The 144,179-nt window shown below is 48.2% G+C and overlaps 1 protein-coding gene across 2 annotated transcripts; it reads left to right on the top strand.

Annotated features, from left to right (window-relative positions):
• The first annotated feature begins 28,137 nt into the window (after positions 1-28,137).
• Positions 28,138-93,644, top strand: LOC142311398 (protein-glutamine gamma-glutamyltransferase E-like). Of its 2 annotated transcripts, none has more exons than XM_075349781.1 (5): positions 28,138-28,319; positions 55,612-55,879; positions 63,453-63,613; positions 79,305-79,438; positions 90,533-93,642. In XM_075349781.1, the coding sequence occupies exons 2-5, from the start codon at positions 55,633-55,635 to the stop codon at positions 90,684-90,686; spliced, it is 696 nt and encodes a 231-aa protein (XP_075205896.1). In that variant the 5' UTR covers positions 28,138-28,319; positions 55,612-55,632; the 3' UTR covers positions 90,687-93,642. The 2 variants fall into 2 exon arrangements, with proteins under 2 accessions (XP_075205896.1, XP_075205898.1); XM_075349783.1 differs by lacking the exon at positions 28,138-28,319 and adding an exon at positions 29,254-29,508 and having other exon boundaries at positions 90,533-93,644.
• The last annotated feature ends 50,535 nt before the right edge of the window (positions 93,645-144,179 follow it).

The following is a 144,179-nucleotide window of genomic DNA, read 5'->3' as shown; positions in this document are numbered from 1 at the left end:
CACCACATTGGATTTGAAATGAAACCTCTACAACAGAATTCAAGTGCAGATTGTAACGTTTAATTTGAAGGTTTGAACAAAAATATCTGATAGAAATTGTAGGAATTGTACACATTTCTTTACAAAAACACATTTAGTGCTGGCTTTTTGTTTGTTTTTTTTTCAAAACTGACATACCTGTTGCCATATACAGAAGAAGACCCTGTGGCGTCCCTTAAGCTGGATCAGTATTCCTGGGGCGACACAACTGCAGCCTATATGAATAATGCTGGGCTGTAGGAAGGAGCCTCTGAGGCAGGTCCTGTACGTACCCTGATAGGAGTCAGTGTGTGGAGGCTGCCTCCAGTCCAGGCAGATCTGCACGTGAGTTGGATGCTGAACCGTGTATGTGCTGTCCGGGGTCAGTAAAAGGAGGGTGTGATACTTCTAGGGGCAGAAAGGTATCCAAACATGTGCGGGTGAACCCGTGAGTGAGCTAAATGGACTGAAATACTGTGTTATGTTTAGGTTGCTGTGAAGCCAAAGGAAGGCTCATCTTATGTTGTGTTCTGGAGTGTGGTTTATAGAGTATTAAATAAACCATATGAAGTTTTAAATAGAAGTGTTTCCTATCGCTACCTTGAAGACCAGCAAGCGAGAGAGTATACCCATTATACAGTGTGTGCAACATCCCAACTGCAATGATTAGATAGAGCTGTGTTTGTTTGTTGCTGGTACATTTTGAAAATTGGAATACGATTTGAAATAAAGAAGAAGAAGAAGGTTGTGTAATATACTGAAAGTGATATTTTGCTTTTAATGTCTGACCTTAAAAAGTTGCTTAGCCTCAACCAGTTAGAATCTGATCATACTATTAACCTTTTCCCTTCTAGCTGCGTTTATAGTGGCAGCCCTTAACAGTGCCTATGCTAACTTGTGTGTTTGCCCTTTTTATTTAAAGGGAAGCTGTCACCAGATGTTTATAATACTCACCAAATGGTCGGTGCAGAGCAGACTGGTCGGATGGGTGTCTGAGTAGGGCAGATAAACGTATTGTAGTGCGCCTGCGCGGGACCTCAACGTTGGCTAGTGTCGATGACATAGAACGCGTCATAGGACAAAGATGGCTGAAAGAGGAGGCGCGAACCCAGAGAACGAAGACGCCCATTCGACCAGTCTGCTTCACACCGACCGTTAGGCGAGTATTATTAACATCCTGTGACAGGTTCCCTTTAAGAAAACAATGGGAAGCCGGTCAAGCTATTTTCCAAGGTATGAAAAAAAAATACCCATATTTCCTATGGTGCCATACTACGACCAGTAACTTCCTGTAACACAGAGTTGCAATGTTTCCAAATGTATTGGACTTTCGATGGACACAAGTCGCTTGCAACCTTAAGTGCCATTGACTTCAATGCAAGTCATAAGCAACTTGTGTGTGACTTAACTTCGATTTGGCCATTCTGTTAACACAAGATAATTTTGAGCGTTTTGTTCATTCATTGGGTGATTGGTATCCTGTTTACTCGGAAAGATTATCATGGAACGAGTGTTCTTAAGAATTCTCATTCACGATGATCATTCAGTGTAAATGCAGCTTACGAGTAAAGCAGAGCAGGTAAAATCTAATTGGCCTGAGTAATCTGATGACATCAGGATAATAGAACTCAGAGGAGTAAATAAACCAATGGTTCTGATCACGTTAATTAAGGTCACACACCACATATCCTGATCTTATCTTTCATGCAGCAGGAATAAAATGTAATTTCCTAATTGGAATAGCTACCAAAGCAGAAAGAGAACAAGTTCATTTGTTATGAAAGATCTTTATAAGTTACATATGGTGCCAAACATACTGATCTGTCATTGATAATATACATGTCCTACTTGACTGACACAAAAGATTTCCCATTTGCACACAAATTATTATTTAAATTGGTAGTTCAACCCTTTTCATTACTAGCCACATCGATATTATGTTGAGAAACAAGATTTCTCTCAAATACCTTGTGTTGCCAATTGTAGTTGTGAGCGGCGCTATTGAGGTCCACTCACCCCCTTCGCGTGACACCCGGGCTCCATAACCTCTGATATCCAGTGATGTTCTATCAACTGTTGTGGGCCGCAGTCTTCCTGAGTGATTATACTGTGGCGGCGTTTCACCACTCATCCCATCCCAGCATCTCGCCTGCTCTCTCCTTCACTGCAGAGTGCCGCAAGTAGGAGCGTCGTTGGGCTGTGATCAGCCGTGAAACACCGCCCACAGTCCAGTCACTCAGGATGACTGTGACCCACCTTTTTTTTGACGTGGCATCACCAGACATCAGAGGCCACGGAGCCCGAGGGTCACAAAAAGAGGGTGAGCGGACCGCAATAGCGCCACTCACAGGCACTATTGGCAACACAAGGTATTTGACAGAAACCTTTTTCTCAACATAATATCAATGTGGCCAGTAATGAAAAGGGGTGAACCAACTCTTTAAGGCTGTAATATCAAGGAAAGTGTTCTAACAATGTCAGAAAAAAAAATGTTTTCAGTGTATTTTTTATTGTGTTTTTGATGCTGCAGGTTTTGTTTCTTTTTGGTACGTCATATTTCAAATAAAGCTGCTTTGTTTCTGACACTTCCTGTTTTTTGGCTTTGAAAAAAACTTTATTGACACAATCAGGAGCGGACGTATCATTGATGCTACTGAACTGCAAAGGGTCCATATTTTGTTATTGCACAGGGGCCTCTTCTGTCTATGTCCGGCAGTGATGTGTGGAATAAATGCGTCTTTTATGTTTTTTTTCAAACATGCACAGCATGTCAAAGTACACTACATAAAAACATGTAGTAGGTATGAGATTTCTATAAATCCCTTCCAATTTGCTGGACCTGTAAAGTGCTGTGTTTTTTTGTGGGACAAAAATATGCAACATCAAAAACTAATTGTGACAACTTAACTCTAAAGGCTGCTTTACACGCAGCGACATTGCTAGCAATGTTGCTCGTGAAAGCACCCGCCCCCGTCGGTTGTGCGTCACGGGCAAATCGCTGCCCGTGGCGCACAATATCACTAACACCCATCACACATACCTTCCTAGCGACGTCGCTGTGGGCGGCGAACAACCTCTTCGTTAAGGGGGAGGTTCATTCGCCGTCACAGCGACTTCACACAGCGGCCGACCAATAGAAGTGGAGGGGCGGAGACCAGCTGCATTAACGACACGCCCACCTCGTTGCCGGAGGACGCAGGTAAGCTGTTGTTTGTTGTTCCTGGGGTGTAACACGTAGCGATGTGTGCTGCCTCAGGAATGATGAACAACCTACGTCCACAACGACCAATGAGATTTTGAAAATGAACGACGTGTCAACGATCAACGATTAGGTGAGTATTTTTGATCGTTAACAGACGTTCGTAGCTGTTACACGCAACGACGTCGCTAACGACGCCGGATGTGCATCACGAAATCCGTGACCGCGACGACATATCGTTAGATATGTCATTGCGTGTTAAGCCCCCTTAAGGGTAAGTGCATAGGGAGATTTTTTTGGGGTGGCCCAGAACAGTCAAACATGTCGGTGGCAGCGTCACACTGTGGGGATGCTTTTTTCAGCAGGGACAGGGAAGCTGGTCAGAGTTGATAGAAGAGGAATGGAACTAAGTATAGGGCAATCCTGGAGGAAAACCTGTTGGCGACTTCAAAATACTTGACACTGGGGCATAGGTTCCCCTTCTAGCAGGACAATGACCCTAAATATACTGCCTGAGCTAAAATGGAGGGTTTAGATCAAAGCATATTCAGCTAAATCCCATTGAGAATCTGTGACAAGACTTGAAAATTGCTGTTCACAGACGCCTCCATCCGATCTCACTGAGCTACTGTACAGCTATTTTGTAAAGAAGAGACTGCCAGGACCCAACAACCACCATTTTTCCCCCCCTAGAAAGACACAACACCGTTCTCTTATAAATTAAAATACTTTTATTTGAATTTTCCATTTTTGGAGAGAGGTATGGGGAAAAAACCACTCTCATCTTTTGGCATAAAATTTGGTCGCAGCTTTTAACCAGGCATTAACTTGCCAACATCACGGGGTTCAGGCAAATGTACCGCCATCCGGCCGTCCGGCGCGGGTATTTCACCACCACTTTTCCTACCCCTTCCGCTGCTGCGACTTAAAACACAGTAAACTCCAACAAACTTGGAAAACAAAAGGGAGGGAGGGTGGGAAACAGGTCCGGGTCCTGCAGCCGAGAGGCTGGAAGCTGGGCAGCACAGTGATATGTATCCAGGAGGCGGGGCTTAGGCCAGTCACACCACAGGAGGCGGGGGCGGCAGGTCAGTGTCTTTCCAGGGGGGAGAACTCTATTTTAACATGCAGAGGGGCCAGCAGTCAGGGGGCAGCATCTCAAGTTTCTGGCTGCAGTGCCCCTCAGACTGCCAGGACCCAACAACCACCATTTTTCCCCCCCTAGAAAGACACAACACCGTTCTCTTATAAATTAAAATACTTTTATTTGAATTTTCCATTTTTGGAGAGAGGTATGGGGAAAAAACCACTCTCATCTTTTGGCATAAAATTTGGTCGCAGCTTTTAACCAGGCATTAACTTGCCAACATCACGGGGTTCAGGCAAATGTACCGCCATCCGGCCGTCCGGCGCGGGTATTTCACCACCACTTTTCCTACCCCTTCCGCCAAGGAGCAGCACAGCGCCAGCAAGCTGCGACCCCACCCAAAAAACTGAAATACCTGAGCCGTCCCAGGAATTTCCGCAACCACCATATCCACAACATCATCATTCGGGATGTACCCATCTGAGCTTAAGGACAGCCAAATATTGCCTTCCAGCTGGCGGTGCCAGACCTCCAACCTTTTTTTTTTTTTTTTTTTTTTATACAAACACTTTATGAACAGCACAACTTGGGTAGGCCCCGATCGACCATGCGCCAGGAGAGATCCTTATCACCTTCTTCCATAGCTCCAAGCCCCCTGGGCCAGAGGGTAACCTTCGACCGGATCGTTGTAACACTGCACTAAAACAGGGAAATTTGTACCTCTCTGACCGGATAAGGGTAAGAGGCCTAGCTAGACGGCCTTGGACCAGATACTTGAAGCCTATGTGTATCACCAAGTCGATTGTAAAAAAGAGAGCTCACGCAATCTTGGTCCCCTCCGATAAACCCACCGCTGAGCCAAGCCCCGGCAACCTCTCCAATTACTTTCACTGTAACAGGAACAAAGAACCGACCACCAAGGCGAAGAGACGAAGATCCGCTCTCCTCGCTGCCAACATACATGGAAGTAACCTCGGACCCAATCACTGGGCCGACTTGGATCTGAAAGGCAAAAACACTGTCAGAACAGGGAATTCTCGTAACCGTCAAACACCTCTTCTCTCCAAGGTGGTACTGACAAAACTTTTTTTTTTTTTTTTTTGGATAAACAAATCACAATCATATCATTTTATATTAGCCCTGTACGCTGTTCTGAATCTCCTTACGTGTCAAATAAAAACCCGATTTCAAAAAAGAAAACCAACTCCGACCTGTCGTCCCTCATAATGCATTTCCATTGTCGTCACCTGATCCACTGAAACTGTGCTCATGTATGCTGGCTCCTGAAGCCTTGTAGCACCCCAACTCTGGGAGAGTACGTGCCAGGTACCAGGCTGGCAAACACCAAAAATAACGAAAGAGTAACCGTCGCATTACCAACCAAAAACCAGCCCACAAAATGGAGGACAAACTACGTGACGCTAAAATGAAGTGCCGTCGTCATGGGTAAAAACTGGTCCCATACTCCCGCTCGCCTAAGAGAAACAACCGACAACGTCGGGACACCCGCCGAGTGGGAGAAAAAGATCCAAAATATCAATGTATAGATTTGCAATGGGGCGAACAATCCAAACCACCCCTTTTTTTTTTTTTTTTTTTTTTTTTTTTAAAAACAAAACAATCTTCGGCTAAAAAAGAATAGGCCTACTGTGCTCCACTCACTTACCATAATCATCCAACCCTTCAATACCTTACACCCCACAAGACCCTCATCGCTTCAGTACCGTTCCACAATTTAAATTTGGGAAGACCGTCCTCGTAACAGTTTGCTTGCAACCGAAAATGGTGCACATTCGCTGACTACTGCAGGGCGTGTAATACAAGAGGGTGGCTTGTAAAATCGTCACGCACATAAACCACCAGAGCAACATCCGCTGAATAACGTACCATAGAACCGTCAAGTCCATGCAAAATGGAGGCCTGGATCATGGGCCTAACTTCACCACACACCCCACCATCTGGCTGAGAACTCCAAACCTGGATCCTGCTGGTGGGTTGAGTTACCAAAATACCTGAGATTGGGATTGCAATAAGGTGCCCGATGCTAACCCGGACCCAGATGCCTGTTTGTCTTCAACCCTGCATTGACCCATAGGCATTCCAAGCCACAAAAAACCTAATCAGCCTGATTACTTATTCGAGGAAAGGGCTGTAGTTGGTTAAGGCTTTTACCCACCGGCACCGTCGGACCACTGGTCATTCTCCTATTTCCCAGTCCACCCCCCCCCTTTTGTGTAGCTGGAACCATAATAGGGGGAAAGGCGCAATCAAAGGTAGGTTAATGGACCATGCCCCCCCCCCCCCCGGGCCCAGCATAAGGAGCATTTTTTTTTTTTTTTTTATATATATATATAACTATATAAACCTTTTGAATCGCAAATGATCTCAAACAGCTGGCCCTGCAACGCCGTAATACTCCATCTACAAATCTGTCTGTTCCTGCTCTTGAAACTATTATGGCATGGCACGGTGGCTCAGTGGCTAGCTGCAGCCCTGGGGTCCTGGGCCCAAATCCCGCCAAGGACACCATCCGCAAGGAGCCTGTACGTTCTCCCCGTGACTGCGTGGGTCTACTCCGGGCACTCTAGCCTCCTCCCACACCCCCATAAACATACAGGTAAGGAATCCAGACCGTAAGCCCCAATGGGGCAGCGTCCCCAATCCATGCAACGCACCCAAAAACTAAAAGCGAATTTATACCTTTTAGAATATTTATGTGGAAGTAATTGTCCAGAAAATATTAGCGAGCCTAATTATTCTGCGAATAGCTAACCTTGCCGGTTTACCCATCTCACTTGTTTATTTTCGGTTCCTACGGTAAGGAAAACCAATTAAAACATACGTAATTAACCAAAGAGGGAAAATCTAGTACAAAAGGATGAGAATTACTTCACTACAAAAGAGAAGCAATTTTAGAAAAACAATCAAACCATGCAACTGTACAGAAATATACTTCTCACATTTCGATAAAACTATCTGTGGCCAATATAGATCACTTCTTTCAATTACAGCATGAAATTAGGGGTATAACAGGGGTGTGAGATCCCGTGATCCCATCATATTGTCACTAATCACTAAATCACTTGAAGGGTCAGTTAACCGGTGGCAACAAGATTATTACAAGGAATGTAGGCCGCCTGTATTAAAATAAGGTTGAAAAATAAGATATGTTTAATTTTTGAAAAAACGTCTCAGAGGAGATCTCATTCGTACCTCGTCCGACAAGTCTACAAGCTGCCGTAACCCTCCGTCTGATACAGCGCCGCACAATCAGCTCTGTCATCTACTGTATCCTCACCTATCCCCTGTAGACTGTGAGCCCTCGCGGGCAGGGTCCTCTCTCCTCCTGTACCTGTCTGTGCCTTGTACGGTTTATGATTATTATACTGGTACGTATTATGTAAAACCCCTTTCACATGTACAGCGCCATGAATTATATGGCCCTGTAATAAATAATAATAATTTGTATAAATACCCTCGTGGTCAATATAAATAAACTGTCACCAAACTTAATCCTCCGAAATAGGGAAAGCTTCTTTACAGTTAGAGCGGGTAGATTGTGGAATGCTGTCTACAAGGGGTAGGAATGCTAGATACCATCACAGCTTTTACCAGAAAAAAGGGGGGAGGGCGATTCCCTCAGCACCAATAACATTGTTTGTTATAAATAACTTAGTGACAACATGTAGAGCTGGGCGGGAAGCCTGTTACCTGTGACATCACGTTATCCTCCCAAGGGGGACTTACCCCACCCCGCATTCCCCATCAGGGTACTCACCTGGTGATTCAGGAAATGACAAGACGACTGGATCTAGATCTACCCACGTAACGCCTGCTACGACGACGCTCACACCTATCCAAGGGTTAAGATGACAGACTCCCGACATGGTGGCTACCCATGCCAAAGCTTGCTACCGTGACCCCTGCACATGACCGTACAACGCGATGGTCGGCACCGAACCCACCGCCGCCATAACATGCTGAAACCACTGTGTGACAACGGTGAGGGGCTGTTAACAGTCACCATTGTCATAATGTCAAATGGAGTGTGTTTTGGCCTGGGAGGGGGCTCGGTGTAGGTTTGGTATCAGCAGGAGGGAAAACACGCCACCTGCTGACTGTTGCTTCTTGCCCCTGTTCACTACCAGCCCCTCAATTTGAACAATGAAGTCCTAACAGAATCCCTTAACCCACCCGCTCACTGGGAGACCCACATGGTACCTGGTTCATTCCCAGGCTAGCCCCCTTGGCATTCCCGGGGCATACAAACGGAGGGGAGGGGAAGTTCAGTGCGTGTGGGATGGGGTGATTTGAGCTCTTGCAGGTTAGTGCCTGCATACTACATTCCCCCCCAACGTGCCTCCAACCTGCGCTGTGACAGGGACAGCACTGAGTCTGCACTTCAATTAGGCTGTGTGCGTAATTCATGCGTCCTGCGTCCCCTGCACAGTCTATGGAGACTGTGCAGAGGCCGTACGCACGTTGCATAGTAGAACGCAGCGATTCAGCTGGGGCCCGAATCCCTGTGTTCTAAGAAGTGACATGTCACTTCTTCCGTGCGCTCCGCCGGCAGCTCCTGCTCTGACTATGGCAGGAGCTGCAGGCTGAGCGCACGTTCTCTGCCGGCACCATGCGCCTCAGAACGGAGCTTTTCAGCTGCGCTCTGAGGCACACCTTTTCGGTGCCGTGCAGAGCGCACACAGCCCTACCCTGCTCCTTCTCAGTACTGGCGGCGGTGGCTGGGCGGCGGTGGCTGGGCGGCGGGTAGGCGGGGCCAAAGACAAAAAGCGCGAAGCGCTCTTTTTTTTTTAAAAACTTAATGGCGGCTCAAGCTGACCGGCGGGCAGGTAGTTTCCTCAGAAACGCCGCTCGCCGGCGCCCATAGCTTGAGCCTCAGCATGGAGGGAGCCGCTCACAGCTAAAAGCGCCGTGAGCAGGACGCTTTCCTCCATGCTGATTTTTGGGGAGGCTGGAGGGAGGGAGGGGGTTAAGGGTGTTTAAAAAATGACGAGCACAAGCGGACCAGCAGGCGGGTCGTTCCCATAGAACGCTGCGCTCACCGGCACACACTGCTTGTGCCTCAGCAGAGAGGGAGCCGCTCACAGCTAACAGCGCTGTGAGCTGAAACGCTTACCTCCCTGCTGATAGCTCTCATTCCGCCTCCAGGAGCGGGTCCCTGTGTCCGGCTGTCCAAACAGGTCCGGGTCCTGCAGCCGAGAGGCTGGAAGCTGGGCAGCACAGTGATATGTATCCAGGAGGCGGGGCTTAGGCCAGTCACACCACAGGAGGCGGGGGCGGCAGGTCAGTGTCTTTCCAGGGGGGAGAACTCTATTTTAACATGCAGAGGGGCCAGCAGTCAGGGGGCAGCATCTCAAGTTTCTGGCTGCAGTGCCCCTCAATGGGCACATATTTCAGCCTCTAGATGAGCAAAGCTGATACCCCAAAAGATTTGCAGCAATAATTCCAGTAAAAGGTGGACCTACAAAGAATTGACTCTAGGGGGCACAAAAAAGCATTTTATGCACAAAATATTTGTCTTGTCATCATATAACTTTTTTTTTTATCATAGATAGAGCAATGGACTTACTTTTTAGTGGAGTTGTAGTTTTTTGGGAAACATTTTGAAAAAAAAATTGCAATTACCATCTGTATATTTTTTGGGAGCAATCACTATGCTGGATAAATAATGAAATTCTTTTATAGTGCGGGTCGATACAGATGTAATAATACCAAATATGTGTGTTTTTTGGGTGGTGTTTGTGTCGCGGGCGGAGGGGCCGCGTTCACTACGCTCGGGTCCGGGGCTGCTGCTGCTCGGTGGCTCGAGCGGTGGGCCGGACCTGGGGACTCGAGCAGCGCTCCTTGCCCACGAGTGAAAAGGGATGGTTTGTTTGGGGAGATAGTTCGTGATGCCACCCACAGGTCGTGGTGATAATGGGCACCACCGCTGCTGGTGACGGGGATCTCGGGAGCGATGGCAGGGAGCAGCTAGGATGTTGGTTCCCCCTCCGTAAGTAGGGGTTGGTGATCCCGGGGCCCGGTGGGGGTACGGGGAGGCAGGAAGGCTGGGGTGCAGGGTTGCAGGGGCAGCGTGGCGCGGTGCCAGATGGCACTGTTGTACTCACTCAGGCACAGATTCACATAGTCTCTCGTAAACCAAACGGCTGGATGGACGGGTCCTGCAGCCGGCTGCAGTGTTTTTGCTCTCCCCGGACAGGTTGATGGTGGCTGTCTTTCCCTGCACCGTTGTAGAATGTATTGACTCCGATGGTTTCCCACTGGTAGTCCGCTCCCCGGTGTGTATGTACCGAAGGAGCCCATTTTGCCCGCAGGCGCTGGCCCTTGGATCTCTAGCCTATGGCAGTGGCTTTTTATCCTCACTGTGTGGACTGTTGCCTTCTGTCGGGTCTTGGGTGTGAGGGAACCCCTGAGGTCCCGGTCACTATCTGATTTGACCGTTGTCGGCGGCTTCTAGCCTGGTCGGGGTCTGATGGCCCTGCCTTTGTGCTTGGTACAGATCTGTTCCACGGCTCGGTACCGGCGGGCCACCGCCCGTCCCCGGTCCTATGGTTCCGCTGACTTGCACCACCTCCTGCAGACGGCCACCACCGTCTGCCAACCTTGCTGTACGTGCCTGGGCTCCTACCCAGACACCAACAGTTTCTCTCCTGTCACTTTCAACTCCAGAACTCAACTCTACTCCTCTTAACTCAACTCCCTCCACTTAACTAACTGCTTTTTCCCGCCTCCAGGCCTGTGAACTCCTCGGTGGGTGGGGCCAACCGCCTGGCTCTGCCCCACCTGGTGTGGACATCAGACCCTGGAGGAGGCAACAAGGATTTTGTTTGACTGTTGTAGACTATCCAGGGGAAGGTGTGTGTGTGTGTGATGTTGTGTTTGTGACTACCTGGCTAGTCCAGGGCATCACATTCCCCCTTGGTGAAATGCAGACCATCCGCAGGCTGCCCGTCCATCACCGGTTTTATTTCTAAAAAATATAAATTAACATGGAAAACATATAACAATAAGCATACTTCTTAATTCTTCCCTTACGGGAGGATTTTCTCTTAAACGTTACTAATGGTATAAAACATTTTTATTAATAACGGACGGGTCCATGTTCTTCCGCTTCCCCACCCAAGCAACCTATACCTTGATGCTGCCCCTAGGAAACGGGCAGCACCCCTCTTCCCCAGTCCGGAAGCAGGAACTTGGTTCCAGGTCACCCAAGCGGGAACGGGTACGGTGTCTTGCACCCGGCTGTCATTTCAGGGGACCCCTGACCCCCGGAGGATGGCCACCGGTCCTGGTGGTGGCCGGACCCCAGCCTGCTCTGCTGCGGGTCCTTCCTCCAATCTGCCTCTCCGGAGGCGACAACGGAATACAGCCCACAAATTATTTACAAGGCCACAAGTTCGTGGTTGGCCTGCAAGTTCTCGGCCTTGTCTCTGGAAGGGGGGTTAGTGGGAACACATAAAGTCCCCACGGGGACAACTTTCTTCTTTTACGGACGGCAATCAAGTGAGGTATTCGGGTAATTGGTGTTCATTCATTCAGATAAAAACTTAAAACAATAACAAGGTGCTGATGGTCCCAACGGGGACAACTGGGTTGCAACGGAGGACCGCTGCCTTTATTGCTCATTTCCGTACTCCTCGCCTGGCTCCAGGCGAAGAAATACAGGCTCTATCCCTTCCAGCACACGGCAGGCGCGACGGGGAAGGGCCGCCCGGCATCCATTATTTCCACTCTGAGGGATGTAGGTGGCCTCCATATCATACAAGCCAAAGACTCCTTCTTCCTCTGAAACAGGCTCTGTGTCAGCCCCTGAGCCGCTGTCATCTGACTCCAGGGGGCTGGTGGCGGGGTCCGGTAGGACAGGTACGGTTTCCAGCTGAGCCCAGACCTGTGGCTCCTCAGTGGCAAGCGATTCGTCGTCAGTCGGTACATGGAGGACCACCATCGGTTTTTCTAAGTTACCCGCTCTGGCATTTGGTTGGCCGGCGTCCTCTCAGGCCTCCAGGCCCTGGCGGGGTATCAGCACGGACTCCGCCATCCCCGTCGGGGGCGGTGGGCTGAGTGGGGCAGTAAGGGCGGCCAGCACGGGCGATGGAGCGGGCCCTGCAGGGGCCGGGGGTAGACCGGGTCCTTCAGCCGCAGCGGCCAGTCCCTCGGGGACATAAGAGCGTGGTTCACTCACCAGCTCCTCCAGCATGGCCTCTATTTCATGCGCCCGCATGACCGCAGCCAGCTCCTCCACTTCAGCGGTCCAGCGATCCAGCAGATCACGCACCTGGGCCCGGTTGCGACAGCACAGCAACATCACTTGACATTCAGCCACGCCGCTGTCCCGAGCGCAGGCTCCGGGGTCTCGGGGCTTTCAGATGGGGTGGACATACTGGCGCTTGTGCTTCCAGAAACCGGATGTGTAGCAGAGTCCTGGCGTCCATGCTCTTTATACCTTCGGTTACATCAGGTACACCTGCACCTGCCCCCCCTTGGTTCTTTCTAGCACATCCTTCTTCTGGGGGCGGGGCCTCACTTTCGCGCCCCCCTGCTCGGGGAAGACGCTCGAGCAGGAAATCTCGCCCAAGATGGCGGAACTTCAAATTTTTCGGCCGGACGCCCCCAGCGGGGACTGCAAGGCGCACTTCTACCGGTAGGTAGATTGGTTCTAATCCTGTTCGTAGATGCCAAGATGTCGCGGGCGGAGGAGCCGCAATCGCTACGCTCGGGTCCGGGGCTGCTGCTGCTCGGTGGCTCGAGCGGTGGGCCGGACCCGGGGACTCGAGCAGCGCTCCTCGCCCACGAATGAAAAAGGGGTGGTTTGTTTGGGGAGATAGTTCGTGATGCCACCCACAGGTCATGGTGATAATGGGCACCACCGCTGCTGGTGATGGGGATCCCGGGAGTGATGGCAGGGAGCAGCTAGGATGTTGGTTCCCCCTCCGTAAGTAGGGGTTGGTGATCCAGGGGCCCGGTGGGGGTACGGGGAGGCAGGAAGGCTGGGGTGTAGGGTTGCAGGGGCAGCGCGGCGCGGTGCCGGATGGCACTGTTGTACTCACTCAGGCACAGATTCACAGAGTCTCTGGTAAACCACACGGCTGGATAGACGGGTCCCGCAGCCGGCTGCAGTGTCTTTGCTCTCCCCGGACAGGTTGATGGTGGCTGTCTTTCCCTGCACCGTTGTAGATTGTATTGACTCCGATGGTTTCCCACCGATAGTCCGCTCCCCGGCGTGTATGTACCGAAGGAGCCCGTTTTGCCCGCAGGCGCTGGCCCTTGAATCTCTAACCTATGGCGGTGGCTTTTTATCCTCACTGTGTGGACTGTTGCCTTCTGTCGAGTCTTGGGTGTGAGGGAACCCCTGGGGTCCCAGTCACTATCTGATTTGACCGTTGTCGGCGGCTCCTAGCCTGGTCGGGGTCTGATGGCCCTGCCTTTGTGCTTGGTACAGATCTGCTCCCCGGCTCGGTACCGGCGGGCCACTGCCCGTCCCCGGTCCTACGGTTCCGCTGACTTGCACCACCTCCTGCAGATGGCCACCACCGTCTGCCGATCTTGCTGTACGTGCCTGGGCTCCTACTCAGACACCAACAGTTTCTCTCCTGTCACTTTCAAGTCCAGAACTCAACTCTACTCCTCTTAACTCAACTCCCTTCTCTTAACTAACTGCTTTTTCCCGCCTCCAGGCCTGTGAACTCCTCGGTGGGTGGGGCCAACTGCCTGGCTCCACCCCACCTGGTGTGGACATCAGACCCTGGAGGAGGCAACAAGGATTTTGTTTGACTGTTGTAGACTATCCAGGGGAGGAGGTGTGTCTGATGTTGTGTTTGTGACTACCTGGCTAGTCCAGGGCGTCACATTTGCCTAATGGAAATAATGTTTCTTTTTACATTTATTAGTCTCACAAGGGAATTTGGACATTTTAGATCCTTTTAGTAGAGTACTATCTTAGCCTGTCAGTTTTATACTGACAAACCATCTAGTCATTCCTCTAAACTCCTAACTCAGCAATGATTTAATAGGAATGATAAAATAGGCTTTTATCTATAGCAGATCTAGAGGCCATTGTTAGGCTTCCAATTGTCATAACAACCCATCAGCACAAATGTACTGCAGGCACGATGGGCTGTCAAAGTGAGCGTTTTAAAAAAAAAAGTCTTTTATGTGACTAATGGTGATGAGCATTGTCATTGTACCTGGTGTCTGTGAATAGCCATACTTTACTACTATTCACAGACACTGAGTGACCATAACTCTCATCAGAGCTGGTGGCCCAATGCTGCACTCAATGAGACCCACAGCTCTGATGAGAATTTTCATCACGCGGCATCTGTGAATAGCTGTACTTTATACGGCTATTCACAGACACCAGAGTTGGAGTCCTGAGTCGTGGATTACATCAGAGCTTTTTGGGAACATTTGAGGATGTCTGATAAATGCCTCTACATCAGCTGACATCAACCCCATTAACCGATTGCAAACACACCAGGGAAATTGAGAAGAGTCGGGCAAAGCACCAGAATTGGCGCATCCAATGTGATGGGCCAAATCTGCCAAGGCTGTGAGCTGCAATTTTTAGACTTGCAAGGGCTCAATAACCACGGACCTTCCCAGCCTGACATACTAGCCCGCAGCTGTCTGCTTTACCTTGGCTGGTTATCAAAAATGAAGGGGACCCCACATCATTTTTTTTAATAATTTATTTATAAATAAAAATTTGTTTAAAAGAACTGAAGTCCTCAGTGGTTGATACCTTTTAATGGCTAACTGAAAAGATGGTAATAATAGCAAGCTTTCGAGACGACTCAGGTCTCTTCATCAGGCTCAATATAACACAAAATCTGAAGAGTCTCATATTTATGTTATATTGAGCCAGTTCTTTTAAACAAATTTTTATCCCTACTGGCTAACACGGTACAAAGCTATATCTTACCTGTTTATAAATAAATAATTTAAAAAAGGCATGGGGTTCTCTTTGTTTTTTATTAAATTAAACCAGCCTAAAAACACCCATTAGTCTCACATGAAAGGCAAGTGTAATGTGGGTGTCGCGGGCGGGGAGGGGACGCTGCGCTCACCCACTGCTCGGGTCCGGCTGCTGCTGCTGCTCGCTCGGTCGGTGGCTCGAGCGGTGGGCCGGATCCCGGGGACTCGAGCGGCGCTCCTCGCCCGTGAGTGAAAGGGGTGGTTTGGTTTAGGGATATTGTCTGTAACGCCACCCACGGTTTGTGGTGAGGTTGGGACACCACCGCTGCTCTGTATGGGGATCCCGGGAGCGTTGACAGGGAGCAGCTGAGATGTTTTCTCCCCTCCGTGGGTAGGGGGGTTTTGGTGGTCCCGGGGCCCGGTGGTGGAGGTCGGAAGGTGGGTTGCAGGGCCTGGCCGGGTGCAAGGTCGCGGGTCAGCGCAGTGCCAGACGGCACGGTGGTACTTACTCAGCCAGTAACGCACACGGAGTCTCTGGTAAAACAAATGGCTGGATGGACGAGTCCCACAGACGGCTGCGGCGGTCACTCCCGGTAGGTTGGCGGTAACTGTCTCTCCCTGCACCGGTGTTATGTTCTCGGCCCCAATGGCTTCCCACTGATAGCCCGCTCCTCAGCGGTATGTTGGCTAAGGGAGCCCTTCCTTTGCCCGCAGGCTCTGGCCATGGGAGCTCTAGCTCTGGCGGTAGCTTTATCTCCCTCACGGATTGGACGGTTGCCTTCAGTCGGGTCTTTACTGCTGGGAAACCCCGGAGGTTCCCATCGCTGATGGATTTGACCAGTTTTACGGCGACTCCTAGCCTGGTTGGGGTCCGTAGGCCCTGCCGGATGGTGCTGGCTTCTCTTCGCTCCCCGGTTCGGTACCAGCGGGCCACCGCCCGTCCCCGGTGCTCACAGTTGTGCGTCAATCGGCCTCTCCTGCAGACGGTCACCACCGTCTGACAACCTTGCTGTCAGGTGCCCGGGCCACGTACCCGGACACGGTCAGTCAGTTCCTCCACTACTACTTCCTCACTCTCCTACTCCTCGTCACTATCTGACCTTCTTTCCCGCCTCCAGGACTGTGAACTCCTCAGTGGGAGGAGCCAACCACCTGGCTCCACCCCACCTGGTGTGGACATCAGCCCCTGGAGGGAGGCAGCATGGGTTTGTGTTTGACTTTGATGTTCCTAACCGAGGTGTAGGGTGTGTTGTTGCAGTACCTGTGACGTCCTGGCTTGTCCAGGGCGCCACACGGGCGTCACACGGTATGATCTATTGTGCGATAACACGAGCGATCGTACCCGCCCCTGTCATTTGAGCGTCACGGGCAAATCGCTGCAACAATTGGCACATTAATCTGATTAAATTAAAGAATCACAAAGCGCTGGAGTGGTGTTTTAAATGTAAGTCCCCTGCCCTCTGTCTTATACTCACCTGTTGCCATTTTCATCTTTTTCCAAGGTCGCTCTAGTCACTTTCCGACAATTTATGACCTGTGGGCAACTCTAGTGTTTTATGGAGCTTGCCGGAGGTCACAAATCAAAGTAACTCTATGAGAGCCTCATTCTGCCTCTTATACAGTTGCATTGCACGCTTGTGATGTAACCTTTGATTTCTGGACAGTCAGAAGTTATGGGCACAAGATGGTGTCACGGGACGAGAGCGGAAAAAAGATGAAGACGACAGCAGGTCAGTATAAAAACGGGGTCAGGGCAATTACATTTAAAATGCCATTTCAGCACTGAAAAAGAAAAACAAAAAAATAATCCTGGCATGGTACCTTACCCATCCTAGTTTTCTGTCTAAAACTCAGACAATTTTACATATGCTTGTCTGCAGCCACCCTTAGTTGAAACGCAACAGACATTTAGAGAAAATATGGCTTGAAAAACCAGATGGTGACAATAGTGAGAGACCTGACTAGCCCTGATCCAGTTGATTGACAGGTCTTCACACAGAATTTAACTCAAACAGGGCAGGGAGTAGCCAGATGGGGACCACACTGGACTATTCAACCCTCTCCCAATAGACGCCGGCTTTTAAAATTATGGGGTTTTTTTTTACACACCAGAGAGTTTGAGTAAAACATACCTGATTGTAATCGCACAGCCAGGCTTTGATTCATGCTGCCCATCGTTCAGGTGTGGCGCCCCTGACCTGGTCAGGCACCACTGAGTACTGCACCCATGCTGGGGACAGTACAATACAGGTAATCCAGAAGGCTGACCGGGGTGTGGAACACAGGCGCATAGTGATCAGGTCTCACACATGTACCTTTGAGAGGACCCCTGGGGATCCCAGGAGGGGGAAAAGCCTTCACCTTCACTGGAATAGTGGAGGGGGCCAAAAGCCTCCATCTCCTCTCAAGGGGTGTGGTAAGAGAGTCTGGTTGCTAGGTGGCGTAGGCAGGCACAAAAGGGAAGGAGGAGTAAACAGTCTAGAGTCTGCAGCAGAGTCTGGAGGAAGAAGTTGAAGTGTGTGGAAGGGAGCAGAGGAGCTCTCGTGTCAGACAGGTCCTGAGGAGTGCAGTAGCTGAAAGCGGGGGAGAAAGGAGTACCGTGGGTCGGCCTGAAAATCATCCAGAGAGAAGGGTGGCTGAGTACGGAGATCCCGGTATCCGAGCACACAAGGGGAACTAGGTCCCCAGTACAGGCAGCAGATCATCCAGAGCTGCTTAACCTACAGGGGGGGGGGGGGTACTTCATGCCCTCACCACGACTACACAGAGCTTGAGCCAAGCAGCAATCACCAGGCCCATAAGGGGACAGGGCCAGAAGCCATCCCACCAAGGCCACGCTGCCGGCAGACGAGCCAGAGAGAGGGGAGCAGGGTGGTAACAGCTTCCCTGGAGGGGTCCTACCACGCTTCAAGCAAAGGATCCTCCTAAAACAGAAAGAGTGCAAGGAAGGCGAGTGGACAGCTACCCTCAGAACGGCCTCCTGGAATTCCTGGTTCAACCTGGTTATCACAGTGTCGCCCGGGCATCTCACCGTGACCTCCAAACAGTGAGTAAACACGTTTGAAGACTTCTTGGACTGTGTTTGAGTCATTCTGCGACCTGTGGTCCCACACACATACACCGGGGCCTGGGGCTTGCCTCACTCTCAGGGGGCTAATATACTGACTGCACCTACCATCAGCCCCAGGCATCCCTTAATCTGCAGTGGCGGTCCCCGCTGACCGCAATACTGAGAGTGGCGTCACGACAATCCTAAAAGAAGGTTCCCTACCTGTGACCAGACCGTCCCATCCCGTGGAGTCCCTAAGGGTAATACCCTGCTGCACCGCACCTGTAGGGCTCCACAGATCTGGCGTCACGAACAGGATAAGGACTAGACCTGTTCAGACAGGTGACCATGTGCCTGGGCGGTCCGCTTGAAAAATTGGAAGCGCCGCCATATTGCCACCATGGAAAGCGCGCTGAAAAACAACAGCAGCCCGCGCTGGAAGAAGTTACCGCCCACGAAGAGGTGTGGCTACCCAGAGATCCCCTGCAGAGTTCTGACCTCGCTTGTGAAGAGAGCGGAGGCGTTCAGGGACGTCGGGACAGAAAGGGAGCCAGAAGCCTGCTGCTGAAAGAGGCAGAGCAGAAACTGAACAGCTTGCTACTAGAGGCAACGGCGAGTCCACTGCTGGGAAATCGTGCAGAGGAGGGCGCAGAAGAAATGGCGTCTGACCGCAGAAACCCAGAACCGGGCTCCGCTGCCTGGTGGTATCGGGAGCTGGCCCAGTTCTGCGACCGACTGGAGACCCGGGTCGTGGAGCAGATCAGGGAAGAACGCATGGAACTTCTGGAGATGGCTGCCGCGGTTCAAGCCTATGAGAGGGGAACCGCACGACGAGTGCCAGACCGGACGGCGACGACTCAGACCCCGATGCTGCCACCGATGGGTGAGTCCAGTATTACCCCTGCCGGCCCGGATGCCCCGACCCCTGCTGCCACGCCCGCGGTCCGTGAAGAGGCGCCCGGCGCGGCGACGCTGAGCCAGGCCGCAGCCACGCCAGGTGCGGCCCGCCAAGCCCAGGCCGCCGCAGCGATGCCCTGCTCGGCCCGCCAAGCCCCGGCCGCCGCAGCGATGCCCTGCTCGGCCCGCCAAGACCCGGCCGCCGCAGCGATGCCCTGCTCGGCCCGCCAAGACCCGGCCGCCGCAGCGATGCCCTGCTCGGCCCACCAAGACCCGGTCCCTGCAGCGACGCCCAGCCCAGCCTGCACAGATCCCATCGCAGCTGCGACGCCGATCCAGGCCGCCGCCATACAGGGCGCGGCCCGCCAAGACCAGGCCGCCGCCATACAGGGCGCGGCCCGCGAAGACCAGGCCGCCGCCATACAGGGCGCGGCCCGCCAAGACCAGGCCGCCACCATGCCAGGCGCGGCCCGCCAAGAGATTGCATCACCATTTTCCCCGGCCTGCAAGGCCAGAGCAGACACCGCTCCCCAGTCCAAAGAGGTCCCTGCTGGAAAGCCCACGCTGGGGGAGGACCCCGCATACTGGCAGCTAAAGGCTGACATGGAGGCCAAGTTTCCACAATGGTTGGTGGACCGGTACATGCTCCCTCCGCATACCCCCAAGAGGATTCCAGCAACCCCTGCAGTAACCACGCCAAAGAGTCCCCCGCCTGGGCCTGCTGAAGAAAGCCCATCCCCAGCACTGCCACCAAAGGAGTGCCAAGAAGAACTAAGGGGGAGAGGAGGCCAGGAAACTGAGGAGCTGACTCAGGAGCCATCAGCAGCGGATCCATACCCCGAGCCAGAGATGCTGCCGTATTCCCGCTGGGATGAAGAAGACCTGACACCGTCTGCTGAGGAAGATCTGCCCCAAAGCCTCACCTGGGAGCTTGTAAGCTGCACCTCGCAGAATCCAACCCGCAAGATACAGCGCCGCAGTAGAACCCAGTCTTTCCCTGCACCGCCATCCCCAGAGCAGAGAGAAGTCACGGCCAGAGACCTACAAGAAAAACGGTTCCTGAGAAGAGCCAAGGCACAGGTCAGAGGACCCCTTTGTAGAGGAGTAGTGGAGGACTTCAGCCTAAAGTCAGGATACGGGTTCATTGTTGCACCTGGTATCAAAGAAGGTATCTTCGTCAATAGAAGAGATGTGAGAGCTCATCTGCCCAGAGGACACCCTGGCAGAAACTTAAAAATGGGAGACTCCGTACAGTTTACCCTGCATCAAGGCGAAAGAGGCTGGTACGCGCTAGATGTAGTACCATGTCCCAAAGAAGAAAGGAAAGACAGTAATAAAGAAAGAAAAGACCAAAGACCTAATGATGAGACCACTACAGATGAGGAAAAAGGTCAAGAAGCCAACAGGTGCCGCAGCCCTACAGGCCCAAGCCCTGGTGAGGAGGAGTCTGCATAAAGTTCATGTAAAGTAAAGCAAGTTACCAGTTTGAAAAGTTTGTTTTGCAACGTTTTACAAGTTTAAGAATGTGCCCACATAAACTGATGTGAGAAATAAACCTTAAGGCTATGAACTGGCTATAGCCAGAAACTCTCGCAGTGTAAATAGTTACACCAGAGGGCACCACCACCACCAGAGTCAGCCTGTTTAGGGGCTTGGCTCGTCTGCAACCAGGAGGAGCCCGTCCGTATATAGGGCCTTGGCTTACCTGCGACCAGAGAGCATGCCTGTTTATGGGGCCTGGCTCTCCACCACAAAGAGGGTACCTGGTCAGCACCAACTGTGGAGGCCGCCTCTACATCCTGCCAGAAGAGGCTGAAGGCGCGGATCCACCAGGCCAGGTATACCCTGAAGACCACCAGCCCATGAAAGCCGCCTCTACATCCTGCCAGAAGTGGCTGAAGGCGCGGCCAACGTGAAAGGGTTTTGGGTGGGTTAACGGACTTGTGGGTGGAGGGTGGTGATGTATGGTACCTGGTGCTTTTAAAATGTTTTACATGTTTTAATGTTTTATGCATTTTTAAAATGTTGTCTTGCAGCCCGAGGACGTGCTGGTGATAACTAAGGGGGAATGTGGCGCCCCTGACCTGGTCAGGCACCACTGAGTACTGCACCCATGCTGGGGACAGTACAATACAGGTAATCCAGAAGGCTGACCGGGGTGTGGAACACAGGCGCATAGTGATCAGGTCTCACACATGTACCTTTGAGAGGACCCCTGGGGTTCCCAGGAGGGGGAAAAGCCTTCACCTTCACTGGAATAGTGGAGGGGGCCAAAAGCCTCCATCTCCTCTCAAGGGGTGTGGTAAGAGAGTCTGGTTGCTAGGTGGCGTAGGCAGGCACAAAAGGGAAGGAGGAGTAAACAGTCTAGAGTCTGCAGCAGAGTCTGGAGGAAGAAGTTGAAGTGTGTGGAAGGGAGCAGAGGAGCTCTCGTGTCAGACAGGTCCTGAGGAGTGCAGTAGCTGAAAGCGGGGGAGAAAGGAGTACCGTGGGTCGGCCTGAAAATCATCCAGAGAGAAGGGTGGCTGAGTACGGAGATCCCGGTATCCGAGCACACAAGGGGAACTAGGTCCCCAGTACAGGCAGCAGATCATCCAGAGCTGCTTAACCTACAGGGGGGTGGGGGGTACTTCATGCCCTCACCACGACTACACAGAGCTTGAGCCAAGCAGCAATCACCAGGCCCATAAGGGGACAGGGCCAGAAGCCATCCCACCAAGGCCACGCTGCCGGCAGACGAGCCAGAGAGAGGGGAGCAGGGTGGTAACAGCTTCCCTGGAGGGGTCCTACCACGCTTCAAGCAAAGGATCCTCCTAAAACAGAAAGAGTGCAAGGAAGGCGAGTGGACAGCTACCCTCAGAACGGCCTCCTGGAATTCCTGGTTCAACCTGGTTATCACAGTGTCGCCCGGGCATCTCACCGTGACCTCCAAACAGTGAGTAAACACGTTGAAAGACTTCTTGGACTGTGTTTGAGTCATTCTGCGACCTGTGGTCCCACACACATACACCGGGGCCTGGGGCTTGCCTCACTCTCAGGGGGCTAATATACTGACTGCACCTACCATCAGCCCCAGGCATCCCTTAATCTGCAGTGGCGGTCCCCGCTGACCGCAATACTGAGAGTGGCGTCACGACAATCCTAAAAGAAGGTTCCCTACCTGTGACCAGACCGTCCCATCCCGTGGAGTCCCTAAGGGTAATACCCTGCTGCACCGCACCTGTAGGGCTCCACACAGGCAGCATGAATCTAATCACAGGTTCCAGCCAACTCCAAGCCTTCCCTAACATATTTAGGGATGCCCCTAGCTTGCACTTGACTCGCCCACCCCAGGGCTATGGGACACCCGGTGCCGGGCCGGACTAGTCCGGGGGTCGTCAGTGGTGGCGGGGCCCGGCTCCGTGGCCCTGGTGGGTGTCAATTAATATGGCTGGTGACTTGGGGGTAATAAAGTTTATGGATGTCGTGATGCCACCTGTGGTTTGCGGCTATTAAGCCGCCGCTGCTGTGTGAGGCCTCCGGGGTGATGGAATGGCAGCTAGGATGTTACTGCTCCCCACAGGTGGAGCGGTGCCCCGGGGACACTGTTGGTGCTCGTAAGAGTCTATGGTGTGATGGAAGTCCATGCAGGCGACAATAACTGAGACAACACCAGAGGGTGCAATTCCAAGGTCTTTACTCACATTTCCTGGGCTGCAGCACACTGGTGTACCCACTGTCAGGGACCTCCGACGATCCTGGGTAGATCCTGGAATGAAAGCCGGTACCCTTCTCTAAAGTGTCTCTGTCTTCAGCTGTCTCCTTAAGCCTTGCCCTTGTAGGATGAACCTGGCTTGGCCTCCACTACAGCCTCCGGGCTGGGAGCTCGCCTGTCGGCTATTTGCCCCTTTTCTAGAGGTTCTGCTGTGGGCTATGGCCTGGGGAGTTTGCAACTTTCCCTGGGCCTCGGTTTTTACTGTTGGAGATGATTTTTCACTCCTCCGGTTTCTAGGGACCGTCCCCTGTTGCAGCTTGATTTCTCCACCGATGTTCCTGTGGAACAGGCCACCAGCTCAAAAGCTATCTGTGGCCCTGGAATCCCTTCTCTTCCTCTGCTTGGTGTCACCTGGACCCTCTGAGTCCCAGGTTCTTCACCAGGAAGCGTCACTTTCTTCTCTTAGCTCCTGTCTGACTAGAGCTTTCTTTCTGCTTCTCCTTCTCGTCTGCCTCCCGCAGACCTCCTCCTCCTTCCTCCCTCTCCCACTTCAACTTCTCTCTCTCACTAAACTTGACCTTCCTTTCCCTGTCTGCTCTCTGGTGGCTCCTCCCACCTCCCCAGTTGCTAAGCTGTACCCTATAGGAGCAGGGATGGGTCTTACGGCCCCTCCCAGCATGCAGCATGGGAAGGTTGCTGCCACTGTTCCTGGTCCCAGTGTGTACCTAACAATGGGTGTAGTGTAGATTTGCCTGAGTACCGGCGTTCACTCCTTTCCTTACCCAGAATGGGACATCACACCGCTGGATGGGGTGCAATGTTCCTGTGGCGACGGAAGCCTCAGGGGCGCCACACTCCCCCATAGCGAATCCCAGCACGTCCTCGGGCTGAAAAACAACAGAAAATTGTGGAAGGAACTGCAAAATTTTTGTTATGCATAACTGTAAAACTGTAGAACTTTTCTTCCCTTTATGGGAGGCACAGATACTTTAACGTTGCAAACATTCTTATAAAGAAACAAAACCTCTAAGTGTGCACTTCCAGTCCATTGCACGGTTTGGCACTTCCACCATAATTCTGGTAGGGGGCACAACAGGTGCAACTATTTACATTTCGATCTTCTGACCACACATAGTCCAGTGGCCCAAAACGTCTTTTCAACATTAAAGGGGGGAAAAGGCAAAGACAAAACCAGCCACTAAGTCCAGTGGCCTGGTAACACAGGACACATATACATTCACCGGGGACCACATTCCAGTCCGGTGGCCCGGTAACATATAAACAAGGGGGGGTGACTTCTTCAAAAAGCACAAGGGGCAGTAAGGCAGGAAAGGGTGTCGTCTTCTAAAAGAACATGAGGGCAAAACAAAGGGGACATCTTCACAAAGGGATGAGGGGCAGACAGGGGCTATATACAGTTCAGGTCTTCTTTCTCTTCACTTTTACTTGCGGGGATAGATGCGAGGGTCCCACTCCAGCATTGCCCCAGGCAACAGGTAGGCCGAGGAGATCAGTGTTTGGGTCTCCTGGGTGTTAGTGGCCAGTCTGCTGCGGGGCGCTGCAGCCGGTGTTGAAGTGGAGCTGCTCACCGAAGTGGGGCTGCTGGGCTGTAAGGGGTTACCGGCGGTACGGCGCCACTCCGGCTCCTCCTGGGATGTTTCTTCCCGCACGATATGGGCGCCTAGGGCCACGGCCACGGCTCTCCATCAGCCTGGTGTACTCTAACACATCACCCGGCTTCACATCATGCCCTGGGTGACCTTTAGTGAGGTGCTCCTCTATGTCGCGGCGTGCAATAAAGACGTCCTTTCCTAGGCCGGGCTCCCGGATGAACCCCCAGCCTTCCTTCAGTTTGAATTCAAGCACCTAGCCACTCCGCACTGGGCCCTGGTGTTCCTTGCGGCTCCGTCGGATTCGAGCCTTAGCAGCCAGGTTGGACGCCTCCTATGCACGGCGTCTCTCCTCCCGGCTCTCCTGCTCCCGCTGGTATTCCTCCAGCATCCTCTGGCAGGCCACTCCAGTGGCCATCTTAGTCTCTTTGGGGTGCAGCGGCTGCTGCAGTCTCCCACTGTCAATGGGCGCAGCGTCCCAATTCACCCCCGGTGATGTTGCTCCCAGGAGGTTAACGGGGGGACTTGGAAGGGGGCCTACTAACTGTTCGGGGTCCACCCCACCCCAGGCGCCATCTTCGGGGGCCTTCGGCAGGCCTCCGGTGCCCCAGAGAGCGTCAGCGGGGCTGGCGGGAGAATCTAGTGGGACTGTGGAGGGATTGGGCGGTGGCGCTTGGTAGGGCCGTGGGTCCGGACGGGTCAGGGTAGTATATCGCTCACCCGGGCGCTGCTCGGCGGCCTCCATCCTGTAGCCCACGTCCTCAGGCGCCATCCGGTTCTCTCTCCACCGGTCCACCTCCGTCTGCATGGTGCTCAGCCTCCGGGCCAGGATTTTCATTTCCTCCCGGAGCAGGTCCAGCTCGGGATCCATTTCCCGGGTCCCTGGTGTGCACTTCTGCGGCTCCTCCGCCATGCTGCTGACCTGGGGAATGTTCGCTGCTACACTGCTCGGGTACTCGACCATGCCACTCGGCTGCACCCTTTCCCCTCTTGGAGGCGGAGCCGGATGCTGCACCAGCATCTGGTGCCAGACTGGCGCCCAGCCCATCATGGCCGGCACCGCTCCGCTTGCGATCAGGTACATTTTTGCTCTTGTCTGGTCTGGCATTTAGACTCGTTCTGCCAGCCAGTCAGCTTTTCTAGACGCCATGTCTTCTTCTTCCGCTTTTCATAGCGGGCACTGCTTCGCGCTTCTTGGACAAGACCAAGGGGGCGGGGCTTCTCTTCTCGCCCTTTCTTCTGGCACGCCCCCTTCTTCCCGCACTTTGCAAGCTGTAATGGCGGCGGTTTTCACAATGACACAGTCTTTTAAGCACAGTTTCTGCAGGCGCACAGTACCCGGTGGGACCGCGCACGAAATCCTGTTCGTGACGCCAAAATTGACTCGCCCACCCCAGAGCTATGGGACACCCAGTGCCGGGCCGGACTAGTCCGGGGGTCGTCAGTGGTGGCGGAGCCTGGCTCCGTGGCCCTGGTGAATGTCAATTAATATGGCTGGTGACTTGGGGGTAATAAAGTTTATGGATGTCGTGACGCCACCTGTGGTTTGCGGCTATTAAGCCGCCGCTGCAGTGTGAGGCCTCCGGGGTGATGGAATGGCAGCTAGGATGTTACTGCTCCCCACAGGTGGAGCGGTGCCCCGGGGACACTGTTGGTGCTCGTAAGAGTCTATGGTGTGATGGAAGTCTATGCAGGCGACAATAACTTAGACAACACCAGAGGGTGCAATTCCAAGGTCTTTACTCACATTTCCTGGGCTGCAGCACACTGGTGCCTTTGGGCGGCTGAAACCCACAGTCAGGGACCTCCGCCGATCCTGGGTAGATCCTGGAATGAAAGCCGGTACCCTTCTCTAAAGTGTCTCTGTCTTCAGCTGTCTCCTTAAGCCTTGCCCTTGTAGGATGAACCTGGCTCGGCCTCCACTACAGCCTCCGGGCTGGGAGCTCGCCTGTCGGTTATTTGCCCCTTTTCTAGAGGTTCTGCTGTGGGCTATGGCCTGGGGAGTTTGCAACTTTCCCTGGGTCTCGGTTTTTACTGTTGGAGATGATTTTTCACTCCTCTGGTTTCTAGGGACCGTCCCCTGTTGCAGCTTGATCCCTCCACCGATGTTCCTGTGGAACAGGCCACCAGCTCAAAAGCTATCTGTGGCCCTGGAATCCCTTCTCTTCCTCTGCTTGTTGTCACCTGGACCCTCTGAGTCCCAGGTTCTTCACCAGGAAGCGTCACTTTCTTCTCTTAGCTCCTGTCTGACTAGAGCTTTCTTTCTGCTTCTCCTTCTCGTCTGCCTCCCGCAGACCTCCTCCTCCTTCCTCCCTCTCCCACTTCTCTCTCTCACTAAACTTGACCTTCCTTTCCCTGTCTGCTCTCTGGTGGCTCCTCCCACCTCCCCAGTTCCTAAGCTGTACCCTATAGGAGCAGGGATGGGTCTTATGGCCCCTCCCAGCATGCAGCATGGGAGGGTTGCTGCCACTGTCCCTGGTCCCAGTGTGTACCTAACAATGGGTGTAGTGTAGATTTGCCAGAGTACCGGCGTTCACTCCTTTCCTTACCCAGAATGGGACATCACACCGCTGGATGGGGTGCAATGTTCCTGTGGCGACGGAAGCCTCAGGGGCGCCACACACTCGTTTCAGTAATTTTACTCCATAGTATATCAAAATTGTATCCTGACTAATGATACGATTTCAAACATAAATCACTTATCTGGTAACTCCCAAGAGACTTAACCCATTCCTGCTGCCCATTGCTGCATTGCTGTATACCTCTCATATGGAAAGTCCAGAGAGAAACTCACTCTCTTGTTACTTCATTACCGCTCTCAACTCAACATCTTCAGGAGAACGGAAAACCCATCGGTCACAGCTGGGTAATAGTACAAATCTGATGTTCCTTAAAATCCAATTTATTTCAAATTCATAAAAACATATTTACAGGTCAGGGAAAGCAGTCCATGTTGGCGCATTTCGATTCGATGGTCTTAATTGTAACGCTTTGATTAAGACTGTCAGATCGAAATGCGTCAACATGGACTGCTTTTCCTGACCTGTAAAGATGTTTTTATGAATTTGAAATAAATTGGATTTTAAGGAACACCGGAATATTTTTTTGGCGGAATTTATACCTCTCATATCCATTTTGAACGCAGCAGGGTAACCATACTGATGTTGACCAGCCTGTTATCTAAACATAGTCTACCATATGGGGGCATTAGTAGTTTTGAAAAGTTGGTTCTTTACAATCTTGAAAGCTTTTAATTGACTGGCTGTAAATTAGAAAATTAAAAGGAATAAAATAGACAACATCTGATATCACATCATTCTGTACATCTCAAGTATTAATAGGTTGAAGTGACTAAACATATTTATTATGTTACTGCCTGTGTTGTATGTCATGTTGCTGGCACAAGTTTATGTAACCAGCTGCTTATTTTGCTTGCTCATAACTGGATTATCTGATTAAACTTAACACCCAATAGTGTATAGATCACCCGAATATTTATTTACATTGCAAATGTTAATACAGTCACATGACACATTCCAAAAACTTCAAAGGGAGGGAATTAAAAACCTCATGATCAAGATGTTCTTGATTTGATCTCGTCACGTACTAGAGATTCAAGTTAAACTGGGTGTGTTTTTCTCCACAAAAGATGCTGGGAACTGACTAACATGTATTATTAATTTGTTGCTGATTGAGATGAAGACAGCAGCGCAGAAAGAGATCTGATTCAACTTTGGTTTCACGTTTTTATCTGTCACCATTGCCAAAAAGAAAACAACGACAGTGTTATGCTGGAAAGCTGAGGTTTTTCATCTGAAGCCAGTGAAAACCTAAAGGTAATGAACATATTCTAATACTGATGTTATGGATTCCACATGTCTGTTTGGTTGTAGGAGCCTAACTCCATTCAAGACCTAAAAGTACTGGGATTTACTGGTCCCAACTAAATTCAGACAACAGGAGACCATTGGTCAATTTTTACCCTGACAAATCGTGGTAGGTTATATACTAATATTTGTTTTAGGTGGAGTAAAATGGTTATTCTTGTAATTTTAATGGGTAAAATTGCTAAATGTTTGTAAAAACAAGCAACTTTACTTGTCATTAAGAAACCTCTCTGTTCTCAGGACTGTAGGGAGTTTAAATTCTATTGTTTATAGATTGTTGCCTAGGTTACTGACCACTGATGCAGTTTAGAAGCAATGACAAATTTTGGGCAGTGCTTTCCTTTCCAATAGAGCATGTAAACAATCGGATGAAGAAAGGGGTAACATTCTGTGCTGCCGTTAAAGGATCCATGACCAGGGTGAAAATAAGGGTACGCTCACACGAGCGTGAAAATCGGACGAGTGCAATGCGAGAAATTCTCGTATTGCACTCTGACCAATGTTAGGCAATGAGGTTGAGCTGTTGGTCAGCTTTTCTTGCATCCAGATTCTGGATGCGAGAAAAGCGGCAGCATGCTGCGTTTTGCTGCTACCGCCGTATCTCTCGCACCCATTCAAGTGAATGGATGCGAGAGATACATCGGACTGCACTCGGATGTTATCCCAGTGCAGTGTGATATACGCACAGGCTGACAGTGGAGGAGATGGGGGGATTAACCCCTCCCTCTCCTCCGCAGCGCCTGCACTCAGCTTCAAAGCTGTGACCCGATCGCAAGATCGGGTTACAGTCGCATGACACCCGGCTCACGCTCGCAGCAGAGCCTGAGCCGGGGGACATTAGCATATCGCATCCGATGCTCTCGCATCGGATGCCATATGCTCGTGTGAGTCCAGCCTAAGAGGTGATCTTTATTTGTCTCCGTGTTTCAGAGCTCCTTCTTCAGGAAGATTCACATAACTGTGATTTGTCCTGAAGAAGGAGCTTCTGACTCTGAAAGATCACTTCTTATCTTTACCCTGGTCTTGGATCCTTTAGGAATTTTACCCCATTCTTCATTCAGCTGTTTGCTAATTCCATGTGGGTCTGCTGTAGCCGTTCATGCCATTAGAGGGGTTGTGACTCTCAGAACCTCATGAGGTGAGCCTCTCCTTGTTTTTATTCCTACATCCATATGTGGGTAAGTACCTATTTACGCTATTTGTCTCTCCAGCATCCATGTCAATAGAGTTTGTAAGCACTGCTCTTAAATTGTCCAGGATCGCAGGGGCACATTGAAAGCTCCATATCCCGGCTAGGTTAAGTGCCACTAGTCTTCTCTAATGTTGCAGAGCCAAGCCTCTTCTTGCAGCATTGTAGACCTCAAAGTTCAGGCTAGTACCCTAACAATGGCACTGGTCTGTATTATTGAGCACACCACCTCCCCGCATTCAAGAAGCTGAGAGACAGGGATTTATGTGCTCCTACAGAAGATGAGGCAGCCCGTTTAAATGTTGAGGAGATGTTATACCAAATTTGTTGGACTCTTATTGTATAGTAATCTAGATATAGTGGAAACTTTCCAAGAGTGAATGTTAGTATAATGTTTGTGCCACCATTAATTTAATTGTTGTTAGCCAAACAAAACCTTGACCACGAGGCAATATAGGCTGATAATGGTTGTCATATAAAAAAGAGACTACAAGGCATCTGTCAAGGTTCAATGTATTAGTAATGAATGACCAATAATAAGATACGGACCATTTCTGTCATAATGACCTTGTCTCTTAAATACAAAACTTAACAATTGTCTGTTGTTAATTGCATAGTTAGTAAAAACACTAAGGTCCACAAAGATCATCAAGTTCATCCTTTCTCCAACAGGTATACGTTCTCCATCGCTAAATTATTTATAAAACCCAATGCCATTTGTTTTGAGAAAAACAGTCTGCTCTTTTTTCAATGCTGTTATACTATCTACCATTACTAGCTATTGTGGTAGGGCATTCCGCAGTCTGACTGCTGTGAGTATAAAGGACCCTTTTCTATATAGCTGCCAGAATCGCATTTTCGCCACACATAATTATTGCCCCCTGGTCCTTTCTAAAGTCTTTGGAAAGAATGTCATGTGTCAGTGCTTTGTATTGACCACACTTGTATTTATGCATTTAAATGAGATTGCCTCTGAGGTGTCTTATTTCAAAGCTAAACAAGGTAAACTTTTCCAACCTCTTCTCATAGGGGAGACATCCATCACATGTAATAATCTAGTTACCCGCCTTTGAACTGACTCTACCTTCCCAAAATCCTTTTTAAAATGTGGAGCCCAAAACTGGATCCCATATTCCAGGTGTGGCCTTACAAGTGATTTATAGAAGGGTAACAGTACATTTTGATAGTTTCTAATCGTGGTATTCTAAACCTAAATAAAGACTCGGATAAGAAGAAAGACACACAATAAAGGTCTACTGTCCAAAAAATAGAGAGGAGAAAATTACGCAGATGAGATGAAGGGTGGCAGATTAAGTGGCCATAAGGTAACATAAGGATAAGCTGAGAATAGCCAATGAATCCTAATTTAGATAAAAGGTAGATGGGCAGTATTGTGCCCGGTATTAGAAGATATGAAAAGTATGTGAAATTATAAATTGGAACACATGAATTGATGGTGAACGATCTCGGGTACCAAGGGCAATTAGAAGACTGCTTGTCCTTTCTACAGATATCATGTGGAATCAATGGTGGGGGACACATTCTAAATCCCCTACTTTGTGCACCAATAAATCTTAGCCCTTTCTTTTTAATGTACCAAATTTGCAAGAGTTGTGTCATTTTCTTTTAAGCAATATACATCAGATTAATAATCCCTCCATTCTTCAGAGTTTTTACAAGCACTTTAGAAATCTACCCATTTAAGAACTTGAGATAACTCATTTAATAGGATCTGTGGAATTAGGGGCTTTCTATAAATTAGTAAATTATTATTAGCAAAATTATTCCTTTTAAGTGTTGAGTAAAGGGTGCTTTACACGCTGCGACATCGCTAACGATATATCGTCGGGGTCACATCGTTAGTGACGCACATCCGGCGTAGTAAGCGACATCGCAGCGTGTGACACCAAGGAGCGACGATCAACGATCGCAAAAATGTCAAAAATCCTTGATCGTTGACACATCGCTCCTTTTCATAATATCGTTGGTGGTGCATGCCACTGGTTATTTGTCATGCCTGCGGCATCACACATCGCTATGTGTGACACCGCAGGAGCGACGATCATCTCTTTACCTGCGTCCACCGGCAATGAGGAAGGAGGTGGGCGGGATATTCTGCCCGCTCATCTCCGACCCTCCACTTCTATTGGACGGCTGCCGTGTAACGTCACTGTGACGCCACACGAACCGCCCCCTTAGAAAGGAGGCGGATCACCGGCCACAGAGACGTTGCAGGGAAGGTATGTCTGTGTGACGAGTGTAAGCGATGTTGTGCACCACGGGCAGCGAATTGCCTATGATGCACAGCCAACGGGGCGGGTACGCTCGCTAGCGATATCGATAGCGATATCGCAGTGTGTAAAGTGCCCTTACGGACCTTTTCTATTATAGGATACAATCAAGTACCTGCAGATAAATAATGAGGACTGAGATTAGAAGAACAGAAGTTGTTTGCCTTGGAATAATTGGGTAGATGGGATGAATTAAAATACCACTTCAGTGATTTTTTTTCCAGCTTTGGATTGGTGCTTAAATCTAAGCCCCCTGTCCCCTGTCTTTTACTTACCCTTCATTTTTGTCCTTTTTCGGCGCTGCTCCAGTCCCATGGTGCGATCTTGTGTTCATAACTTCTGACTGGCTGGAAGTGATAAGAACTCAATGCATGTCTATGAGAGCCAGAACGACGTTCTCATAGACTTGTATTGAGTTATGTCCTCTGGCGCTCTACATAAACACTGGAGCTGCCAGCAGGTCGCACACAGATTAAGACGCCGGAAGGTGAGAATAAGGCAGGGAAATTAGATTTAAACTACCACTCCAGTGGTGAAATTAAAAAAAAAACGCTCGAGTCGTGCTTTCACTTGTACATGAGGTTCTGTAGCTGTTCATCAAAGTGAAAGCTTTGCAATGATACATACCAATAACTCATAGATTTTGTGATTATATAAAGGCCAGAAAGCTTGATCTAGCTTACATCTAAAGTCAAATGATTTATTAAAAGGGCTGTCCAGGCAAAATGAATAGTTCACCAGTAGCTGTAAAAAATAAAACTAACAAACTGATATTCACCTACAAGCACCCATCTGACTCCAGTACATGCCGCTTTGTACTCTGCACTTAAAGGGAATCTGTCAGCAGGTTTTTGCTATCCCATCTGAGAGCAGCATAATTTAGAGATAGAGACCCTGATTCCAGGGATGTGTCACTTACTGAGCTGTTTGCTGTTATTTTGATAAAATCAATGTTTTCTTTGCTGCAGATCTTGCAGTTATACAGAACTCATGAATATTCTAGACTACCTGGCAGCATGCCAAGTAGTCCTCTAATGACAATCTACTGCTGATTAATCGGTGATTTTGTCAAAACTACACTAAGCAGCCCAGTAATTGAATCACCGCTGGATTAAAGATGTCTTCCCCTATGTTATGCTGCTCTCAGATTAGGTAGCAAAAACCTGGTGACAGATTCCCTTTAAGGCTATGTGCGCACTAGAAAGTGCCTTTTTCTTAAGGAAAATCCGGACCCTCTTAAAGAATCCTGCACCAGCGGTAAAAAAAAATGCACCAAAACCACAGCGAAATCCGCATGCGCACGGATTTACCTCAGATTTACCGCAGATTTACTGCGGATTTTCCACAGGTTGGTCCCTGCAGATTTTTACCATTATCTATGGCAAAAACCGCAGGTACCTGCAGAAAAGAAGGGACATGCTCATTAATTCCGCAGAGGAAAATCCGCGGGTAAATGTAATAAAATTAATAAATAAACAATACACAAATATTTAACATTTATCTAAACACTTTTATTTAGCAAAAAACTATTCTTTATCTATTGCACTCTTTCAGGATTTTAAAGATGGCAACTGCCATCAATCACAACCCGTCCTAGATTTCAGATTACACACAATAAGATGGGCTGCGCAAAAAACATCTTCTCAGGACAAAGGTCACATCAGAGCAGCATCCTGTCAAGCATCCTGAACTCACATTCCTCTGTTCAATCAACCTGACAGGACACTGAGTGGAGTGTAACTAAAAGAGAAGATAAATACCTTTATTTAGCTGACTGAGAATGAACATCCATGTCAATCAGCCTGACAGTTTTAGTGCGTCTGTCGTGCTTCGTGCAGCCATCCTACTGTAGGTCTTCTGAACTATAGGAGAGGCTGTGGAGATTTATAGCAGTTGCCATATTTGAAAATGAGACAGACTGCAGGAGATAAAGCATACCTTTTGGTAAATAAAGGTATTTAGAAAAATGTTTCATATTTAAATGTGTATTATTTAATTATTTTATTACATTTCTCAGAGAATCCTTTGAGCAGACTTCAGATAGTTCACCTGACAGCAGGTTCAGACTACATTGAGAGTTTGTAGTCTGTAACCATGGATACACAATTTTGAAAGTTTCTTCACTTTTTATTTCACAAACCCTGAAGAAATACAAATGGATGTAAAAGTGGATATATTTCAGATTGAAGATACTATCTAAAAGAAAAACTGTCTTTGTTGTCCATAGCAACCAAACAGCCTCTTTCATGGCTGCACTGTGATTGGTTACTTTGGGCAACAAAGATAGTTTATTGTTCAGTTAATAGATTTGAGTAGGGCTTGTTTTTGCACACTGAACTGAAATTTTATGGATGCCATTTAGGAGTACATATGAGTTTTATAGCTTTTTATTACTTTTTATGGTGAGAAGTGAAGTGATGAAAAATAACAATTGTGGTATTTAATTTTTATTTCTAGCATTTACCGTACGGTTTAAATCATTTAATATTTTCATACAGCAGACATTACATTATTTTTTTGATCCCCATTGGAACTTGAACCTGCAAATGATGACGTATTCTACATATTGCAGTAGTACAGAATAATAGAACTGGGGTTCATAGGAGGACTAAGGGGACAGGCATGGCTACCCTCAGTAAGCTGTAAAGCATAGCCAATATCTGGCCGGCAGTGAGTGTGTTCAACTCCTGACCCTGTTCTATACAGCCCACACATGAACTATGATGAAAATGTACGTCATAGGTCATTAAAGGGACTCTGTCAGGCCATTTTTGCTATGTATTAAACCAAAAAAGGAAATAGAAATCCATGTTTTGCTATCCATAGAACAAAGCAGATCTCACCATTATCTAAGCTATTTAACCAAAGAAAAGAACTGCAAAGAGTAATCCAATAATTATCAGACAGCCTATATGGTGGAAAGTGTTTTTTACATCTTTATTTTATCATATATTCATTACAAAAAGATTATATACAGTGCTGGTACCCACAGATTAAAAGAATCCCTACCCCATAAAACCATAGAGAACAAAACTGGTGCGATATGGTAAAGCCATAATTAAAAATTCATTATATTTATGACCATATATAGACTTCTGGGTATACAAATTGCAATCCTTCTAGCTAAACACAATTTGATATATAAAGTGCAAGTGCAAGTGCAATTTCAAACGGAGCAGCTCAACATATATGTAACCATCCAAACCATCCTTATTACCATGCAACTGACATGTAGCACAAAACCACAATGGGTAAAGAGTCAGGAAGTTAGGACAACCTCCATGGCATAGGGCAGCATACACAACATCCCCCACCACGTCTGGTGTTTTTCTTATATGAAGTATGCGTAACCTAATGCCAGAGTAAAGTAAGATGGAGGCTCCGTTAAGCTAGTGATGTATCAAGGGTACATACCCAGTTGGCGAAACACAATGCCCAGCACCTCGACGCGCGTTTCGCTTTCGCTTCGTCAGGAGGTGCTGGGGTAGCCGCAGAGTCACTCTCATATACTGGGTAGCCCACCTGAAGTCCATTTTGGCGCGCTGTGGAAGCCGCATCATCCACCACCGCCGGCGTCCTGGAAGATGTCACACGCTTGCGCAGAGAACGTCTCCCAATAGGGCGCCAGCCGGGAGGAGAGGCAGATTCCAACGTGCAGAGCGCGCTCTGAACATTTTTGCTATGTAATCTGAAGTCAGCATGCTGTAAGAGTTAACATGCAATTTGCAGCTAGCCATCCTTTATCTCAAAGTGTGTTTTTGTTTACCTGGAATGTTAGGTTAAGCCTCCTAGCTTTATCATTAGTGGGTCTCAGCAACTGAGCTGTAGTCCGACTCTGCCCTCCTCTGTGACTAGCAGCTTCTGTCTATGGAAATGTACACTGAAAGCTTGGTGTGGGCAGTGGCAGCTCCCAGAGTTATGCTACATACAAACTCTAAAAATTTTTACTGTGTCAGAACGATTGCAGTCACTAATCTAAGTGACACATCATTAGGGTGCGCTCACACGACCGTATGACCCGTACGATTATCAGATCACATCACCCGGCGCGGCTGCACATTCTTCGGACAGGAGCATGTCAGCTGCATGTATATCTATGCAGCTGACATGCTCCTATCCAAAGAGCGTGCAGCAGCGTCGGGTGATGCGATCCAATAATCGTGCGGTTCATACGGATGTGTGAGCGCACCCTTAGATTTAGAATCTCTTTGCCTACATCATGCTGCTCTTAGAGGAGGTAGCAAAAACCTGCAGATTGAGTCACTTTAAGAGTGTAAATAATGCATGCCACAACCACTAGGGGGAATTAAGAATCTTCTAGCATACAGTTTATACATTCAACATAAGTAGACAACAGTATGCAGCTAGCTCCATCTAGTGGTTATTGTGGGCAGCCAGAATGTTATATTTCTATTTATATGTGTTTAAAGGGGATGTGGAGCCTGTAGTAGAGATCTTAATGATGGGTTGTCTAACGCAAGCAACATTAGCATCCAAGTTTTTATGTGGATTTTTTCCCGCTTGTGAATTTGCCTCTGGGAAATCATTTTATAGGTTGTTCATGTAAAGAAGTGGTTTCTGCTGTGAATAGTAATCTTAATAATTGTTGTAATTACCCATACTTATATTGAAGATTACATGACAGCATACACTTGACCAGCCAAACTATTTGCAAAGATTTTCAAATAAGGTGTATTATTATGAGTGCTATAATCTTACTTTACACAAGGCTTAAGTTATTCTGTGCAAAACTGTGTATAAATAGACAGAAGGAAAAAGTTCATACATAGCAAAACATATTAGTAAGCAAATCATCCTGCAAAAAAGATTTTTCATGTTGTTCTAGGTCAGGTTCACCCATCTGATTGTGATGACCTGACCTGAACTCAACACTATGAAATCTGCCTATGATCTATTGAGATTTGGTCAGGAGACCCACATCTGGTCCAGCCCTCGTGGTTTGTACTATGAATGTAAAGGCTGCTTTACACGCAGCGACATCGCTAGCAATGGCGCTAGCGATAGCACCCGCCCCCGTCATCTGTGCGTCACGGGCAAATCACTGCCCGTGGCAAACAATATCGCCGGTATGCGTCACATGAACTTACCTTCCTAACGACGTCGCTGTGGCCGGCGAACAACCCCTGTTTTAAGGGGGCTGTTTGTGCGGCATCACAGTGACGTCACACAGCAGGCCACCAATAGAAGTGGAGGGGCGAAGAGCAGCCGCATGAATATCACTCCCACCTCGTTGTCGGAGGATGCAAGAACGCTGTTGTTCGTCGTTCCCGGGGTGTCACATGTAGCGATGTGTGCTGCCTCAGGAACGATGAACAACCTGCATCACAAACGAGCAACGATATTTTGAAAATGAACGATGTGTCAACAATCAACGATGTTGTGAGTATTTGGGATCGTTAGCGGTTGCTCGTAAGTGTCACACGCAACGACGTTGCTAACAAGGCCGGATGTTCCGTGACCCCCAGCGATATCTCGTTTGCGATGTCGTTGCGTGTAACAGGGCCTTTAGCCATCTGATATCGGCCTCAGTAGTGACCAGAACATGAAGGACCCAATTCATTTGTGGTTTATTCTTGAGGCACTTTTCTTTTTTTTGTCGTGTGGAATTTGTTGACGGTTTTTATGCCAAGTTCTTCAAAATGGTTCATGAATTTTATATAATTAATAATTATAATAATTTTATTCATATATATAGCGCTATTAATTCCACAGCGCTTTACATACATTGGCAACACTGTCCCATTGGGGCTCACAATCTAGAGTCCGTATCTGTATGTCTTTGGAGTATGGGAGGAAACCGGAGATCCCGGAGGAAACCCACACAAAAACAGGGAGAACATACAAACTCCTTGCACAAGGTGTCCTTGGTGGGATTTGAACCCAGGCTCCCAGGCTGCAGTGCTAACCACTGAGCCACCATGTTGCCCCATATACAGGATATAGTGAGATGCTGAGTGGAGAAGTACTAGAAAACAAGTATGTTTCCCCTCAGTTCACTTCATATGCCTCCATGTATTGATTTTTTATATAGTTCGGGCCTGGTTTTCTTCAGTAGGAAAAGCAGGGGCTGGTTGCTCCTCTTTCCATATCCAGTCTGGGTTTTGTATGCTGACATTCTTCACTGGATCAGGTGAAATAATCAGGAGAGCAGACTAGGGTGGGTGACTGCTGGTGCTGAGAGGACACGAGGAGGTTGGTCGAGCTAGGGATGGGACACACTGCAAGAGCTGTCTGCTTCTTTTGGGTAGGTGTTATTTTTGTAGTTAGAAAACTGTTGTTAGTTAGTGGTCAGATGGCCTTAGTGATTTATTTTCATGTTTTGTATGTATAAGGCCTAGGACACACGGCGAGAAAAACGATGCAAGTGGAATGCAATAAACAAATCGCATTCCACTCGGACCAATATTACGCTATGGGGCAGCTCCCATGAGCGATTATTTTCTCAGCCCTAATCCGAATAAGAAACCAGTTGCAGCATGCAGCAGATGGAATGCGATCCTGTTCTACTCGCACCCATGCAAGTTTATGGGGCGAGAGAAACATCGCACTGCTCTCGCATTACACCAGTGTAATGCAAGAGCAGTGCGAGAATCGCAACTAATAATCTTTATTTCTATAGCGCCAACATATTCCGCAGCGCTTTACAATTCAGGAGGACCACATAGAAACAAGTAACAGTTATAGAGAATACAATATTTAGAGCAGAAAAAAAAGAAAAAACACAACCCTGCTCGCAATTGCCGGCTACTGAGCAGAGGGGGAGATAAATCCCTCCCTCTCCTCTGCAGCCCACCCCTCCCCCCAGCTGTGGTCTGATCGGACCACAGTCGCAATGATCCTAGCATGACACTCGGCTCCCGCTGTGCTGCCAGTGTGAGCAGAGTGTCATGCAAGGATCGCACATGACCCCGTGTGGCCCCGGCCTAACACTGAGAGCAAAGTGTGACACAATAAACTTGGCCAAAGCCGTACATGTGTGGAAATCTGCCAGACTGCTGCTGTCATCTGTGACTCCATAGCCACTTGCTTAGACCACAGCAAAGATCCCAGCTGAGCTATATCCCCCGTCTCACAATGTACTGTGTGTGTGTATATATATATATATATATATATATATATATATATATATATATATATATATATATATATATATATATATATATATATATATATATATATATATATATATATATATATATATATATATATATATATATATATATGTTGCATGTTTCACTACAATGTTACAAAATTTGCATGTTTTCTTTCATAGATAAAATCACTCTAGGGGGAAACTTAAGTACACTTGTGAGTGCTGAGACTTTTACCAATTTTGACTTTTTAACCCCTTAATGATCGCGGGTAGTAATATTACGTCCCTGCTGTCATAGTGTTAATCCTATGTGCGACCAGAGCACATGTCAGCTGATTTGTACAGCTGACATGTGTGCCTTGCAGGCACGAGTGGAATCGCTATCCACCCATACCTGTTAACCGCTTAAATGGCGCCGTCAAAATAGGCCAGCTCCATTTTAATGGAAATCGTGGTAATCGCACACTCACCGACCTCCACCAGAAGTCACGTGATGTGATCACGTGGATCGATGGTTGTCATGGTAGCATAGGGTCATGTGATGACTCCTGTAGCTCACATGACTCGGGTCCTGTAACAAATAGCCGAGTACTGCAGGTTATAAGAGATGGGCATTACTCCCGGTCTGAGTGGTGCTGCTCTGATCAAGAGAACAGAATAAGTCCCTAGGGGACCAGTAAAATGAAAAAAAGTGTTCAATTTAAAAAACAATATAAAATTTCAAATCATCCCCCCCCCATTGAAAATTAAAGGGTTAAAAAAGATATCCAGACATTTGGTATTGCCGAGTTCAAAAAAGTCCAATGTACAAAATATAAAATCAATTAATCTGATCGGTAAATGGTGTAGCGGCAAAAAAATTCCAAACGCCTAAATTACGTTTTTTGGTTGCTGCAAATTTTGCTCAAAATGCAATAACAGGTGATCAAAACTTAGCATCTGTGCAAAATTGGTACCATTGAAAACGTTAGCTTGAGCCGCAAAAAAATAAGACATCCAGAATCCCAAAAAATGAAAACGCTATGTTTCACGGAAAATTGCGCAAAACCTGCGCCACTTTATTTTCACAATTGTATGATTTTTTTTTTAACCCCTTAGATAAAAGTAAACCTATACATGTTTAGTGTCTACGAACTCGCACCGACCTGAGGAATCACACGGCACATCAGTTTCACTATATAGTGAACACAGTGAAAAAAATCTCAAACAATCGTGTAATCACACTTTTTTTGCAATTTTTCAGCATTTGGAATTTTTTTGCCATTTTCCAGTACACTATATGGTAAAACTCATGGTTTCATTTAAAAGTAGAACTCATTCTGCAAAAAACAAGCCCAAGATTGACGGAAAAATAATAAAGTTACGGCTCTCCAAAGAAGGGGAGTGAAAAAAAATTAGAAAATTGGCCGGGGGTGAAAGGGATAAAGTCAGTTTAATCTTTTTCTATCCATTTTTCCTGAGGAAAACCAGCTGCCTAATAACTATGCACTCCTTGATAAAGGGTGTTGAAAGCCTTATTCCTCACCCTCCCACATGCTTCAAACCAATAAGCAATCAGGTTTCTACATCTTGGAGTTCGAAAATTTGCATAAAAAAAAATGATATGGTTAAAATACTTGTACCGCCCCGGGGCTCGGCCGGCTGCTGAGCCGCTCGGATCTGGGCTCGTCGGTGGGTGGCTCGAGCTCCTCCCAGACCTGGGGGTCACGTCACTCTGAAGGGATGGTGTTCGGTGGGGAGGTCCACGGCCGAGGCCGCGGTTGTTTTTGGGGGGTTAAGTTCGTGACGCCACCCACAGGTTGTGGTAAATGGATGGACACCACCGCTGCCGTTGACTAGGCTCCCGGGGATGGTGTTGCGTAGCTTGGTGTTGACGCCTCCGTGGGTAGCGGGTGATGGGCCCGAGGGGGGTTTGCTGAGAAGGGGGGATGCGTGCTGGCTAGTTGGTGTGGTGTGCGGCCCGAGGGCACTGTTGAACTCACTATTACAGATACACTGGAGTCTCTGGTAAACCAAACAAGATGGTGGACGGTGCCCGCAGCCGGCTGTGCTTCCCCCCCCCTTTTTCAGGTTGGTGGTTTCCGCCTTTCTCCTGCACCTTACTTTTAGAAGAATGGTGACTCCTATGCCTGAGCAACGGTAGTCCGCTCCCTGGCTTTGTGTGTGCCGGCAGAGCCCGTTTGCCCGCAGACGCTGGCCCGTGGGATCTCGATGCCTGGGCGGTGGCTTTCTATGCCTCTGGTTGGGCTGTTGTCTTTAGTCGGGTCTTGGATGGAAAAGGACCTAAAGTCCAGACCTCAATCAGTGAATTCGACTCGGTCCAGTGGCTTCTTGGTCTGAGTACCCCTCCTGGTTCCCCGGTTCAGTACCGGCGGGCCACTACCCGATCCTGGTCCCTTACGGTTCCACCGGCTGTAATCCCAGCTTCTGCAGGCGGCCACCACCGTCTGCCTCCTGGCCACAGGGTATCCGGGCTCTGACCCAGATCCCTGACAGACGTCTACTCTTTGCTACCACTCTCCTCCACTCCTGTCACTGAACTCCTTTTTCTCCCGCCTCAGGCTCTCCGAACTCCTCGGTGGGTGTGGCCAACCGCCTGGCTCCGCCCCCGGGTGTGAACGTTAAGTCCTGAGAGGGGTGACTAAGGGTTTTAAGGTTGGCTGCTGTTACCTTTTTTAGGGGAAGGTGTTTGTGTAAGGGACTACCTGTGACTACCTGGCTAGTCCAGGGCGTCACATTCTAACCTGCCTAATAATTGTACACAGTGTATAGAAAGGACTTTCAAGAAGGTGCATACTAAAAGAAGAATGAGGTTAAAATTAAAAAATAGACAAAAAACACCAACAACTATACAGGAATGTTGTGCAAATGCAATAATCAATCCCAAAATATTTTCATCTTGATTTTAGCATTGATGTGATGGTGTCGTCATCAAAAGTGAATTAAAGAGTGTAACTGCATATTCTAAATGGCATTGATGCCCTGTTTTATTTAAAGAAGCAGTCCCATTGAGGTTTTTTTCCGTTCCATTTTTGTAAATGTACATGTAGTGTAGTGCGAGTGTAATAAAGGGATGGTTCACTACTCTGCATAGTGCCCACATATTGATGTAACCCTCATAGAGAAGGATTTTTTCAAATACCTTGTTTGGTCCATTTTTGCCTCAGAGAGGTGATATTGTGGTCCGCTCATCACCATGAAGTGACCCCTGGGCTCCGTGACTTCTGAGATCCGGTGATGTCATGTCAACTGCCAGTTGACCCCCACATCATCGAGGCCGGCCGCAGTCTCCCTGAGTGACTGGGCTGTGGGCGGATCTTCACCGCTCGTCACAGCGCAGCATCTCACATGTTCTCTCCTTCACTGCAGAGCGCTGCAAGCAGGAGCAATGCTGGGGTGTGATGAGTGATGAAACGCCACCCTCAGTACAGTCACTCAGGAAGACTGGGGCCAGCCTCGGTGTTGTCGGGTCAAGTGGAAGTTGACGTGACATCACTGGATCTCATAGGTCACAGAGCCTGGGGGTCACTTGATGGGGTTGAGCGGACCACAGTAGCACAACTTTAGCTTAAAGGCACAACTGACTAAACAAGGTATTTGAGAAAAGCCTTCTCTGAGGTTTACTGTACATCGATGTGGCCACTAATGCTGAGTAGAGAACCACCTTTTTAATATACTCACAAATTGCTGCTTTTACTGATATTCAGCGTCACTCTTCTCAGTGATGTCATCGCTCTTTAGACTATCTCTCTCATTTTATGCTGTGTGTTAGCCAGAAGTCTCTTTACAATGTAAAGCGGGCTTTACACGCTACGATATCGTTAATGTTTTAACGTCGGGGTCACGTTGTTAGTGACGCACATCCGGCGTCATTAACGATATCGCAGCGTGTGATACTTACCAGCGACCTTAAGCGACCTCAAAAATGGTGAAAATCGTTCACCATGGAGAGGTCGTCCCAAAACCAAAAATCGGTAATAGTTGATTATCGATGTGGTTCGTCGCTCCTGCAGTAGCACACATCACTGTGTGTGACACTGCAGGAGCAAGGAACGTCTCCTTACCTGCCGCCGGCCACAATGCAGAAGGAAGGAGGTGGGTGGGATGTTACGTCCCGCTCATCTCCGCCCCTCCACTTTGATTGGCCGGCCGCTTAGTGACATTGCGGTGACGTTGCTGTGATGCCGATCGTCCCTCCCCCTTGAGGGAGGGATTGTTCGGCAGTCACAGCGACGTCGCCGACCAGGTAAGTGCGTGTGACGCTGCCGTAGCGATAATGTTTGCTACGGCAGCGAACACACGATATCGCACACACGACGGGGGTGGGTGCTTACACGCTCGATATCGCTAGCAATTGATAGCAATGTCGTAGCGTGTAAAGCCCGCTTAAGTCTATAGAACCTCGTTCTGACGCTCATAAGTCTTATGCGGGATTTACACGAGACGATATATCGTGTGATATGTTGTCGGGGTCACGGTTTTCGTGACGCACGTCCGGCATAGCGCACGACATCATCTCGTGTGACACCTCTGAGTGACACAGTATCGCTCACAAATCGTGAGTCGTGTACTCATCGTTAACTTTCATAATATCGTTTATTTTCATGGGTGCAGGTTGTTCATCATTTCTGTGGCATCACACGTTGCTCCGTGTGACACCACGGGAACGATGAACACAGCGTACCGGTGTCCCACGGCACCCGCCGTCTTAATGGAAGGAAGGAGGTGGGCAGGCTGTTTACATCCCGCTCATCTGCGCCCCTCCGCTTCTATTGGCCGGCTGCCGTGTGATGTCACTGTGATGCCGAACGTCCCTCCCACTTCAGGAAGTGGACGTTCGTCGCCCACAGCGAGGTAGTCCGGAAGGTAAGTGCGTGTGACGGGGGTTAAACGAGTTTGTGCGCCACTGGCAGCGATTTGCCCGTGACGCAAAAACAACGGGGGTGGGTATGATCGCTCGTGCTATCGCACAATAGATCGACTCGTGTAAAGCAGGCTTTACATTGCAAAAGCGACTTTCGGGTTATGCAGAACACAGTGTGATCCAGAAAACTGAAGAATGGTGACATCACTGAGAAGACGAGCTGAAATTTGGAAAAAGCAGTGCTTGGTGAGTATATTAATACGATAAAACAATTGCATTTTTAATGAACCAGCTAATACATTTAGTTGTCTAGCGTGCAGAAATGATGATTCCAACATGGCAGTGATGAAGAGAAAGCTTGTACACCTAATTAGCCTCTACTTCTTAGTTGGGTTGTATAATATAGTAGTTTCAATTTAGTGCAGAAATCAGGGACGGTTGTGAACGTTTATATGTATAGACGTTTCTTAATAAATACACACATATATGAAAAACTTAAAGGAGTCTTCGACTTTCAGAAAATCTTTTTACTCAAGAACAAACAGCTCTTTACTGCTGCTTCCTGTGACTGGCATTGGCTGCAGTGCTGTCCTCATATTGACATTGCTGCAGTAATGATCGTGGGATAATGGGTGTCAGACCCCATTGATCTGATATTGATGATCTAGGTTATCACTATTATAGTAGTGGAAAACCACTTTAAATGCCCCCTTTTTTTTTTATATCATATCAGCATTTTAGCTATGATTATCCTCTTAATAATAACACCAGTGATTGCTTTATTCTGTATCAAACACTATAGATATAATTTTCTTTAACTACAATGTATGAATTGTTATACTTACCGATCCTGATCAGCTTTAAAGGGAACCTGTCACCAGATTTGGGGCCTATAAGCTGCAGCCACCACCATTGGGTTCATATATACGGCATTCTAATTGAGGCAGGACCTCAATGCCACGAATGTGGATGACGTAGGACGCGTCATCCACATTAGCTTCAGAAGGAGGACAAAGATGGCCGAAAGAGGAGGCGGCCGGAGAACGGAGGCACCCATCCGACTGGTCTGCACCGCACAGACCCTTAGATGAGTATAATAAAGTGATTTTTGCGTGTAACACAGCGGCCTGGGCTCTTATATACAGTACTCTGGAATGCTGTATTAATATAATAATAATATTAATATTATTATTTATTTATAGAGCACCATTAATTCCATGGTGCTGTACATGAGAAGGGGTTACACACAGAATACATACACAAGTTACAATAGACAGACTAGTACAGAGAGAAGAGGGCCCTACCCTTGCGGGCTTACATTCTATAGGATTATGGGGAGGAGACAGTAGGTGCGGTGTAGATTGGGTGGCAGCTCCGCACGGTGGTCGGGCGGCAGCTCCGCACGGTGGTCGGGCGGCAGCTCCGCACGGTGGTCGGGCGGCAGTGAGTTCATTGTAGATTGTAGGCATTTCTGAACAGGTGGGTTTTCAGGCTGTATATAAGAGCCCACTGGTGGTGGCCACAGTTTATAGGGCAAAAAAGTGATGACGGGTTCCCTTTATTATTTCTGTTTTCAAAATTGTATTATTTTACAAATAAACTGCTTTTTTATGACCCTCACTATTTATTATGCTAGTTTAATACACATTTTATATTTACATTTATCACTATTTGTAGTTATGTACTTTGTTAGATAGTTTGCAATATTCTATCAAATTTATATGCCTTTTATATACATACTATGCAGCGTTCCTGTAAAACCATGTTATCTGATATTTAACCTTTCCTGCTCCAATCATATAAACATATCCACCATTGTTCACGTTTCATGTTTCCTATTGGTATGTAAATATCTGTCAGAATTAGCCCCTGCTGATCCCTCCATTAGACCCATTTCACTCATCTGCACATTTTATTTTATATTTACATATTAACATATTTTTTAGCCTAGTAAAGATTCCAATCTGACATGTTGAAATATCTAACCTTGCTAATAAAACGATCTCTTTATGTACTCCTGGTTAACCGATGTCTCCTTTATGTTAAGAGCCTGTCACTAACTCAAGTGGCCAGTTTGTGTCCATAATCTATTCCAATTTTTGTTTATTTCAAATCCACCCATACAATTCCACTGATGTGGGTCTTTTTGTTTTGTTTTTTTTTAATTTGGAACTGGTAGCTTTTATTGTCTTTACAAGGGGGTAATAATAAAGAGCAACCTAAAGCCCCACCCACAGAGAATCTGAGCCACACCCCCTTTTGTAAATCCCATAAAATATAGGGATAAATAAAAAGGTCCATATTTCCGGATCCATATAGAGGAGTAAAAAAACAAAAAAAAAAAGTACTCAGGAGAACAGTGGGAATAGACTAAGAGGAAAAACTGGCCACTTTTAACCTGGTGACAGGCCCTCCTTAAATGGATTTCATTGTATTACAATAGGAGTGTCAATTGGGTTACCACATACAGTATCATGGCCCTTGAACGTGGGTAAGACAAATATCCCTTTGGGTCAGGAAAAGCAAATGTTCTTTTGATTCCCCCCTCTCCCAACCCCTTTCATAAAATATGAGGGCAAATTGTAATCTTGTATCAAAATTTCTTCACTATGTTTGTAACATATGAAATTACACTACAGGATAAATAGTTGTGCTCTTCAAGTGACGCTTCATATTTTCATCCCATATAAAGCTTATACTATGGCACTACACCTGTTGTGAAGGTACATGAAGGTACATCTCTCAACATGACAAGTGGCTGCCTGGGCATGATTTAGGTTCAGGTTTTTATTGGAAAGTTTTCATTTCTAATAAGAGCATTATGATAATTTATTGGGGTGTGGTTGGAGCTTGTCCAGAAATGAGGTCACAGTTGAGCTTTGTGGCAGCCAATATCAAAATGTCACCACGTACACCTCTTTATATTAAGGCTTCTACAAAACATCATAATTGCACTATGTTAGCCTATATGGAAAACTGCGTGCCTACTATAGATCAGTTGTTCTCAACGTTTCTAAGCCAAGTACCCAGATCTCAAGGTAATAACCTGTAAGTATCCCAAATTGTATGATCACCCAATGTGCTACACCTATTAAGAGCATAGCAGGAGTCTACTAAAGACATGAGAACCCAAGAAATGCTGAAAATCGAACCTATCAGGGGCGTAATTACACCATTGGTGTAATCTGGGCTGCCGCACTGGAGCCAACATAGGTAAGGGAGCCCACATCTGCCTCTAATGCAACAGGCAGCTTCTGTCACAGACAAATCAATGCATTACAAAGGGTCCATATACTTCACAAAAGTGAATACACCACTCATATTTTTGTAAATGCTTTATTATATCTTTTCATGGCACAATACTAAAGATATGATACTTTGATACAATGTAGTCAGTATACAGCTTGTATAACAGTGTAAACTTGGTGTGCCCTCTAAATAACTAAACACACAGCCATTAATGTCTAGACTGCTGACATCAAGAGCGGGTACACCCCTAAGTGAAAATCGCCAAATTGTGCCCAAAGTGTCAATATTTAGTGTGGCCACGATTATTTTGAAGAACTACCTTAACTCTGTTGGGAGTTGATTAGAGCTTTACCGGTGTCACTGGAATCCTTACATCCTCCATGACGACATCATGGAGCTGGTGGATGTTAGAGACCTTGCGCTCCTCCACCTTCCATTTGAGGATGCTTCACAAATGCTCTATAGGGTTTAGATCTGGAGGCGTGCTGGGCCAGTCCAGCACCTTTACACTCAATTTTTTATTTTTTTTGTAAGGCAGAGATTATCTTGGTGGTCATTATGTTGGAATAATGCCCTATCGTCCAGTTTACAAACAGAGGGAATCAGGCTCTGCTTCAGTATGTCACAGTACATTTTAGCATTTATGGTTCCCTCAATGAACTGTAGCTCCCCACAACTAGCAGCACTTATGCAGCCCCAAACCATGACACTCCCAGCACCATGCTTGACTGTAGGAAGACACACTCATCTTTGTACTCCTCTATTGGCTGCATGCCGCACACGCTTGATGCCATCTGAACCAAATAAGTTTACCTTGGGCTCATCAGACCACAGGACATGGTTCCAGTAAGCCATGTCCTTAATCTGCTTGTCTTCAGCGAACTGTTTGCAGGCTTCCTTTTGAATAATCTTTAGAAGAGACTTCCTTCTGGGACAACAGCCATGCAGACTAATTTGGTACGGTGTATGTTCTGAGAACTGACAGGCAAACACCCCCCCCCCAACACACCCTTTTAACATCTGCAGAAATGCTAGCAGCACTCAAACATCTATTGTGAATAGACAACCTCTGGATATGATGCTAAGCTCGTGCACTCAACTTCTTTGGTCAACCATGTTGAGGCCTGTTCTGAATCAAACCGGTCTTGTTAAAGCATTGTATGGTTTTGGCCACTGTGCTGTAGCTTAGTTTCAGGGTGGTGGCAATTTTCTTATAGCCAAGGCCATCTTTAGGTAGAGTAACAACTTTTTTTTCCCAAATCCTCTTAGAATTCTTTGCCATGATGTTCGATTTTGAACTTCCAGTGACCAGTAGGAGAAAGTGTGGGAGCAATAACACCAAATGTAACACACCTGCTCCCAATTAACACCTGAGTGTCACGATGTGACTGCAGTAGCGTAAGGGACAAGGGGCTCCTATACTGTCCCTGATGCTAGGGAACCTTAAACTATTCCTGACCCCCAGATTATCCCTGAAGGTGGAGACGCCAGAGTGCTGTGTTTTTACTATTCTCCTGACCAGATCTAATCTGTTACCTCATGGAAGGAAGGGATGGGAAAACAGATTAAGACAAACTGGAGAAAATGAAAACTGACACACACTGCAAACTCACAGGAATAAACAGTAAAAAAGACAACAAGGGTTAACACCACAAACGCTCACAGCAATATTACACAACCACCAGTAAATCTGGATCACAACCTCACCAGATCAGCATATGTAAAGTATAGCTGGCATTAATTAAATAGCACAGGCAGCCAAACATGGCTGGCTCCTCCACAGCATGTGATCAAAGAAATTAAGAAGCAGCCTGCAGAGATCAACTCTTGATAGCCTGCCTAAGGCCATGTGCGCACGTTGCATCCAGTACCTTGCAGAAATAAACGCATCCTCTGGCAGAATTTGTCAGTGTCAAATTTGGTTTTCACCACATAAACGCAGGAAATACGCATGCATTTTTATAGCGTTTTGCCGCGTTTTGATCTCGTTTTACATGCATTTTCAGTGCTTAAATTGAGATGTTTTCAATACAAATACACAAATAAAGTTTAAACATTCAAACAGTAGGAAAAAAATAAATAATTATCTTTAAATCAGACACTATAATGATAATTTACCAAAAATGATTGAGATTTAATAATTATGTTCAAAATAAAGTAAAAGTATTGTTTGACTCCTTTTTTAACCCCTTCACGACCATGGACGGATCTTTCCGTCATGGATCGTGTCCCGGTAAGCCCCGCCCCCTGCCGCGGGCAGGCGGCGTGGATCGGCACACATATGAGCTGTTTTCAACAGCTGACATGTGTGCCTACATGTTCCGAGTGGAATCGCATTCCACCCGGAACATTAACCCCTTAGATCTCGCTGCCAAAGTCTGGCAGCGAGATCTACATGCGCGCGGCCATCTTTTTTACTTACCGCCGCCCCCTCCGGACGTCACGTGAGTGATCACGTGACGTTCGGTGGTTGCCATCGTAGCACAGGGTCATGTGATGACGCCTGGTGCTACGAAGTTTCACTTTCATTCTTCCTCGGCACGGAGCAGAGGAAGAAAGTGACTGAATCTGCTGATTACAGCGGTATAGCTGTGATCAGCAGATAGTGATCAGCGATCGGATTGCTGATTGCTATAGCCCCCTAGGGGGACTAGTAAAATAAAATAAAAAAAGTAGAAAAAAAAGTTTTAAAAAATTAAAAAAAAAAAAAAAAACCTAAAAGTTCAAATCACCCCCCTTTCCCCCCATTGAAAATTAAAGGGTTAAAAAATAAATAAATATACACATATTTGGTATCGCCGCGTTCAGAAATGCCCGATCTATCAAAATATAAAATCAATTAATCTGATTGGTAAACGGCGTAGTGGCAAAAAAATTCCAAACGCCAAAATTACGTTTTTTGGTCGCCGCAAGTTTTACGCAAAATGCAATAACAGGCGATCAAAACGTAGCATCTACGCAAAAATGCTACCATTAGAAACATCACCTCGAGACGCAAAAAATAAGCCATCACTGAGCCATAGATCCCAAAAAATAAGAACGCTACGTGTTTCGGAAAATGGCGCAAAACGTGCGCCACTTTTATTGGACAAACTTGTGAATTTTTGTTAACCCCTTAGATACAAGTAAACCTATACATGTTTGGTGTCTACAAACTCGCACCGACCTCAGGTATCATACCCACACATCAGTTTTACCATATAGTGAACACCGTGAATAAAACATCCCAAAAACTATTGTGCCATCACACTTTTTTTGCAATTTTTCCACACTTGGAATTTTTTTGCTGCTTTCCAGTACACCATATGGTAAAACTTATGATTTCATTTAAAAGTACAACTTGTCCCGCAAAAAACAAGCCCTCATATGGCAAGATTGACGGAAAAATAAAAAAGTTACGGCTCTCGGAAGAAGGGGAGCAAAAAACAAAAACGCAAAAACGGAAAGTGCCCCGGGGCTGAAGGGGTTAAAGTAGGAATGGATGTGAGGGCAAATGGAAACCTCTTGACCTCACTATAATGTCAAAAAAGCATGTATTTAGCGTCAAAAAAGCATGTAAAATGCTAGAAATTTCTTTAAGGATGCGTTTTGATCATTCTTATTGACATCAATGTTAGCAAAACACTGCCAAAATGGTAAAAACAATTGACATGTTTCTTCTTCAAACGCAGAGTGTGCACACAATATGCCTATTTGCCACAGACTTTGCTTGGAAATCAAAACGCATGCATTTTTGCAATTAAAAGCTGCAGTTCCAAACGCTGCGGAAATGCATGAAAAAACGCAACGTGCGTACATGGCCTAAGTCTGTGGGTCGATGCCTGCATCTCTCTGCTGATCAGACATCCGAGAAGTTAGCAGGCAGAGTACCAGAATCTGTAGTTTCCACGGATCCTGACGTCGCCATGACAATTGGCGATGACCCCAAAATTCTCCTTCTGCCATTGAGATCTTGTAATACTAATGTATCACATGACACATATCTTCAGTGTTGTCCCATGAAAAGATAAAACACATTATTTTCAAAACTGTGAGCGTTGTATTCACTTTTGTGATATGAGTATGTACACAGCATAAGAACCATTTGGAAGAGCTGGTGTACATATAGGTATGCACCCATTATTCTACAGTAGATTGTGTCCTCCGCACCAAAAATAAGGAGTGAGCCACAGTCTGAAATGCATAGGGATATATGCAACATTTGCATGTAGTTGAGAAGGGTTTTTTTTATTATGACTTTTATCCGGAGACTCGGCTGGAGGATTTCTTACTTGGTCCTCCACAGCAACCCTGACTGCCAGATTACGGTTATATTAACTTCTGTTCCTAGTGAAATCATCGGGATCAGATTGGGATTGAAATCACATGATCACTATGGCAGTCATTACTAAGATCTGTAAAAAATCATCTTCTGTTTGTCTCTATTGTCAGGCTCAGATCGGAGGAGATAGAGCAGCTTGTACACAGTATACTCCTATATTACTGAATATAATATATTAATCCCTTCACTTTTGTCTTACCCAGATTAAAGGGGTTGTCATATGAACACAGTACATTTTAATCAATAAATCTTGGCTTAAATAAGTTCCATAATTGGATGTGTGGAAAAAAAATGTTCCTGTGCTGAGAATCTTATAAATGTGCCCCTACCATGTACTGTGTAATGGCCATGTCTGACCGTACAGGAGCATGATCTGAACATACTACAGCTCCTGGGCAGGGGAGGAAGAGTATACAGAGAGGACAGCATGGGATTGCAGTAAATTCTTCTTGTGAGGTAAAACACTTCCCTGCCTGTTAAACACGTTTTAACTCACAGAAGCATCTGCAATTCCATGCTGTAACTTTTGTAACTCTTTTTTGTGTCCTCCCCAGCCCAGGAGATGTGGTATGATCAGACCATGTCCCTTTACAGTCAGACACAGCCATTACACAGTACATAGCAGGGACACATTTATAAGATTATCTCAGCACAGGAACATTTTTTTAAACACATCCAATTGAGGAAATTAATAGTATTCCAAGAACTATTGATTTAAATGTACTTTGTGCTTAGGACGAGCCCCTTTAAAACTTTTGAAGCCTACACACCATACTGCTATGACAATACTACCATATTCAGCTCATACAACCTCTATAATATATCCAAATAATGCAGGAATTTATAAGAATAGCTGATCAGTGCATAAGAAATGACATGGCTATGTTATGATGCCAAATACACCCAGCAACCATTTTTCCCTTGGGTGGAGACTGCTATTTATCAGATTATTATCAGACTAATTAGCCGTTCTACTTTCTTTTGTTTGTTTCTAATCCAGCGATTTGCTTGCAACAATTTATCAAATGTGTCACGCTGAGTCATTCAGATGTGCATATGTATTAGTTATCTTTATGTCAAATCTGTGTAAATTAAACTAAGTAAATTTATGGTTATTGTCATAAGAGCACTTCATAGATTTTCCACCAATCCATTGTTACGGAGACTGTGCATGTAAAGGTAGAGGCTAGGCTTCATACTCAATAGTAATGGAATAATTTAGAATATCTGTAATTTAAATAAGTTTTCATTTGCTGAATAAGTACTGTATATTGATTGTAAATGTAAAAACTACAGCATCTTTTTAATACACTTTGCCTATATTCCTTATTCCTTAGTGAGATCTTAGCTTGCTATTAGAGAATGAAAACATGCATTGATTACATCCACAGCTAAAAATCTGTCCTGATCATATCTAAGAAAGGGTAAATTTACACTGTATAATTATTGGGATGTTTTAGTATTTGGCTTAAAAAAAAAAATCATTCTATGCAGCACAGGATGATGTGCTGCCGAGGATAATCATTTTCAAGCCAAACATTAATTTCAATGATGTGCACATCGTAAGCAAGATTGGTCTGTTTAAACAGGATATTAAAAAAACACCAAATAGCAAACATAGCTAATCGGGTTTAATTTACAATCACAGAACATATCGTGTAAATTGGATCTTTAAAGAGGTTGTCCACTACATTTCCATTGACCGATCCTTAGGACAAGTACTCAATGTCTGATCCGTAGGGGTGTGACACTGAGCACCCCCGCCAATCAGCTCCTCTTGATGCCAGCAGCAATAGGCAGCTGGAAATGCTCAGTTCTGGAGCTCTCTGACAACTAATAGTGTCCGCGGCCGGGTCCTGCATATCTGCCTCCCATTGAAATCTATAGGAGGCAGATGTGCAGTACCCAGCTGCAGCCGCTATCCGTTGATGTAGCAACTCTGGAACAAAACATTTCCAGCTGCTGGCACTGAGAACTGCTAGTCGGCGGGGGTGCGGGGTATCGTACCACAGCCGATCAGACATTGATGACCTATCCTAAGGATAGCCCATCAATGTAAATGTAATGGATAATATCTTTAAGCTTAATGTGTATACCAAATCTATGGGCACAGATGTATTGAAATATACTGTGTTTTAACCATAGATCTTAAATATACGGTAAGCTCATGCATTTTTATTCATAAGTAGCTGTAGTACCGGGCATTGCCCAGGATAGTAACTGTTTCTCTCTCAGTCTCTGTGTGTTGCTGTCTGTCTGTCTCTTTCCTTGTCTGTCTGTCTGTGTCTGTCTGTTTCTATCTGTCTCAATCTCTGTATCTGTCTATCTCTCTCTATCTCTGTGTGTGTCTTTCTGTCTGTGTTCTGCCTTCGTCCACGTGTGAGCTGTGTGGACTCCGGCATACAGCTAACCTTCATCCACTGTTTCAATAAACAGACTGTGTTGCCTTTAAGTCTTTTATTAATTAAATGATGATGGATAGGTGGATGATCATAAGAAATGGATGATTGATTGGTAAAAACTATAACAAAAGATACAAATCCAAATCAGTACAGGCATATCACAAATAACAGAATGACATACATAGTAGTGCTGGTATTTACAGAATCTGCATAACATAGAGAGCAATGCATATGACTGAATACAACATTTACACTGCTGATGCTGCCCTACACCTGCTCTGCATGTATCACGGCCTATGTAATCTGAGTAGAGCCACTGTTACTTCACAGTGCCTACATAACAACTGTACACATATTCTAACATAAATATGTAGTTTAGTACAATGATTCCTACCGGGATCCACTAGTCAGGAGGAATGATTGAAGAAAAGGAACTAGAGCCAGCTATAGCACCTCTGAATCCTATGGAGGCACCAAGACATCTGCTTCTCGAACTCAGGAAGGGAAGGGAAAAGGGGCAGTCCAAGGAAGTATCTTTTCCTTAAAGCAACAGGCTCCAACCCACAGAAATACTGTAGAGATGTATGAGGAAAACACTTAAAACATAAGAAAGCCAACAGTGACCTCTTGTGGGCAACAAACGATATTACCCTTGTCCTATTTAATGAATAGAAGACAGAACAGTCTGTCTATTTCCCGGTCTGTCTCACCACCGACATCTTATTGCCTCTCACATAAGCTTCTTATATTAACAGTTTATGTTGCTCCTATAGCAACCACTGACAGTTGCTATTAATAGCCTGCAGCTCCCTGCTCCATTCAGTTTAATGGATGCAGGATTTTTGGAGAGTAACTGTAAAGCGCAGGGTTACATTTTCCCGCCAAAACATAGTCTATGACATTCCCTGAGTCACATGGAGTGTCTGTGCAAAATTTCGTGATTGTAAATGCGATGGTGCGGATTCCTTTAGCGGACGGACATACATACATACATACACTCAGCTTTATATATTAGATGAGGGGAATTTATTGATTGATATTTTATACTTTGTGCTTAATGGGGTATTCTGGTTTCAGTGAACTATTGTCCCAAGGTGCATTTAAGTGTAAAGAAAAAAACTGATCTTTACTTACCCTCCCCAGGTCCAGAGCTGTGTTTCCTTCTGTCTCTGTTTTTCCAGTGCTGTTACATTACTAATTCAGTTACTGAGCTTAGAGGCTCATGTCTTTCTACATTGGTTGAGCCATTGAGCTCAGTGATAAACTGAAGTAGTAATGTAAGCCGCTGACATGATGTCACCGCTGCACCCAAAACAATGAGACAGAAATCGTTGCTGAGAACTGGCACTGGTCAAGAGAGGGTGAATACTATCTGGTTTTGTTATTTTACATTAGTTCTATCATTTAGGGACCGCAATTTTAAAAGTGGGAAAACCCCTGGAATAAGATACACACCTTGAATGCATTTCTAACCATACAAAAAATGACGCCATGTCCATTTGCGCTATAATTTACACCAATTTTCAGCAACAATTATTGCCGTATTTGCACTCCTTAAATTCCAACCATTTTTAAAGAAGAGATGGTGAGCCATGGCAAAAAGTTGTATAGTACAAATATGGCATTGGGTGAATGATGAATCTCACTCCCCCTTAACACACACACACACACACACACACTCTCTGTATGGTCAACATTATTTATTATTACTGTCAAAATCAATACATATTAATCATTCAATCTCTCTTTTTAATGTTTCTCCAGTGTAGATGACGCACTGATTACATGATTGTTGTGTTCTATTTTCGTAGGTATTTTTGGACAGTCTAATCATGTCAGAAATAAAAGTCCAGGAGTGTAAGTCTCCCTGCATTAATAATGAGCTGGCGGGCGAGTTTAAGCTGGTCAGTGTACAGGCCATTGGCAAAGATGTGGTTCTGAATCTGACAATCACAAACCTGACAACTGACCCGAAGGTGGTAAATGTTGACATCAGGGCGGCTTCAGTCCTCTACACCAAGAAGGAAATACACGAACTACTCAAAGAACAGAAGACAATTAATATTAAAAGCTGTGAAGGTAATTACTGCAAAATCTTTTATAGAGATATAAAGAACTTACATGTTTCAACTATTAAAAATATGGCAAAAAGAAAGTAACATATAAAAGCAGATATTGTTAATAGATATTGTTACACTATTCTTCCTCAATCAACAATTAATGGAATACAGCCCAGAACAGACTGATAAACAGGCTGATATAGCCAAAATCTATTAGAATTGCCACTTATTAGAAGGAAAATGGTCAGCAACTCAGAGCAAACTGAATGACAATTACCAGCCATGGAAGTTTAAGTGGAAATATTACTGTCCAGTGATGACTAGCAGGAGCTTGTTACTACAGAGAGACCACAGATTATTAATCAGGAATGGGACAGGATAACAGAGTAGCAAGAAGCACTAACCCTAGAAGCCCCAGAAATTTCGAGCTCCCCCCTGAAGTCCCGAAAGAAGGTCAAATGACAAATACAATAAACTGAATAGAACTAACTAGAAACTAAATGGCTAAACTCAATGGAAAACAACAACCTCCTGTGGTGCGACAGTAATGGCCTTAATTATAGAACAAAAGACAGTGATTATAGGATGTTAGCTAAAATCCTTCAAGTCATTCGACCAGTCTCTGGGTTCCAAAGGTAGAAATGTTAAATGACCCCTCTCTGGGACTTCTAGTGCTAAAAGATTGTTAGTGGAGGATAGCCATAAGATCCACTAAAGAAATGAGAATACAGTTAGATTGTGGAATGTAGTGCGAAAGCTGCATGAGAGCTCCAGTAAAGGAGTTGAGGATCTCTGAAGCTTAAGTAGGTAAACATCACCATCTGGTGGCCAGAAATTGTGTCAGCAGAAACTAAAAGAACAGCTGGAACTACAAAAGTGAATAATCAGTTTTCTAAAGGGAAGGAATGGGATGAGACGCATGTTCAGGTGACAGTTGTGTCAGTTTCTAAATATAAAATGCCTAGCCGTGCCAAGAAGGGAGGAATTGACACTAGAATCTTGTTCAAGGAAGGTCGTGCAGAGATACGGCATTGAGTGGGGTTTTGGACAGCACTTCAGAGCACAAAGTCGGCCAGCCAATTAAGACTGTGCAGAGATTCCTTAATTTGCTAATCCTTGATTTTATATAGTTAATAAACCCTTGCTGGTTAAGTCACCACTGCAGCCTCATTGACCGTGTCATTGCATTCGACCAGCTGCTTACCTAAACAGCAAGGTGTTTCTGCTAAGGAAATTGTATAAAAAAAAGCCAAAACCAGGAGTGGAATAGTCAGAGGAAAAGTATAATTGAAATACGTGCAACACGTCTGCATTTTTTTACTCCTTCCCAGTTGTGGCTTTACAGGTTAAAAACTCACCAACTACTGAACATGCGCACGTTGCTTAACCTTTGTCCGGCTGAGTAGATACAATTGTAACTATTCCGTTTTAAAATTGCAATAATTTTTTTTTTCTCCAAAAGCCGTAGAGGGTTGAAATTTCGTGACATCTCTGCAGTTTTGGTCCAGAATATATTGGCCAAATTTCAATAAAATATCTCTACCCCCTTCCGAGATAAGGGGTCGCTGTTAACGTTGTAAAATTATGCAGCTTGATGAAGGTTAAAGTGGTGACTTCAACAGGTTTTTATTAGGTCGGAACAGGGAGATGGAAGAGTCTTGATTAAACAATATACAAAGACAAAATATAAAGCAAAAGAAATTATATGACCGTTTGCATGTTTTAGTTACACACAACTGAACATGAAGGATTATTTGAAATAAACAATTAGCAATAAACAAACCCAGGTCCTTTCACCAGGGGACCGTCAAAGTCACCCTACTAGGGTGATAATATGCAATAAACAAGAAAACTTGAGGTTTCATAGACCCACTTATGTCAGTGGTTCATTTAGATGTGGTGCAGTTACATGGCAATGCACTACTCAAACAGTTATTTAAAAAACTATTCTCTCTTTGTACCATAAGCAAAATGTGAATCGATGGCCTGGCTCACTTGGATCCTGCTCCAGAACAAATGTCCATTTCTCAGTCTTTGTTTTTCGACATCCAATGATCTTCGGTGCTTGGCCACTTAGATGGGTCCTCTTCAGGTTATGGTGTTTGGTCTTCGGGTTCCTCTGGTGAGACTATGTGGTTTTCAAGTTCCTTTAGCAATGTTATGAAGGCTTTGGATTCCTCTAGGTTTAGTGCATTTCTGGATGATTCCCTTGCACACGTCCATTCCCCTGGTGTTCCTGGCACCAACTCTATCTTCCCACTGCTGACACAGCATTTTATATTTGGCAACTGCGTCACAGTGGTCACCTGACTTGGCATTTTCCCCTAACTCTTCCCTCAAGGAAGCACACTCCTGACAGATTGTTTCCTGGTGATCCTGCTCATCCGGCAGATGGCGATGTTTTTTGCACAAATGCCATGGGGCGCTAAATCTATGTATCTTCTTTTGGTCATCTTCTTACAGAACCAACCATAAGTTGGTGTATATACGTATGTGTGATGCCCCAGCAGCGGATCGAACCGCTCTGATCCGTGGGCAACGTCCGTTCGTGGCTCGAGGGTCTCCGGACCCGGGGGCTTAGGGCCACACTCTAAAGTAAAAGGGGATATTTACAGGGAGATTATAGTTTGTGACGTTGTGACGCCATCTGTGGTGTGCGGTAATTGGGAGTACTGCCGCTGCCGGTGTTGGGAGTACCCGGGGTGATGGAATGGGGCAGCAAGGTGTCGTTATCCTCCACAGGTAGGGGTATGCCCCGGGGCTCTGGATGATGATACTGGGTGCTGTGACAGAGAGATCACTCATGTACTCACTCAGCCAATAAGCAGATGCTGACAACTGGGTAAACCAAGTCTCTAGGTGTCGCTGCCTGTCAAGGGGAGCTCGTCCGGTTCCCGTCCCCTGCAGTGCTGCCTGGTGATCTGTGACCTGCCTCCTGGCACAAAGTTTAGATTCACTGTAGTGGCCCAGTAGTCTGTAACTTGCCGGGCCCCGCTCCTCACTGTGGCTAAGTGTGGGAGCCTGCTCTGAGAGCTCACACTTTGGATTTCAGTGGGCTGCGTATGTGGAAGGCCCTATCCCCCCTCGTTGCGCTAGTGCCCCGATTCTGGAGCTGGTGGGAACAGTCCATAAGAGCTCCGCTCTTCGCAGGTTAATTGCCGGGTTGTCTGAAGCTTCTCCCCCACCTAAGGTCTATGTACCCCGCCGTGCCTTCAGTCCCGGACCGGTGATAGGACCAGGCTGCCAACCGTTCACTCCACAGGTCCAGGCACCTCATCTCAATCCCCTGCGACCGGGGGTCCAACTCCTCTAGGTCCAGACCACCGTCTGCAACCTAGACAGCTAATCTGGTGAGCCACCACTCCCTGCTTCCTCCACTTCACTTCCCTCTGTGACTTTACTGACACTCTCCTGACCCCTAGGTGGGCGACCCTGTTCCGCTTAAGCCACCCACTGGTGTGTCTTGTGGGTGTGGTGCAGGGTGTTCCTAGGATTTGATTTGCTGTTGGAGGCAGCACTGTAAGATGGGGTCCCAGAACCATGAGGAATTTGAATACTGCACTAAGGGAAAAGAGCGTGCAGTACCCTGTGACGACCTGATAGTCCAGGGGCGTCACATATGCAATGTGTAAGAGCATGTTGGCGCTGTGGCCATTTCATAGCTAAAACCCAAGAAATAAACAAAATGAGCATATATTCTGTATTAAATAGTTAAAGTATATGTAAATAACTTGGAGTACTTAATTAACACTATTTTGATCAAAAAAGAGGAAAATCAATCCGTCCGACACAAAGTGGGGAATATATTATTGTATCTATGGGGAAGGTATTATACTGTCTATATTAACCCTCCGTCACATACAATAGCGGTTCTAACGAGTTCACATACAATGTGACTGTCAGGCGCAGGCTAGAAAAATACCTGTAATATCTAATGTTTGCAATTTCAGTGCTCTAAAAGTCATCAGTGACCTTCATAGGGATGTAATAAAAGAGACTATACATAATCAGGTGCAAAAAAAACCCATTTACTTAACATAAAACTAATAACTCTGAAATACAAACATTTCAAAACTCCCGCCAAATAGTCCCCAGTTCGACTCTGTCAAAAAACTCTACAAAGAAAATTTATGGAAACAAACTTAATTTTAAGGTACCTTAAGTACTATTAAACACATATTCAATCAGAATTAGATCCTGAAGTTTCCCCAGAAAAATTACACTTGCAGAGCATGTGATGAATAAAAACATAAAATACCAACCTTATTGAGTGTGACGTGTTCACATACAATGAGCCTGAGAGATTAGCGCAGTTATATCTGTCCTCCTGAAGCTCTGCAATCCAACTGTGGTATGAGGTTTCACAGAGCTGCTAGAGACAGGAGACTACCTGGAGGGAGGGGATTTCCTCACAATCTGGTGTGGAAGGAGAAATTAAAGTATGTGACGGAGGGTTAAAACCTCATCTTGTGTCAGCCTATCTCAATATAGATAAGAGCAGAGCAAGACAAAGGTCTAGGACACACCTGACACTAGAATTTATAAAAACCAAGCTAGTAGATGGATACTAGAAAATAACTTGTTCTGAACTCCATAGTACAGGGGTCAGGAACCTATGGTTCACGAGCAAGATGTGGCTCTTTTCATTGCTGCATCTGGCTCACAGACAAATCTTTAATAAAAAAAAATACTGTATTTTCCAGTTTGTAAGGTGCACTTTTTTTACCCCCAAAACTGGGGGAAAAATGGGGGTGCGTCTTACAAACTGCATATAGCTTACCGGGGCGGCAGTGATGGCACAGGGTCGGCAATTGGCTGCGGGAGATTGAAAGCAGCCAGCCGGCAGATCACTGTTCCTCACTGCAGTGACACACCACGAGCCCGCAGTATCACTGACCCTCCGCTGCAACACACTGAGCTACGACACCCCCTCTTCCGAGCCCGTTGGCAGATCAATGGTGCCCGCTGCTGTGGCACCCCACGAGCTCGCACCAGTATTGCTGACCCCCTTGAGCCACGACATCCACTCCTTCATGCCCACAGCATTGCCTACCTGCTTCCTGGGACCTTCTGAGCCACTCCCCCCTGGGGAGTATGACTCTCAAGGAATTACATTTTAAAATATGTGGCTTTCATGGCTCTCTGTCAAAAAGGTTCCCGACCCTGCCATTAAAGGTGATAGTGGAAATGCTATTAAAACTACAGAGACAAAGTCTAATAAGGATACCAGAGCATGTTTCAGATAGAGTATATACTGTAGTGTAATCACTGTTGCCTGTTGAGCTTCAGAAGAGTAATAGGATGGCAGTCGGGGGTCTTTAGTAGGCCCTTAGCTGCAACCTTGAATTTCAGCACCCCATGATAGCATTGTGGGGGTGCACGGCGAGCCAATGAGGTATCACACAAGTAATCATGTTATTTTAATGCTGCAGTCAGTGATTAACAGTTACATTTAAATTATTGAAGTCAGTGCAAGCCTTAGGGGTACTTTGCACGTTGCGACATCGCTACTGCGATCTCGTCGGGGTCAAATCGAAAGTGACGCACATCCGGCGCCGGTAACGACGTCGCAACGTGTAAAGCCTAGAAGTACCGATAAACGATCGCAAAAGCGTTGAAAATCGGTGATCGTCAGTCATTTCCATAATTTCGCTGCAGTGACAGGTACGATGTTTTCCTGCGGCACCACACATCGCTGTGTATGAAGCCGCAGGAGCGAGGAACATCTCCTTACCTGCGTCTCGCCTGCAATGAGGAAGGAAGGAGGTGGGCGGGATGTTTACGTCCTGCTCATCTCCGCCCCTCCACTTCTATTGGCCGCCTGCCGTGTGATGCCGAATGACCCGCCCCCTTAGGAAGGAGGCGGGTCGCTGGGCAGGTAAGTGCATGTGAAGCTGCCGTAGCGATAATGTTCGCTACGGCAGCTATCACAAGATATCGCATCTGCGATGGGGCAGGAAATATCGCGCTCGGTATCGCTACAATCGGCTAGTGATGTCACAGCGTGCAAAGTACCCCTAAGCATCAAGATGGAGCAGATACAACCAAGCCCAGATACAGAACCAAGCCATTCAACAAGAGAACTGTTACGGTTGCTGTGGCACTGGAGACTATGTTCGGATTTCTTGCTACTGCACATGTGCGAGCACTGGAGACTAAGCCCTATCTTGGAGCCATTGCACATGTGCGGGTGACATCATCGCTGACACGGTCACATGTCTCTGACACCTTCTAAGCTGATTGGCCGCTGGTCATGTGCTTGTGACACGTGGTCACATGTCTCTGACACCTTCTTTGCCGATTGGTCACTGGTCATGTGCTTGTGACGCTTTGCTCGGTGACAGGCCAGCGTGACGTCATTGCTGTCATTCTGGCAGCGGATTGGCTCTGGTGTCCTCCATCTTGGATGAGGCACAGAGTCTATATAAGACCCTGACGCACGCCGCCCGGCGCTCAGTCCTCTTGGTTCATGCATGAGAGTAGACGCTCTGTGCACGTCCCTCTAGGCATCTCTGTCTATGCTAGGTGAGCGCTACCGGCAGGCTAGCGTTCTTATACCTTACAGCTTCGGCTGCGGTCCGTATCCTTACATCTTAGTGGAGCGGACATAGGCAGGTGCCTGAGGCACATGGTCCAGCTGGGCCTTGTGATTCTACTCGTAGGTGGACGTTGCCGCTAGGGTAACGTTCCTTATACTGCGTCTGGCAGTTGTTCGTATCCTCGCACACTAGGGGAGCGAACATAGGTAGGAGCTTTGTGCGGCTTATGCTGCTGTCCGTCTCTTTTTGCACCACTAGTGGAGCGGACCTAGGTAGGTGCCATATCTAGTGGTTTGTGTCCTCGCACACTAGTGGAGCGAACGCAGGTAGGAGCTTTGTGCGGCTTACGCTGCTGTCCGTCTCCTGGCACCGCTAGAGGAACGGACCTAGGTAGGTGCCATTTCACACTCACTGCTTTTGTCTCTGTGACCATTAACAAAGACCATACCACACACCCTCCAAGTAAGGGAGGAATTGCTTTATTTTCTAATTATATTCCTCTGTGAGTTTAACAGAGGTATTGCACTCTGCACTTGTGCTATTACTATTTACAGTGGCACACTTATATACCCCTTATCCTCTGCCATAGTCTGCAGCAGAGTCTTTGCACGGTGGACCCTGACTGTCTGATATTCCTTTGGGTTTTATTATCAGACAGCCCCCCGTAACAAGAACAAAGCTAAACCACCTGTACATCTATCAGCCAAAGCATGCTCTGTCAGTATATATGAAACCAAATCTTAGGAATACATATCTACGCTCTCCGAAAGGGAAGGCTAAGGCTGCAGAGACAGAAATAATACCCAGATATGACAACCAAGAAGGTCTTGTCACACAGATTGAAAGATTTACCACAAGGACCAAGCCTACTGTGAAGTTTTATATGCAAGAGCAATAACTTCTGAACTGACAATAGTGCCCAACTGAGGACATGACTGCCATTGTATTAGCAAAGCCAATGACTGCAAAAAGAGAAGTTCAGGGCTGATGATGATCTAAATACAACTTCACTGTCTTAATTATCATTCTACCTCTATTTTTTTTTTTATTCAGGGTCAGTAGTGCCAGTGGTTATAACCTACGCTATGTATGAATATTTATTGACTGCTGATAACTCCATCGAGGTGACAGCTGCGTGCTCCTCTGAACCATATGATGGAATATTGATTGTCCAAACAAATGTTGTCTTGGAAAACCCTAAATTTGAAATTAAGGTAAAATTTAATTAACTACTGAGTAGGGATTTATCTTTTACTTTTACATTGCAAAGATACACTTGGGCATCGATTCATCAAGACCGCCAATTTATTTTCTATGCTTTTTTTTTTTTTGAGGCTGTGTTTTTTTTGTCATTTAGAATGAATCAGTCAATTAACAAAGATATGTCATCATGAATAGTCGCCAGGGAGGCCTTTTCTAAATAAACTAGTCAGTGATGGGGAAATGCAAGCAGAACATTATCTGTATATACATTTGAAACAAGAAATTTACATATAATATCTAAAAAGACACATCTGCATGTTCTTCTCACTATGTGACATGAAATAGAAATAAACTTTTCCCGATTTAGGTCAATTAGGAACCAAAATTATTTATATTTGCCAAATGGCAGAATAATGAGTGGTTTATTGGGAACCTGTCACCAGATTTGGCGACTACAAGTTGCAGCCACCACCAGTGGGCTCTTATATACAGCATTCTAGAATACTGTATATACAGTGCCTACAAGTAGTCTTCAACCCCCTGCAGATTTAGCAGGTTTGATAAGATGCAAATAAGTTAGAGCCTGCAAGATTTATTAACAGATGCATAAATCTTACAAACCAACAAGTTATGTTGCTCAGTTAAATTTTAATAAATTTTCAACATAAAAGTGTGTGTCAATTATTATTCAACCCCTAGGTTTAATATTTTGTGGAATAACCCTTGTTTGCAATTACAGCTAATAATCGTCTTTTATAAGACCTGATCAGGCCGGCACAGGTCTCTGGAGTTATCTCGGCCCACTCCTCCATGCAGATCTTCTCCAAGTTATCTAGGTTCTTTGGGTGTCTCATGTGGACTTTAATCTTGAGCTCCTTCCACAAGTTTTCAATTGGGTTAAGGTCAGGAGACTGACTAGGCCACTGCAACACCTTGATTTTTTCCCTCTTGAACCAGGCCTTGGTTTTCTTGGCTGTGTGCTTTGGGTCGTTGTCTTGTTGGAAGATGAAATGACGACCCATCTTAAGATCCTTGATGGAGGAGCGGAGGTTCTTGGCCAAAATCTCCAGGTAGGCCGTGCTATCCATCTTCCCATGGATGCGGACCAGATGGCCAGGCCCCTTGGCTGAGAAACAGCCCCACAGCATGATGCTGCCACCACCATACTTGACTGTAGGGATGGTATTCTTGGGGTCGTATGCAGTGCCATCCAGTCTCCAAACGTCACGTGTGTGGTTGGCACCAAAGATCTCGATCTTGGTCTCATCAGACCAGAGAACCTTGAACCAGTCTGTCTCAGAGTCCTCCAAATGATCATGAGCAAACTGTAGACGAGCCTTGACATGACGCTTTGAAAGTAAAGGTACCTTAGGGGCTCGTCTGGAACGGAGACCATTGCGGTGGAGTACGTTACTTATGGTATTGACTGAAACCAATGTCCCCACTGCCATGAGATCTTCCCGGAGCTCCTTCCTTGTTGTCCTTGGGTTAGCCTTGACTCTTCGGATAAGCCTGGCCTCGGCACGGGAGGAAACTTTCAAAGGCTGTCCAGGCCGTGGAAGGCTAACAGTAGTTCCATAAGCCTTCCACTTCCGGATGATGCTCCCAACAGTGGAGACAGGTAGGCCCAACTCCTTGGAAAGGGTTTTGTACCCCTTGCCAGCCTTGTGACCCTCCACGATCTTGTCTCTGATGGCCTTGGAATGCTCCTTTTGTCTTTCCCATGTTGACCATGTATGAGTGCTGTTCACAAGTTTGGGGAGGGTCTTAATTAGTCAGAAAAGGCTGGAAAAAGAGATAATTAATCCAAACATGTGAAGCTCATTGTTCTTTGTGCCTGAAATACTTCTTAATACTTTAGGGGAACCAAACAGAATTCTGGTGGTTTGAGGGGTTGAATAATAAATGACCCTCTGAATATACTTTTCACAATTTAAAAAAAGAAATAACATTCTTTTTTTGCTGCAGTGCATTTCACACTTCCAGTCTGATCTACAGTCCAAATGTCACAATGCCAAGTTAATTCCGAATGTGTAAACCTGCTAAATCTGCAGGGGGTTGAATACTACGTGTAGGCACTGTAAGAGCCCAGACCACTCTGTAGAACATAAAAGTCCCCTTTATTATACTCACCTAGGTGACGGTCCGGTCCAATGGGTGTCGCTTCTTTCCGGTCCAGTGCCTCCTCTCTGCAGCAATCGCTATCCTTCTACCCAGCCCAGTGTTGGTGACATGTCCTATGTCAGCCACTCAGGCTGGTATAGCGGTCCTGAGCATGTGCACTTTGATCTGCCCTGTTCAGGGTATTGTAGTACACATGCACGGGGTGGTCTTTAACCTTTCCTCGTGCCTGCGCATTACAATACTTTGATCTGCCCTTTTTCAGGTAGAATTGGCGTCTTTTTCAGGCAAATTCATGTGCACATGCCTTTATAGTTTTGACTTCATGCTAAGGAATATCATGACACAAATGGTATTGGCAAGTTGCTCCCTTCCATACCCCATCTAATCAATCACCATAATTTTCCCATCACCTGAAATAAAGAGAGTAGATACAGCTGAATGGAATGAATTTGGCCACCGCAGCCATTTATTACAACACACAACACGAATAAACATTAGATGAAAATAGCTAGCCTCAAATATCCCAACTCATGGAAAGGGAATGGTCCTTGAAGACCCATAAGTCTGGCGAGCAGATTACCTCTAGCCAATTCTACAACTGCTCAGGGACACGATAATAAAACAACCTTGTATCCAATGATAAACACGACCCATGGGCCCACCAAGGCCCCTTTTACGCAGGTATTCCACTAACTTGCTATGACCAAGTTGAGTCCACTTGGTGCTTCAGAGCCATTACCGACAACCCCCCCCCCCCAACTATCCCATATGAAACGTAACACCAACTTTGAGCACTCGCCCCCATTGATGGGACAAAATTAGGAACAATTCAAAGAAGAAAAATACTAAAAAAAAAAACCATCTCAGCTAAACACTCACAAATTAACCCACCTATTTCCCATATATACCCAATATATCTGTCACGGCCGGGCGGTCGGGCAGACCCAGGAGGTGGATCCACTGGACCGAACTCGAAGATGGTGGTAGGGAGTCCGGCAGCTGAAGCACTGATGGGCAGCAGAACAGTCCGTGCAAGTGAAGGCAGCGGAGGAGTCCCTGGGACCACGGAGTCACAGATGGTAGTCCTGGTGACGTAGCTCAGGTTCGGAAGCCGAGATGATATCAGGCGGGGTCCGGAACCTCAGGAGCGAGATGACGGGTCACCGCAGGGATCCGAGATGGTACGGACTGTCAGATGGCAGACGGACAGTGTGCGGGGTTCAGGATACGGCTGACTGGATGGCGAGGCAGGTACGGCTCTACAAAGAGAGATAGGTGAGTACAGGCACATAAACACCAGGAGACCTGACTCCTAGCTCAGGGAACACGAAGATCAGGCCCCGCCCCCTTGGACAATAACCCCCTTTATACCCAGTACCTGTTCAACCTCATTTCCTGTTAATGGGCGCTGGCCCTTTAAGAAAGGGTCAGTGACCGCGCGCGCGCCCTAACGCGCATGCGCGCCGCCCGGGTGCCAGAAGCCAGGGAAGGAGGCTGAGAGGAGGACGCAGGAGAGCCGGCCAGGTCCTGGGAAGCCGTCGGGCGCCGGGATCGGGGACCAGGGGGCCTGGGACGGACGGAATCCGGGGGCTGAGGAGCGGGCAGCGTGGCAGGTGAGCCGGGGAGCGGGGGTGAGGACCCGGGGAGCGTGACAGTACCCCCCCCCCCCACGCCCCCCACCCCGCAACCGGGACATGAAGGCACGGATAAGAGGAGTGCCCACGTGCTCCCTGGGCTCCCAAGACCTATCCTCAGGACCATAGCCTTCCCAGTCCACCAGGAAGAACTGCCGACCTCGAACAGTCTTCATGGCCACGATATCCCTTACCGCATAGATGTCGTCATCGGCAATAGGTGGAGGGGCCGGACTGGCAGCATCGGAGAAGGGACCAAGGATAACCGGCTTGAGCAGGGAGACGTGGAATGAGTTGGGTATCCTCATCGTGGCCGGGAGCTGTAGCTTGTAGGAAACCTCATTGATCTTGCTGAGGACTTTAAACGGCCCAATGTAGCGAGGACCCAGCTTGTATGATGGTATCTTCAGGCGGACGTACTGGGAAGCAAGCCAGACGAGGTCTCCAGGAGAGAAACACGGAGGGTCCAGACGTCTCTTGTCGGCGTGTCTTTTCATCCGCAGGGAAGCACGCCCAAGGGACGATTTGACAGAGTCCCAAATGTTTGCAAAGTCACGGGCTACTGTATCTGCAGCAGGGACATCCGAAGAGGGGGATACAGGCAATGGGATGGAAGGCTGAAGCCCGTAAACAACATGGAAGGGAGAGCTGGAGGACGACTCACTGAAGTGGTGGTTGTGGGAGAATTCAGCCCAAGGTAGAAGGGCGGACCAGTCGTCATGATGGGCATTGACGTAGTGACGTAAGAAAGAGGTCAAGATTTGATTGACCCTCTCTACCTGGCCATTAGACTGAGGATGGTATGCAGATGAAAAGTCCAGAGTCACTCCCAGATGGTTACAGAGAGCCCTCCAGAAGCGGGAAGTGAACTGAGTTCCTCTGTCTGATACGATGTGTAATGGAAAGCCATGCAAGCGGAAGATGTGTTGTATATAGGCGTCCGCGAGTTCCTGAGCAGAGGGCAGTCCAGCCATAGGGACGAAATGGGCCATTTTAGAGAACCGATCCACCACGACCCATATGACTGTGTGTCCGGATGACAATGGCAAGTCCGTAATAAAGTCCATAGCTATGTGTTGCCACGGAACTGAGGGTATCGGTAGAGGCAGAAGACGGCCATAGGGCAGGTGTTTGGGCGTCTTGTTCCTGGCACAAGAGGAACAGGCAGAGACAAAGGCGGCGACGTCAGTGCGAAGGGATGGCCACCAGTAATGGCGTACAATCGCACCCCATGTTCTCTTCTGGCCTGCATGGCCGGCTGTTTTTGAGGCATGACCCCAGTGTAACACTTTTAGCCTGTCGGTCTCCGAGACATAGGTCTTCCCGGGTGGTATTTGGGCCAGAGTGACGGGAGCCACCGGAACAATCTTGCTAGGAGGGATGATAGGTTGGGTAGTCTCTTCCTCCTGCTCCATGGGCATGAGGGACCTAGACAAGGCATCGGCGCGTACATTCTTGTCCGCGGGTCGGAAGTGGAGCTGGAAGTCAAACCTGGCAAAGAATAAGGACCACCTGGCTTGCCGTGGGTTCAGTCGCTGAGCGGACCGCAGGTATTCCAGGTTCTTGTGGTCCGTGTAGATGGTCACGGGGTACACTGCTCCTTCCAGGAGGTAACGCCACTCCTCCAGAGCTAGTTTGACCGCCAATAATTCTCGGTCACCGATGGTGTAATTCCGTTCAGGTGCTGAGAAGCTCTTAGAAAAGAAACCGCAAGTCACCATCTTCCCGGAGGAGGATTTTTGCATGAGCACTGCTCCGGCTCCTGAGGAGGAGGCATCCACCTCCAAGGTGAACTGGCGGTTTAACTCCGGTCGGTGGAGTACAGGAGAGGAGGCGAAAGCTCGCTTCAAAGAGCAAAACGCGGCGTCGGCCGCAGGTGACCAGTCCTTTGGTTTAGCCTCCTTTTTGGTCAAAGCGGAGAGAGGAGCAGTCAGGGCGGAGAAGTGCGGGATAAACTGGCGGTAGTAGTTGGCGAATCCCAGGAACCGTTGGATTGCCTTCAGTCCAGAAGGAGGAGGCCAGTTGAGTATGGAGGAGACCTTCTTTGGATCCATCTGCAACCCAGTACCCGAGATGATGTATCCCAGGAAAGGAAGAGAAGACTGCTCAAAGACGCACTTCTCATATTTGGCGTAGAGACGATTCTCTCTCAGTCTTTGTAGAACCAGCTTTACGTTCTCTCTGTGGGTCTGGAGGTCCGGAGAGAAGACAAGGATGTCATCCAGATAAACTACTACACAGAGGTAGAGGAGGTCCCGGAAAATGTCGTTCACCAGTTCTTGGAATACGGCAGGAGCGTTACACAGACCGAAGGGCATCACGCAGTATTCGTAGTGCCCGTCGCGAGTATTAAATGCGGTCTTCCATTCGTCCCCAGAGCGGATACGAACTAGGTTGTAGGCACCCCGAAGATCCAGTTTGGTGAACACACGGGCTCCTCTGAGCCGGTCGAACAATTCGGGGATGAGCGGTAGGGGGTACTTGTTTTTTTATGGTGATCTGATTCAGACCCCGGTAGTCAATGCATGGGCGAAGGTCACCCTCTTTCTTCTTAACGAAGAAGAAGCCTGCTCCCGCAGGAGAGGAGGATCTCCGGATGAATCCCTTTGCCAGGCTTTCCGTGATGTATGTGGACATGGCCCTGGTTTCAGCTGGAGACAACGGATATATCCGTCCTCGAGGTGGTGTTGTTCCTGGGAGCAGGTCGATGGCGCAATCGTAGGGACGGTGTGGCGGAAGTACCTCAGACTCCTTCTTGTCAAATACGTCCGCGAAGGACCAATAGGCCGAGGGCAGTTCCGGTAGGTTCTCTGGAGCCGGGGGACGTCGGATTGGTTGTAGGGACTTTAGACATCTCTCATGACAGGCAGAGCCCCAACGAGTGATTTCGCCAGTACCCCAGCTGACTGATGGTTCGTGTGTCCGCAACCAAGGAAGTCCCAGCAGGATTTGATGGGACATGTGTGGAAGGACGTAGAGAGCGATGTTCTCGGTGTGCAGAGCACCTATACGCAATTCCACCGGCTTGGTGATCCAGGAGATGGTATCAGAGAGGGGTCTCCCATCCACCGAGGCAATCACTAGGGGCTTATCGAGTGGAGTAACAGGCAGCTGGTACTTGTCCACCGTGGCCTGCTGGATAAAATTGCCTGCTGCTCCGGAGTCGAGGTATGCCTCAGCCGTGAAGCGCGTCTCTCCTGTTGACACTTGTACCGTCCACATAACTGGGTCTGAGAGAGTCCCAGCACCTAGGGTGGCCTCTCCTACCAACCCTAGGCTTTGGAGTTTCCCGGCCTTTCCGGACAGGAGCGTAAGAGATGAGTGCCCTCTCCGCAGTAAAAGCAGAGGCCTTTGGCGAGCCGCTCTGCTCTACGTTGGTCAGACTGTCGTACTCGGTCAACCTGCATGGGCTCGTGGACAGGAATCCCAGCTGTTGATGAGTGAGGCACAGAGGACTTCTGTGGAGGAGGGGAGTGCCGTACTGCACGTCTCTCACGATACAGCTCTTTGGAGCGTTCCTGGAAACGAATGTCCACTCGAGTGGCTAGGGCAATCAGGGCATCTAGGGTGGAGGGCACGTCACGGCCCGCCAACTCATCCTTGATGCGACTCGAGAGTCCTTCCCAGAAGGCGGCTGTCAGGGCCTCATTATTCCACCCGAGTTCAGAAGCCAAAGTACGGAAACGGATGGCATATTGGCCCACCGTCAGTGTTCCTTGACGTAGGCGGAGGAGGGATGAAGCAGACGCAGAGGCGCGTCCCGGCTCGTCGAAGGTGCTGCGAAAGGCCTGCAGGAAGTCTTGAAGGTTCTTGGTCATGGGGTCCTCCTTCTCCCACAAGGGGTTCATCCACGCCAGCGCCTCGCCCTCCAGATGAGACATTATAAAGGCGACCTTGGCTTGGTCAGAGGCGAACAGATGTGGCAGCTGCGTGAAATGAAGGGAACACTGGTTTATGAAGCCCCTGCAGGTCTTGGGATCTCCAGCATAACGAGGTGGTGACGCCAAACGGAGACGGGAAGCATCTGAAGAGGCTGCCACTGGTGCGGGAGCCATGGCTTGCCTAGCTGGGGACCTGGGTGCCGCAGGCGTCATTGATGCTTGTAACGTGTACAGGCGGGTGTCCACGGAGGTCATAAATTGCAACATGCGGGTCTGGACTTCATGCTGACGTTGGAGTTCCTCTTGCAAGGCCGCTAGTGCTGCAGCGGGATCCATGGCCTGATCTTACTGTCACGGCCGGGCGGTCGGGCAGACCCAGGAGGTGGATCCACTGGACCGAACTCGAAGATGGTGGTAGGGAGTCCGGCAGCTGAAGCACTGATGGGCAGCAGAACAGTCCGTGCAAGTGAAGGCAGCGGAGGAGTCCCTGGGACCACGGAGTCACAGATGGTAGTCCTGGTGACGTAGCTCAGGTTCGGAAGCCGAGATGATATCAGGCGGGGTCCGGAACCTCAGGAGCGAGATGACGGGTCACCGCAGGGATCCGAGATGGTACGGACTGTCAGATGGCAGACGGACAGTGTGCGGGGTTCAGGATACGGCTGACTGGATGGCGAGGCAGGTACGGCTCTACAAAGAGAGATAGGTGAGTACAGGCACATAAACACCAGGAGACCTGACTCCTAGCTCAGGGAACACGAAGATCAGGCCCCGCCCCCTTGGACAATAACCCCCTTTATACCCAGTACCTGTTCAACCTCATTTCCTGTTAATGGGCGCTGGCCCTTTAAGAAAGGGTCAGTGACCGCGCGCGCGCCCTAACGCGCATGCGCGCCGCCCGGGTGCCAGAAGCCAGGGAAGGAGGCTGAGAGGAGGACGCAGGAGAGCCGGCCAGGTCCTGGGAAGCCGTCGGGCGCCGGGATCGGGGACCAGGGGGCCTGGGACGGACGGAATCCGGGGGCTGAGGAGCGGGCAGCGTGGCAGGTGAGCCGGGGAGCGGGGGTGAGGACCCGGGGAGCGTGACAATATCTTAAAGGGAAGGAGGGTGGGAGCTCCTGTGATGTACCAAAAATTGGCTTCCTCATCCCTAACGGTCCCTCGCTTTTTTCACCCACTCCCGGTCCCCACCTTATCTGACCTAAGGCTGATCCTAGACTCCACTGTCACCTTTTTCCTCACATCCTGCACTTATTTCAACCCCTTAAATTGCTGCACAAACCATGTCATAATGGCCTCTTTTCCAGGCCTGCAGCCTTCATTCAGCCTTGTACCCCTATGAACAAAAAATAGCCAATATAAGAATAGAATCTATAAAATTGAAATTTTATTAGTGAGTAATTAAAAGCAAGAAAAAAATAATGAAAAATAGTGCAATGTGCACAACAAGACAGCAAGGCAAGGGACAAATGGCGTGGTATCTAAAATTTTACAAAAATAATATTAAGGGATCCAATATAATATATCAAAAATATAGAATATGTAAATATATTTACACCCATATAGAAAAATTACATGAATAAAAAATTTGCACAGGTTCAAAAAAGATAATACATGCACAAAATTGCACAGATAATTGTATAATAAATATGTAGTATAGAGTAAAATAATATGTAGGAAAAATGGTCCCACAAAGCTAAAGTGCAAAGATAAAGTGCAAAGATTAAGGTGCATTCAAAAAGTGCAATTAAATAAGCACTAGCACCTAATTGTAGATGTCAATGAAGCTCACTGAATGTTAGTATGATATGGGGAGCTACCATGATATAATGAACAGGCAATACATAGTCATATATGGGAGCACTATATATATGTTAAGGAGAGGGTTTACATGAAGTAATGTCCCACTGCCGTGCCGATGCCAGACCAAACATGTGTTTTGGCATGTGGCCTTCGTCGGGGTGGTGTGGAGTGGACTTCAAGTAAACCCTCTCCTTAGTAGAGATGAGCGAACCGGTCCCGGTTCGGCTCGAGGTCGGTTCGCCGAACGGGGGTCCCGTTCGAGTTCGGTTCGTCGAACGTTCGACGAACCAAACTCGAACCTATAGGCTATAATAAGAGGCAATCAGAAACACATAAAAATGCATTATAAATGTACACAAACAGTTAATAAACATTGCCATAACACTTACCAGTCCCCGCGATCCCTTCTGCACTCTGTCTCCTGCCGCTATTCCATCCGATGATCGCTTAATCCTCCCGGTGACCTGCACTGCCAGCAGAGATGCAGGACCTATCGTGACGTCAAAATAGCCATGTGACCAGTCACGTGGCTATTATCTCATTGGCTACAGACTGGTCACATGACTATGACGCGTCATTTAGGACCTGCGAGTGCATCTCTCCGGTACACGGTGCACATATGTGTATCGCCGTGTACCGGCGACATGCTCTAGCACACGGTCGACTCCCCGTTCCGTTAGGGACCGGCTGACACAGCCAGTCATTAACGGAGATCACCGTTGCCATAGCAACGCAGTTAGCGGTGACGTCACCGCTAACCGCGGCTCCGAGAGCACCGTTGCTATGGTAACGCGTCTGTCAGCGTTACCGCTGTTACCGCTGACAGCCAGCACTGATCACTCACGGAGTGAAGGCTGCACGCTGCTTCACGATTGTAGTGAGGATTGTAGTGAGGATGAGGTTCCCCAGCCCCAAGTGATGAGCTGGTGAACCTCATCCTTCCTCACTACAATCGGCACTACTAGTACACTAGAAAGAAAGAAGACAGAAGAGCAGGATCGTGGAGGGCTGACAGGGGGTAATAAAGATGGAGTCTCTAATGTGTCTGTGTATTTATTTCTATTAAAGTATTTTTTCTCTGTGTGGTGTCTTTTTTTTAACCCTTTATTGGAGATTCTTAATGGCCGGGTCAAACGTGCCTGACATTAAGAATCTCTGGCTTAATACTGGCTAGTAAAACAAAGCCAGTATTAACTCATGATTACCCAACAAGCCACCCGGCTCCAGGGCTGTTGGAAGAGTTGGATACAGCGCCAGATGATGGCGCTTCTATGAGAGCGCCATTTTCTGGGACGGCTGCGGACTGAAATCCGCAGCAGAGGCGCCCAGAAACCTCGGGCTAACCTGTGCTGCAGATTCCAATCCCCAGCTGCCTAGTTGTACCCGGCTGGACACAAAAATGGGGCGAAGCCCACGTCATTTGTTTTTTAATTATTTCATGAAATAAGTGAAATAATTAAAAACGGGCTTCCCTATATTTTTGGTTCCCAGCCGGGTACAAATAGGCAACTGGGGGTTGGAGGCAGCCCGTGGCTGCCTGCTGTACCTGGCTAGCATACAAAAATATGGCGAAGCCCACGTCATTTTTTTGGTGGGCAAAAAAATTCTGCATACAGTCCTGGATGGTGTATGCTGAGCCTTGTAGTTCTGCAGCTGCTGTCTGCTCTTCTCCATACAGATAGACAGCAGCTGCAGAACTACAAGGCTCAGCATACTCCATCCAGGACTGTATGCAGAAGTTTTTTGCCCCCTGAAAAAATTATGTGGGCTTCGCCATATTTTTGTATGCTAGCCAGGTACAGCAGGCAGGTACGGCTGCCCCCAACCCCCAGTTGCCTATTTGTACCCAGCTGGGAACCAAAAATAAAGGGAAGCCCTTTTTTTATTATTTCATGAATTTCATGAAATAATTAGAAAACAAATGACGTAGGCTTCGCCCCATTTTTGTGTCCAGCCAGGTACTAGGCAGCTGGGGATTGGAATCCGCAGCACAGGTTGGCCTGAGCTTTCTGGGCCCCACTGCTGCGAATTGCAGTCTGCAGCCGCCTCAGAAAATGGCATTTTCATAGAAGCGCCATATTCTGGCGCTGTATCAAACTCTTCCAGCACCTGCCTGCTATACCTGGCTAGCATACAAAAATATGGCGAAGCTCACGTCCTTTTTTTGTAGTTTTTTGGCAAAAAAAGTAAAAAATGCTTCCCTGGATTTTCCATTGCCAGTGAAGGTAACACCAAGCAGTGGGGGTTAGCAGCCAGTAGCTGCTTGGATTACCCTTAGCTAGCAATACAAAAAATGCAGTGGGAGCTAACATATATTTTTTTTAATTATTTATTTAAATAACTAAAAATAAAATGGGCTTCCCTGTATTTTGATTGCTGGACATCACAGTGCTGTAAAAATAAATCTTTAAAAAAATGACGTAGCGCTCCGCGGTATTTTTGATTCTCAGCGCAGATAAAGCAGACAGCTATGGGTTGCCACCCCCATCTGCCTGCCGTTACCTTGGTTGGCAATCAAAATACAGGGAAGCCCATTAATTTTTTCTATTTAAAAAATAGTTAAAAAAAAAATGACGTTGGGTCCCCCCATTTTTGATAGCCAGCTAGGGTAAAGCAGACGGCTGTAGCCTGAAAACCACAACTGGCAGCTTTACCGTGGTTGGGGATCCAATGTGGAGGTCCCCTCAGGCTCTTTTTTATAATTATTTTATAAATGTTAATTATTACACAATAAAAGTAGAGTCCCCCCCAAATTGGATCACCAGCCAAGGTAAAGCGGACAGCTGTGGTCTGGTATTCTCAGGGTGGGAAGGTCCATAGTTATTGGGCCTTCACAGCCTAAAAATAGCAGGCCGCAGGCACCCCAGACGTGGCGCATACACTAGATGCGCCAATCCTGGCGCTTCACCCCAGCTCATCCCGTGCCCTGGTGCAGTGGCAAACGGGGTAATAAATCGGGTTGATACTAGCTGTAAAGTCACCTGAGATCAAGCCCAGCAGTTTGTGATGTCATGGCGTCTATTAGATACCCAACATCATAAACTGTCAGTACTAACAAAAAAAAAAAAAAAATCGACAAAAGAAATTTATTTGAAAAAACAGTCCCCAAAACATTTCCTCTTTCACCAATTTATTGTAAGAAAAAAAATAAAGGGGTCCCACGACGACTCTGGACCGTCTACAATATGGGGGGGGAGACACTCAGGGAACGTATCCCCCATTTTCTAGGAGTGCGGACCCTTCATGTGAGGAGTGTGGGTGCAATGAATCTGCACTCACTCTTCTCGGGTCCACAGCAGCAGAGTCCATGTCGTAATGGTTGCTACCAAAGCTGCAATGCCCTGCTCATGAGGTAAGGGCATGCCTAATCAGGAGAACTACTGTAGGGGAAGCTCTGCTCACTGGTATATAGGTGCTCAGAGGTAATAATAGATAAAATTAGTGAGTAACCTCGGCACTCTAAATCTCCCAGACTAAGTCAGTAAGTCACAACGGATAGTAATGCAAAATCACTCTTTATTGGTCCGTATTAAGAAAAAAAAAATTTTCATAAGCATATATGTTTTTGTCCAAAACAAGTTACAAATGACGTTTCGGCCTGAGCCTTCGTCAGATTGGACTTATCTGCATGTAATCATGAAAAATGACAATAATCAGTATCACATAAGAGTGAGAGAACAATAACATAAACTCGAACAATGTAGAGGTACAATTGGGATGCAGCAAAAAAATTGCAACACAGCAAGAAATGAAACACATGATACAAATGTCATAATAGAGTACAAGGACAATATAGTAATGACAAATATGGGGTCAGAGTAGGCTTAGATAGCTCTGGTACGAAAGAGATGTCAATCATAAAGTAACATGTGCAGTAGGTGTAGAGCTACAGTATGCATGGCAGAACTAATGGGTAGACCGACCATAGAAAAAGAACGGAGAAAAAGTGGAGAGAAAAAGTGGAGAGAAAAAGTGGAGCACCCTTTGGTGCCTTTCATGTGGCACTAAGGGGTGCTTAGCTTTGTATTTAGCCAAAAAAATGAAAAAAAAAATGACGTAGGGTTCCCCCTAGTTTTGTAGCCAGCTAGGGTAAAGCAGACGGCTGCAGCCTGCAGACCACAGCTGGCAACTTCACCTTGGCTGGTAATCCAAAACTGAGGGCACCCCACGCTGTTATTTTAAATTAAATAAATAATTTTAAAAAAAAAACACGTAGGGGTCCCCCAAAATTGGATCACCAGCCAAGGTAAAGCAGACAGCTGGGGCCTGATATTCTCAGACTAGGGAGGTCCATGGTTATTGGACTCTCCCCAGCCTAAAAATAGCAGGCCGCAGCCGCCCCAGAAGTGGCGCATCCATTGGATGGGCCAATCCTGGTGCTTCGCCCCAGCTCATCCCGTGCCCTGGTGCGGTGGCAAACGGGGTAATATATGGGGTTAATACCAGATGTGTAATGTCACCTGGCATCAAGCCCTGGGGTTCGTGAGGTCAGGCGTCTATCAGATACCCGACATCACCAACCCAGTCAGTAATAAAAAAAAAATATACGACAAACACATTTTTATTTGAAAAAACACTCCCCAAAACATTCCCTCTTTAACCAATTTATTAGAATGAAAAACAAATCCAGGTCTGCTGTAATCCTGTAATCCAAGGGGTTGCCATGACGATCCACACTGTCCCAGTCAATGAAGAGCAGGATGTTCCCCATTGGCTGGGAGAGCAATGCAGTGACCTGAGCTAACATCAATGGGTCAGCCCATGTCATTGCAGGGGATGACAAGTGCTGCTGTCAGCGAGGTACATTACCTGCGCTGATCTCCAGCACACTGACAGCCCCTGTCACTGAGTTCAATGACCGGCGCCTTCACACCAAGTATCGCGAGAGGTCCGTGACGTCACTGCTAGTCAGTCTCGAGTCGGAAGCGAGAGGTGATGTGACAAGTGGCGGCCATGGAGGACAGTGACAGCGCTGAGGTCGGAATGGCGGGACTTCATCACCGCAGGTAAGCCGAGCGGGACCATGTGTGTGTGTGTGTGTGTGTGTGTATGTGTGTGTATATGTGTACATGCCGCGGGCAGGAGGGGGCGGAGTGAGCTGAGCGGGGAAGTGTGGGCTTCCTGCACGTAACTAAGATAAACATCGGGTTACTAACCAAAGCGCTTTGCTTGGATACCCGATGTTTATCTTGGTTACCAGCCTCTGGCAGGCTGCCAGCGATAGCTCCTGCTCACTGTAGCTGTAAAAAGCTATATATATATGTGTGTGTATATATAATGTATATATATAATGTATATGTATATGTATTGCCTGTTCATTATATCATGGTAGCTCCCCATATCATACTAACATTCAGTGAGCTTCATTGACATCTACAATTAGGTGCTAGTGCTTATTTAATTGCACCTTATTTTTGCACTTTAATTAGCTTTGTGGGACCATTTTTCCTACATATTATTGTACTCCATATTTATTATACAATTATCTCTGTAATTTTGTGCTTGGTGCATGTATTATCTTTTTTGAACCTGTGCAAATATTTTATTCATGTAATTTTTCTATATGGGTGTAAATATCATGGATGTATATTGTTAGTTATCCTTTGCTGTATCTCATTTATTGTAACTTGTTGTTATGTTGGTCGTACTCTCTTTTACACATTATATATATATGTATATATGTATATATGTATATATATATATATATATATATATATATATATATATATATATATATATATATATATATATATATATATATATATATATATATATATATATATATATAATTATATATAATATATATATACGTATGTATATATGTATATATATATATATATGTGTGTATATATATATATTTTAGATTTTTGATATATTATATTGGAGCCCTTAATATTATTTTTGTAAAAATTTAGAGATCCCACGCCATTTGTCCCTTGTCGTGCCATCTTGTTGTGCACATTGCACTATTTTTATCTTGCTTTTAATTACTCGCTAATAAAATTTCAATTTTATAGATTCTATTCTTGTATTGCCTTTGTTTGGTTCATAGGGGTATATGATTCGTATTTATATCCTTTTCCATATATACTAGATGGGGGATGTGATGTTATATTGATACCATCAGACATTCTGTTAATACCCCCATGTGTGACATAATTTGGTAATTATTAATTTACATTCAGCCTTACTAGGTGTCCTACACTGTCATAATATTATGGTCCGGTCCTTGACATTCCACTCATTATAGTTTATTTTTATAGCTAAAGAATAAAGCCTGTGTAAACAAACCTGCTGAAGTGGAAATCGTCTTCACCAACCCCCTTGACAGGGAAGTGACTGACATTGTGGTGACAGCAGAAGGCAGCGGACTGCTCCAAAATCCCATTTCAGCAAAGTAAGTGATAGATTGGCGTTACCTCTGAACCCACCAGTAACTGTTGGCCAAAGATCAATGCATATTCAGTCTGGCAGTCAACCTTCTAGAAATACATCTTTTGAGAATTTAGATAGTGCTATAATCCCATCCATGTAGGCACAACATGGTATGTGTTGTATGGATCAGTAGTATAAGGCCTATAGCCTACTATGAGCCAATAGTGTGCTTCTGCATGTGTCCTCTTCTCGTGGACTTCATGAACATCGACAAGAGGAAAAAATGGTGCAATGGTCATAGCAGCTGGTGTTGATGTAATAGGCAGGGGTTTATTGGAGATTTGACAATATATTTCAATACTAATGTGGTCAATCAATTTCTAGAGTCAAGTCCTAAATGGGGAATGAAAACTATGAGAAAAATACTTTAAAAACTTTCAGTTTTTTACTTTAAAGTTATTAATCTCAGAAAATGTTGACCCAAATCAATTTAAAAAAAAAAATAGATCAGATTTTTTTTTTTTTTTTTAAAAAACAGTACATTATTTTTTTAGGAAAGATACATACATTTGGTATCTCCATAATCATGTTGACTAGCAGTTACCAAGTATGATAAAGTGAATGACTTTATTCAAGGCTACAACTAATCCTGCAAAAAAATAAAACCCTTGTACATCATTTTCTATAATTGTTATGTTGCGGACGGGGGCGCTGCCGCTTCTCTCTCGGTGGGCCTGCTCTGATCCGGGTTTGCTGCTGCGGCTCGAGTGGTGACCGGACCCGGGCTCGCATGGCCGCACGTCCTCACAACCGTCGGAAAGGGGATATTTACAGGAGATTGTCTGTGATGCCAGCCGTGGGTTGCGGTGAGGGATGGTGGCACCGCCGCTGCCTGGTGATGGGGCACCCGGGGCTGATGGCTCGGGGCAGCAAGATAGGATCCCCTCCATGGGTAGGGAAGGTGTATTCCCGGGGCCCTGTGACTGTACACAAGAGTGACGGCTGTTGGAGGTGGCGCACCAGGCTAGACCGGGGGACAATTGTGTCCTCCTAGTTCAGTAATTTCGTAAACCAAGTTGCCAGTGGCCGGCTGCCTTAGGAGGGTGCATTCGGGTCCCACACCCAGGTTAATGAATCCCTTCCTCCTGCACTTTGTGTTTTTCTTTCCTTTTGGACGACTTCGCATGGAACGGAGAAGTCTACTCCTGGGTCTGTATGTGTTGGGAGCTGTGGCCCGCGAAAGCTGAGCCTTGGGATCTCAGTGGGTTCTGACGGACACCCTATCCCCCGCGTTGGGCTTCCGTTTCGCTCTATTTGGGCAGTTAATGGGACAAAGTCTGGAACCTTGTCTCAGGCTGGTTAATTGGAAAGGGGCTTGCAACCTCCCTTGACCTAGGGTCCAGGCACCCCGACTGTGCACGGCCTCCGGACCGGATTCCCGCTGTCGGTACCGGCGGGCTACAACCCTGCCCCGGTCCACTTTAGGTCTCCCGCGACTGGATCTCCGTCACCTGTGGCCCTGTTCAGTCTGCCACCTAGCCGGGTAGTCCAAGGGCCCCTACACCTGACTACACTGCACAGTCTACACTTGACTTCCACTTCCACTGAACTGAACTCAAGACTTACGTGTTCCCGCCTCTGACACCTCAGGACCCCTAGGTGGGCGTTCTCATCCGCCTGATCCTGCCCACGAGTGTGTCCTTATTATCATGAGGGGGTGGCTAGGGTTTAATGTCTGTGTGTTATGCCTAAGTGTGGGTTTCTGGTGGTAACAAGGAAGATGTATACTTTTATGACTACCTGGTTTTGCCAGGGCGTCACACTTATTTGTTTGTATATGAACCTCCTGAATTGTAAAGTGCTGTGGAAAATATTGGTGCTATAGAAATAAAGATTATTTATTATTATTATTATTATTATTACATCAATGTTGGTGGAAAAAAAATAGTTACCACTCTTCAATGACATGGAAGAAAAAATGGCCACGACAGGAAGGGGCTACTAATGATGCATTTATCTAATCTATTGTTAATGCTGATGTCTGCTAAGTTATGAAGAATATTCCGCAAAAGTAAAAATTTGAAACGCAGCAAAAAATTTTATGTAGCTATGCGTCATGCTCAAGTGTACCAGCAGGTGGCAGTGTTGCTACAATCTTGGTTCATTCATTTTAGGAGTGATTTTCGTGAGCATTGTAGCCTTCAATTGTTAAAGGGATTAGCAGGACTTTTATTATTTTTGTGTGTTGGGCCAAGCACTAACAGGTAGGTTTGCTGCTAACTATGTACTGGTTCTGCATAAGGACGATCTCTGCCACCTCAGCATCAACAGAGCAGCTCTTTGTTTTTCTGTCTGCTCTATTGATGCAGTGTCACTGCAGACATCATGCTGATTCACAGCTGGTTGCTAGCAGTTAGGCAGTAGGGAACAGAGTGTTAATCAGAATGACATCGGCAGATGTGCCCGAATAAGAGAGACAATGTCACATGGTGTTTGGCTCTAAATTCGTTGTGTCATGGTGGCATCTGACACTGTTCACACTATGCCTCCTTTGTGCTTCTGAGTTACACAGACAGGCTTGGATATTGACCAGCAGTGTTCCCATTAGTAATCGGGCTTGCAGTAGTACATTTCTAGTTACTTCTTGGATCACATGTTATGGGAGACCTATCACAGTAACTACTTGCCTTTTTAAGATGGAGGAGTTTGTCTTCCCATGCCGACTATAGCTTTAGCTACACTGGTCTATGTGCTGCTATATCCCAGTCCTCTTGGTGATTGTATTGCTTTGTGCATGGTCTTGTTGTGGAGTGGTCACTGGACATGTGTTCCATTCATGGTCTATAAGACCATTATAGAAAGTTAGTCACTGTACTTGGTTCTCTCCGGCAGTGAAATATAGAATGAATGTTTGTGCACATGCTTGAATACCGATCGTCAGTCATTGCTTTGCAGAGCCCCACCAATTAACAAGTTAACAACTGGAAAGAAGGGAATTTTGTTTACTTACCGTAAATTCCTTTTCTTCTAGCTCCTATTGGGAGACCCAGACAATTGGGTGTATAGCTTCTGCCTCCGGAGGCCACACAAAGTATTACACTTTAAAAAGTGTAACCCCTCCCCTCTGCCTATACACCCTCCCATGGATCACGGGCTCCTCAGTTTTGGTGCAAAAGCAGGAAGGAGAAAACTTATAAATTGGTCTAGGGTAAATGAAATCCGAAGGATGTTCGGAGAACTGCAAACCATGAACCAAAAGAACAATTCAACATGAACAACATGTGTACACAAAAGAACAACCAGCCTGAAGGGTACAGGGGCGGGTGCTGGGTCTCCCAATAGGAGCTAGAAGAAAAGGAATTTACGGTAAGTAAACAAAATTCCCTTCTTCTTTGTCGCTCCATTGGGAGACCCAGACAATTGGGACGTCCAAAAGCAGTCCCTGGGTGGGTAAAAGAATACCTCAATAAAAAGAGCCGAAAAAACGGCCCCCTCTTACAGGTGGGCAACCGCCGCCTGAAGGACTCGCCTACCTAGACTGGCGTCTGCCGAAGCATAGGTATGCACTTGATAGTGTTTCGTGAAAGTGTGCAGACTAGACCACGTAGCTGCCTGACATACATGCTGAGCCGTAGCCCGGTGCCGCAATGCCCTTGAGATGAAAAGGGGATACCACCTTAGGGAGAAATTCCGGGACCGGACGCAGAACCACCTTATCCTGGTGAAACACCAGGAAGGGGGCTTTGCATGACAGCGCTGCTAGCTCAGACACTCTCCGAAGTGATGTGACTGCCACTAGGAAGGCCACCTTCTGCGAAAGACGTGATAGAGAGACATCCCGCAGCGGCTCGAAAGGTGGTTTCTGAAGAGCCGTTAGCACCCTGTTAAGATCCCAGGGTTCCAGCGGACGCTTGTAAAGTGGGACTATGTGGCAAACTCCCTGCAGGAACGTGCGGACCTGCGGAAGCCTGGCTAGGCGCTTTTGAAAAAACACGGAGAGCGCCAATACTTGGCCCTTGAGAGAGCCAAATGACAAACCCTTGTCCATTCCGGATTGAAGGAATGAAAGAACAGTGGGTAAGGCAAACGGCCATGGAGTAAAACCGTTATTAGCGCACCAGGATAGGAAGATTTGCCAAGACCTATAATAGATCTTGGCGGACGTAGGCTTCCTGGCCTGTCTCATGGTATTAGTGTGCGTGTCTTATGCTAAGCAGCCGCCCCTCCCCCCTGGTGTGGAGGTTGAGTGGCTGTGACATCAGCATCTTGCACCTCGGCTGCAGCCATCTTTATGAGGAAGGCTCACCACATTCTGTGTGTGCACATATCATTTGTCTTGGCTCCTTTTTGGTGTTTTTTTGATATAGTTATTTGTGGTTTTTCTGTCTCATGGTGGCAATGACATCCTGAGATAACCCTGAAGACGCTAGGAGCCAGGACTCAATGGCCACACAGTCAGGTTGAGGGCCACAGAATTCAGATGGAAAAATGGGCCTTGTGACAGCAAGTCTGGGCGGTCTGGAATCGCCCACGGTTGACCCACCGTGAGATGCCACAGATCCGGGTCCAACGACCGCCTCGGCCAGTCTGGAGCGACGAGAATGGCGCGACGGCAGTCGGACCTGATCTTGCGTAACACTCTGGGCAGCATCGCCAGAGGAGGAAACACATAAGGCAGTCGAAACTGCGACCAATCCTGAACTAACGCGTCCGCTGCCAGAGCTCTGTGATCCTGAGACCGTGCCATGAATGCCGGGACTTTGTTGTTGTGCCGTGACGCCATGAGATCGACGTCCGGCGTTCCCCAGCGGCGACAGGTCTCTCGAAACACGTCTGGGTGCAGAGACCATTCCCCCGCGTCCATGCCCTGACGACTGAGAAAATCTGCTTCCCAGTTTTCTAAGCCCAGGATGTGAACTGCGGAGATGGTGGAAGCTGTGGCTTCCACCCACTTCAGAATCCGTCGGACTTCCTGGAAGGCTTGACGACTGCGAGTGCCGCCTTGGTGGTTGATGTATGCGACGGCAGTGGCGTTGTCCGACTGGATACGGATCTGCCTGCCCTCAAGCCACCGATGAAAAGCCAATAGGGCTAGATACACTGCCCTTATCTCCAGAATATTGATCTGAAGGGATGACTCTATTGGAGTCCAGGTTCCCTGAGCCCTGTGGTGGAGAAAAACCGCTCCCCACCCTGACAGGCTCGCGTCCGTGGTGACCACAGCCCAGGTTGGGGGTAAGAGAGTTGGGAAGGAGCCACCACTGAAGTGACGTCTTGGTTGCAAGGGAAAGAGAGACGTTCCTGTCGAGGGAAGCCGAACTCCTGTCCCATTTGTGGAGAATGTCCCATTGGAGTGGCCGAAGATGGAATTGCGCGAACGGGACTGCCTCTATAGCTGCCACCATCTTCCCCAGGAAGTGCATGAGGCGCCTTAAGGGGTGTGACTGACTCCGAAGAAGGGATTGCACCCCTGCCTGCAGAGAAAGCTGTTTGTCTCTCGGAAGCTTGACTAACGCTTGCTGGGTATGAAACTCCATCCCAAGGTACGTCAGTGATTGGGTCGGTGTCAACTTGGATTTCGGGAAGTTGATGATCCACCCGAACCGCTGGAGAGTCGCCAGAGCGACAGACTTTGTTGACACGCCACCCGAGACGGGGCCCTGACTAGGAGATTGTCCAAGTAGGGAATCACCGAGTGGCCCTGAGAATGCAGGACCGCCACAACGGATGCCATGACTTTGGTGAAAACCTGTGGTGCTGTCGCCAAGCCGAAAGGCAATGCCACGAACTGGAGGTGTTCGTCCCCGATGGCGAAACGTAGGAAACGTTGATGCTCGGGTGCGATCGGTACATAGAGATAAGCATCCTTGATGTCGATCGATGCTAGGAAGTCTCCTTGTGACATTGAGGCGATGACCGAGCGGAGAGATTCCATCCGGAACCGTCTGGTTCTCACATGTCTGTTGAGCAGCTTGAGGTCCAGAACGGGACGGAATGACCCGTCCGTTTTTGGCACCACGAACAAGTTGGAGTAAAATCCGCGACCACGTTCCTGAAGGGGAACGGGGATCACAACTCCTTCCATCTTTAGAGCGGCTACTGCCTGAAAAAGTGCGTCGGCCTGAGCGGGGGGTGGAGAAGTTCTGAAGAAGCGAGCCGCAGGACGAGAGCTGAACTCTATCCTGTAACCATGAGACAGAATGTCTCTCACCCATCGGTCTTGAACATGTGGCCAGCAGGCGTCGCCAAAGTGGGAGAGCCTGCCACCGACCGAGGATGCGGTCAGGGGAGGCCGAGAGTCATGAGGAAGCCGTCTTGGAGACAGTGCCTCCTGCGGCCTTTTGTGGGCGAGACTTGGATCGCCACGCATAAGAGTTCCTCTGGCCTTTCTCCGGCCTGTTGGACGAAGAGGACTGGGACTTGGCGGAGGGACGAAAGGACCGAAATCTCGATTGAACCTTTCTCTGTTGAGGTCTCTTAGGTTTGGCCTGGGGTAAGGAGGAATCCTTTCCTTTGGATTCCTTAATAATCTCATCCAATCGTTCGCCAATCAAACGGTCGCCAGAAAACGGCAAACCGGTTAAGAACCTCTTGGAAGCCGAATCTGCCTTCCATTCGCGCAGCCACATGGCCCTGCGGACTGCCACAGAGTTAGCGGATGCTACAGCTGTACGGCTAGCAGAGTCCAGGACGGCGTTCATGGCGTAGGATGAAAAGGCTGACGCCTGAGAGGTCAAAGACGCAACTTGCGGAGCAGAATTACGTGTGACAGCATTAATCTCAGTCAGACAAGCCGAGATAGCTTGGAGTGCCCACACGGCTGCAAAGGCCGGGGCAAAAGACGCGCCCGTGGCCTCATAGATGGACTTCACCAGGAGCTCAATCTGTCTGTCAGTGGCATCTTTTAGCGATGAGCCATCTGCAACCGACACCACGGATCTAGCCGCCAATCTTGAGACTGGAGGATCCACCTTGGGACAGTGAGCCCAACCCTTAACAACTTCAGATGGGAAGGGGTAACGCATGTCACTGAGGCGCTTAGTAAAGCGCTTGTCCGGGACCGCTCTGGGCTTCTGGACAGCGTCCCTGAAGTTAGAGTGATCAAAAAACTTATTGCGAGTACGTTTGGGGAACCGAAACTGGTGTTTCTCCTGCTGAGACGCCGACTCCTTTACAGGAGGAGGCGGGGGAGCGAGATCTAACACCTGATTGATGGACGAGATAAGATCATTTACTAAGGCGTCCCCCTCAGGTGTATCAAGGTTAAGGGCGACGTCAGGGTCAGAGCCCTGAGCTGCGACGTCCGCCTCGTCCTCCAGAGAGTCCTCAAGCTGGGATCCCGAGCAGTGAGAGGAAGTCGGGGAAGAGTCCAAGCGAGACCGCTTAGCCAGTCTAGGACTACGGTCCGGGCAGGAGTCCTCCGCCTGAGACCGAGGGGCCAACCTATGAGCGCGCTGTGGCGCGGACCGAGAGGGGCCTGGAGGCGAAGAGCCAACAGGGGCCGGGGCCTGTGAAGGGTCCGGTCTGGACTGCAAAGCATCTAGCAGCTTAGAAGACCATTTGTCCATAGACTGTGTAATGGATTGAGAAAGTGACTCAGAGAGTTTCTCAGCAAAAGAGGCGAACTCTGTCCCTGCAGCCTGGTCAGGGGGAGCAGGGGGGTCTACATGAGCCGAGGGGCCCACCAGTGTCCGAGGCTCCGGCTGAGCAAGCGAAACAGGGGTCGAGCATTGCTCACAGTGAGGGTAGGTGGAACCCGCAGGTAACATAGCCCCACAAGAGGTACAGGCCGCAAAAAAACCCTGTGCCTTAGCAGCTTTGCTCCTTGTGGACGACATGCTGTTGTCTCTTAGGAGAGTGATCACTGAGGGTATATGGGAAAGGGGTATACAGCCCACCGAACAGATAGATATAGATATATACGTATCTAATCCGGCACCCTAGGGGGACCAGCACCGGGTGACCGGTGTGGCTTACCGACCGCTAACGAGTGGAGTGCGTCCTCCAGATTCCCTGCCTTGGATCCCCCGGAGCTGCATAGCAGTTCACTGAAAATCGTCCACCGGCAGAATGCCAAAAAATGGCTGCCGGAGCTCTCAGGGGAGGAGTGGAGCCGTGGGCAGCGCCAGCAAAGTGCGGGAATCTGGGGTCCCCACAGTGATCAGTGAGGGGGGAGGAAACATGCAGGATGCTCCAGCCCTCACATCCGACGTCAGGCCGGTAATCCCGCCCTTACCCCTGACAGGCAGGCCCGGGGGCGGGATTTTTGAGACTAGGCCGCGATGAAGCCGGGGACTAAATTTGAGACCGCGCCCGACAAGCAGGCACGGTCGGCGCGGAAGTCCACCAGCCTCCTGAATTCAGCAGCCGCCGCGGCTTCCGGGAAGAAGGTGCGCTCCCTGCACAGTCCCCTATGGGGACACAGTGTACCTTTTGAGTTGCAGGGCCCAGTCCCTGAGGTTGAAGAGGCTCCGGTCCGGCAGGTTCCCACAGGGGCTGCGGATGGAGCACGGTCCCAGTAAATGGATGACCGCTTAGGATCCCACTTCTCCGAGAGCCGCTTAAGGGATGGTGAAGGAGACGGCATGTGGCTCCAGCCTCTGTACCCGCAATGGGTACTTCAACCTTAACAACACCGCAGACGTAGTGGGGTGAGAAGGGAACATGCCGGGGGCCCCGTGGGGGCCCTCTTTTCTTCCAACCGACATAACTAAGTTGAGAATGCATGAGTGGATGTGTGCCTCCTTCCACACAAAGCATAAAACTGAGGAGCCCGTGATCCACGGGAGGGTGTATAGGCAGAGGGGAGGGGTTACACTTTTTTAAAAGTGTAATACTTTGTGTGGCCTCTGGAGGCAGAAGCTATACACCCAATTGTCTGGGTCTCCCAATGGAGCAACAAAGAAAGTGATCATTTCTAAATAAGAAAATAACCTTTTAAATCCAGTAGAGAGATTCTCCGCTAAAAGCTTTATTTCAACCATTGTATAGAGATATTGTATAGGAGGCATATGGACTGCCTATGACCCATAAAGACAATCTGATTCTATATGCTGCCATACTTTTGATGCACACGTAAGTGCATAGAGTCTGAGGGCGGCTTTGCACGTTGCAATATTGCACGTGTGATGTCGGTGGGGTCAAATCGAAAGTGACGCACATCCGGCGTCACTTTCGACATCGTTGTGTGTAAATTCTAGATGATACGATTAACGAGCACAAAAGTGTCGTTATCGTATCATCGTTGCAGGCTCCAACTTTTCCATAATTATGCTGACGCGACAGGTACGATGCTGTTCCTCGTTCCTGCGGCAGCACACATCGCTGTGTGTTACGCCGCAGAGCGAGGAACATCACCTTACCTGCCGCCGGCGGCTCTACGGAAGGAAGGAGGTGGGCGGGATGTTTACATCCTGCTCATCTCCGCCCCTCCGCCGCTATTGGCCGCCTGCCGTGTGACGTCGCTATGACGCTGCACGACCCACCCCCTTATGAAGGAGGCGGGTCGCCGGCCGGACCGACGGTTGCAGGGCAGGTGAGTGCATGTGAAGCTGGCGTAGTGATAATTTTCACTACGCCAGCTATCACAAGATATCGTACCTGCGACGGGGGCGGGGACTATCGTGTGCGACATCACAGCATCGGCTTGCGATGTCGCAACGTGCAAAGCCCGCCTAAGACTATGTTCACGTGTTGTGTTTTTCAGCGATTTTTTTTTTTTTTTTAATTTTTTTTTTTGTTTTTTGTTTTGATTTTTTTTATTATACAAATTAAAAAATGCTTATTAAAATTCCAGCAAAGGCTATGAGATTTCCGAAATCTCATGTACGCACTTGAGTTTTTTATTTCTATCAAAAAAAGACAGTTGAACTCTGTAGTGCTAAGATGTGTAAACAATGAATATAGGAATATACATATGGATTTGTGCTATGAAAAACATGCAAAAACTGAGATACTTAGCACACACAAATGGCCAGTTTTATGTGAGCCCAATAGCCAAGGCAACCTCTTAATGTTGGGCCGCTATCTAAATATAATTGCCTCTTTGTGTTTAAAACTCCCAATTTATAGGCAGACAGGAACCTGAGAATATAGATTTAAAATAGCCTAAGGCTGAGGAGCAGGAGTGCTCAATCAAAAGGCATGACCCTATAATCTAAGAAAAAGACTGATGGCACTTTCTAACATTCTAGTATGAACAGGTGCAAACTGAACATGATAGATTTTTTTATTTTTTTTTGTGTGTGTGTGCTATCATGTTCAGTTTGCACCTGTTCATACTAGAATGTTAGAAAGTGCCATCAGTCTTTTTCTTAGATTATAGGGTCATGCCTTTTGATTGAGCACTCCTGCTCCTCAGCCTTAGGCTATTTTAAATCTATATTCTCAGGTTCCTGTCTGCCTATAAATTGGGAGTTTTAAACACAAAGAGGCAATTATATTTAGATAGCGGCCCAACATTAAGAGGTTGCCTTGGCTATTGGGCTCACATAAAACTGGCCATTTGTGTGTGCTAAGTATCTCAGTTTTTGCATGTTTTTCATAGCAGTAATGCATGTTTATATTCCTGTATTCGTTGTTTACATATTTTAGCACTACAGAGTGAAACTGTCTCCTTTTTGTTAATATCTCATGCTCAATATGCACCTGTTCACACTAGAATGTTAGGAAGTGCCATCAGTCTTCTTTTTTCTTTTTCTGACTGAATTGGAAAACTGCTGTGTTTTCTTTCAGCATTTTTGCAGGATTTTTTCACCATAAAAAGCAATGAGGAAGAGCAAAAATAGGGCAAGAAAACCACAAACATGCATTTTTATGACATTTTTGCTATGTTTTAAGTGAATAAAACTAACTTTATTATGTACTGTAGACGAATGACACATAATATGCACCAAAACAAATGCAGCAAAAAAAAAAAAGCAGGAAAACCACAGCAAAAGCAGCGTCTTTACTGCCTATACAGGTTGGGTGAACATAACCTCAGTCACACTAAAAAAAAAAACTGATTTGATAAGCAGAATAAACATCCAAATGTAGTTTGTTAAAAATGTGGTGTTTTGTTGTTTTTTTTTGTTTTGTTTATTGTTCCTATAATTTAATATTTTTTATTTTTTAGGGGATGCTCAGTAAAACCAAACGAGACCACTACCATACGCATAACCATGACCCCGTTTAAAGCCGGCATCAAGCATCTGTTGGTGGATCTTAGTACTAGCAAGTTTCAGAATGCCAAAGGATATCTGGAGATAAATGTGCAAGAGACCGAATAAATTATTTATAGCAATTATATGTCGAACACTGCAAGTTAATTTATAATGTATGTCTGTGTTGCAGAAGCTTTCACACATTCAGACACCATCACATCCCTTTCAAGCAGTACACAGTATCTGGACAGTTCCCAGGACGCCATGTATCATCACAGTTTACACTACATCGCCCAAACCACAATGGGCATGTTTTGCAGATCTTGTCAGCTTCATGAAGGTCACAATCTTTATGCTTTTTTTTCTGCATTATAAACCGCAGTTCTCAACAAACCACCAAAAGTGAGAAACCACCAACATCTATGATCATTAAGAGAATAATTCCTTCACTTTCACTAAATCTGACCTCTAGACGAGCAAAGTTACAGATTCTCCTGTGGTGTCCTGTAGTGCAGTTCCAACTCTCTGATCCAGAAATGGCTGGTCTGTATACCAAAAGATGAATCACTCCATTCAGGCTCAAACTGGCCCCTTAGGGGAAGAGGTGAATCCCCCAGAGAAGCCTGTGGAGGAATAGGCTCTCACTCCCTACATGAGAAGGTCTTGGCACAGAACACTTGATGCACTATGTACAGGCAGACCACCTATCTCAGTATGAAAATGTATAATCAAAACTGCTAATAAATACAACCTCTGGAATCCTTGTTTATCAGGTGGGTGAGGGTTCTTAAATCCCACCCATGGTATCCTCATTTATCAGGAAGGTGAAGGACCAACAATTTGACCTCTGGGATCCTCATTTATCAGGTGGGTGAGGGTACAACAATTCCACCTCTGGGATTCTCATTAATAAGGTTGATGAGGGTCCAACTGCATCCCCCAAATACTTCAGTGGAGAAATGTCTACACGCCCAATGAAGCAATCTTTCCATACAAATGTACGGAGAAGGTGTTGGCTGTAAATTTGCGAACAAGGAGCAGGTAATATTTCCAAATCGTTACAGAGTGGGCCCAAGAATCAATGCTACTGGTGGGCTCTTGGCATGCCAATTTGATAGTCTCTCCATTAAAAGGAAAGCTTCACCTTTGTAACCGGTTTTATGCTGCATCATCTAGAATGAAAAATGAACCAGCTTTGCAAATTTTCAATAAGGATTATCTCATAAATGATTTGGGATAATCAGTCTAAAAGTCCAAATATAAAACTAGTAGCTGTTTTAAAAAAAAAAAAAAAAAATTAAAGTGATCGTTTACTACAAGGACAACCCCTTCTGATTCCACGTTTCCCCCAAGTAAAATAAAAAAGCCTATACGCATGTCCCATACTGGTGCTGTTTCAATGGTGCCATAGTTCGCGTTACCAGGACTAATGTGACGTTGTGACATCATGCGAGTCCCACGTAAAATCAGCGCTTTCTTCTGTCCCCCGCCTTTGGACCAAACAAGCAATCAACAGGAAGTGAGCACAGCAGCTTCCTGTTGATTAACTTGTTTGGTCCGAAGGAACGGCGCAGGTATGGGAAGTGAGTATGGGCTTTTTTATTTTACCTGCAGGAAATATGTGGAATCAGAAGGGTTGTCCTAGTAGTGGATAACTCCTTTAAAATCTTTCTGTTCTATAAAATACCCTTTTGATACTTTTAATCTTTATTGCTAGGAGGGGACTCGGCACAAAATAAGTCTCCTTCCCTCTCTGACAGCTGACAATGAAGTCCTGTTTTAGTTGACCCCTTGCCTATACTGCTATAATACCGCAAGAGCTCTGCTCCCTATTTTTACAAACAGGAGTGAGAGCCATTTCTACTGGCTGCTTTACAGAACACCGTGGATCACTATGCAGAGAACTTGGTGCAAGGAAATGGACTGAGTATGTGCGTCCACCGCCTCTCAGTCCTTTAAGTGGACGTACAATTGCCATATGCTTTGCACACTCTGAGCACATTATTATATACTGTAAGTAAAAGTTATAAATCACAAGATTGTTTTTATCATATTTAAGAGCTTGTAAATGGTTAATATTGTTAATTAAGTATTATGCATACAGTTAATGTGATATTGAATGGTGGGCCAAGTGAAGTGTTGCAGTGTACAGACAAGGGATCAAATGATCAGAAGTTCAAGTCATCTAGGGTGATGTAAAAAAAAAAAAAAGAATGGGCGAAGAAATGAGAGGAAAGAGGGGTTAATGTATATTACACCATAGCAAAGATAAGTGTACTTTTTAAGATTATATAGACGGGCAAGGATGCGACAAATACAAATTAATATAGAGGCTAATGCTCTTAATAAATTTGCTCTGGGATATTAATGAAGAGGTGGCAATATTATAAGGGGACTTTTTAAAGTTACTATTCTTTGTGGCTGTGGCCGTGGCTTATCATAGTTTTTTTGCTATATATTTGGCCAATCTTAAGACATTACACTTTGGTGTAGAGATGCTACTTCACTTTTTTATGCCAGCCCCTTACTGGAGTGAGTTTGTGATTAATTTAGCACCAGCCACAAATCAGAAATCTGGCTACTGGCGTACTTTGGAAAAATGTGGGAAGCAGTATAAAAAATAAAAATAAAATTGCAAAAATGTGCTCATTTTTCACAAGAATAAATTGTCAAAATTTGCTTATTCATAAATACAGTACTGTATTTTTACTTAGGAAATTGTTGATGTGTTCAATACTTATTTCACTCTCTGTATATCACTTATATTATGTATATTATTTATTATGGTTTTCTAATAACTCTGTAAACAACATTGGGTGTCTTTTTTTTTTCGGTTACTTTTTTTTTTTAGCTGTCCAGAAATAAAATATCAATTTGGCAACCTTTGGTCTAAGGGATTAAAATTATCGAGCAGGCAAACATTCAAGCAGATATTTTATTTAGAAAAAAACCAAAGAGAAAATTGCATGAAAAATACCCTGACTATAAATAAATAAATAAATTGCAAGTGCTTAATAACAGGGTACTTAGTGTATACATTTTTGCAAAAAGGTAAAAAGCTGTCTCACCTCGTCACGGTGTACCTATCTGAGACAGTCCCTAACCTACTGAAGTTAAAAACATTATCAATACCTGACTTGTGTCATGTCAAACTCCAATATGAATGGTGGCAAGTGGTCAGCTGTGTCCCAGATATTTTATTTAGGCCATAATCCTAGTTTTAAATAATCTTCATCTGATTGGCGCTGCTGCCTCCAGGATGAATTTAGACAGCATTCAGACAGCTGGACAGTGTGGGAGCTATACCATGGCAATGTAATGCTTAAACCTCCATGTTTCTACTGAACCAAACTTGGATCACAATAAAACGCTATAAACTGAGGTTAAGAGGATTTGCTGGAAGTCTGGATTTTAAGCCACAATATAGACACTGAAATGCATCTTTATCAGGGGTGGGCAATCAATTTTTCCGATGGGCACAATGAGAGACCATGACTGTTGTGGAGGGTCGAACCAATAGGCTGAAATTAACTTTGTTCAATATTATTAACATATTTAAATTTTTATATTTAATTATAACACTTAATATTGAACCGAAACGAAGTTTGTTGACACCCCTCCCCTATATACCGTATGAGCCAACGCATAGCCCCTATACAGAATAAGTCCACACAAAGGCCCCCTAGATAAAGTATAAGCCCACACACAGTTGCCCTATATATATTATATATATATATATATATATCTCATGGACCCCACACAGCCCCCCCCTATATACAGTATGAGCATCCTAAAATACAGTATGTCCTCCCACACAGTCTCCCTATATACTACTATGTGAGCACTCACATAGCTTTTTTATACTTAATATCAGCCTGTCACGAGTGTGTTGAGCTCTACTGAGACCTCAGCAGACAGGATCTGGGATCAGAAGGTCAAACGTTTTAGTTGATCGCAGATTCTCTTTAAAACCCACTCACCATTTATCGTGACTAAGAGCATATTTAATTCCATTTGGTGCAGAAGGGGTTAAGGTTTCTTTTCTATTCTGCTGAGATTGACTTGTATCTGTTAGGCTAGTTTCACACCTGCGATTTTTCCTTCAGTTGCAATCCGCCGTTTTGGAAAACAGCGGAATCCGTTAACAGATTCCGCTGCTTCCCATACACTTGTATGGACGACGCATTGCAACTGATGGTCCTGCGTTGCGTTGCATTCGCCGGCCGACGCTGCGTTGCATCTGCCGGTCGGAAAGAACGCGGCATGTAGCGTTTTTCTGCGCTTCCCTGAGCATAAAAAAAAAGCAATGTGCTGGATTCCGTCAGCGTCTGTCATTGTTATAATGGAAGTCTATGGTGGCGGAATCCGTCATTTGACGGATTCCTGTGACGCATCCATTTTTACACAACTGCGCATGCTCAGTTGAGTAATTGTTGAAAAAAAAAAAAGCTACAACGGATTCCGTTGTTTTGCAGTATCCGTCGTATCAGTTGTGCCACTATATGCAACGCATCCATTACATCCGTCACACAACGAAATGAGACAGATGCCGCACAACGCAAGTGTGAAACTAGCCTTAAGGGTGCTTTACACGCTGCGACATAGCTAGCGATCTCATTAGCGATGTAGCACGCCAGATCGCACATATGATCTGCCGAGATCGCACATGTGACCGGCGCTACAAAAATGACCTATGTGCGATCTCGGTAGATCGTATGTGCGATCTGGCGTGTTACATCGCTAACGAGATCGCTAGTGATGTTGCAGCGTGTAAAGCACCCTTTAATCTCAGCTTCAGCCATGACCTTCTGCTAAATAAACCCACTCCTTACTCTCTACTATGCTAGCTATACTGTAGTTCATTCAATACTGGCCACTTTGAAGGAGCCTGTCTCTAGAAAAGCTAAGGTGTTAATTTCAATTGCAGCTGCAAAGTTTCCTGCTGGAGAAGCTGAGGAGTGCTATTTGTTGTGCCCTTCCCTACCCATTTGTCTTACCTTTCTCATGTTGTTTTATTGGAATAGTGAGACTTGTAACTCTCCGGACTTCACACTAGTCAGGGTGAGTTCAGGGCAAGAGGGCCTAGGCATGTGACGGCGGACGGGGGAAGTACCTGTCCAGGGACATTAGGGAGTGCAAGGATCAGACTCAGGTGAGTTTTAGGAGGATACCCGGCTTCCCTCTCCCTATGGCTAGGGCCTTTGTGGTACATCTTTGCTAGTTTTCCCTTTTGTATTGTGCCGCTTGCCAGGTGTCCTCCCACACACAGCATGACAGAGCCCCTACATAGCTTCCTTATACACAGTATGAGTGACACGCCCCACCGGGCTCCACTGAGAGCACTCGGAACTGGGCCCGCTCTGTTCTGCTTGGAGGATGTCACGGCAACAGGGCCCGGCTCCGTGACCCTGGCGGTGTCATTAATTAAATGGGGAAATATTATTTAGAAGGGGAGATGAGTTTGTGACGCCACCTGTGGTGTGCAGCAAGAAAGGTGCCGCCACTGCTATTCAGCTCCCTTGGGGCCAATGGTGATGCAGCTGAGTTGGTATAGCTCTCCACAGATAGAGCTGGGCCCCAGAGCTCTCGATGGGAGATAGGATGTAATGGCGGAGTGCAGAACCAGAGGCGCAGGCAATAACTGGGCAATACAGGAATGCAGTCACAAGGTCTTTACTCACAGTTAATAGTTCCAGGTTACCACGACTAGTCAGAGGTTGCCCCCAGAGTGCTAGGCCCTGCTGTGATGGGCTCCAGCTGATCCTCGGATAGTTCAGATGCACAACCCAGTACACCCTTCTGTGTCCCTTCCCTGGTCATCTTCCTGCACTGGCCTCTCCCACCTGCCCATCACATACAGAGCCCCGAGCCAGTTTCCGCGGATTCCTTTTGTGGGTGGCTTTCTTGCCTTGTCCCTTGGTCCTATGTGGTCACCTTTTTTACTGGATGTGTGTGGATGTGGCTTTGGTACTTCAAGTAGCCTCAGCTACCGGTTTGCTAGCTGAGCCTTCTAGTTCTCCACTAGTTGAGGGGCCGGTCCCCTTTGCAGCCAAGTCCCTCCACACCGGTATACCGGCTGTGGTATGGTGCACTTCCCGTGGTTCTGAGACTCCTACTTCCCTGATCTTGGGATGAGCTGGTCCATCTCCAGGTCCCAGGACTTTTCTCCTCTGCGTCCACTTCCTGACTGACTAACGTTCTATAGTTTGCTCCCACTAACTAAACTCCACCTCCAAACTAGCTTCGGGATGGTGCTTTTCCTAAGGCAACTGCTTAGGTTGCAACTCGCCCTAAAGCCTGCTTTACACATTACAATTTCGAATACGATATCGTATGCGATGTGACCTGCCCCCATCGTATGTGCGGCACGTTCAATTTGTTGACCGTGTCGCACAAACGATTATTTCCCGTCACACGTACTTACCCTTCCATATAATCTCGATGTGGGCGTCGAACATCCACTTCCTGGAGTGGGAGGGATGTTCGGCGTCACAGCGACGTCACACGGCAACCAGCCAATAGAAGTGGAGGGGTGGAGATGAGCGGAACATAAACATCCCGCCCACCGCCTTCCTTCCGCATTAGCTGGCGGCACTCAGGTAAGATGAGTTCATCGTTCCCGGGGTGTCACACACAGCGATGTGTGCTGCCTTGGGAACATTGAACATGCAATTTTTAGCAAATGAACGACGTGTATGCAATGAACGGTTTTACGTTCAATCGCAGTCGCAAGTAGCTGTCACACGCTACAACACCACTAACGATGCCGGATGTGCGTCTCTTACGACGTGACCCCGCCGACACATCGTTAGATATGTTGTAGCTTGTAAAGCCTGCTTAACTACGGCCTAATGGAGTGTCGCTAAATTAAGAGTGTTTGTGTATGTATGCAACGACTTGTGACTAGAGTTGAGCGCGGTTCGTGGTTCTCCAGTTCGCGGTTTGAGTGATTTTGAGGGCTGTTCTAGATCGAACTAGAACTCAAGCTTTTTGCTAAAGCTCGATAGTTCTAGTTACGTTCGAGAACGGTTCTAGCAGCAAAAAGCCAAGCTAATTACTAGCTGGCTTTTCGCTGTAATAGTGTAAGTCACTCTGTAACTCACACTATTATGAAATTTCAGCGTATAGTGTGCGGGAACAGTGCATTCAGATCACTGCTGCTGTGATAATGGCGATCTCCATTTTTTTTTTTTTATTTTTCCTTGTCTTCCTTCCCTAAGCACGTGCGTGTAGTGGGGCGGGCCAGCATGTCAGCCAATCCCAGACACACACACAGCTAAGTGGACTTTTAGCCAGAGAAGCAATGGCATGTGTGATAGGATGTCCATGTCACATGTCCCTGCATTATAAAAACGGGTATCTGCCCGTCCGGACGCCATTATCTGCCTTTTGCGTCTGGGTGTCAGTCACCGCTGGCGTAGCTCCTGTCTCCGATACTGCTGTGTACGCTCTACACACAGCGCAATACAGAATAGGGATAGAAGTTTCTATTAGCCCTTGTAAGGGCTAATTACAGCAGGCTCAGAGCCATAGGTGACAGTCAGGTCCATGGAAACAGATTTTAACAGCTACAGAAGATAACAGCGTCTGTGTAGCTAAGCTCAGGGACTTCCTCGCTGCATTTACCCATTAGGAGGGATAGAAAGTGAGGCTTCCTTTCTTCTACACTGACCCACAACCCTGCCACTGTACCCTCCTGCCCTTTGCACACTCAAACTCATTGTTACTAAACCATTATACTAGAAAACACTGAGGAAACTTTGTGGCATCCTAAAAGTGGCTGTTGGACTTCCATTATTGTCCCACTGGTGCAAAGCTATTTGCAGCACCACTGCATTGCACACTCAAACTCATTGTTACTAAGCCATTATACTAGCAAACACTGAGTAAGGGGATGTGCACACATGTGTGTATTGCATGCAGTTACGCTGCGTTCTGCACCGCAGCGTAACTGCATGCGTCCTGCGTCCCCTGCACAATCTATGGAGATTGTGCAGGAGCCGTGCGCACGTGGCATATTAGAACGCAGCAATTTGGCTGCTGCCCGAATCGCTGCGTTCTAAGAAGTGACATTTCACTTCTTCCGTGCGGTTTGCATGCTGTCTATAGGGAGAGGCAGCATGCAGAGCGCACGTTCTCAGCCGGCACCATGCGCTTCAGAACAGAGCTTTTCAGCTGCGCTCTGAAGCGCACCTTTTAGGTGCGGTGCAGAGCGCACACGTGCGCACATAGCCTAAACTTAGTGGCATCCTAAAAGTGTTGGACTTCCATTATTGTCCCACTGGTGCAAAGCTATTTGCAGCACCACTGCATTACACACTCAAACTCATTGTTACTAAGCCATTATACTAGCAAACACTGAGTAAACTTAGTCGCATCCTAAAAGTGGCTGTTAGCTTTGCACCAGTGGGACAATAATGGAAGTCTATTTGCAGCACTACTGCATTGTACACTCAAGCTCATTGTTACTAAGCCATTATACTAGCAAACACTGAGGAAACTTAGTGGCATCCTAAAAGTGTCTGTTGGACTTCCATTAGTGTCCCACTAGTGCAAATCTATTTGCAGCACCTCTGCATTGCACACTCAAACTCATTGTTACTAAGCCATTCTAATAGCAAACTATGCTGCCAGTTTAAGGGCCGTAGTTGCATTGTCAGGGATAGTTATTGTTGTTTATTCTGCTGTTAATAAAGATAAACACCGCTGCAATCTACACCACCTCTCAATTTTTACTACCACATTTTAAGTGCACAATCTTGTCGCAATCAAAATGAGTGGCAAAATGACAGATGCTGGTGGAAAGGGGAAGAGGCGTGTTGGAAAAGGAAAAAAAGGGTTTGTCTGTGGGGAAGGTGGCAAAGCTCCATTAACATCTGCTGAAGATAGACCATCTTCCAGCAAAAGTAAGATGTCTACTACTTACCGTGGACAATCCGATGTGCTCCCTTTTTTACGAACACGAAAAACTGGAACAAAGGTAGATGATGGCCAAAAAAAGAAAATGCTTGAATGGATCTCAAGTGGTCCAACAAGTGCCCTCTCCGCCACCTCAACTACTGCATCCAAAAAACACCAGTCCTCTGAGTTGTCATCCCAATCACACTTGCTTTCTCCCAGCTCTGAAGTCTCCATCCACCCTGCACAGTATGGTGGAACTGAGATGGCTGAGTCTGCAGAGCTGTTCAGTCACAACATAGCCTGGGAATCAGAGGTGTGCTCCCAAGCTACAGTGAGTACAGACCAGGAAATGGTTTTCAGTGATGCCCAGAACCTTTGTGACTCTGATTCAGGCCGTGAGGACCAAGTTTCTGAGCATAATGTTGACCCTTATTCACAAACTGTAGCACCTGTTGTTATAGACAATGAACATACTGATGACAATGAGACGCAGATACCAGATTGGGATGACAACTTAAATATTCGGTCAGGGCAAGAAGAGGCTCGGTCTGAGGGTGAGGGGAGTGCAAACACAACAATTGATGAGGAAGTTCTAGATCTCACCTACTGTCAACCCACAGTCAGGCACTCAAGGAGGTCAACAGAGGCGGTGGAGGAGGATGCAACTGACGACGAAGTTACCTTGCGCCTTCCTGGACAGAGTCGGAGTACTAGTAGCACGTCTACAACTGCATCCTCAGCCACCACTGTGCCTCTGAGCACTAGTCGGGGTGGATCAGCAGGTCGCATGCCCTCTAAGCCTTGCCTAGCCTGGTCCTTTTTTGACATAGCAAAAGATCGCCCAAATTATGTGATCTGTAAAATTTGTCGTGATTCTGTTAGTAGAGGTCAAAACCTCAGCAGTTTAACAACTTCTTCCATGAATCGTCACATGAATAAATATCATATGTCCCAGTGGGAAGCTCACCGTGCTACAATGCGGCCTAGCGGAGTGAACCATCCACCGCCTGCCCCTTCCAGTGCATCCGCGCGCTCCTCATCTTCTAGGACTGTGGGGACACCTGTCACATCTGGTTTTCCACGCACAACTTCCACCACTGTAACCGCAACAGGCAGTTTGCTTGGTAGGTCGTCAGTTGGTTTGGAAGGGGAAACAAGTGCATGTGTACAGCTCTCTCAGACATCGATAGCACCAACGTTGGATGAAAGCAACATTATGTCTCCGCCTGCACTTTCCTCACAAACCTGCATTTTTCCAGGGACACCCTACTCAACACCGTCTACACACAGCAGCCAGATCTCTGTCCCTCAGATGTGGACAAATAAAAGGCCATTTCCTGCGACCCATGACAAAGCTAAGAGGTTGACTTTATCCCTCTGTAAGCTCTTGGCTACCGAAATGCTGCCTTTCCGTCTGGTGGACACACAGGATTTTAGAGACCTTATGTCTGTCGCTGTGCCCCAGTACCAGATGCCCAGTCGCCACTACTTCTCTAAGAAAGGTGTGCCTGCGCTACACCAGCATGTCGCACACAACATCACCGCTTCCTTGAGAAACTCTGTGTGTGAACGGGTGCATTTCACCACCGATACTTGGACCAGTAAGCATGGACAGGGACGTTACATGTCGCTGACTGGGCACTGGGTAACTATGGTGATAGATGGTGAAGGGTCTGCTGCACAAGTCTTGCCGTCCCCACGACTTGTGTGTCAATCTTCTGTCTGTCCAAGTTTCGCCACTGCTTCTGCCTCCTCCACCTCGTCTGGGTCCTCCACCTCCGCCCCAAGCCTGCCTGGTGGCGTTCTAACTGCGCAGAAGGAATCACGCACCCCTCATTACTATGCTGGCAGCAGAGCGCAACGGCATCAGGCGGTCTTTAGCTTGAAATGTCTTGGAAATAAGAGTCACACAGCGGCTGAGTTGTGGGCAGCTCTGGAGACTGAGTTTGGTAAATGGTTGTCTCCACTCAACCTGCAGCCTGGTAAGGCCGTGTGCGACAATGCTGCAAACCTGGGTGCGGCCCTTCGCCTGGGCAAGGTGACACACGTGCCTTGTATGGCTCACGTATTGAACCTTGTTGTCCAGCAATTTTTAACACACTATCCCGGCCTAGATGGCCTTCTGCACAGGGCACGAAAACTGTCTGCTCACTTCCGCCATTCAACCACCGCTGCTGAGCGACTTGCATCACTCCAGAAGTCTTTCGGCCTGCCGGTTCATCGCCTGAAATGTGATGTGCCGACACGCTGGAATTCGACTCTCCACATGTTACAGCGACTGTGGCAGCACCGTCGAGCCCTGGTGCAATACGTCATGACGTATAGCCTGGGCCAACGAGATGCAGAGGTGGAGCAGATCACCCTGATGGAGTGGTCTCAGATCAAGGACCTATGCACCCTTCTGCACAGTTTCGACATGGCGACGACTATGTTTAGCGCTGACAATGCCATTATCAGCATGACAATTCCAGTCATTTACATGCTGGAGCACACGCTAAACACTATTCGGTGTCAGGGGGTGGGACAACAGGAAGGGGAGGAACTACAGGAGGATTCATATGCGCAAGAGACAACAACATCACCAAGGTCCAGACGTTCATCATCACCAATGCGGCAGGCATGGGACCATGGGGGACAGGGATCAACAAGGGCGCATGGTAGCAGGCGAAATGTTGAGGAAGGTGCAGGAGAACATGAAGAAATGGAGGACGAACTGTCCATGGACATGGAAGACTTAGCGGATGAGGGAGACCTTGGTCAAATTTCAGTTGAAAGAGGTTGGGGGGAGATGTCAGAGGAAGAAAGAACGGTTAGCACCTCTATGCCACAAACACAGCGTGGACTTGGTCCGCATGGCTGCACAAGACACATGAGCGCCTTCTTGCTGCACTACCTCCAACATGACCCTCGTATAGTCAAAATTAGAAGTGATGATGACTACTGGCTTGCCACACTATTAGATCCCCGGTGCAAGTCCAAATTTTGTGACATAATTCCAGCCATAGAAAGGGACGCACGTATGCAGGAGTATCAGCAAAAGCTGTTACTCGATCTTAGCTCGGCTTTTCCACCAAACAACCCTGGTGCAGGGAGTGAATCTCCCAGTTGTAACTTGACAAACATGGGACGGTCTCGTCATCTTCAACAGTCTACCCGTACCAGCAGCATCGTATCTGTTGCTGGTAACAGCAATTTTATTGAATCTTTTCATAATTTTTTTAGACCATCCTTTGCAAGGCCAACAGAGACAACAAGTCTGACACATAGTCAACGGCTGGAGAGGATGATACAGGAGTATCTCCAAATGAACATCAATGCCATGACTTTGCAAATGAAGCCTTGCTCATTTTGGGCTTCAAATCTTGAAAAATGGCCAGAGCTCTCCACTTACGCCTTGGAGATTTTGTCGTGTCCAGCTGCCAGCGTTGTCTCTGAACGTGTCTTCAGTGCTGCTGGGTGTGTGCTGACTGATAAGCGCACGCGTCTGTCCAGTGACAATGTGGACAGACTAACGTTCATCAAAATGAACAAGTCATGGATCCACAAGGAATTTACTACCCCTGTGTCATCCTGGGGAGAGTAAATGCTTGTGGATTTTTAATGTTCTTGATGCAAATCTAGCTGTGAAGTGTACAACTGGGGCACAAGTGCTGCCACTGAATGGGTGGGTGTGTGTGAGGCCCAATTTTTGTAAAAAAAAGGGAGACTCCGCTTGGAGTAACCCTTGCTTGCTGTGTTTTTTAAAAGGAGCCAAGATGAACAAGTCATGGTTCAGCAAAGACTTTGCTACCTACCCCGGTGTCCTCCTGGGAACGGTTAAGTATGGCGTATTTTTGAATGTGCTTGATGCAAATCTAGCTGTGAAGTGTACAACTGGGGCATAAGTGCTGCCACTGAATGGGTGGGTGTGTGTGTGGCCTAATTTTTGGGAAAAAGGGAGACTCCGCTTGGAGTAACTGTTGCTTACAGTGTTTTAAAAATGATCCAAGATGAACAATTCATGGTTCAGCAAATACTTTGCTACCTACCCCGGTGTCATCCTGGGGACGGTTAAGTATGGCGTATTTTTGAATGTGCTTGATGCAAATGTACCTGTGAAGTGTACAACTGAGGCACAAGTGCTGCCACTGAAGGGGTGGGTGTGTGTGGCCCAATTTTTGGAAAAAAGGGAGACTCCGCTTGGAGTAACCTTGCGGTGTTTTACATGATTTTAGAAAGGCATGCCATGCCTATATCTGTATCTCATCCTCTTTTCCTTGTAACGCTGTTTTGTTTTCGCATGAGAATTTGTTCTTGTCAGTTTCCCACGTGTTTTGTGTTGTGTTGTGAGTTATTTGTCACCTTTTGGACACCTTTGAGGGTGTTTTCTAGGTGTTTTTATGTGTTTGTGATTGCCTCCCATTGTTTCCTATGCGGTTCGAGTGGTTCTCCGAACCGGTTCGCCGAACCGAACTCGAACGAGACCTCCGTTCGGCGAACCGAACTCGAGCCGAACCACGGCCGGTTCGCTCATCTCTACTTGTGACCACCTCCTTACCTGAGAATGGGATACCACGCCTCTGGTCGAGGTGAAGTACCTCTCTGGCGACTGGAGCCTCAGGGGCGCTACACTAGCCCTCACACAGTCCCTCTATATACAGTATGAGCCCCCAAAAGGTCTCCCTATACACAGTATGAACCCCAACATATCCCCTATATACAGTATGAGCATTTGTACCGCCCCCGTGCCAGCGGCCGAGCCGCTCGGATCCGCAGTGGCGACAGGGGTCTCCGGACCCAGGGGTTCGCGCGGACACTCGAATTTAAAGAAGGGGCTATATACAGGGGAGTTAGAAGTTTGTGACGCCACCCACGGTGCGTGGTAAGGTGGTGTAGCAGCAGGATGTGTTAACCCCTCCGTGGGTAGGGGGTTTGTGCCCCGGGGCCCGTTGGTGATGGTGATGGGGTTGCCGTTGGGGATAGGAAGAGGGGCTTTTCAGTGTACTCACTCAATCCAGGAATAACAACACCGACAGCTTGAAAACCAGAATTCTGAGCACCACTGCAGCTTCGAGGGAGCACGCTTGGGTCCGTGCCCTTGGTGTTGCTGTTAGTCTGTGGCCCTTTCCTTGGCACCTGTTTCTCTAGTTGGACCCTTAAGCAGAAAACTTTTCGGGTCCCACTCACCCGTATGGTTAACGGAGTGAACTTGCTCTCAGGGTTCACGCGTAAGATTTCTTTGGACTGTATTGGGAAAGTCCTATCCTATCGGTGCGCTAGTACCCCGATTTTGGAGCAGGTTGGGGATGAATCTTGAAGTCTTCAGCCCCGTCGGGTAAATTACCGGGACGCCTGAAGCTACTTCCCGGCCTAGGGTCCACGTACCCCGTCATGCCCTGGCCCCTGCCTGGCGATAGCTCAAGGCCGCGACTGCCCTCCTCGGCAGTCCGTGCCCCTTGACACGATCTCCTGCGACTGGGGTTTCAGTTCCTACCAGGCCCAGACCAACATCTGCCACCTAGTACTCAGCAGCCCAGCTCCCACCTGTGACCTCTCCTCTCGAGAGTCACTTCACTTCTCCTCTCCTCTCTCTACTCCTGTCACTTTTTCACTTTCCCTACCAACCCCCCATATGATGACCTGATAGGCCAGGGCGTCACACACTCACATAGCCCCCATATACAGGGTACCTTAAATAACCCCCTATATACAGAATGAGCTGTCATAGCCTCCCTATGTACAGGACAAGCCCTTACATAGCCTCATATGAAAATTAGAAATTTAGTCGCCAAAATCATCAAATCTGTACAACTTTACAATACATGTGTGGGGCTTTTCCCTCTGTGAGGTTCAGATAGACAAGAACTCCCTGTCTGGTGAGTAAATTGACTCCTATGGGCCCCAATGCACCTTCAGAACCTGCCCTACTCCAAATAGTTTGTTGCTCGGATGCCATGATGCTATTACTGGGATTTATATATGTTCTATCTACATAAAAAGTATCAATAAAAAAAGCATATATATAACCACTTGTGCCTCCATATATTACTAATGCCCCCTTTTGCCTCCATGTATTAATAATGCCACCATGTATTAACATAACTGCTAACCATCCTAGATTCGGGGGGAGATTCCAAATTTGGCACAGCTGTCCCACGATCAAGACTACTTCCCAAATGTGACACTGTGTCTGTGAAATCTCATCTCCTGCAATGCAGTCCGTCTTCACTTCGTTCATAGCTCTGTAGTTCCTCCTCTTCCTCAGGGGAAGATGTCTGCCTCTCCCTGTGCTCTGTATGTTCTTACTTTCATTAATCATGGCATGACTAGGGTATTGTAAAGTGTTAGACATTGCTACCTCATATCATTAACCACCATCCTATCCCCATCTTAAGTTAGCTATAATATATACATATATATATATATATATATATATATATATATATTCATATTTATATATATATATATATATATATATATATATATATATATATATATACATACACACACACACACAGACCGTATTTGTCCAAAAATGAGCCCTCCCCCAAAAATAAGCCCAGGGTTATGGGGTGCTCAGTCCCGGGCAGTGTATAACTGGGGAATGTCTTTTTGAAAAAGGGGAATGTGCTTTTTGAAAAAGGGGTTTATTTACAAGGGAATAAAATAAGAGTTTATCACGTGACACCACTTGCAGTTTTGCGGCTATGTGGATGGAGCCGCCGCTGCACAGTTTTCACTATTTGGGCTGGTGTGTTAGTGGCAGCCTGGATGTTAGGCCCTCCGCAAGCAGGACCAGGCCCCAGAGGATAGGTGATGTAGATGGGTGTTGAAAGAAGACAGGCCACACAAGGGGGTTCCTTTACTCATGGCAAGATGTAAACTGGTCGCCCGAGGAAGACTGGTATTCACTGCAGGTCTCCTTAGTTCCAGTGCCAGTTTAGTGACCTGGTGGCTTCTTTCCCCTGCACCTTTCTTTGGTTGGTGGGTCCCCGTAGCTTGGAGTGAATGGGGTCCCCTCCTGGTAGTCTCTCAACGGCAGTCCGTATGACGGTGAGCGTGAACCCTGTGTGGTCAGAGTCTCTGGTCCTGTTCCCCGGTTCTCCTGTTGCTACTGTGTCCCAAACTTCAAGGTCAGTGAGATTCTTGATGGTCCCCTCATTATGCAGATTTTATCAGGTCTTCCTGCAGCGTTTGCCTGACCTAGAATTCTGTACCCCGTCGGTGCTGTGGTTCCGAGAGTACTTTACCGGAAACCAGCCGCCTGGGCCCTCAGGTCACTGTTTCACTCCTGTCACTGCATCTGCTTGCTTACTCACTCTGTCACTGACTCTTCCCGACTACTGTTTGACTGTCCACTATCTGCCCATCCCATCTGCTCAGCTCGTCTAGTGGACTGGATTGGCTCCAACTCGAGGCAGCCTTCCATTGGTCCAACCCTAGCCTGGTACCATTCTATGGGGGAATTGGGGAAAAACAGGCATTATCTGGAATGTTTGTGTTGTTACTGGCACTGGTCTTCCGGGTTCCTGGGGGGTAGGCTCTGCATCCTAGTGGGGATGCAGTAACTTGTAGCTCCCTGATGACCTCAGGGGTACTACATTAGCAGAAATTTTCAGCATTTTCAGAGCAAGGCTTAAATATACAGTAAACCCTCCCCCGAAAATAAGCCGTAGTCGCGGATCAATAATGAAGTGTCCGTGCAGCTAAAAAAGTAAAAGATACTGCAGGACACTTCATTAGGCCCCCTTCACACGTCCGTGAAAAAAGACGCACGTGTGTTACGTCCGTTTTTCGGGTCCGTTTTCCGTTTTTGTGTCCGTTTTTATGGTCCGTGTGGCATCTGTGTGAACTGCGTATGCTAGCCGTGTGTGCGTGTGGAATGGCCGTGTGTGCACGTGAAACTTAACTGACGTGTGTGTGTTGTCCGTGTGAAATGTCCGTGTGTGATGTTAAATGTCGTTGATACATGCCGGCTGACAGCAGACAGAGTCGCGCGCTGAGAATGAACTCGGGTGAACTTCACCCGACTTCATCCTCATACCGCGGCTCTGTCTGTGCCGCGTCCTGATTAGCGGTCACCCGTGACGGACTCACCGGTGACCGCTAATCCCCTGAGTGACTGAATGGAGTACCCCTCTCTCATAATCACCGTTCCCCGATCTCCGGTGCGGCGCTGCACTGCTGTTCTCTAAACTCCGGCGGCTTTTCCTCTTTTGAAAAAGCCGGCCGCTCATTAAACAATCTCGTATTCCCTGCTTTCCCCGCCCACCGGCAAATATGATTGGTTGCAGTGAGACACGCCCACACGCTGAGTGACAGCTGTCTAACTGCAACCAATCACTGCCGCCGGTGGGCATGTCACTATGGAGCAGAGAAATAAATAAATAATTAAAAAAAATGGCGTGCGTTCCCCCCCCAATTTTAATACCAGCCAGATAAAGCCATACGGCTGCAGGCTGGTATTCTCAGGATGGGGAGCCCCACGTTATGGGGAGCCCCCCAGCCTAACAATATCAGTCACCAGCCGCCCAGAATTGCCGCATACATTAGATGCGACAGTTCTGGAACTGTACCCGGCTCTTCCTGATTTGCCCTGGTGCGTTGGCAAATCGGGGTAATAAGGAGTTATTGGCAGCCCATAGCTGACAATAAGTCCTAGATTAATCATGTCAGGCGTCTCCCCGAGATACCTTCCATGATTAATCTGTAAGTTACAGTAAATAAACACACACACACGTGAAAAAATCATTTATTATAACAGTCATGTGATATACTCACATCCTGTAACTCCCCCATCTCCTGTTGTGTGAACGTGCCAAAACTTCTGTTAACGCTTTCCTGCTGAAACTCCCTATTAACCCTACTTGGGCCTTGTTCTTACAAACCCCTGTCATGTCCATTCTTCCACTATAGATACACCCCATTTCAGCCCTTTTCTTTCTTATATTCTCTTGAAATGTGTTTTTTCCCAGGATTTGAATTCACAACCTGTAGAATTCAAGGCAGCAGAAACAGCTGTCAGCCATCAGTTGCACTAACAAAAAAGAACAAAAAAAGACAATTGCACTCTGAAATGTTAAAGCATGCGAACCATGAATGTAAGAATATAGGCATGCTTTACTGCTTAAATAAATGTAGCAAAAATTGAGATATTTAGCATATAAAAATGGCCATCAGTTTTTTTGTCTAGATTATGAAGTCATGCCCTCTGACTGTGCACCCCTCCCCATTAGCCACAGGGGATTTTATTCTCTTGTAGCAGGTTCTTACTTGTCCATATACATGGAGATTTTTAACCAAGAGAGAGGCGTTAGAATAGGTACCTAAAATGCGAGATATGCCTTGACTACTGAGTAGGTATAGAAATGGCCATTTTTGTATGCTAAATATCTCACTGTTCTGTCTTCGATAGTGGTGTTCCACGCATCCTGCAAACTGGGACAGGAAGCTAGGTCTTGATGATTAGTGTGTTTGTTATGCTCCTACAGCAGGCACAGTTTCAACTGGCCCACGACCTCAGGCTCTGTCTGCACCATCAGCAGCTCTGTCACTTCCCCATCCCTTACCACACGCCTTGCACATTTTATATTAGGTATATAATATATGCCATGGGCTCTGTTTGCACCACCATTAGTGGAACATCCACTTCTCTATCCCTTACCTCTCATGTTAAATTATGTATACAGCTATGATTAATAGGGACTAGAATACAATAGATGTAGGCCTGAGATGTGCTTTTGATTTTATGTTGCAGCAGCAAGATTGTATGCTCTTAAATGTTGTGACACTGTATAAGGAGACAGATCCGTACCCTGTTCAGTGCTGAACTGGCGAGCAATTCCAGCTGCAGAGTTGAAACGATTACCCATGGAGATTCTCCACATGATCCTGTCCTCTCTTGCATTGGTGTTGTAAGGGGTGGACGGACCCCTAGTGTGGAGAAGACGTTTTTCCCCCCCCTGAAGACGCCACAGGAGTATGGTGGCACATTGTACAATGTTGTGTGTTATGTACGGTTCTTCCCCCCCAGGTGCCAGTGTAGTGAGTGGTTCCCCTTGTAACAGTGACAGGGAAGGAAGGGGCAGGGCAGCCTAGGAGGGAAGAGAAGGGGGGTTGGGCTCTGAATGCAGGGCAGTGTGCTGTGAGATGTAACAGGAGAGAGCTGAGGAGAAGTGCCGGGGCAGAGTGCAGGAGTGGGTGCTGTGGCAGTGGAGCGGAGAAGTTGGAGCTAATCCGGAGCCGGTAGTGAGTACTGGAGCCGTCCCCTAGTTCAATACAAATCCCTGGGAAAGGGCTGGACTAAAATCGGGATAGGAGTACCACTGCTAGGGGGATAACAATTGGCCCCTGCAGGCAAAGGAAAGTGCCCGTAGAGAAAAAGGAAACCGTTTTCGTAGAAAAGGACTTGTAACTTGTAACGTACTAAAGTAAGCCTGCTGCAAACAGAAAGATGGAAGCTTTGTTTAATAAAACGGTGTTTGGTTTATCTGCTGCCTGCAATTGTCTCTTTCCTGAAAGTGAAGAAGGAGCTGGAGAGCACAGAAAGAACGCTGTCATGAATGGGCCCCATGCATCCACACTCTGCCCCAACAACACACCTGTTTTGCAAGTAAGGCCGGGCCGGGGTTCAGCCTGCGGCCCACAAGGCGAGGGGACTCGACTACACCCCCTGAGGCGCCCCCTGCCCCCGTTACATTTTGGCGTAGTCGGCAGGATCGGGCTCGCATGCGAGAGACCCCGACCAGAAACTGTGAAGATGACCAAGTGGTGCCTGATGTGCTGTACGGGCCACAAAATGGCGGCAAGATGGCGGCCGTCTTCATGGGTTTACTTAAGGCGTGAAAATTTGGCGCCAAACGAAAAGTGCTGGGCTGGCCTGGGCGGAGGAAGAAGCCCAGAGTGAGCGGAGTGCACCGCCCAAAGAGGGGAGGTACCGGCCCCAAGAAGCTGCAGAGGTCCGGAGATGTGGGCGGCGCTGCAAGAAACAGAAGGCATTGCCAGCACAGCATGGACCCGGTGAGTGAAGCCGGGGGCGGAGTTTGGGCCGAATCGGAGAAAGAAGTACTGGAGCCACAGCCATGTTACAAGCCGTTCCACAGGCTACCCTGCTTACCTGGACAATCCCTCTCCGAATCTGTGAAGGCCCAGCGGGCTGAATGGCTGCGTGCATACCACCCAGCGTGAGGGTTAATCATCCGGAAGAAAAAGATTTGTTTGTTGTCGAAAGCCGGTACTGTTGGAAACCGGTGAGTGTTTATGGTTAAAGCTACGTTAAAAGAACTGAACCCGGGAATAGAAGAATGCAGGGACTATGCATGGACTTCTCCCGCGACTGTTAAGTAAAGAACCCTTTTGTTTCTGTTGGTCGCGGCTCATCTAAGACCGGGAGCGCTTGAGGAGAGCCTCCGGGCAGAAGATCAGCCAAGACCGGGCGCTCCCCTGGAGGGCACCGGACTTGTGTGCCAATCTGGTGTGCTTTGATACGTTAGTTTTAAAATGTTTTTTTTTATTGATAAGAAAGAAAAAGAATACTGCTGAAGAAACGTGTGTGTGTTTTCCATATGCGTTGTCTTGCAGGTGCGGAACCTCGCCAGGAGGCTGAGGTTAAAGAGGGGAGGAATGTAAGGGGTGGACGGACCCCTAGTGTGGAGAAGACGTTTTTCCCCCCCTGAAGACGCCACAGGAGTATGGTGGCACATTGTACAATGTTGTGTGTTATGTACGGTTCTTCCCCCCCAGGTGCCAGTGTAGTGAGTGGTTCCCCTGGTAACAGTGACAGGGAAGGAAGGGGCAGGGCAGCTTAGGAGGGAAGAGAAGGGGGGTTGGGCTCTGAATGCAGGGCAGTGTGCTGTGAGATGTAACAGGAGAGAGCTGAGGAGAAGTGCCGGGGCAGAGTGCAGGAGTGGGTGCTGTGGCAGTGGAGCGGAGAAGTTGGAGCTAATCCGGAGCCGGTAGTGAGTACTGGAGCCGTCCCCTAGTTCAATACAAATCCCTGGGAAAGGGCTGGACTAAAATCGGGATAGGAGTACCACTGCTAGGGGGATAACAATTGGCCCCTGCAGGCAAAGGAAAGTGCCCGTAGAGAAAAAGGAAACCGTTTTCGTAGAAAAGGACTTGTAACTTGTAACGTACTAAAGTAAGCCTGCTGCAAACAGAAAGATGGAAGCTTTGTTTAATAAAACGGTGTTTGGTTTATCTGCTGCCTGCAATTGTCTCTTTCCTGAAAGTGAAGAAGGAGCTGGAGAGCACAGAAAGAACGCTGTCATGAATGGGCCCCATGCATCCACACTCTGCCCCAACAACACACCTGTTTTGCAAGTAACGGCCGGGCCGGGGTTCAGCCTGCGGCCCACAAGGCGAGGGGACTCGACTACACCCCCTGAGGCGCCCCCTGCCCCCGTTACAGTGTTTTGAGGGTGACCAGCCTTCTTGGGCGACTTCAAATGTAGACTGGAGGTGCAGAAGGAGGTATTACTGTGCTGCCCGTGACAGGAAAAATACAAAAAAAAATGTTTGTATAATAAAAGGAGTGATTTTATTTCAATGTGTTTCAGGAGTCTGAGCCCCCTTCTTCAGGAAAAAAATCACTCTGATACACATCAAAAAAATCAAAAAAATTTGTTGTGCATCAGAGGGATACCTTTCCTGAAGGAGGGAGCTCAGACTCCTGAAACGCATAGAAATAAAAACACTCATTTTATTATCCCCAAAAAATGTTTTTGTATTTTTCTTGTCACGGGCAGCGCAGTAATACCTCCTTCTGCTCCTCCAGTCTACATTTGATATCTCTGAGGACTGCTGCAGCCTGGTTCATTGAGTTTGCTTTGGGCGTTGTGACTCACTCACAACCTTAACAGGTGAGCGTGCTTAGCTTATTTCTACTCTGGTTTTGTTGAAGGATACGACCCTATTGCACCTTTTGTTTTCCAGTTTTTTCCTCTTCAGCATTCTTGGGCAACTTGAAAGAGTTTGTGAATTTGTAAAGAAGAAATATTCTCGAAATTACAGACTTGGACTAACTTCTCTTGCTATGGCTGATAGGGTCACCCCTTTGGCCTTCATCTGGACAACCTGCTGCTGGAGAGTTTCAGTCACTTTGGAATGGTACACCATTTTTGCAAAGTCAGTGCAAACTGGAAAGTTAGGCTGCCAGTTAAATAGGTTTGTCAGATAATTAAGGAAATTAGCACCAGGTGCCAGATTAACACCAATAACTTGCAGGTATCTGAAAGTGTTATCTAATTTTGATCAGTGTTCTTTTTCATTTATCTCATTTACATTTTTATTATGTGCTTTTTCAATTTATGAAATAAACTTAAAATACTGCTAGTTTACTGATGTTATGATATAATCACATAGGACTTCACAATGACCTTAACATGTAGAAAATTGTGTGTTGTGAATCCCCTCTTATCCTAATGGAAAAATTGGATAAGGAGATTTCCAAGGGTCGGATACGGGGCCCATTTGCTTCCCCCCTTTTACAATTTGCGTGTCTCCCCCCTGGGCATTGTCCCCAAAAAAGAAAGCAGTACATTTTGGCTGATTCACCACCACCTTTCCCACCCTAAAGGTTCATTGGTCAACAACGGTATTCTGCAAGGCTACGCATCTGTTTCGCATGCTTCATTTGACAGGGCAGTTGCATTAGTCAGGAAGGCTGGCCCAGGGGCATTGCTAGCAAAGTCTGACATTGAGTCGGCTTTCCAACTTCTTCTGGTTTACCCTGATTGTCACCAACTGCTAGGCTGTTTTTTCCAAGGTTCCTAATATTATGACACCTGCCTGTCGATGGGTTTCTCTATCTCTTGTTACTACTTTGAACATTTCAGCTCTTTCCTTGAATGGGTAGTCTGTCAGGAGTCAGGTTCACATTCCATCACTCACTACCTGGACAACTTATTTTTTGTCAGCCCACCTTCTTCTGATGCCTGTCAATTGCTCCTGGACAAATTTTCACACCTCATGTCCATGTTTGGTGTTCCCCTTTCCCCGGTAAAGACATTCGGCCCTTCCACAACCATATCTTTTTAAGTATAGAAATTAAATCGGTTGGAATGGTTTTTCGCCTTCCCTTTGAGAAGATAACCAAATTATTGTCCTTGATCGAAAGGTTTTGCTCAGTCCGAAAAGTTACCCTTCACCAAATGTAGTCCCTCTTAGATCTACTCATTTTTGCATGTCGCGTCATGCCCATTGGTAGAATTTTCTCCAGGTGTCTATCCCTATCCACCAGGGGTATCACGGTCCCTCACTTCAGGAAAAGGGTTACGTTAGAACTACAGGCTGCTCTTTTAGTGTGGAAAAGCTTTCTCTCAGATTACAATGGTCACACATACTTTCAGTTCCATAAGATTAACAACCAGGACATATTCCTGGTTTTAGATGCTGCTTCTTCTATGGTTTTCAGTGTCATTTTGCAAGATCAATGGTACGTGGCACGCTGGCCTGAGTCCTGGGTTGTCAGAGGCTGGGTTAAAAACCTCACATTACTCATACTGTTCCCCATTGTTGTTGCCGTATTTATATGAGGTCCCATGAAGCAGAATAAGAGTATCATTTTTTGGTCTGATAACCTAAGTATCATGCACTGCATAAACAATTTATTCTCCTCTTCCCTTTTGGTCATAAAACTAATAAGGTTCCTGGTCTTAATGAATGTGCTTACAACATAATATCTGGTTCCGGGCCCGTCACATCCCAGATGTTGTTAACACTATGGCTGATTCCCTTTCTTGCTTTGACTTTCAGATTTTTCAAGGGCTCTGCCACCAGGCCCGAGCAGATGGTTGCCCAAGCTTAGAGCTATGTGGTCGATTTTGAAGAACAAACAATGCTGCTGGTGAAGTCGTCGGTTTCTCCATCTACGTGGCGAGCATACGGTTAGGCGTGGAGGGAGTGGTTTACTTCTGCAAAAGGCAAACCGGTCTCTTCATCTAATGCCGCACAGCTGGATGCCACCATTCAATATCTTTTTCACCGACAATGCTCGGGTCAGTTGCGCTGTGTTGCCTGGCTTGGCCTTCCATTTCAAACTCTGAGGATGGGCGGATATTACACAAATTTTCATTATTCATCAGGCCATAAAGAGTTGGAAACGCATGCACACCCGCAAGGAAATGAGAAAGATAGACCCAGCAAAAATCCAAAAACTTAAAATTCAAAAACTTTATTGGACATCTAAAATCTTAAATCTACAAAGGGATCCATAAGGTGAAAAATATGTTTAAGAGCACGTTACGCATTTCTGACGTAAAATAAAAACAAGTCCTTAATCATAGATCATTTTCCTTTTTTCACACCCCCAAGGAGAGCAGGCATGCCATTTCTTTCAACTTGTTACAGCAATTAATTACTAAGAGTTTTTTGATTTGCTCTTCCCCATTCGAGTCAGCACTTTTTTTCCATAGCAATCGGTATTTCCTTTTTCGGAGCCCTCCATGTAAGCAAATTGGTTTCCCCTTCCGCCAGCAGCCCTGGTGGCTTGCGTCATGACGATGTATCATTTTGCGATGGGGGACTGCGTATTTGTATCCGCAGCCCAAAAACTGGCCCTTCGGGTAGGGGTATATGAGTACTCCTTTTTGCCATCCCTGGTCTTGTGTGCCCCATTAATTTAATTAGAACTTACTTATCCTGTCGCCATTCTGGCAGTTCCTTTTTTTCACATGAAAATGGGTCCCCATTGACAAAATTTCAAATTTTCTCATTATTCCGTAAATGCTTAATTTATTTGGGCCTGAATCCCAGTGAATTCGGTACTCATTTTTTAGGATTGATCACAGAAAAGAAGTTTATTCCTAAAATAAATAGTTTATTAAAGTACAAAGTTAAAAGATAAACACATGAAACCCCCCCCAAAAAAAAAAAACAAAAAAGAGAGAACCAACTATCCATAGGGAAAAGGGGTATGGTGAAAAAAACAGATGGTTAGAAGTGAACCAGTAGGTGATATATCTGCATTAAGATTATTATATCACAATACTGGTTAACTTATGCTCATGTCTTTAATATCCAAGATAACACTGGGGAACAATTTGAAAAAAAAATTCTGTTGAGTTAGGTTTTTGAGCTGATTTATACTAAAATTGGCATGCTGATTCCAAAAATGTAGTCAGTTTTTTTTTATCACGTCAAGTTTTTCCTCCTCAACTTACCTGCCATAGAAGCACAATTGCACTGATTTGTGTAATAAGACTTGTTATCTGAGTACAATTCGACTCATATAGAGCTACATGGCAACTTGTAAGAGTAGTCACAACTGAGACAGTGCCTATTTCTTATATATTTCATTTTTTGTTCATATTTGTACTATTTAAAAAAAAAACAAAAAAAAAACTTTTTAGGTACAAAAATTGAAAAAACTTTGTGAAATCATTTTTTCAAAAAGGAGCAAACAGTCCTAAGTATACAATATAATCTTTATTCAATATATACAATCACACAAACAAAAAGATGTATACAGCAACAGAACAGACTAGCAGCATAATATTATTGCACATATACCCAATCCACTGTGCAAAGTGACTAATTATGTGCAAAAATGCAAATTGTAATAGATTCCCATCTAATGCCAGTACATCGGACTTTATACCTAAACTAATTCCCAAACATGGAATAACTAGTAGGAGGCCCATAAATAATCTGGCAACTTTAAAGATCAATTATCACTGCATAGAAAAAAATATATTAAAGTCACTGCATTTAAGTGAAGGTCTGAATATCGTGCCATATAACCCAGTTGCAAATGAATGGTGGATTCATTACCCAATTGCATCCATAGATGGCGCTAAGGTCCAACTTGTAAGCGGGACCGATACAAAAAGTACTTAGCAAATAGATCAATCAGCTGGCACCTGCAAACAACTCCCAAACGGGAAAAAGTATCATGTTTAGCAGACGCCAACCTGACAAAGTTTGGGCACCAAATCAACCATTCAAAAGCAAAACGTTACCTGGGCATATTGTAGTGGGAAGCCGCCAGTCTCTTACCATGACGTACGTTTCGCTACCTGCTTCAACGGGGGGGGCAAGCGGGATGCCCCCCGTTGAAGCGGGTAGCGAAACGTACGTCGGGGTAAGAGACTGGATGCAATCTATGGATGCAATTGGGTAATGAATCCACCATTCATTTGCAACTGGGTTATATGGCACGATATTCAGACCTTCACTTAAATGCAGTGACTTTAATATATTTTTTTCTATGCAGTGATAATTGATCTTTAAAGTTGCCAGATTATTTATGGGCCTCCTACTAGTTATTCCATGTTTGGGAATTAGTTTAGGTATAAAGTCCGATGTACTGGCATTAGATGGGAATCTATTACAATTTGCATTTTTGCACAGCATTAGTCACTTTGCACAGTGGATTGGGTATATGTGCAATAATATTATGCTGCTAGTCTGTTCTGTTGCTGTATACATCTTTTTATGTTTGTGTGATTGTATATATTGAATAAAGATTATATTGTATACTTAGGACTGTTTGCTCCTTTTTGAAAAAATGATTTCACAAAGTTTTTTCAATTTTTGATATTACTGTAAAATGGTAGTGTCCATATATATAAGGACCGCTTTTGTGTTAAATACTTTTTAGGTACAGTAGTTTACATATTTTTGAGAAGACAAAAATCCTATAGTTCAAAAACTTGACGTGATAGAGAAAAACTGAGATCATTTCTGGATTCAGCATCCAAAAATTAATTAAGAACGGTTGTCTGACCTAACTCCTAAAAAATTGCGCTCCCCAGTGTAATCAAAAGTTACCACCACCAGATATTCACCCTCAGACACAGTCAAACAATTGGTTTTTTAGTGGTCAAACATGGACACTGTTGTCCTGGTCTGTCAGTCGGTCAGTTCAGTCAAAGATACATAAATGTCAATCCAAGTATCAGTGGTATAATTTCCATACCCACCATTGTACCGCCCTGAGAGGGGCCCGGCCGCTTCCTCCGCTTGCTCGGGCCGAGCCGCTCGAGGTCCAGGTTTGGGTTGGTCGGCGGCACGAGCACCTCCGGACTGAGGGCCACGTCACTCTTGTTAAGGGGAAGTAGGCGGTGGGAGGATGGTGGTCATGTAATGGGTCATGACGCCACCCACGGGTCGTGGTGACGGGAGAAGCACCACCGCTGCGGCTGAAGTAGTGGCGGGCTCGCCCGGTATCAGTGTTGCGACTGCAGCCGAGATGTTAGCCCCTCCGTGGGTAGGGGTGGCGAGTCCCGGGGCCCAGGGGGAGACTGTAAGAGTTTTGGTGGTTGTTGCAGTCGGGGTGCAGGGCGCCGTGCCGCGGGGTAGTGTGTCGTGCCCGGATGGCACTGGCCATGTGTCGTGCCCGGATGGCACTCGCGATTAATTCACACTGAGTCACTGGTAAACCAAAGTACGGTAGTGGTCGGTCCCCGCGGCCGGCTGCTGATGTCCCCTGTGGGGTTGATGGTGGCCCCTTTTCCCAGGCACCTCTGGATGTTTGTGTTTCGGCCCCCTTGCCTAAGCAGTGGTAGCCCGCTCCCCGGCGTTGAGCTGCCGGAGGAGCCCTCGGTTGCCCGCAGGCGCTGGCCCGTCGGGTGTTTGGCCGTTGGCGGTGGCGCTCACCCGGTCTCGGTGGGCTTTTGCCTTCTTTCGGGACTTTGGTTGTGGATGAACCCCTGAGGTCCGTCCAACAATCAGTCAATTTGCCTATACTCAGTGGCTTCTAAGCTAGGACGGGGTCTGAGTACCCTTCTGTTTGGTGCTCTGGTACACGTTTGACTCCCCGGTTCGGGACCGGCGGGCTCCAACCCAAGCCCGGTCTGTACGGTTCCGCCGGTTGCTGTACCAGTACTCCTGCCGACGGCCACCACCGCCTGCCTGCCGTTCTCTAAGGGGCCCAGGCTCCTACCCGGGTCCCTGACAGTTTCTCTCCTTTTTCTCCTCCTGTCACTGTCAACTCTCAACTCTCTTCCGCTTGAACTTCCTGCCTCAGGACAGTAGTCTCCTTGGTGGGCGTGTCTTTCCGCCTGACTCCGCCCACCTGGTGTGATCTACTCGCCCTGAGGGAGGCATCAGGTCTCCCTATCGGGTGACATGTGTGTGACCTCACAGGGGGTGGGGGAGTGTGTGTATGTGGCTGATGTAATTACCTGTGACCTCTGGGGTCCAGGGCGTCACACCATCACCAAGAAGACAGAGAATCAGATCTCAAGGGGATATGTATCGGACCATCTCAATTACACATCCCCAAAAAAATTCAATAATGAAAATGCATCAGAGAAGAGCCCGACATGTTTCCCCTCTCAAAAGAGGTTTATCAAAGGTACATATGGAATAGAATATCATAAATAATGTATGTGATCTCTTTAGATATCCACAGATACGTGTACAGTAATGTTCGTTCTCTCATAAAAACTAGAATATGGAACCACCAAAAGGTAGTATGAGGACAATAGACTAGGTACTTCTGATGTAACAGCACCCTATATGCTCTTTTCTGACTAAACTGCTGGATTAGGGAGCCTCTTTTGTAGGAAGATCCATTATCATATCATCTCCATTAAGTTGAATTCAAAATATTATAGATCCATGGTAGCATCCAAGCGGGGGTGTTTTATTTCCCATGGGGCTTGTGACACATAAATGTATTCAGTGGGAGCTGACAGCACAGCTAACAATGTATGCACATCATAAGTCCTCACTATCTGCTGAATATCAGATCAAATACCAAATGTATACAGATTACAGATGTCCTATATGTCCAATGAGACTCAGCATAAATCGAGTTGCTGTAGCTCCAGTATTAGCCCTCAAAGTGGGTTTTTTTCATGTGTTTATCTTTTAATTTTGAACTTTAATAAACTATGTATTTTAGGAGTAAACGTCTTTTCTGTGATTAATTTTTCTGTTTGGTTTCTCCAACTTATTGATTCCTGTGAATATTCATTGTTTAGGATTGGCGCCGTCACTGAGGCCTCTCGCGCTGGCTTGCCTAATTCGGAAATACCATGTGTCAGCAGGTAGCATTCGTCTTGTTTTTTTTGATTCACTATCTTGCTGACATTGATATCTTTTAGCTTTTCAGGTGGAGGCAAGCCGGTGTTATGGATCCTGGGGCATTCGTTTGTTTTTTGGGCTGCCCAGAGAGCGGAAAGTTGTCCCGGAGGGAGAGGCTTATGTACCACCCCACGGGCTTCGGCTGCGACCGCCGAGCCGCTCGGATCCGTGCTCGTAAGGTGGGTGGCTCGAGCTCCTCACGGACCCGGCGGTCACGTCGCTCTGCAAGGGGGTTGGCACTACACGCAGGGACTTCGGTGGGGAGTTCCACGGCCGGGGCCGCAGTTGTTTGAAAGGGATGTGAGTTCGTGACGCCACCCACGGGTTGTGGTGAATGGATGGACACCACCGCTGCCGTTAACTAGGCCTCCCGGGGACGGTGTTGCGCAGCTTGGTGTTGACCCCTCCGTGGGTAGAGGAGTGATGGTCCCGGGGGCCCGAGGGAGGTGCTGAGGCGTGGGGACAGGTGCGTGCTGGATGCTGGTGCGGTGCGGCGCGGTGCGCGGCCCAAAGGCACTGGTGTACTCACTATGACACAATACACTGGAGTTTCTGGTAAACCAAACGGGATGATGAACGGGGCCCGCAGCCGGCTGCAGCTTCTCCCTTATCAGGTTGGTGGTTTCCGCCATTCTCCTGTACCTCTTTGTATGAATGTTTGACTCCTATGCCTAAGCAATGGTAGTACACTCCCCGGCTTGCTGGTTGTCGGAAGAGCCCTGTTTGCCCACAGACGCTGGCCCTTTGGGTCTCTATGCCTTGGCGGTGGCTTTACCCTGTATGGTTGGGCTGTTGTCTTCTAACGGGTCTTATGTGGGAAAGGTCCTTAAGTCCAGTCCTCAATCAGTTGATTTAACTTGGCCCTGTCGGTTCGGGGCCTCGTACTGGGTCTGAGTACCTTTCCCGGTGCTCCGGTTTCCAATCGGTTCCCCAGTTCGGTACCGGCGGGCCACCGCCTGACCCCGGTCCCTACAGTTCCACCGGCTGTAATCCCAGCTCCTACAGGCGGCCACCACCGTCTGCCTCCTTGCCAGAGGTGACTGGGCTCCAACCCAGCCACCTGAGTAGACTATTGGCAGGCCTGGTCACAGGTCTGCCCTTGAACTCGACCTCTCTTCTTCACTGTCAAGACTAGACTCTCCTCTGCTCTAGAACTTGTGTCTTTTTCCCACCTCCAAGCCTTTAAACTCCTCGGTGGGTGGAGCCAACTGCCTGGCTCTGCTCCCCTGGTGTGGACATCAAACCTGGAGGGTGGTGACAAGGTTTTTAAGTTTGGCTGCTGTCACCTTTTTAGGGAGGGGGGTGTGTGTGCACGGAACTACCTGGGACGTCCTGACTAGTCCAGGGCATCACACTTAGGATTCCATGAAAAATGAAAACTCATAGACTTTGCTGGGGAAGCAAAGTCCTGCAGTTTTAAAGCCAAAAACGCACCCGTAAAACGCGCAAAAACGCCGCGAATAACGCACTGTGCATACCTCCCAACTTTTAAAGAAGGAAAAGAGGGACAAAGTTTGCGGCGCGCGTAGCGCGCCGCGGCAAATTTTTAGTCCACGCCCCCTAACCACACCCATTTCACAGTCACGCCCATATCCACTCCCCATCCACACCCGTTCAGCACAAACACGCAGGCAGCCGGCGGGCCTCCAGCACGGACACGCAGGCAGCCGGCGGGCCTCCAGCACGGACACGCAGGCAGCCGGCGGGCCTCCAGCACGGACACGCAGGCAGCCGGCGGGCCTCCAGCACGGACACGCAGGCAGCCGGCGGGCCTCCAGCACGGACACGCAGGCAGCCGGCGGGCCTCCAGCACGGACACGCAGGCAGCCGGCCGGCCTCCAGCACGGACACGCAGGCAGCCGGCGGGCCTCCAGCACGGACACGCAGGCAGCCGGCGGGCCTCCAGCACGGACACGCAGGCAGCCGGCGGGCCTCCAGCACGGACACGCAGGCAGCCGGCGGGCCTCCAGCACGGACACGCAGGCAGCCGGCGGGCCTCCAGCACGGACACGCAGGCAGCCGGCGGGCCTCCAGCACGGACACGCAGGCAGCCGGCGGGCCTCCAGCACGGACACGCAGGCAGCCGGCCGGCCTCCAGCACGGACACGCAGGCAGCCGGCGGGCCTCCAGCACGGACACGCAGGCAGCCGGCGGGCCTCCAGCACGGACACGCAGGCAGCCGGCGGGCCTCCAGCACGGACACGCAGGCAGCCGGCGGGCCTCCAGCACGGACACGCAGGCAGCCGGCGGGCCTCCAGCACGGACACGCAGGCAGCCGGCGGGCCTCCAGCACGGACACGCAGGCAGCCGGCGGGCCTCCAGCACGGACACGCAGGCAGCCGGCCGGCCTCCAGCACGGACACGCAGGCAGCCGGCGGGCCTCCAGCACGGACACGCAGGCAGCCGGCGGGCCTCCAGCACGGACACGCAGGCAGCCGGCGGGCCTCCAGCACGGACACGCAGGCAGCCGGCGGGCCTCCAGCACGGACACGCAGGCAGCCGGCGGGCCTCCAGCACGGACACGCAGGCAGCCGGCGGGCCTCCAGCACGGACACGCAGGCAGCCGGCGGGCCTCCAGCACGGACACGCAGGCAGCCGGCGGGCCTCCAGCACGGACACGCAGGCAGCCGGCGGGCCTCCAGCACGGACACGCAGGCAGCCGGCGGGCCTCCAGCACGGACACGCAGGCAGCCGGCGGGCCTCCAGCACGGACACGCAGGCAGCCGGCCGGCCTCCAGCACGGACACGCAGGCAGCCGGCGGGCCTCCAGCACGGACACGCAGGCAGCCGGCGGGCCTCCAGCACGGACACGCAGGCAGCCGGCGGGCCTCCAGCACGGACACGCAGGCAGCCGGCGGGCCTCCAGCACGGACACGCAGGCAGCCGGCGGGCCTCCAGCACGGACACGCAGGCAGCCGGCGGGCCTCCAGCACGGACACGCAGGCAGCCGGCGGGCCTCCAGCACGGACACGCAGGCAGCCGGCGGGCCTCCAGCACGGACACGCAGGCAGCCGGCGGGCCTCCAGCACGGACACGCAGGCAGCCGGCCGGCCTCCAGCACGGACACGCAGGCAGCCGGCGGGCCTCCAGCACGGACACGCAGGCAGCCGGCGGGCCTCCAGCACGGACACGCAGGCAGCCGGCGGGCCTCCAGCACGGACACGCAGGCAGCCGGCGGGCCTCCAGCACGGACACGCAGGCAGCCGGCGGGCCTCCAGCACGGACACGCAGGCAGCCGGCGGGCCTCCAGCACGGACACGCAGGCAGCCGGCGGGCCTCCAGCACGGACACGCAGGCAGCCGGCCGGCCTCCAGCACGGACACGCAGGCAGCCGGCGGGCCTCCAGCACGGACACGCAGGCAGCCGGCGGGCCTCCAGCACGGACACGCAGGCAGCCGGCGGGCCTCCAGCACGGACACGCAGGCAGCCGGCGGGCCTCCAGCACGGACACGCAGGCAGCCGGCGGGCCTCCAGCACGGACACGCAGGCAGCCGGCGGGCCTCCAGCACGGACACGCAGGCAGCCGGCGGGCCTCCAGCACGGACACGCAGGCAGCCGGCGGGCCTCCAGCACGGACACGCAGGCAGCCGGCCGGCCTCCAGCACGGACACGCAGGCAGCCGGCGGGCCTCCAGCACGGACACGCAGGCAGCCGGCGGGCCTCCAGCACGGACACGCAGGCAGCCGGCGGGCCTCCAGCACGGACACGCAGGCAGCCGGCGGGCCTCCAGCACGGACACGCAGGCAGCCGGCGGGCCTCCAGCACGGACACGCAGGCAGCCGGCGGGCCTCCAGCACGGACACGCAGGCAGCCGGCGGGCCTCCAGCACGGACACGCAGGCAGCCGGCCGGCCTCCAGCACGGACACGCAGGCAGCCGGCGGGCCTCCAGCACGGACACGCAGGCAGCCGGCGGGCCTCCAGCACGGACACGCAGGCAGCCGGCGGGCCTCCAGCACGGACACGCAGGCAGCCGGCGGGCCTCCAGCACGGACACGCAGGCAGCCGGCGGGCCTCCAGCACGGACACGCAGGCAGCCGGCGGGCCTCCAGCACGGACACGCAGGCAGCCGGCGGGCCTCCAGCACGGACACGCAGGCAGCCGGCGGGCCTCCAGCACGGACACGCAGGCAGCCGGCGGGCCTCCAGCACGGACACGCAGGCAGCCGGCCGGCCTCCAGCACGGACACGCAGGCAGCCGGCGGGCCTCCAGCACGGACACGCAGGCAGCCGGCGGGCCTCCAGCACGGACACGCAGGCAGCCGGCGGGCCTCCAGCACGGACACGCAGGCAGCCGGCCGGCCTCCAGCACGGACACGCAGGCAGCCGGCGGGCCTCCAGCACGGACACGCAGGCAGCCGGCGGGCCTCCAGCACGGACACGCAGGCAGCCGGCGGGCCTCCAGCACGGACACGCAGGCAGCCGGCGGGCCTCCAGCACGGACACGCAGGCAGCCACAGTGAGGCGGCCGGTCGCCTTCACAGACAGGCGGCCGGCCGCCTTCACAGACAGGCGGCGGGCCGCCCGCACAGAGAGGCGGCCAGCCGCCCGCAGAGAGAGGCGGCCGGCCGCCCGCACAATGAGGCGGCGGGCCGCCCGCACAGACAGGCGGCGGGGGGCGCCCGCACAGACAGGCGGCCGGCCGCCTTCACAGACAGGCGGCGGGCCGCCCGCACAGAGAGGCGGCCAGCCGCCCGCAGAGAGAGGCGGCCGGCCGCCCGCACAATGAGGCGGCGGGCCGCCCGCACAGACAGGCGGCGGGCCGCCCGCACAGACAGGCGGCGGGGGGCGCCCGCACAGACAGGCGGCAGGGGGGCGCCCGCACAGACAGGCGGCAGGGGGGCGCCCGCACAGACAGGCGGCAGGGGGGCGCCCGCACAGACAGGCGGCAGGGGGGCGCCCGCACAGACAGGCGGCAGGGGGGCGCCCGCACAGACAGGCGGCAGGGGGGCGCCCGCACAGACAGGCGGCAGGGGGGCGCCCGCACAGACAGGCGGCAGGGGGGCGCCCGCACAGACAGGCGGCGGGGGGCGCCCGCACAGACAGGCGGCGGGGGGGCGCCCGCACAGACAGGTGGCGGGCCGACCGCACAGACAGGCGGCCGGCCGACCGCACAGACAGGCTCCGGCCGGGGGTGAGGGGGGAGGGAGGGAAATCAGCGCTGGGGAGATTAGTTTACTGTACCAGCAGCAGCACAGGCAGCGCTCCTCTCTATGCCACGTCTACTAGGATGGTAGGAGGGAAAAGCAGGGAGGCGGAGAGAGAGTGGGTGGGCGGAGCCCGGGAGCCGGCCGTCCCGCCCGTGGCAACAGGACAAACAACGTAAAGCGTGAAAGTCCCGCTGTATCCGGGACGGTTGGGAGGTATGCAGCATGTTAGAATGTGTATATAAGATCCCGCTGGTGGTGGCCGCAGCTTATAGGCCCCAAATCTGGTGACAGGTTCCCTTTAAAGTGAACCTGTCAGGTGCAATATGCACTCAGAGCCAGGAGCAGTTCTGGGTGTATATTGCTAATCCCTGCCTAACCGTCCCTGTATACACTAGCATAGATAAAGAGATCAAGAACAAATATTTTTAAAGATCTTATATCTTATGCTAATGAGCGCGGGGACTAGTCACAAGGGCGTTACTTCACTTGGCTAGTCGGCTCGCATAGCATGTTAGCATGTTATTACGCCCCTGTGTGAGTACTAATACGCTATGTGAGCCGACTAGCCAAGTGAAGTAACGCCCTTGGGACTAGTCCCCGCGCTAATTAGCATAAGATATAAGCTCTTTAAAAATACTTTTTCTATAGATGCCTTTATCTATGCTAGTGTATACAGGGACGGTTAGGCAGGGATTAGCAATATACACCCAGAACTGCTCCTGGCTCTGAGTGCAGATTGCACCTGATAGGTTCCCTTTAAAGGGAAACTGTCACCAGAAATTTAGCAAAAAAAATAAAAGATTCCCCTCTGCAGCTCCTGGGATGAATTCTGGAAAGGTTCCTGTTGCTATTGTGCCCCCTTTGAGACCTAAAATAATACTTTATGAAGTCTTACCTTTTTGTATGCAAATCTGTTTTTATGGTCACGGGGGCGGGCTGCCTGGCGTCCGTTATTCCCCCTCCTGCCGCTGTACGCCGTCCCCCATTGCTCATTTCCATACATGAGGACGCCTTCCTCATGTAACTGTCCTCCTGAAGTTTTGTGCATGCCCAGTGCCACTCTCGCGGGAGTAAGCACTGTGCAAAGTGTGAACGCTTTTGAGGTGATTGCGCAGGCGCGAGATTATGGGCGGCGCTGTGATTGTCATCAGCAGCGTCATCCAAGTACCCACCCATAATCTTGTACCCGCGCTTCTCACTCTGCCTCCACCGTTATGCGCAAGCACTGGCCATATGAACCACGTTACCTATTACCATGGGCGCGAGATTATGGGCGGCGCTGTGATTGTCATCAGCAGCGTCATCCAAGTACCTGCCCATAATCTCGTGCCCGCGCTTCTCACTCTGCCTCCACCGTTATGTGCAAGCACTGTCCATATGAACCACGTTACCTATTATCATGGGCGCGAGATTATGGGCGGCGCTGTGATTGTCATCAGCAAAGTCATCCAAGTACCCGCCCATAATCTCGTGCCCGCGCTTCTCACTCTGCCTCCACCGTTATGCGCAAGCACTGTCCATATGAACCATGTTACCTATTACCGTGGGCGCGAGATTATGGGCGGCGCTGTGATTGTCATCAGCAAAGTCATCCAAGTACCCGCCCATAATCTCGTGCAAGCAGTAATAGGTAACATGGTTCATATGGCCAGCACTTGCGCATAACGGTGGAGTCAGAGGGAAAAGTGCGGGCACGAGATTATGGGCGGGTACTTGGTTAACGCTGCTGATGACAATCACAGCGCCGCCCATAATCTCGTGCCTGCGCAATCACCTGAAAAAGCGTTCACATGCGCAAAACTTCGGGAGGACAGTTACATGAGGAAGGCGTCCTTGTGTATGTAAATGAGCAATGGGGGACTGCGTAAAGCGGCAGGAGGGGGAATAACGGACGCCAGACAGCCCGCCCCCGTGACCATAAAAACACATTTGCATACAAAAAGGTAAGACTTCATAAAGTATTTTTGTAGGTCTCAAAGGGGGCACAATAACAACAGGAACCTTTCTAGAAGCAGCCCAGGAGCTGCAGAGGGGAATCTTTTATTTTTATTGTGAAATTTCTGCTGACATGTTCCCTTTAACTGGTAGGGGAGCCAGGATAAAGCAGAGCTGAAGCTGTTGGGAAGCTAGGACCCAGCAGCTCTGCTCCACAGGCAGGAGACCACTGATCGGTAATAGAAGCCTGCAGATGTCACTCTGCATAGGTTATTACTGGCCAGTGCTATCTGCAGGAGAGAGGAGTGCTGATTGCACGGTCTCCTCAGCTTCCTGACTCCCCGCGTGTCTGCAGCAGTGAGAAGCCGCACACGGGGAATCAGAGAACAGCTGCAGACAAACGCAGGCTCCGGGACTGGGGGGGGTCGGCTCTGGTGCAGGGGGGGGGGCTCTGCTGCAGGGGGGGGGCGGCTCTGCTGCAGGGGGGGCTCGGCTCTGCTGCAGGGGGGGATCCATACCTCAGCAGCAGTCACAGGAGTAGGTGCGCGCTCGGCTCTGTAATGAATAGTAGAAGGGAGAAACAGCGAGGCGGGGCTACAGTGGGTGGGTGGAGCCGGGACAAACAGCCTCACGGGCGGGACCCGGGATCAAAGGCTCAGACGAGGGACTGTCCCGCTGTATCCGGGACGGTTGGGAGGTATGACTGTGCGCACATAGCCTTAAAGTTTCACGTGTGTGGTGTGCTTATTATGTGGGACTTTGGTTTGGGTTGTTGGGTTGCGGCAGTCTAGCATTTTCTGAACAAACTTTAATGATAATTGGTTTTGTATTGATGTAAGGTGAATCTGTAGAATCAGGTACTTAGGTGGGCCTAATCTTCCATTGTCCAACTGTGACTGAGCGGCTACAAAGTTGTCATGACTTAGCATTTTCCACAGACATACAGCATACACAGAATGTATTAAAGAAAAGGAACAGATATTAAAACACAAAGAAGTGCAGTCTGCATCACTGACACCACAGGCCTGTGGCCTATAAAACTGGGCTCCTGACTCTAACCTTAACCATCCCAAGATTCTTTGTAGATCTTCTAAAATACCACGTTATGTTAGTGCAATGCAAGTATTAAGCTATATAATTGTTAAGAGGATTACTAGAGTCTATTTCCATCTTTTTACAGTGATGAGATGCTGCAGCACAACCTTGGTAGTAAGAGTAAATAGGCACATCTATAAAAGTCAGACTAGACTAGATTAGACCATTTAGGGTACCTTCACACTTAGCGATGCAGCAGCGATCCGACCAGCGATCTGACCTGGTCAGGATCGCTGCTGCATCGCTACATGGTCGCTGGTGAGCTGTCAAACAGGCAGATCTCACCAGCGACCAGTGACCAGCCCCCAGCCAGCAGCGACGTGCAAGCGACGCTGCGCTTGCACGGAGCTGCCGTCTGGAAGCTGCGGACACTGGTAACTAAGGTAAACATCGGGTATGGTTACCCGATGTTTACATTAGTTACCAGCGCACACCGCTTAGCTTTGCTCTCCTAGCTACAGTACACATCGGGTTAATTAACCCGATGTGTAATGCAGCTACATGTGCAGAGAGCAGGGAGCCGCGCACACTGCTTAGCGCTGGCTCCTTGCTCTCCTAGCTACAGAATACATCGGGTTACCCGATGTTTATCTTAGTTACAGCTTACCTCAGCTGCCAGATGCCGGCTCCTGCTCCCTGCTCGCTTCATTTGTCGCTCTCTCGCTGTCACACACAGTGATCTGTGTGTCACAGTGGGAGAGCGCCTTTGAAGAAAACGAACCAGGGCTGTGTGTAACGAGCAGCGATCTCGCAGCAGGGGCCAGATCGCTGCTCAGTGTCACACACAGCGAGATCGCTAATGAGGTCACTGCTGCGTCACAAAAAACGTGACTCAGCAGCGATCTCGGCAGCGAGCTCGCTGTGTGTGAAGCACCCCTAAGTCTGAACTGGGTGCAAAAACCTAATAAAACATCACTATGGGGAGATAAGGTATGCACACCAGTGACTATGTAAGGGGAATACATGAAATAGCAGAAACCGCTGTGTGAATACTGACTTGAAAAATCCAATAGCTATATGTAAGAGTGAAAATGGGAAAAATGGAATCTACATTACTGCCATGAACATATGAATCAAGAGAAATTTAGCTACTGAATTGATCAATGCAATAGAGCCCCAACACTACGCCAAAGTATTTCTCTACGTTGGGGTCCCTAGCTTGTGTGTGTCCTCTCATGCAGTTAAAAAAACTTACCGTGTATGGGAAGCTGAGACCCAGGCTATTTATGCGTATGATATGGATTGGCAATAGGTGTGGTTGGGGAGGATTCACAGACGAAAAACTACTAACAATAAGGAATAACGTTTGGAACACCATTCCACCACACCAGACTTAGAATGGTGTTCCAAACGTTATTCCTTATTGTTAGTAGTTTTTCGTTTGTGAACCCTCCCCAACCACACCTATTGCCAATCCATATCATACGCATAAATAGCCTGGGTCTCAGCTTCCCATACACGGTAAGTTTTTTAACTGCATGAGAGGACACACACAAGCTATGTGTGCATACCTTATCTCCCCATAGTGATGTTTTATTAGGTTTTTGCACCCAGTTCAGACTTAGAATGGTGTTCCAAACGTTATTCCTTATTGTTAGTAGTTTTTCGTCTGTGAACCCTCCCCAACCACACCTATTGCCAATCCATATCATACGCATAAATAGCCTGGGTCTCAGCTTCCCATACACGGTAAGTTTTTTAACTGCATGAGAGGACACACACAAGCTAGGGACCCCAACGTAGAGAAATACTTTGGCGTAGTGTTGGGGCTCTATTGCATTGATCAATTCAGTAGCTAAATTTCTCTTGATTCATATGTTCATGGCAGTAATGCAGATTCCATTTTTCACATTTTCACTCTTACATATAGCTATTGGATTTTTCAAGTCAGTATTCACACAGCAGTTTCTGCTATTTCATGTATTCCCCTTACATAGTCACTGGTGTGCATACCTTATCTCCCCATAGACTAGATTAGAAGCTAGAGTGTAACCAGGCCTGAGGGTCATAGAGGAGAAGATCACCAGGCTTCAGTTCTACTATGGGGAACTGAAGATGCAGTTGTGCTGCCCCCGTGCCAGCAGCCGAGCTGCTCGGATCCGGGTGCTCGGTGGCTCGAGGGTCTCCGGACCCGGGGGTCGTGCAGCCACTCAAATGAAGGGGGTTATATACAAGGGATTATATAAAGTTTGTGATGCCACCCGTGGTATGTGATAATTAGGAGTACTACCTCTGCAGTTGGGAGTACCCGTGGATGATGGAGTGGGGCAGCCAGGTGTTATGACCCTCCACGGGTAGGGGGGATACCCGGGGCTCGGTGATGGTGGGGGAGTGCTGTTGGATACAAGGGGGTCACTGTAGTACTCATTCAGTCCATTAAGCTGACACCGACAACTGGTCAAACAAGTCTCTGGACACCGCTGCCGCTGAGGGGAGCTTAGTTCTGGTCCTGTCCCCAATGGTGCTACCTGGTGATTCGTGACTTGCCTCCTGGCACTCAGTTTACTTCTTTGGTGGTCCCGGTAGTATGAAACTTGCCGGGTCCCGCTGCCCACTATGGCTAAGTGTGGGAGCTTGCTCTCAGGGTTCACGCTTGGGATTTTCTGGACCATTTTGAGTGGAAAGTCCTATCGCCCTTGTTGCGCTAGTACCCCAATTTTGGAGTGGGTGGGAACGGCTCTTGAAGACTCCATTCTCCTCGGGTGAATTATTGGGTTGACTGAAGCTACTCCCCGACCTAGGTTCCACGTACCCCGTCGTGCCTTAGTCCCAGCCCGGTGATGGTGCAAGGCCGCCGGCTGTCCTCCTCAACAGATCCGTGCCCCTTGCCATGATCCCCTGCAACTGGGGAGGAGGTCCAGCTCCTGTAGGCCCAGACCACCGTCTGCTACCTAGACTGTTTCCCCAGGAGCCCTGCTCCTGACCTCCTCTCACTTGCATTTCTCAGACTCTCTCTACCTCTGACACCCCTGACCTCCCTTATCCAACCCCCAAGGTCTCTATTCTACTCAAGCCGTCCACTGGTGTGTTTGGTGGGTGTGGTTCAGGGTGTATCTAGGGTTTTGATTAGCTGATGTAGGCAACACCATTTGGTTGGGGACCCAAAACCAAGAAGGAGGTGGATACTTCACGGGAGGGCAGATTCTGCAATACCCTGTGACGATCTGATAGTCCATTGGCATCACACAGTGCCACAGCAAGGAGTGTGTGGCCCTTATCGAATGCGCTTGGAGAGTACATGTGAGGTGTCGTACTGACCTATCACAGCCAATGACATCCTCACAAATCAACCTATCATTGAGACTATTTGTGAGGGACTGTGCTAACACATCTCGACCCATACAGTCCTCACAGGGAGATATGGATTTTGCCATAATGATTTGCTGGAAATAAGGTACTGCCACATGTAACCGTAATGTTCCTGAACTCTGCATTGTGCAGAAGAAGTATTCTTGAAGTGTTTTGCCTGCTATCTGATGTGTTTATTTGTCATAAAGTTGTTCAGTAAAGTAAAATGTATTTTTGGACTCTGATCTCCCTCATTCATCCCTATTCCATCTGATACTAGCCTGTCCAATGTAATCGTGAAATCCCGCAGGGAATAACGCAGGCAGCAAATTCTGTGCGGTTCACTGCGTTTTCCTGCGTTATTCCCTGCGGTATTTCGCGGTTTACCTCCGGTAATGTACATCGCTTGTCTGCGGTTTTGCAGGGAAGTGATGTCATTACAGGAAGAGGAAGTGGAGCAGAGAGTAAACACACACACATCACACTCACACACAGACATCACAGACACAGAACACAGACACATAGAACACACATAGAAAGAAAACGGAAATATAGAAAACAAAGAACGTGGGCTCCGCTGTATATTTACCATCCAGCCGAGGTAAGCACACAGCGGCGGCCCGGTATTCTCAGGCTGGGGAGGGCGAGGGGCAGGGTTAATCGCCGCCATTAACTCCAGGCTTGATCATGGCAGCGTCTATGTGACAGCTTACATGATCAACCCGTAAGTAAAGTGAAAAAAGGAGGGGAGCCAGCACTGCTTATGGGTGGCATGCAACAATGAGAAGGTAAAAAGTGTAATATTCACAAATTCATTCCTACTGTGACAATTCAATGAGATTTTTGGCAAATAATTGATCAATGATTTGAGCCCCCCTGCCCCGTCACGGCAAATCTCTATAAGGGGGGTCCCTACACTATATTTATATACGTACCATAAGGTCTTGTGTAATGCGCAGGACCGTATAAGAACATCACCTACCTGAGAAGTGTCAGAACCGCTCCCATGCTGCAAGGGCTGACAACTTCGAGTAAAAGGGCAGTCCAGGTGCCAGCGTGTGTGGCAGAACCACACACACCAGCACAATGTCAGAACTGGCCCCCACAGTGCCAGACCAGCAAACATGGATGAAGGGCGGAACAGCCCCAGGCAGGTGGTTGACCGCCACCATGCCGTGCACACCCAGTGTGGTTTGCAAATTCCTTCTGTTGCCATCAAAATTTATGTTGGTGCCTGTTCACATACAGCCACCGCCTCCTGTTCCATAGGCATTATTACTTAAGCACCACCTGCCTGGGGCTGTTCCGCCCTTCATCCATGTTTGCTGGTCTGGCACTGTGGGGGCCAGTCCTGACATTGTGCTGGTGTGTGTGGTTCTGCCACACACACTGGCACCTGGACTGCCTTTTTACTCGCAGTTGTCAGCCCTTGCAGCATGGGAGCGGTTCTGACACTTCTCAGGTAGGTGATGTTCTTATACGGTTCTGCGCATTACACGAGACCTTATGGTACGTATATAAATTATAAATATAGTGTAGGGACCCCCCTTATAGAGATTTGTCGTGACGGGGCAGGGGGGCTCAAGTCATTGATCAATTATTTGCCAAACATCTCATTAAATTGTCACAGTAGGAATGAATTTGTGAATATAAGGCTATGTGCGCACGTTGCGTACTAGCCCTGCAGAAATTTCTGCAGCGATCTGAAGAGCACACGTGCGCTTCAAATCGCTGCAGAAAATGTCCGTAGAAAAAAAAAAAAAAGCCGATTCCATGCGCTCTGCCTGCAGCTCCTGTCATAGACAGAGCAGGGGCTGCCGGCAAAGCGCACGGAAGAAGTGACATGTCACTTCTTGAACGCAGCGCTTCGGGCAGCAGCCGAAGCGCTGCGCTGTAAGACGCCACGTGCGCACGGCCCCTGCACAATCTCCATAGATTATGCAGGGGACGCAGGACGCATGCAGTTACGCTGCGCTACAAAGCGCAGCGTAACTGCATGAATTACGCACACATGCGCACATAGCCTTACACTTTTTATCTTCTCATTGTTGCATGCCACTCATAAGCAGTGCTGGCTCCCCTCCTTTTTGCGTAAAGTGAAAAAACACACACCGAAAAATCCTTTATTTTAAATAAAACACAAACAAGCCTCGTTCACCCTTTTATTAACCCCTCCCGAAACAAAGCTCCGACGTAATCCACAGCTCCGGCGTCCTGCGATGCTTGCATCCAGCCGCGACTGACACAGACACTGCTGAATGCAGCCTCGCAGCGAGACAGCAGAGGTAACCACAGGGCATTTCCCACGGCTGGTAATGTGAACTCACTGCCAACCGTGAGAAATGCAGCGTGTGCTCACAGGGACTATCTATCCCTCTATCCCTCTATCTATCTTTCTATCTATCTATCCCTCTGTCTTTCTATCTATTCTTCTATCTATTCTTCTCTCTATTTCTCTATCTCAGAATGAAATGACTTTTTTTTTTTTTCTTTTTTTTTCAATGTGCTTTATTGCAGTAAATGCAATAAAGCACATACCAACCCGCACGCGGCAAAACCGTGGCAATACGGCGAACAATACCGCGGTAAAACCGCGGCAAACCGCATGCAGTTTTTGGGTGCGGTTTGCCGCGGTTTTTTACCGCGGGTGCGGTAATCTTTAAATACCTGCAGAATTTTCTTGAGAAAATTCCATTTTCCAGTGCGCACATAGCCTAATACAGTATACGCAGCAGTCACTGCTGCAGAACTGAATCTTAGTGACTGTGTATTCCTGCTAGCAGGTGTTTAACCCTGGGGTACTTTCCTGTTTGCTTATATGTGTGGGAGAAGGGTAGGGAATTAGAGTTTTAGCTAAGATTGTTAATTGGTGTGCTGGTCCAGGGATAGCTCCTTATTACACCCAGTGATTTACACTTCCTAGTTCCCTCCTGGAGTTCCTGGTTAGGTAAATTGTTCCTGCTGATTCCTGTCCCACTGGAATCGGTCTCTAGACCAGCATGCTGATCCTGGTTTAGTAACCGGGTGTATGTACATTTAATGGTGTCTATATTTGTGCCGCCCCCGCGACAGCCGACGGGCTGCTCGGACCCGGATCCACAGTGGCTCGAGGGGTCTCCGGATCCGAGGTGGGGTTGCGCGGCTACCTCGGAAATAAAAGGGGGGATTTGTTTTGGGGTGGTGAATGGGATAATGTTCGTGACGCCACCCACGGTGTGTGGTAATGGGAGAGACCACCGCTGCGGTTGGGGAGCCCGGTGACGATGTTGAAGCAGCAGGATGTTTAACCCCTCCGTGGGTAGGTGGTTTGGTGTCCCGGGGCCCGGTGATGGATAGAGTGGGGAACCCGTCGGGGATGAAGAGATATCAGGTACTCACACAGTCCAAATTCACTGACGCTGACACCAGGTAAACCAAACTCTTGAATACTCTGCAGCTGTTGGTTGAGCATGCAGGGTACGTGCCCCTTTGGTGTTGCTGGTTGGTCTGAAGCCTTGTCCCTTGGCACTGTATGTCTCTCGTATGGATCCCTTTCACTTGGAATTACTCGGGTCCTGCTCACCTGCGTGGCTAGCAGGGTGAGATTGCTCTCAGGGTTCACGCTTGGGATTTTCTGAACAGTTGTGGGAAGTCCTATCCCCCTCGTTGCGCTAGTACCCCGATTCTGGAGCGGGTGGGGAACGGTTCCTGAAGACTCCGTTCCTGTCGGGTGAATTACTGGGCTGCGTGTAGCTTCTTCCCAGCCTAGGGTCCACGTACCCCGTTCCTTCTGTCCAAGCCAACGTCTGGCACCTGGGACGGGTACAGGAGCCCAGCTCCTCAGCGTGCCCTGTCCTGTCACCGCTGTCTCACTGCTCAACTACTACTCAACTACTGACATCTCTGCCCTCCCTCTTCCATCCCTCCATCTGGGTGGCCCTATTACCCTCAGGCTGGCTAATGGGTGTTTGGGTGTTTGGTGGGTGTGGTGCAGAGTGTTCCTCAGGATTTATGTACACCTATTGGTAGCAACACCAAATTGACAGGATTCCGTAACCAAGAAGGAGCGGGTACCATGCAGAAGGGCAGATTGTACGGCACCCTTGTGACGACCTGATAGGCCAGGGCGTCACATTCTCCCTTGGTTAAACGTAGCTCGTCCGCGAGCTACAGAACACCAAGCATTTATCTTTTTAAAGGAAGGAAAAAGGGTTAACATAAACATTTATTTAACAGATTCATCCCACATTAGGGAGGTACTTTCTTGAACCGTTACTAACATTGTGAGTTCGCCTGTCAACAGGGGACGCCACCGATTTTAGTGGCAGCGGGGAATCAACCTTCCACGTTGCGGTCCCTCCCTGCGACAGTCCAGTCCCAACGTCCCAGACCCCAATAACCCCCCACCCAAACAACCTGGTTCCCCTGGAAACCTAGATGGGTCCTTGGGCCGGGTTAAGGTCCCGGGGTGTGTCAGACGACTCTGGTAGGCACAACAGGTGCAGTCTTTTTTACACAAGTTTGTGTTGGTCACGCCAGTCCTGTGACCATGGTCCATTTTTAATTTACTATAAAAATACAGAAGTCTTTATAAAACCACATCAAGAGTCCCTGTACCGTAGTACAACTGCTGTCAATCTAGGAGAAAATCAGATTACTTTCCCATGCAATTAGCATTTCATTAATTCTCTCATTTTCTATATGGAAAATAACAAACTGTGGAAAATAACAAATGGAAAACACAGATACCTAACAGTTTTACGGTATCACATTTTTGCTAGTAATATATGGTCGGGTCCCATAGCCACGCCTCTTTCCGATGGCGTGCTGCCTCTGCGGACACGTCCCCCTCTTCATAGATGACATGTTTGGTCACTTCCAGGGCATAACAGCCCCTCTCCCCGCAGTGCCGGGTGTAGCTGACCATTTCTTCAGGCTCCAGGTTGCGGCCAGGATGCTTCCAAGGAAGGTGTGGGGACACGTCCCGCAGGGGCACAAATACCCCTGCTGTGAGGTCTGCTTCACGGATGAAACCCCATCCCTGCTCGGGGTCAAAGCGATTCACCAGACCACGGCACCGTGGCCCTTTGACACGTGAAGCAGCACTCCTCACCTGCTCCTTCTCCGCCCTGCTGCGAGCGGTCAGCTCCTGCCGTCGCCTTTCTCTGGTAGCTATTTCTTGTTGCAATTACTGACTGTGTCGCTCCCAGTGGGGGGCGTCGGTGTCCGGCTGTTGGGATGCCGCACGGTAATGGAACTGGAGAATTGGAAGGTTCCACTCCCGCTGCTGGAAGTAGTGGGTCCGACTGCTCCACAGCCAGGGTTGCAGGGTCCAGGTGCCCCGCCTCTAAGGACGGGCCTGGTGATGTGGCCGGGTCTGGTCTGGCTGGTGTCCGGCGACCGCTGTCATGGCCGGGATCATAATGAACCTTGGGGCTGTTGCTGGAGCTTCATAAAAACAGACTGCAGGTTCCGCTGCCGGGATGGATAATGGCAGCTCGGCGTCCTCCGAGGACAGGGTAGGTGACAGTGGAGTGGTTGCCTCAAGCGGGAGCGGACCAGATCCCTCAGCCGCCATGGCCGGATTAGGGTAATCAATAGGGACTGAATAACCGCTTGCCCTTTCTTCACGTGGATTTCAATCTCACGGGCTTGCACCACCACCGCCAGACTCCTCATCTCTTCCCTCCAGTGGTTTAATATGAACAGGAACTGTGTCCGCATTCTCCTGCACAGCTGCTCGGTTTCCTCTTCAATCCAGGCCGCGGTCCCGGGAACAGCACGTTCCAGTGACCACCTCCGCTCCGCCATCTTGCCTCTGCGTTACCCAGGAACAGTGTGGCAGAGTCCTGGCGTCCCTGCTTCTTTTCCGCTTTTGCTACATTCGGGCACGCCCCCTCGGTTTTCTCCCAGCACTCTTTCGTGCGCTGTGACCCTCTGGGAACTTCCGGTTCCTGTTTCAGGCTGAAGACGAAGGGCGGGGCTTCGGCTTCGCGCCCTTTTCCAAGAAGATGCATTTTTGGTGCAAAAACAGCGGAAAAATGGCGGACGTCGCAGAAAACGGGATTTTGGATTGTGATTTTCACTTCTCAAGACGCACGTCACCCAGGTTAGTGGGTCCTGCACGCATCCTGTTCGTGACGCCAAGTTTTCCTAAGGTGTGCCGCCCCCCGCAACAGCCGACGGGCTGCTCGGACTCGGATCCACAGTGGCTCAAGGGGTCTCCCGATCTGAGGCAGGGTTGCGCGGCTACCTCGGAAATAAAAGGGGGGATTTGTTTTGGTGTGGTGAATGGGATAATGTTCATGACGCCACCCACGGTGTGTGGTAATGAGAGAGAGCACCGCTTTGGTTGGGGAGCCCAGTGACGATGTTGAAGCAGCAGGATGTTTAACCCCTCCATGTGTAGGTGGTTTGGTGTCCCGGGGCCCGGTGATGGATGGAGTGGGGAACCCGCAGAGGGTGAAAGGATATCAGGTACTCACACAGTCCAAAGTCACTGATGCTGACACTAGGTAAACCAAACTCTTGAATACTCTGCAGCTGTTGGTTGAGCATGCTGGGTCAGTGCCCCTTTGGTGTTGCTGGTTGGTCTGAAGCCTTGTCCCTTGGCACTGTGTGTCTCTCGTATGGATCCCTTTCACTTGGAATTACTCGGGTCCAGCTCACCTGCGTGGCTAGCAGGGTGAACTTGCTCTCAGGGTTCACGCTTGGGATTTTCTGGATGGTTGTGGGAAGTCCTATCCCCCTCGTTGCGCTAGTACCCCGATTCTGGAGTGGGTGGGGAATGGTTCCTGAAGACTCTGTTCCCGTCGGGTAAATTACTGGGCTGCGTGAAGCTTCTTCCCAGCTTAGGGTCCGCGTACCCCGTCGTGCCCTGGCCCCTGCCTGGTTGTAGCACAAGGCAGCCGGCCTGCTCTCTGTAGCAGCACCGTACCCCCTGTCACTACCCCCTGCGACCGGGGTTCCAGCTCCTTCTGTCCAGGCCAACGTCTGGCACCTGAGACGGGTACAGGAGCCCAGCTCCTCAGCGTGACCTGTCCTGTGACCGCTGTCTTACTGCTCAACTACTACTCAACTACTGACATCTCTGCCCTCCCTCTTCCATCCCACCATCTGGGTGGCCCTATTCCCCTCAGGCTGCCCAATGGGTGTTTGGTGGGTGTGGTGCAGAGTGTTCCTCAGGATTTATGTACACCTGTTGGTAGCAACACCAAATTGACAGGACCCATAACCAAGGAGGAGCGGGTACCATGAAGAAGGGCAGATTGCACGGCACCCTTATGACGACCTGATAGGCCAGGGCGTCACATATTCACTTCTCATTCTGAGTTTCATCTCCTGTTTCCTTTATTGTGTTATACAGCGTTTGCAGTTGAACCTAGTCTGGTCTCATTCCTTGTTCATGGACAAAGAGATAGGGTAACAGATGGAAATTCAGTACAATATAAAAGGCCACTCAAAATAACAATGAATAGATATGGAAGGCTGAGTTTCATATGGCCAAACATAGTTCCGAAAAATGACTAGTACACCCACATAAGTAAACAAATATTTATTACAAATAATTCACATATAAATAGGGGTACTGTTATTTAAAAACTGGATTCATGAAAATATATAACAGTGAAGGGTTAAGAACTGACAGAGATCACCCTTCCAGGGACCCAAACAGCATTAATCAAATGTTCTATATAGGCAAACATACTGCACAACCCAAAGGGTAAAGTCACATAGTGAAGCCCACCAAAAAGTATGACACACAAAGGAGCCCATAGGTTGTGCATGAGTTAGAGCAACAGCTTACCCATATTAAGTGCCTATATAGTAGCCGTGTCCAGGGTCCGGTAAAGAAGAGGGAGGAACGCCCCGACGCGTTTCGCTTGTATTGCTTCCTCGGGGGGCGATGTGACCCAGTATGGTGTGTCCCATGTATATATACCCACCATGATTGTCTCCAGATAGCCGCCGTCTCATTGCCGCATGCGCTGTGACTGTGCCCGCATCACGCGCGTCACTTCCGGGTCTCCCGGCGGAAGTGACGCTCACAAGGGGAACGTCACTTCCCGCCGAGCGGAGCTCCTCAGTGCGCGCGCGTCTGCAGGCAGCACAGGGCATGCGAAGCCCGCGTGGCCATCTTAGATAGTGGTAAGATCCCTATGTGAATGCCGGGTTTTTTGCCCATAGTGTGGAGGGGATGTCACGTCATCGTCAGACATTGTTCATGGCCCGTTGTATCATGGAATCTCCTTGGTTTCACAAGCATGCAGAATTCATAGGGATTATAGAAGGGATATTGTCTCTGTAACTGTAGTATGTGTAGTGTGCTGGCTGCCATGCTAGAGCGGAGATAGGAGGTTGGAAAAGGAGGGGTAAATATATTGTGTCTGAAGAAACTGTAATAGCTAATATCCAGATGAGCAGAGTTATAATAAGTGATGAGGGTCTACCACCTGAAATGCATTGAGTTAGATCTGTGGAACATTGAAGCCCAAGAGAGAACCATGCTTTGATTCAGGAGTCATTTCAGGGATGAAGGCCTGTAGTTCAGAATTTTGGCAATTAATTGCAAAATGGGAAATCCAGAGTGAGTGTAAGCTTTACTGAGTAGCTAGAAGATTCAGTTCAGCAAGATAGAAAAGAGGCCCAAAGTGTTGGCTTACCAAAAATGGGGTTGTAAGTCCGGTGTTGGCCGAAGGAGTCTGGAGGCCTGTATGTTTAAGGGTAATCGAGCTCTGGTTCTGTTTTGAATCTGGAATAGTGACACTTCCTGTAAAGAGACTGTAAATAGCTATACGTCAATGTTAAGTGGCTCTTTTTGGATTAAACCGTATAATTAACGTTGAACTTTTATCCTGTGACCTGGCTTCTTGTCAGGGCTCCCAATATAGTGCTTGTTCCTGACTATAGAATGGCATCTCAAGATCCACATCAGAGTAGAACATCATTTCCTACAAGTTGGTATTGGGAAATGCCTATTCCTGGTGCCAACTACTCTTACAGAGTGGTGGAACTGTAAGTGGCAGAATATCATACCATAACACATCAGCACAATGATAAAAGGTACATAGACATCTACATACATAATTGCCAGTTTCTGTAACCCTATTCCAGCATGCACCACGGCACTGCCAGTTGCGCAGGCACAGTTCGAACTGCGTCTGTGCAAGTGACATGTACGTCACCACATATTCTGGGCATGAATTGCGCGTGCGCAAGTAGCGGTGACGTCACCTCTCTTCCCACAAATGCACAGTAGCAGCTGCGGTTGGTACTGCACCTGCGTGGGAAGAGTGGTGATGTCAACGCTACTTGCGCACGCGCAGTTCGTGCCCACACTCTCAATGCGAAAGCATCGGACCTATTTCTAATACACATATAGAATACATACACATGAAGGGGCAAGTGTCAACTACCCGTGGTTCAGCTCCCATATAGACATAATCACTGCCTTTTGGGTGATCAAAATGCATAAATACAGTAATTTAGAAACAAAAGGGAGGTGAGACTGAATATAGGTGTGCACATATTAATATGCTAAAAATAATACTGAAAGTAAAAGGTCACTATGACGCAAACATACTGTAGGTTAGGTGTTTATTGATGACACCACTACCAGGACTTTAGTGTGATTTTGAGATATTACTTTAAAGCATCACTCCAGTACTTTATTTATTTCAGCACTGCAATGGTTCTTTAAATGTAAGTCCCCTGCCTCCTGTATTCTACTCACCTGGCACCGTCTTCATCTGTTTCCAGCGTCGCTCAGGTCGATCTGCGGCAATTTGTGACCTGCCGGCACTTCAAGTGTTTCATGGAGTGCGTCAGCGGTCACAACTCAATACAAGTCTTTGAGAGCCTCATTCCAGTTCTGGCTCTTAGGGGTACTTTGCACATTGCGACATCGCTAGCCGATGCTAGCGATGCCGAGCGCTATAGTACCCACCCACGTCGCACATGCGATATCTTGTGATAGCTGCCATAGCGAACATTATCTCTACGGCAGCTTCACACGCACTTACCTGCCCTGCGACGTCACTCTGGACGGCGACCCGCCTCCTTCCTAAGGGAGCGGGTCGTGCGGCGTCACAGCGACGTCACACGGCAGGCGGCCAATAGAAGCGGAGGGGCAGAGATGAGCGGGATGTAAACATCCCACCCGCCTTCTCCCTTCCGCATAGCCGGTGGACGGCGGGCGCAGGTAAGGAGATGTTTGTCGCTCCTGCGGCTTCACACACAGCGATGTGTGGAGCTGCAGGAACGACAAACAACATCGTACCTGCGGACGCACCGACATTATGAAGATGAACGACGTGACACAGATCACCGATTTTTCACTGTTTCACGCTCGTTCATCTTCTCTCCTAGGCTTTACACGCTGGGACATCGTTACCGGCGCCGGATGTGCATCACTGTCGATTTGACCCCGACGATATCGCATTAGCGATGTCGCAACGTGCAAAGTACCCCTTAAAGTTGCATTGAGAGCTTGTGACGAAACTTCTGACTTTCAGCCAGTTAGAAGTTGAGGGCACAAGAAGGCGCCGCAGGACCAGAGTAATGCCGAAAAAGGATGAAAACGGCGGCAGGTGAGTATAATACCAGTGGCAGGGGTCTTACATTTAAAGCACCACTCCAGTGCTGAATACAAAAATTGCTGGAGTGGCGCTGTAAAGTTATAATCTTATCTTAGATTGTCCAGAACTAAAAACAAATATATATGGACACTTTATTTTTCGAAACAGTGAAACTCCTGTCCATGGGTTGTATTTCTCATTGCATCTCCTCTGCGTTTAAATTAATGGGTGAGATAAAATACTACAAAAAAAACTTGGAGATGTGTGGCTTACTATTTGGAAGAAAACAACCATGTTTTACCAAGTACAAACAGGTGTGGTGCAGATGAGAATGATGCAAAGAGTAATGATATTGTCGTAACTTTCCTGCTTCCGAAACTTACATACAACTCCAATAAATTAATCATGATACATTAAGACATTACATGATACTGTAGCTTGTCCGCACTGATAGAAAAATTAGAAAAGCAATTATCAGACAGGTTGGAACACACTGTGAACTTTCCCTAGGGGTATTTGGTGGGGGCTGCATAAAGACTGTCACTAAGCGTTAAACAAAGGGATTGCTACCGTGTAAACAATGCATAAGAACGTACACCCTCTGTATGAGCCAGCCCTGACTGCATGTGAAGATAAACTTCAAAAGGCACTACAGGTCTCCTGGGACTAACTGCCTATTTTTGTGGGTAGTAACAATGTCTCTGGTCCATACAAACTCAACAGATTTATTACATTGTTTTAACTTTGGGTCATTATATTAACTATACCACGATCCTAATTATGTGGTATTATTATTATTTAATGTCCTTCACTTTGAGCCATGGCGACATGATGGTTGAACGATCTGTGGGAGGATCGATCTTGCACAAACCTAGATAGATCCAACAGGGTCTTCTCCACTGTTTTCTTCTTCATAGTATCAAGTCATCAGGTTGCTGGTCTTCCTCTTCACCTTGTTCCTTCTATTCTTCCAACCATGATGTCCTTCTCCAGTGATTGTTCTCTTTGTATGATGAATTATGTACTGCTATTTATAATTAAACACTGTACAGAAGTCAACAAAGTCATTCTATTATGAAGGATAACATGATTAGGGATACACCACTGGAATCAAGATCTTTGTCTCTACATTATGTCTTTCGGATTAGGTGGCAAAAAAACTGGTGATAGCCTACCCTCTTTCATGGAATCTATCTATGTCTGATTGGCTGGGGTCCAAAACCGGACACCCCCACCGATCAGCTGCTTTGGTGCTAGCAGTGGAAGCAGCAGGTGGCCGAAAATGCTCAGTTCCTGAGTTGCCCCACCTTCTGACAGCGCCCGTAGTCGGGTACTGCACATCCGCCTCCCATTCAAATCAATATGAGGTGGATGTCCACTACCCGGCCGCGGCCCCTATCAGTAAACAGTCCAGCTCTGGAACTGCCGCTGCCGACACCAAGAATAGCTGATCAATGAGGGTGCCGGGTGTCAGACCCCGGCCGATCAGATATTGATGACCGATGCTAAGTATAGGTCATCAATGTAAAAGTAGTGGACAACTCCTTTAAGGTTCGCTCACACTGGCACATAAAAATTGGCCCAATTCTCTTACAAATAAGTGGGGCGAATGAAATCCGTTTGGTATTCTGTATGTATTGCGAGTGCAATGGGAGTATGTGATTATTTTCTCGCCTAGCATCCAAATGCAAAGCTTTTCATCATTTACAATCATTTACAGGACCAATGTATCTATAAAAAAAGGGATGTCACTTGGATAGTCCTTTTGGCATCTCATTTTTTTATTCTCACACCCATAGACTTGAATAGGTGAGTCTCATCTGATTTACGCATCCACTAGCAGCATGTTGTAAGTTTTTTCCTCAGGCCAAAAACAGATGATAAAAAAAATATCATATCTGTACTGCCTCATTTAATAACATGGGTCTGAGTGTAATTCCTTTTTTCTCTTATTGGACTGGTCCAAGTTATAAGCCAGTATTATATAGAGTCGTTCCATACACAGTGATCTATTTGAAGTGTTTATTTCTGTTAATGTTGATGATTATGGCTTACAGCCAATGAAAACCCAAAAGTCATTATCTCAGAAAATTAGAATAATTACCACAAAACACCGCAAAGGCTTCCTAAGGGTTTAAAGTGGTCCCTTAAGGCCGCTTTACACGCTGCGATATCGGTACTGATATCGCTACCGTGCGTACCCGCCCCCATCGTTTGTGCAACACGGGCATATAGATGCCCGCGGCGCACAAAATCGCGCGGACCCGTCACACTACTTACCTGCATAGCGACGTCGCTGTGACCGGCGTACCGCCTCCTTTCTAAGGGGGCGGTGCGTTCGACGTCATAGTGACGTCACTAAGCGGCCGCCCAATCAAAGCGGAGGGGCGGAGATGAGCGGGACAAACATCCCGCCCACCTCCTTCCTTCCTCATTGCTGGCGGGACGCAGGTAAGGTGAGGTTCCTCGTTCCTGCGGTGTCACACACAGCGATGTGTGCTGCCGCAGGAACGAGGAACAACATCGCTACTGCAGCAGCAACGATAATTGAGATTAGGGGGGCATGTAAACGATTAGCAATTTTGAACGTTTTTGCAACGATTCAAAATCGCTAATAGCTGTCACACGCAACATCGCTAACTCGGCCGGATGTGCGTCACAAAATCCGTGACCCCAATGTCGTATGT

The sequence above is a fragment of the Anomaloglossus baeobatrachus genome, chromosome 5 (assembly GCF_048569485.1).
Source record: "Anomaloglossus baeobatrachus isolate aAnoBae1 chromosome 5, aAnoBae1.hap1, whole genome shotgun sequence".
NCBI lineage: Eukaryota > Metazoa > Chordata > Amphibia > Anura > Aromobatidae > Anomaloglossus > Anomaloglossus baeobatrachus.
This window is presented reverse-complemented; position numbering and strand designations above follow the sequence as displayed.

Coding starts and splice junctions, on each gene's coding strand:
- LOC142311398 (XM_075349783.1), top strand. CDS start 55,633: ATGTCAGAAATAAAAGTCCAGGAGTGTAAGTCTCCCTGCATTAATAAT. Junction 55,880..63,452: donor TAATATTAAAAGCTGTGAAG/GTAATTACTGCA, acceptor TTTTTTATTCAG/GGTCAGTAGTGCCAGTGGTT. Junction 63,614..79,304: donor ACCCTAAATTTGAAATTAAG/GTAAAATTTAAT, acceptor TTATTTTTATAG/CTAAAGAATAAAGCCTGTGT.